General features: G+C 32.7%; 15 protein-coding genes and 1 non-coding gene across 18 annotated transcripts; 10 read left to right on the top strand and 6 right to left on the bottom strand.

Moving 5' to 3' along the window:
- Window positions 1-2678: 2678 nt before the first annotated feature.
- On the top strand, window positions 2679-6847 carry Bm4273 (Sodium:solute symporter family protein; the record flags this gene model as incomplete). The annotated part of the gene is made up of 16 exons (XM_043073116.1): window positions 2679-2800; window positions 2995-3073; window positions 3304-3423; window positions 3506-3568; window positions 4084-4206; window positions 4281-4432; window positions 4656-4796; window positions 4860-4977; window positions 5212-5300; window positions 5443-5573; window positions 5656-5726; window positions 5821-5920; window positions 6039-6201; window positions 6322-6425; window positions 6512-6582; window positions 6779-6847. 16 exons carry the CDS (start codon window positions 2679-2681, stop codon window positions 6845-6847), a joined length of 1716 nt encoding a protein of 571 aa, XP_042929050.1.
- Window positions 6848-9676: 2829 nt separating this feature from the next.
- Window positions 9677-11846, top strand: Bm5631 (GTP-binding regulatory protein alpha chain -starfish, putative; the record flags this gene model as incomplete). Its single annotated transcript, XM_043073117.1, has 7 exons — window positions 9677-9739; window positions 9858-10067; window positions 10332-10537; window positions 10777-10884; window positions 10978-11107; window positions 11334-11487; window positions 11653-11846. The coding sequence occupies 7 exons, from the start codon at window positions 9677-9679 to the stop codon at window positions 11844-11846; spliced, it is 1065 nt and encodes a 354-aa protein (XP_042929051.1).
- A 2894-nt stretch (window positions 11847-14740) lies between these two features.
- Bma-noah-2 (PAN domain containing protein) lies at window positions 14741-19960 on the top strand (the record flags this gene model as incomplete). The annotated part of the gene is made up of 10 exons (XM_043073118.1): window positions 14741-15196; window positions 15901-16084; window positions 16581-16853; window positions 17003-17257; window positions 17607-17803; window positions 18157-18317; window positions 18557-18787; window positions 19136-19292; window positions 19506-19672; window positions 19810-19960. The coding sequence occupies 10 exons, from the start codon at window positions 14741-14743 to the stop codon at window positions 19958-19960; spliced, it is 2232 nt and encodes a 743-aa protein (XP_042929052.1).
- Window positions 19961-22762: 2802 nt separating this feature from the next.
- Bma-tre-4 (Trehalase family protein) lies at window positions 22763-27278 on the top strand (the record flags this gene model as incomplete). Its single annotated transcript, XM_001898437.1, has 13 exons — window positions 22763-22855; window positions 22997-23178; window positions 23386-23529; window positions 23651-23823; window positions 23994-24096; window positions 24276-24465; window positions 24532-24694; window positions 24749-24860; window positions 25009-25238; window positions 25357-25553; window positions 25748-25907; window positions 26793-26880; window positions 27176-27278. The coding sequence occupies 13 exons, from the start codon at window positions 22763-22765 to the stop codon at window positions 27276-27278; spliced, it is 1938 nt and encodes a 645-aa protein (XP_001898472.1).
- A 9699-nt stretch (window positions 27279-36977) lies between these two features.
- Bma-npr-35 (Tachykinin-like peptides receptor 99D, putative) lies at window positions 36978-38377 on the top strand (the record flags this gene model as incomplete). Its single annotated transcript, XM_001898436.1, has 4 exons — window positions 36978-37175; window positions 37361-37555; window positions 37651-37738; window positions 37968-38377. The coding sequence occupies 4 exons, from the start codon at window positions 36978-36980 to the stop codon at window positions 38375-38377; spliced, it is 891 nt and encodes a 296-aa protein (XP_001898471.1).
- Window positions 38378-39762: 1385 nt separating this feature from the next.
- Bm10130 (Uncharacterized protein) lies at window positions 39763-40979 on the top strand (the record flags this gene model as incomplete). Its single annotated transcript, XM_001898435.1, has 3 exons — window positions 39763-40077; window positions 40239-40418; window positions 40743-40979. The coding sequence occupies 3 exons, from the start codon at window positions 39763-39765 to the stop codon at window positions 40977-40979; spliced, it is 732 nt and encodes a 243-aa protein (XP_001898470.1).
- Window positions 40980-43665: 2686 nt separating this feature from the next.
- Bm6535 (Zinc knuckle family protein) lies at window positions 43666-45977 on the bottom strand (the record flags this gene model as incomplete). Its single annotated transcript, XM_001898434.2, has 5 exons — window positions 43666-43779; window positions 44056-44223; window positions 44556-44735; window positions 45309-45545; window positions 45876-45977. 5 exons carry the CDS (start codon window positions 45975-45977, stop codon window positions 43666-43668), a joined length of 801 nt encoding a protein of 266 aa, XP_001898469.1.
- A 13483-nt stretch (window positions 45978-59460) lies between these two features.
- On the bottom strand, window positions 59461-67159 carry Bm10132 (Uncharacterized protein; the record flags this gene model as incomplete). Its single annotated transcript, XM_043073119.1, has 20 exons — window positions 59461-59549; window positions 59695-59794; window positions 59962-60159; window positions 60411-60525; window positions 60715-60876; window positions 61064-61236; window positions 61458-61597; window positions 61865-61952; window positions 62031-62087; window positions 62390-62525; window positions 62920-63053; window positions 63421-63668; window positions 64143-64208; window positions 64391-64431; window positions 64621-64763; window positions 65052-65255; window positions 65472-65560; window positions 66547-66675; window positions 66823-66964; window positions 67100-67159. The coding sequence occupies 20 exons, from the start codon at window positions 67157-67159 to the stop codon at window positions 59461-59463; spliced, it is 2514 nt and encodes an 837-aa protein (XP_042929053.1).
- Window positions 67160-68468: 1309 nt separating this feature from the next.
- Bm10133 (FYVE zinc finger family protein) lies at window positions 68469-72729 on the bottom strand (the record flags this gene model as incomplete). The annotated part of the gene is made up of 14 exons (XM_001898432.1): window positions 68469-68625; window positions 68792-68929; window positions 69041-69135; window positions 69390-69485; window positions 69610-69774; window positions 69902-70076; window positions 70165-70244; window positions 70404-70470; window positions 70649-70795; window positions 70942-71080; window positions 71364-71452; window positions 71556-71682; window positions 71926-72090; window positions 72660-72729. 14 exons carry the CDS (start codon window positions 72727-72729, stop codon window positions 68469-68471), a joined length of 1710 nt encoding a protein of 569 aa, XP_001898467.1.
- Window positions 72730-74522: 1793 nt separating this feature from the next.
- Window positions 74523-77851, top strand: Bm10134 (api5-prov protein, putative; the record flags this gene model as incomplete). The annotated part of the gene is made up of 11 exons (XM_001898431.2): window positions 74523-74588; window positions 74841-75005; window positions 75102-75267; window positions 75411-75565; window positions 75646-75786; window positions 76033-76098; window positions 76254-76427; window positions 76636-76829; window positions 77125-77349; window positions 77423-77514; window positions 77793-77851. 11 exons carry the CDS (start codon window positions 74523-74525, stop codon window positions 77849-77851), a joined length of 1503 nt encoding a protein of 500 aa, XP_001898466.2.
- A 710-nt stretch (window positions 77852-78561) lies between these two features.
- Bma-trpp-12 (ttc15-prov protein, putative) lies at window positions 78562-81151 on the top strand (the record flags this gene model as incomplete). Its single annotated transcript, XM_043073120.1, has 10 exons — window positions 78562-78671; window positions 78789-78900; window positions 79140-79253; window positions 79469-79610; window positions 79725-79837; window positions 79922-80026; window positions 80175-80359; window positions 80484-80568; window positions 80781-80936; window positions 81074-81151. 10 exons carry the CDS (start codon window positions 78562-78564, stop codon window positions 81149-81151), a joined length of 1200 nt encoding a protein of 399 aa, XP_042929054.1.
- Window positions 81152-83350: 2199 nt separating this feature from the next.
- Bma-aha-1 (Uncharacterized protein) lies at window positions 83351-94327 on the top strand (the record flags this gene model as incomplete). Of its 2 annotated transcripts, XM_043073121.1 has the most annotated exons (12): window positions 83351-83397; window positions 90971-91179; window positions 91359-91441; window positions 91628-91728; window positions 92272-92366; window positions 92534-92639; window positions 92749-92858; window positions 93034-93097; window positions 93239-93345; window positions 93663-93807; window positions 93961-94049; window positions 94260-94327. In XM_043073121.1, the coding sequence occupies 12 exons, from the start codon at window positions 83351-83353 to the stop codon at window positions 94325-94327; spliced, it is 1224 nt and encodes a 407-aa protein (XP_042929055.1). The 2 variants fall into 2 exon arrangements, with proteins under 2 accessions (XP_042929055.1, XP_001898463.1); XM_001898428.2 differs by lacking the exon at window positions 83351-83397 and having other exon boundaries at window positions 90984-91179.
- Bma-inx-3 (Innexin inx-3, putative) lies at window positions 84309-87337 on the bottom strand (the record flags this gene model as incomplete). Of its 2 annotated transcripts, XM_001898429.2 has the most annotated exons (8): window positions 84309-84371; window positions 84696-84883; window positions 85176-85357; window positions 85591-85757; window positions 85927-86216; window positions 86474-86636; window positions 86879-86966; window positions 87198-87337. In XM_001898429.2, the coding sequence occupies 8 exons, from the start codon at window positions 87335-87337 to the stop codon at window positions 84309-84311; spliced, it is 1281 nt and encodes a 426-aa protein (XP_001898464.1). The 2 variants fall into 2 exon arrangements, with proteins under 2 accessions (XP_001898464.1, XP_042929056.1); XM_043073122.1 differs by lacking the exon at window positions 87198-87337 and having other exon boundaries at window positions 86879-86932.
- Window positions 94328-94899: 572 nt separating the features above from the next.
- Window positions 94900-97370, bottom strand: Bm3824 (SNARE domain containing protein; the record flags this gene model as incomplete). Its single annotated transcript, XM_043073123.1, has 10 exons — window positions 94900-95001; window positions 95131-95241; window positions 95328-95465; window positions 95593-95666; window positions 95904-96012; window positions 96110-96195; window positions 96298-96372; window positions 96700-96811; window positions 96972-97082; window positions 97341-97370. The coding sequence occupies 10 exons, from the start codon at window positions 97368-97370 to the stop codon at window positions 94900-94902; spliced, it is 948 nt and encodes a 315-aa protein (XP_042929057.1).
- A 167-nt stretch (window positions 97371-97537) lies between these two features.
- Bma-mir-5857 lies at window positions 97538-97618 on the bottom strand. Its single transcript, XR_006228163.1, has one exon. It is a non-coding gene; the product is annotated as a pre-microRNA Bma-mir-5857 (primary transcript).
- Window positions 97619-102041: 4423 nt separating this feature from the next.
- Window positions 102042-103984, top strand: Bm7540 (Troponin family protein; the record flags this gene model as incomplete). Its single annotated transcript, XM_001898426.2, has 8 exons — window positions 102042-102131; window positions 102361-102486; window positions 102648-102774; window positions 102978-103078; window positions 103211-103296; window positions 103402-103501; window positions 103634-103793; window positions 103938-103984. The coding sequence occupies 8 exons, from the start codon at window positions 102042-102044 to the stop codon at window positions 103982-103984; spliced, it is 837 nt and encodes a 278-aa protein (XP_001898461.1).
- Window positions 103985-104972: the final 988 nt, after the last annotated feature.

Raw genomic sequence — 104972 nt, forward strand, 5'->3', positions numbered from 1 at the left:
TTTGTGTGATAGCAATAATCATATTCCTGTAAATTCACATATTTCGAGAACAAAGAACAGTCATAATGGATCAAAGGCGATATCCAAGTAGCAACCCTTTATGTAGAAAGCTCTTTCATTTTTTATCGCTTTTCAAAGTATCAGGTCATTTTTTAAATCACACATCTTATTTTTAGAATTCGATCTTTCCAACTGGGCTCCCCCAATCACTTCACATAACGAGGGAAAGGTAACTTCTTAATAGGACAAGGTTAAAAAAGTTACTATGCAATAAATTCACACCGGAAATTCTGGCCATTTCACTTGTATCTTTTTTGTAATTTTTTACGTTTTGTTACACCTTACGTTCATTCTTACAGATTTAAGTAAATAGAATTCGGAATTTCAACTTATCGGAGGTAAAATTTCTAAACATTGAACAAAAAAATACAGAAATTCTTCATTACAACGATCTCTTGTTTTTTGAAAAAAAAAAAATACATGTCATGAAATGGAGAATTGCACCAGATATTGCACCAGATTAAGGTATCCGTCGAGTGATTCGTAAAGGATACGCTATGATGACAGAAATAGGAATGATTATAGGAAAAAAGGCAAACATGTCACGCTTGATAGCAAAATACATCATTACTATTGCTGCCATGTAGAAAAATATTTGTTTGTTGCACGTGTCTGTTTACGACGAAATTTGTTATTCAGCCTTTTAAAATTATTCTCTTAAATACCGATATGGAATTCATGCTACAATACTGAAGTCAGAACTGTCTTTTGTTGACTGATTGATCACTCTACCAATAACCCTTTCATCAGATTTAAAGACGAATTATTGTAGGAAGAATAGTTTTCGATCCTTGTTCTCAAACAACCATTGGGAAATTGGAAAATCAAGAAAAAATACGACAAAGTACAAAGCCTTTTACATCAAAGAAGAATGGCAATGGAAATGTAACGGCGCAGTAGTGTTATTTTCGCTAAGAAACACAATATTACTAATATACTTGCCATCAGCAAGTTATTACTAATCTCCTTTTGCAGTCAAATATGTTTTTAGTCGTTCAGAAAGTATGTACCATTGGTAGAGACACATGTATGTAGAAGAATTTCGACCACTGGTGCTTTTTTGGCCTACCATTATGCTTAATAACTGAGAATCATGAAGTGCTCCTGCTGATTCAGAAATGAAGTGATTGAGAGGAAATACGAAGGTACCTGATAACAACACTTATGAAAGGTGTAAACCGAAACAGACAGAATGAGTTTGAGTTCAAATGATACCGTATGAAATAGGTGGGTGACTACCTATTTTCAAAGAAAACATCGATAACTCCAACTTAACTAAATCACTTATATACATTGCACTATCACACAATCAATACTTAAATATTTAATAAGTTTTTCCGTAAAGCAAGTACACAAATTTAGAACTCAACATTGCATATATTTGAGAAGAACTTTTGGACACTTAAATAACAACATCATTATGTGCGACTCAGTCTTGTCACCTGTACAGACACCTCCCTTGCTGATTAACCTAATCAATAGTTGTCGTATTTTAAAATAAACGAATTTTCTACAGGACTCCAGCTGACTTCTAAAAGAAGAATGTCTTCTGTCAGTTGACCGATAATTTCTAAAAAAAAAACCGCGAACGACAAGTTTACAGCTCACAACATTACATAACAACCTTTGCATGTTTTCGCACAATACCACATTTGCCCTTGCCTCACCCAAATATGCACTACGGTTATTACAGTAGCATTCAAATAACTATTATCACAGCAATATTATATTCGCATTTCCAGCATTCTCGACTGCCAATTTAACATCTATCTGCATCAGATGCAGAGAACTCTACTGTGGATTTAAGAAATGACCACTGGTCAGTAGCATCCCCAGCAGCTACACATTCCCATGGGTAGAAAATCCACTGGAGTACCCGTCCCCCGCGTTCCTCAGCTACTTTAAAGCAGTTTATGGTAAACTATGCATGCAATCAATACTTCGTTTCCTTTTGTAACCCCGCACGAGCACTCTTCGATGAATTATTCATACAAGAATTCATCCCGCCTCTCCTTCAAATACGAAAATATCGAAACATTACACTCGTCCTCCTCCTTCTCTGCCCTTCCTTCTGTCTCCTCCCTTGTACTGGAAACACTTTGACTGCAGCAACCTTTTTCATCTTTTTCACATTCTGCAATATATTTTGCGGTCGTCTTTGCTGTTGTTCTCGCTCTGTCTCGTCGATGTTATAATCTCTGCTACCCTCTCATCTATCACACTATTCCTTGTCCTATTTGAATGTCAACAGCCTGCTCCAAAACAACTCTTGCTTTCGAGATCCCGTACTCTATTACCGGTTGTCATTCGGGATTTTTGTATTACTCCCGCAGTATCGGTTTCCTGCTGCTCTTCTCATCAATGTGCTTCATTTTCTTTCTTATCAGTAGGTATCAGCAGGTTTTCACTCGCTATTCAGTGATCATCCGTCACTGTGTTTTTATACTTTGTCTCAGTTATTTTACATGCTCATTATGCTGTTCCGCTTGCATAAAAACAAATCTATTTTGACTGTTTTTCTCTTTTTTTCTTTGATTCGGAGAAGTCTGCTTACCATCAGGTACTGATTTCGGTACGTTGCTGATTTGGTTGTGTTTTAGGATACGCTGGTTGATATTATGGATAGTGTGGATGTAGTTGTGCTGATAGGTCTTCTTGTTGCAATTTCCTTTTTCGGTCTTTTCACAGCATTACGTGGCGTAAAGCAAACATCCGCATCTCAGATTCTGCACGGATCGAAGTTTGTGCTACTAGCTTATTCTTATTGGAAATATGTAATTTATGCCATATTTGTGAAAACAATACTTGCAGTTGAAATCTTGAAGCTTGATTTAACGATTAATATCGGATTAGTTTTAATTGTCTGACCATTTGAGAATGTTTTGTTAGTTTATTGTAGTGATTCCTGAATGGGGCAGCAGAAATAATTTTCAGCGTATCTATACTGACTTCAGCGTTATCGGTTTGTTCGGGATTTCTTTCCGCAATCTCACTTCTTGGATTTCCTGCGGAGGTATATGTATTGGTCAAGTTGTTCAATTAAAAATGTTTTCACGGTTTATTCCTTCATTTAGCATTTAATTCCATTCAGTCTATTCGGTTTTACCATTTAACTGTTTACGATCTTGTTGAGTAGTAGGAGATTTGTAGAGATTTTTTTTTCAATATCCGGCTATCTTACATTCATCTCTGTTTTCCAAAATTTATATCAGTATGTTTGCTGCACTACGAATTTTCGTGCAGGTTTATTACCAAGGAACAATGATATTTTGGTATGGTCCGATGTATATGGTGGCATTTCCTATTGTAGCTTATTGCTTCTTGCCAGTTCTCTATGATATGAAACTTACAAGCATATACGAGGTTGGTATCTTAACTGCTTTTTCAGCTCCTAATGCATTGCGCAAATTTTTTCAATTTTACCATTCATTCTTTTGATTTGTAGTACTTGGAGATTCGGTTCAATTTTGCATGTCGTTTCTTGGCTTCACTTACTTTCTGCATCCAGGTAACAATGTTTTTTTTTTTTTTTTTGTTTTTTTGATTGCCACAAAACTTAAATTATTGTTTTTACAACAGGTCGTTTTGATTAGTCATCTTGTTGATTGAAAATATTAATTTTGATGTGATTTTCCCTGCTATTCACGTACTAAAATTGTTTTATGTTGGAGTTTTCTGCAACATCTCCTGCAAATTATTACAATAAATAAGAAACTTTTTGAGTAAATCATAATGGAAAAGTTCTCCACAGCACGTTAAAGTATGAGGTGAGCTGCAGAATCAGTACCGTAAGCTATTACCACTTTTGATTGGATGCTAATCAAAACTGCTGTCATTTAAGTTTCAGTAGTTTTTTTTCGTAGTAACTTCTAATGTTGGAATTGTATTGCTTGTTCAGATTCCTGTCCCATGAAAAGTGAGGCTAGAATTGTGATAAATGATGTTAGTGGTAAGCTCAGTTTTTTTCACGTCTTCATGATTTGTAATTTAAATTTCATTTCAAAATAACTTTTTCAATTGCAGACTTGGCTTTATGTTAGTGTAGCACTGTATGCACCGGCACTTGCACTGTCGGCAATTATTTCCATTCCATTATCTCTATCAGTTGTTTTGACGGCCGGTCTTGCCGCTGTTTATGTAACGTTGGTAGGTTGCTCTACTAGGAAAAGAAGATGTTTAATTGAGGTATTCTTTTTATTGATTCACGATCCAGCTTTCAGGGGGGCGCAAAAGCAAGCATATATACTTCAGCTTTACAAATGGCACTAATTTTAATCAGTATGGTGCTGATTTTTTCAGTCAGTTTATATCGCTTTGGTTTTAATAGTGTTTTGAAAACTGCTGTTGTTGGAGGTCGCCTTCAGTTACTTGAGTAAGTCTTTTATCTATGTTTTTAAGCAAAAATATTCCACTGACATTTCGTTTATTTTATCACTAAAATGGACCCCAATGCCAATTTAGAAGATTGCAAAAAACAGCGTTGATGGGAATCAAGGATAGTCCAAAATCTCAGTACAGTTTGTTTGATGCACTTGATTTACTAGAAAATAATAAATTACAGATGCTATACTTCAACAGTTTTCTGTTGATTGCAGTTTTCGAATTGATCCACGTATCCGACACTCGGTTTGGTCTTTGATAATTGGTGGTACAGGAAATATATTGTGTCTTTTTGCAGCAAATCAACTTACAACACAGCGTTATATGGCAATGAGTTCGCTTAGATCTGCACAACGGTAAATTTTTTCATCACCTCATTTTTAGGTATTTTGACAATAATTTATGGAGTGGTATTTTAGGGTTATTTTGCTAAATATTCCTTTCACGTTTCTGATTCTTACTACATATGTGGGTGCAGGGCTGATAATGTATCACAGATATTTCCATTGTAACCCTATTTTGCAGTCAAAAGACCAAGTGAGTGTTATAATCTCATTTTATTTTAAATTTGAAATATGAATATGTTTTTAAATATTTGTGATTTCCCTTTATGTGCTTTCATCTATTACTTTGTTTAGATTTAGTTGTTCTCTATAAAATCTGGATGAAATAATCCCTAATAATCTAATCGATATTTTAAGTATGTCACATGAAGTTCATCTTTACATCAAGCCACTATATGTTGCTGGAACATAGATGTGTTTCTTGCAGCTTTTGCCTCATTTCGTTGTTGATGAATTATCCTCGATACCCGGAATGATTGGACTTTTTGCAGCATCCGTATATAGCGCAGGTTTAAGGTATGAATAGAATAATAAAGTTTTTCCAGTATTTTACTCAATTAGAGTACACTTTCAAGTTGAGATTTGATAAATCTATGTATTGCATATGGTAGACATTGTATTTCCTGATGTACTTATTTCGAAAGTAAAACTATTTTAGTACAGCATCAGCTTCATATAGTGCCCTCGCTGCAGTATTCATCGAAGATGTTGTTAAACAATTCCAGATTAAGGTACAAAAACACGAACCAATAAAGCCAAATACTAGCATCTTATTAGCGCGATATTTGCGTATGTGTTACTGCTGTTTGATTAATTTTGTTCCAAGCTTAATATCATCTATATTTTCTTTCTTTAAAATAACTATTTTCAGCGTTATTGTTCTGTTCTTTATCAATGACAATCGCATATCTTTGTAGCATAATGAAGACGATGGTGTTGCAAGTTAGTTCTTGGTGTGCTAGCCATAAAAATCATTCTATTCTGTTGTAAACTTTATTTTAACACCGCGGAAGCTCATGTTTTCATTTTTTTACAGGTCTCACTTTCAATATTTGGCATTGCTGGAGGACCCGTGTTGAGCGTTTTTTGTCTGGGCATGTTTTTCCCGAAAATTAAGGGACTTGCAGCTTTTGCTGGTTAGTGTGTAGGAACATACACAGGATTATAAAATGTGGTTGAAATTAAAATTATTAGGGTAATATCCGCTAAAAGACTTGAAGGGAATGATTTACTGAGTTTAAGATGGAATTTTAGCTCAGGTGGCGTCAACAATCTTCTGCGTCTTTATTGCTGCCGGTGCATTAGTGAATCATATAAGACCTGTTGATTTACCAGTTGTTGAAACTTGCGAACAAACTAATATCACTTTAACATTTGTTGAAAAACCAGAGTACGGAATGGTCCATCCTTTATACAGGTATACTTGTTTCTACCTTTAACATTTTTTCTTGTTTATCTTTGGCTTATATTCAAAATGAAATATAGTATCAAAGTATTAGCTAGAAACTACGTAGAGAGACTATTACCTATTTTTCAGTAATTCATGGTTAATTCAGCTCTTTCGTATTTCTTACCAATACTACAGCATCTCTGCTCTGTTGGTTGCATTTGTAGTTGCACATATCGTTCAATGGTTTTCAGGTATATTTGGGTTTTCCTGAAATGTCAAGTCAGTATAAACTTTTGCTTATTACTGAACAAAATCATTTGTAATTTGCTGATTTCAGGAAATACCAGACATTTGCCAGTAGAAGTAAGACTACTATCACCTTTACTTCGACCAAGGCATAACCGAAAGGTATTGTCAGTTTTCATAGCTGCATTTGTTAACATTTTGTGTGTTTTTCAGTAACTGTCTACTGGAAATCAAAAGTCCATCACGATTCGCAAAGATGTTCTAAATATAAATTGATTTTTTGAACTAATTTTTGATTCGTACTGTTTATTTTTTACGTGACTTTTATATGGAGAATTTTCATTCTTTGTGATCTTAGGGAACAGTAACCGACTGTGTTTCTGAAACAAGAAAGGATGGCGAAATTCCGTTGGAAACTGTCAAATAAGATGAAGCTTCTGTTATGGTATCTGTCTTGAACCAACCATTTATCAGGACCCTTGTTCAGATATTCTAGTAAATATTCTACTTATTGTTTTGTTTGCTTTACAGTATACTTCTCAGGTATATTTCGATGGCTGGGACGGATTTGTGATTTCGGTTTAGAACTTACGACGGTCTTGGAGAGCATAAAATTAGTCTTTTGTCTTATATCTTAAATGTTAAAATTTACTGCTATAAATGGATTTGTTAAGTCTAGTATTGTGTCATGTTTATGGACAACGCCATTTTATTTTATGAAACGATAGACACCGGATGCTTGAATATTATTCATCAAATTATCGAATGAATAATTTGTGCTTTGGATATTGGTAGGATGAATTTTTAAGAGTATAGGATACAATATTTCAAGTGTTTCTCATCGTAGAAGTATAAAATTGTGGTATTGCTACGTTTATGTCAAAAAATGTTCAAAAATAACGTTGCAACAAAGTTACTGCTACTCGTTTTTCCAAGTATACTACAATTATTTCCTTCTAAGTGGCGATAAACTGAATAAATTGAAAATATGAAACTGTAAGAAAAAAACTGCACAACAATTCGACTCTTTATGAAACTCAAAATTTTGTCGAAAATGTTTAAATACTTAAGGATACTTTAGTAAGCCTACTCCATCAAACTTGGAGCAGTTCTCATCCTCATCTTTTTTTTTTTTTTTTTTTTTTTTTGACAGCAAGTAGGTTTTGTCACTATCATAAATTAAAAGATGGGATAAGAGTGGTTATGTGTGTGATGACGTTATTGTTTCTTTTCATATATATGACACAGTTTATGACAGTCTACGAGCAAATCTTCGAAAATATCGGCTGACACCTGTATAGTCGGTTGATCTAACTAAGAATTGAATGTCAATAAACTACAGTAATTCATATTGCTTTGTACGTATTCACAATCAGTGATAAATATGAGACGTAAAAGATGCTTACTACTGGTGAATATTAACTTTGAGTTTCAATGAAAAAAGCAAACATTTGATTTGGAGTAAATGAATGAATTCGTCTTTAAGACCATTGTAGTTCTACAGATCATGGTTTTCAGCAATTATTGAGTACCTTCCAGGTCGAGTGGTGGGTCGCCGTATTCCAGCTTTATTTTGTCGCGGAGAGTCCGTCGTAAGAATTCAAGTCCACAAAAGAAGTCATGACGAGGAAAAGAAGTACGGAAATCTCTGTAAGGATTTGTGCTTCGATGTAGTATCATACACCTTATGAGTAATATGGTGCTGCTACTGTAGGTAAGGAAGAATCTCGGGAATAAAATGGTGACAGGTAGAATGAGTGGAGTGCTCTCATCTTTATAAGATTATTTCTTCACTGGTAACGGTTAAGGGAAGAGTTACCTGACAAACATTTGTCCCACATTCTCCTCCCCTTCTTCTCTCCATCATAATTTGCACGATGTAATTGTCCTTTGGCGTCAATATATAGATATGTATACCCTATAAAGATTCATATTAAGTGGTCAGAGTCTCGTTGGTGTAGTTACAATGTAGAAGAGAGGGGGAGCATGACGTGTGTCCATTACTTGAAAATCGTGGAGACAGTTTTGAACTCGAGTGACACAGAACGTTGTGGATTAATGTACTGTGAGATGAGGATTTTCACCGAGCTCTAGTGGTAGTGGATTGAACAGAAGATGTCGTGGTTGGTCCGTTCGGGACATGACCTCTTCGAGGAGGTTGTTTTGCTGGAACACCTGGGAGTTGTGCTGAGGTCCTGTGAGGAAGTGGGGATGGAGTAGGAGAGTGGTGGCAGGATGATTACGGTTTGATAGGTATTTTGGAGGTATATAAGTGCTCTCCTTAACTATTCAATTCTTGTCATTGTTTGGAATTGTGTGATTGATATTTTAAGCAATAGTGCTACGTCCGATAAGAAAGATGAGGATAAAGTGGGCGTTGTTAATTATAAAGAATATTTTTGTCTACAAGAACAGTGAGACAGTAATTATATTCAAATAGTAGTGGTTCTACAACTAGAGGATGGGTAAGTAGCGAAAGAGAGAGAAGCTGTGTCTTACTGATTTTTCAGAATTAGGATCTGTTCGAAGGTGGATAGATGAGAGCACACGGAAAATCCCGGTCTGAAGTATGTTAGGAATAGTTTTTTATTTTGTATTTGTTTTTTCACATTTCCTCCTTTTCATTTTACCTCCTGTCTTCTCTTTCAGCCAAGAATAATAATAATAATGATTATTATTAGTGTACAATTTTTAGCTGTGAAGCAGCAGTTCATGTGAAGAGATGTCCTTCCAGTCTGAAATTAATAGCAGATGTAAGAAAAAGCGCTTTGCGAGTAATAGTGATTATGACAGGATAGTGGTTATGTGGTTGTATTTGTAACAAGCTGGTAGTAATGATATATATTGCAGTAGTGGTCGTGATTATCTTAGTAATGATAATAATCGTAGTAAAGTGGCTGAAAAAATATTTGCTAGTTCGCATCTTTGTTTGTTTTCTTCAATATTACTTCAAATCTGTTTACTAATATCTCGAATAAACTTGTTGTACGAAATTGTTACCTTGATAAGGTATTTTTTTTCTACCAAGAATTCTTTTGCCATTAGAAACGACGAGTGGAGTTTTTCATATGAACAGTAAATCTTTCTTGTTGATCTTTCTATGTTTATATGCTATTTATCGGTTTGTTTATATAAACTGTTGAAATTATATAGTCACGAGGTAAGTCTTTCAGGCAAGTTATAAGAAGGGAAAAGATTTGTGATGTTTTTTTTTCTGGAATAAATCACAGTTTGTTTTAAAAGAAAGTGGTGAACAATGGGTTGCGTGAACAGCATTGATCAGAATGCGAAGGCAAGGTCAAAACAAATAGATGAACAGGTGCCTCTTCTTTTTTAAAATTTATTTTTTGATTATGTTTCAACAGGCGTAAAGTGATATTTACTTAAAGAGTAAGTTATTACTACTGTGAAAGTTAGTGATTTGTCAGTATTTCCAGCTAAAAGCAGACGGAGAAAGGGCATCTCGGGAAGTAAAACTTTTGTTGTTGGGTGCAGGAGAATCTGGGAAAAGCACCATTGTGAAACAAATGAAAATCATTCACGAGACTGGTTACAGCGATGAAGAGCGCAAAGCTTACAAGCCTGTAGTATATTCAAATACAATTCAAAGTATGATGGCAATAATCCGAGCTATGGGACAGCTGAAGGTATCATTTAGAATTTGACATGCTATTAAAATTATGAGCGACTAGTCGCAAAATCTATTGCTGAAGCTGTAGGAACTGTCTGAGAAATATGAAGCAAAAAATTTCAGAATTATTCATGTTAGTGGAGGAATCTGAGGAGTCTTTGAATGCTTCTCACAAGATGAGGTTTTTCATTTTAAAGCAGATAGTGAATATTGTTGTGGCTTTCATTTATTTGGATCATTTATGGGAGAAGCAAGATTCCATAAATCGTGGAATTTGCAGATAGATTTCTCAGCAGATGTACGAAATGAAGATGCTCGCCAGTTCTTTATGTTAGCTCAAAGTTGTGATGAAGGAGAATTGCCTCCTGAGTTAGCTGTTTGTATGAAACGTTTATGGGCAGATGCAGGAGTTCAAGAGTGCTTTATGCGTTCCAGGGAATATCAGCTGAATGATTCTGCTCCATATTATCTGAATTATCTGGACAGGCATGTTTCTTACATTCACCATAAGTTTTGTAGCAGTGTTACCTGCTGCAGATCTTGTTATAGCTATCTTGATTTTTCTTGCCTTAGTAACTTTAATTAGATATTGAGAAATAAGCATATAGTTAGAGGTTGCTGTTTGTTGTCTCAGGATTTCATGGATACAAAAGAATTCTTTGTGTTCCCATAATTTTGATCGTAATGTATTGTCGTGAAAGTTTTCTAATGTGTTCTGTTTCCAGGATATCACAGCCTGGTTATGTGCCAACGCAAGATGATATTTTGAGGACGCGCGTAAAGACAACAGGAATTGTTGAAACACATTTCACCTACAAAGATTTGCATTTCAAGTGCGTGTCAGAATGATGTGATATTATTACCTTTCTTTTCTGGTACAGCTGATATTTCATATTCACCAGTCATTTAGATGTTATTTTTTTTAGAATGTTTGATGTTGGTGGACAACGCTCTGAACGCAAAAAGTGGATTCATTGCTTTGAAGGTGTAACAGCTATTATCTTTTGTGTAGCAATGTCCGAATATGATATGAAGCTTGCGGAAGACGATGAAATGGTAAGAATGTTGTGTTTTTTCTTTTTCATTGCCTGATTCACTCGCCTGTCAAATCCCAAACTTATTTAACGTGTGTTTATTTAGAAAACTTTTTAAGTATTTCTGTAGCTCGATAATAGTAATTTGACCAAGCTTATCATTAATAAACGAAGTTATTCCTAGTTTTTTTTTGTCACAATGAGATTTCAAGATTGAGTGTTATGAGGTTATGTTTCGGTAATTACAGAATCGGATGGTGGAAAGTATGAAATTGTTCGATTCAATCTGCAATAACAAATGGTTTACCGACACGTCGATAATACTATTCTTAAATAAAAAAGATCTTTTCGAAGAAAAAATAAGAAAGTCGCCGTTAACCTTATGTTTTCCAGAATATACCGGTCAGAACTTATATATTATTTCACCTTGCTAAATAAAACGCACTGTTTCTGAGCATTTGCAGGTGCTTTTACCGGCACAAGCTGCTTCCAGATGGAACTGGTTTTTTAATATACATAAGCATTACTTATTTATTAGATGTGACCCTCATAAATCGTCAATTTCAGGTACAAACACGTACGAAGAAGCAGCCGCTTATATACAACTCCAGTTTGAGAATTTGAACAAACGAAAAGATGGTCAGAAAGAAATTTACACTCACTTCACGTGTGCAACGGATACAAATAATATACGCTTTGTGTTCGATGCCGTTACCGACATAATAATTAAAGAGAACTTACGGCAATGCGGTCTGTTTTAGGTGTCACATTCAATATTGACTCATATTTAATCAAATATTGGCTTATCATATTGATCATCTTTGATGGTGATTTTGACTAAGTTGTCAAATATTTTGAACCAAATTTAAGCAAAAAATATTGGAAAACGGTTGAGTTTTTAACTTTTATGTAGGTTTGGTATTTTTGATTGATGGAGGGGGGGGGGGGGGGGGGTACCATTGACGTGGGCAAAGCTTTTTATGTAGCAACCATGTTCTACCCAGCTGATGATTATTTTCCAATTTCTGCTACTATTTAAATTGTCATGTATACCAATGTGTTATTCATTAAATCAGATTTGGCGGTCCCTGGATCGTACACATAATTTGTTTGTTTGTTTAATTTATATTTAGTTCCACTGATTCTTTCGTAACCTTTTGCTGAGGATTACGTGGATGATGTGCACAGCGAAGCCATTCGCAACTTCCAGGTACTATTGCTGCCATTTTCCAGTTGTTTATATTTATATTGCTTCCTCTCATCCTCTCATTTATCCAGTGAATTAAGATTTTTGAACCATTTCGGAAAGCCTGATGACCCGACGTTTAAAAAGTATGATTAGTAGACAGGTGCTTAATCTACCGAAGTTAATTTTGTCATTAATATCTCTTTCTTTGCTTGCATGGAATTTTGTTGTTGTTGTTGTTTAAAGAAGCATTTTTGTTTGTTTGCTAGCATTAGTGTTTTGCAGCTTTTTTTCCATGAAAAACCCATAGTGAGGATCTTCAATAATCTTTACCTTAATAGTTTTTCAGATTGTCTATTGTTAGTTTGAATTACTATCGAGCTAGATATTTGTTCGGATCCTAAGGATGTTTTAAGTAGAGTAGTCTTAATAATAGCGGTTTTTACTAGGTTAGTATCCATCCTTATCTACGTCAGTATAACATGTGTTGAAACAGAGTTCGAAGGCTAAAATTTTTTCTTGAGCTACTCTATTGGAAGTATTTCACAATAGCATGACAAAATCGCTTAGCACTAATAATGATTGTGTTGTAGTGCACGTGTTACAAGCTGCTATCAAAAATGCTACTACATTTTTGCTGTTATTATCATCATATCGATTTGTTTTGCTTTTTTTTTTTTGCTCTGGGAAAAATTCTCAAACTGAGCTTTATTTATCTTTCCCTTAATTATGAAAAAGGCTATGTTATGTAATAAACGTACATTTCAATATTCATTTGTTCTTATTTTGCTCTATTTTCCATTCAAGTTGTTTTCTTAATTTGCTTGATCGTTGAAAATAAAACAGATTTCTCTAATCAGCGCCGTTAATTTATATTTTCCTACAGCATATATCAGAGTTGGTCAGGTAATATAATTTGAAATTTTAATGAACAATATTTGACGTTTGTAAAAGACAAGCGTTTAACGGTATATTGATAGAATTGTTGTTCTCCTGAATCTCTTGTTCCCCGTAAATCCTTTGATCTACTTTTTTCATAACTATCAATAGATCGAGTCGGATCTCTTTAAACACTGCTAGCTGTTGGAAAAGTACTGGAAAGTGTTTGATGAAAATAATCTTACTGAAAAAACCATCTGAATTCCATGTGTCTCATCGACTTTTTGCTCTATTTTTAGTTTATGGGTAGGTAGGAGCAATATGACGTTTGTTGCTGGAATGAATGTGAGATATTTGTTATGGGTGTATACCCATATTTTCCGGTCAAGGACATTTATGCCCCCTCACAAATAGCGTTTAGCGCTTGATATAGAGGAACGAGTAGATGGACGGAGAAAAGAGAAGATACGCAACACTGCTTGTGATCTCGAAGTTGGCTAGATTCTTTTTTAACATATTTATGAAAAATTGCTGCTTTTAATTATTCACAGAATCACAGAATTCGACTTAATTGATCATATTGAACTGATTGGACAGGATTAAACTGATTGGATGACTCAACTTAATCAGATAATGAGAATGGAGAGACATTTAAAAAAAACCAAGCAGTCGAACGGTTTAAACTGAAAAAAGACTCTATCGAATTTGAAGTAATATAGCTCCTTCTTTGAATAAGATCAAAGAATGACTGGAAGGGTGTTGGCTAACCGATAAAACCGAAAGAAAAAGATATGGTCTTTCTAGTGGGTAATTTAGATGGTTTGCTTTAAGATATGCTGAAAATAGCACAAAAAATAAACTGAAAAATGACAATGTTAGTAATCTGAAAGTTTTTTTTCCTCTTTTTTTTGAGACGAAAAAGAAAGAATAAGGGTTGTGTTCGCATTTTACCCAACTTGAAGCGGGAATGATGAGATATTAGTTTTAAATAAATATTAAAGTCAGAGTTAATTGGCTTTTTTTCATAATTTCCACTAAGAATTTTCATGGAAAATATACATTGGAATCAAAATCACTTCATCATGTGCTTATAAATTTTTTTCCTTTTGCTATACTGAAATGGGTTGACCATCATTTTTTTACAATTATACGAGCTACAGGGGAAAAATTCGGAGGAGGTTACAGATCATAGTTCCGTTACCCATGGATACTGAAGAACTAAGCAAAAGGATGAAGAGGAGATTGAAGATGATGATGATGACGCGATCACCACCGATATGTGTATTTAGATGTAAAGAAATTTAGGCCGTTGAACGACGTTGAAAGACGGGAACGAGGTCAAGGAGGAGTGACTAAAGGAGGTGTGATAAGATTTGCACCATATACATGTATGTATACCGCAACAGTAACTGCTACTACAACTACCACCACAGCTTGCCATTTAAATCATGTTAACTAAGCGTACCAACCTATTATAGCCACTTTCCTTTTAGAATTAGTCAGCCATCATATGAATTCCAAAAAATACTTCCTCTAATCAGATGTAGGATTTCAGGTAATTCCAGGTAATTATCGGTGATATCTTGTGCTATGTTGCCATCATTGTTCATGCGGCTGCTACTACTGCTATTAACATCATGTGCAACAATAAGCTGGGCAGTGTTCGAGTGTGCAAGTCATGAAACGACGGCATTTGTCCGTATAGCACGAGCACGTCTCTCCGGAACACCAGTTGTTGTATCCACTGCCGGACATGACCTCACATGCGCTCAGTATTGCCGTAACAACATTGAACCAACAACAGGAGCTCAACGAGTCTGCGCTTCGTTTAATTTTGACGGTCGTGAAACGTGCTATTTCTTTGATGATGCTGCCACTCCAGCAGGTACTGCTAATTTGGCATCAAATCCATCAGCAAACAATTTTTACTACGAGAAGACATGCATCCCAGGTGTTAGCGCACATGAAGCATGCACATACCGATCATTTTCATTTGAACATACCCGAAAAACTGCTTTAGAAGGATTCGTTCGCAAATCCGTCCAGGTACTCTAATTAATATTCTGCTCTTTTCACAAGTACTACTTATGGTTAGCACGTAGTTTTAAGTATTTGATATAATCTCAAATTAGATCATATAAAGAGTATATCTACTAAAGACCTCATTTTATGTCTGCTACTATCACTTTTGAGTTATTACTGTATAAAAAGGTTGCAGATAATTTGATTGGCTGATCGAAATGTGTATTGGTATTTTTTCCGTGACATCTTCTAGCTGTTAAAATTTAAAATCCATAACATTTTCTCTACAAAAATTCCATCAATAACTAAAATGACTGTTCAAAATCACACTTTAAAGAAATTATTACCATTTAATTTTACCCATAAAAATCGCTGATAGCAAATAATTTATAAGTCAATGAAAGTAGGGATTATCATACTGTTTATCATTCCTTTCCAAAAAAAAAAAAAAAAAAAAAAGCGACATTTTGGTAATTTAATAAAAAGTGATGATGTATGTAATAGAAAAAATCAAAACAGTAACCAACAGAAAACCTACAGTTTTAAGTGGTCAGAAAACTGTAAAGGCAAAGAATTACGCTGAAACGGATCAAACGAAATTAAAATCAGTTAGGAAGGTACAAAACAATAGCTTTCATATCTACTTTTCTTCCCACAGAAGAGTTGAATTTGTTACAGTTAGTATTTCGAAGTTCGCAATCATTTGATACATTCAGTGATATTTTAAGGTTGGGTCTCGTGAGCAGTGTCTGTCAGCATGTCTTAAAGAAGAAGAATTTGTTTGTCGATCAGTAAATTACAATTATGACACTTATTTATGCGAATTATCAACAGAAGATCGGCGCTCTAAGCCGAATCATTTACGGCACAGTGACTCCCCCGTCGATTATTATGACAACAACTGCCTATCCCGTAATTTGTTTACAGTTATTTGAATTCCTAAAAAGATTTTCTTCTCTCACTGGCAACATTATTGTAATTAATTGCTCACTGAATAGATAAAAATTGTCCAGTGCTTGACTTTAGTGGGAAATTCTCCAATTAGGCAGTCCAATTAAACTTGGAAAAAAAAAAAAAATTAAAAAAAAAAAAAAAATTAGGCAGTCCAATTAAAAAAAAAAAAACATATGAATTGAAGAAAAATTGTTCGTACATTTCACACTGCTTTCGAATTCTTTCAAAAGATTTCGAAATTCGTGTCCAAGAAATATTTGGGAATTCGTTATTTGTGGATTTAAAAAACTCTTTTACTGACTGGGAAATAATGAACAAATCGTACCATCATTTATCAGGAAATTTTGACAACTGTGCAAAGGTAAAAACAGGAGGCTAGGCTGCTTTTTATTTAAGGATATTTCAACAGTTAAATCAGAAAAAAAAGGAATTGACTTAATCAATTTTTTTTCAGGTCAAAATCGATGTGGCGAAGCGGGTGGTAACCTGGTTTTCGTAAAAACGACAAATTTTGAGATTCACTTTTATGATCATACACAGTCTGTTGAGGCACAGGAATCATTCTGTTTACAAAAGTGTCTCGATTCCTTAAATACATTTTGTCGTTCCGTGGAATTTAGTCCATCCGAAAAAAATTGCATCGTAAGCGATGAAGATACATTCTCCAGAGCAGATCAGCAGGGTCATATACAGGGCAAGGATTACTACGAACCTGTTTGCGTTGCAGGTAAGTTTTTGAGCAAAAATTATGGGATATTATTTTAGAAGTTACAAACGGATGTTACTGAAAAATTAATAAGTGATTACTTTCTAACCAGATGACAAATTAAATTCTGAAGTTTTGATACCAGTTTAAATTGTTTTGAAAAATTGCAGCAGATCTCAGTTCCTCGACTTGTCGTCAGCAGGCAGCCTTTGAGCGCTTCATTGGTAGTCAGATAGATGGTCAACCAGTTGCTTCCGCTCAGGGTGTTACCTTATCAGATTGTATATCACTGTGCTTCCAGAATCTGAACTGTAAAAGTATTAATTATGATCGCACACAAATGACTTGTTATGTGTTTTCGGTTGGACGTTCAGATGCAAATATTAAACCAAATCCTTCGACCGATTTCTATGAATTTAACTGTGGTAAGTTAGTATATACGGAATCTTTATGTTTTCTTTTTCCATTTGTCTATCAATCAGCTATAGTTTGGAATAGGAAGAAACTTCGATTATGAATTTCTTCAAAATACTAATTTTTTCATTTTTTGATCAAAAAAATTTTTATTTGAATTCTTCTGAAGCGATCAGTTATTGCCATTTACCCGTGAGCACGAACTAATCGTTTCGTTAAATGCTAAAATTTTGATGAATAAGCAAACTACTTGATTTATCATAAGTACTTGACTCGTCCATCAATTACGTATTCTGAAATTAGAAAATTAGATAAGAGAAAACGAACGGTCAGGTGAGCGAAATAAATTAATGCTTATAGAATCACAGTTTGGCGGTATGGCCTTGTGTACCAACGAGGGAATACGCTTCATTGTGAATACTAAAGAACCATATACGGGGGCTATTTATGCTGCAGAACGATTTGGTACTTGTTCACAAGTTGTTGAAAACGCCAAACAAATTTCGATCAATTTTCCACCACCTACTGTGTCCTCTGACTGTGGTACCGTTATTAAGGTATTTTTTTTTTTTTGTTAGAAGTTTCATCTTTATTTCAGTGTTTTGAAAAAAAAAAAAAATGCACTATTCATCATATTCTTTGAAATATGATCAAATAATCACCGAAGATTCGAATCCATCGGCACTTTTGAGACATCGTAGTATTTGATAGTTCATGCATTTTTTATTGTTTTATCTCATCATCTTCTAATTCATCAAGAATTTTATAGAAATGTAAAATGTAGAGATGTGTACAGAAATATAAAATATATGAACATAAACGAAATATAAAATGTAAAATATATGAACATATGCCATACAGAAGATGAGCAAAAGAACTTTATACATAATATAAAAAAGGGGTACTTAAGGATGGTAAATTGGAAGCGTTAGTTGTTGTTTCATTGGATGGTGTGTTACCGCATCAAGTAACCACCGAGTGGGATCGTTTCTATCGCGTTTCTTGTGACATATCCATGGATAAGATGATGCATGAAGGTTCGGTTATTGTCACAACAATTTATGATGCGGGGTAAGTTATTCTCCATTGTTGGATTTTATTATAGCAGAACATAATTATCGCACTTTTTTGTAAGATCCACAAAACACCTGATAAGTTTGTAAATTATATATATATATATTCGCTTCAGAAAACTTGGTCAAAATGACACTTTTTTAATTCTTTGTCGAAACTTATTTCGATTTTTCTTCTGGAGCAATTAGTTCTCTCTTTTTTTTTTCATAATAATACGGAAGACTCCTGTATTTTAGGGAAACGAACACACGTGTTCTTGCTGTAGGAACTCCACCACCGGTAACTGCAACGTTGTCTTTCCTTAGTGATGATGACGAACTCCTGGAAAAGGCTTCAATTGGTGATTCAATCCAAATGGTTGTTACATCTGAACAAGCTGGGCCGCACAATATGATGCTAACCGAATGTACAGCAACAAGAGTTGGTGGAGAGGGTGACGCTGTACCTTTTACGATTATCGAAAATGGGTTAGTATGTCACCTTTATGTTCTGGAAAAGCTAGTGGTTCTGCATTTTTTTTTCAGTTATAGTTTCGGAGCATATTGATTAATATAATTCATTGTTTAATTGTTTCTTTAATAGCTTATAGTTCAAGAAAACTAGAGAATGAAAATGATCCACAATTCCAATTTATTTGAAAAGTTCTGGAATGATATGACATTTATGATATAAACCTCATACTATAGGAGCATGTTTTTTTTTTTTTTTTTTTTCATCTTATATCTGTTATACTCATTCTACAGTTCACTGTTCAATTACATCCACTACTGCGTAAAAATTGGAGGTTTGCATTTAGAAAATTGCGTTTAATTTAGCTGCCCACGTTACCCGGCCCTGGTTGGCCCCGTTCGACAAGATTTTGAGAAAAACCGCCTCAAATGTGACATGAAAGCATTCCGATTAGATGGTTCCTACGACGTTCAAATTTTATGTCAAGTAATGTTTTGTGCTGGACCTAATGGATGTCCACCGGTAAGTCTCACTCTCTTGTATTATTTTTTTTGAGAAATCAGAGATATTTTCCTGTCTAATAATTTCTGAATATTCTGGAAGCCTAGAAGACAAGTTAATAGATATAACATATATTATTCTTTGATATGACACGATTAAACTAAATGGTCAAAGGAATTCCAACTGCAAGGGACAAAGATTTACTAATTAACTAACCTAACCTTGATTTTGTAGAGTAACTGTTTGGATTCTGGAACGAATGAGCTGTTTATGTCTCATGGACGGCGGAAACGAAGTGTCGATGAAAATGATCAAACAGAAGGTACACTGTCTGCAATAATACGAGTTCTCGCAAAAGGAGAAAACGAAGAAGTTTTACAAAATGCTACCTTCCCAAATAAGTAAGCTGTTTAATGGTTTTCAGTGGAAAGACACTAAATTTGGTTAATATTTAACCAAATTTCTGAAGTACAAGTCATTTCTTTCCCTTGAAATAGGTTCGAAAGATCATTTTATTTGCTAATCATAAAATTTTTAGCACTTTTTCGGAAGAATTCGACCTGGTGTGCATGTCTGAGGTGTGGTTCATTTCATCAGTCGTGTCCGTATCTGTGGTATGCTTGATTCTATCCGCATTTATTGTTGTATGGGGCTGTAGTTCTTTGAAGAAGGAAAAGTTGCCATTGTAATTATTTAAATTTTGTTCACTACAGTGATTCCAAGAAGCTTCACTTCAGATTAATTTATACATAAAAGAAGAATGGTTAGAAAATTTAATATATTCGTAATTTTTACTACTCTATTTACCACTTTTTAAATTTGAGAATAAAATGTGGAAACTTGGAAAATAAAGGATAGTGCAATACGTTGATAATAGTAATATAGACGGCATAATAATGATACACAGTTATAATAATTCTACTAATTGCGCCTTTCTAAGCAATTTTTCGAATTGAGACGACTCGGATAAATTCATATCCCTCTTTCTTGTACTACATGTTTTTGTTTCTAGAAAGCTTATACAATTTCCCAATAACTTCTAAATATGCTGCGCAGTTTGTGCCACAAAATGCTATTTATAATTGTTCGTTAAACTTTCATCTCTGTTTTAGCATTCCTATAATTTTCCATCACTTCCCTGATACTTTGCGAAAATTTGTTGTGTCCTGTTGCAGCATTTTCCATTTTAAAATGAAAGAAGCATAAAAGGACGTTTAGTGAAGTTATCAGAACTTTATGTTGAAGGAATTATGAATAATGCATCCTTCCTCTGAAATACAGTTAATTTCTCCACAATTCCTTAAGCACTCGTATCAGGTTATATTTCATGTACTCATGCTCTGTTATTTTGCTGTTTAAGAAAGTAAACCGTTTTCAGGAAATGTTTCAGACCGTTTATTGCATTTTCCAGCGACATAAGCGATCCAGCATTTAATCGTAGATTACTAATCAATTGCATAATCTGGTCCAAACATTACTTTATTCCAGCTGGTGCAAACATCACTTTATCTCAGGAATAATATCTGAAATGACTGTGAAAAAATTCCTTTAAGACATCGCCGTGCACTCAGTGTTGACCCAAATTTTAGTTAGATCTTCGTCAGAAAGCGGGTGTTTCGTTATATGGATGACCGGAAAATGAAAGCAAGTTCGTAGATCCTATTTTTCGAATGGAAGTCGATGTAGTGCAATTAATTTCAATTTGGTTCAAAACCAAAGCTCATGTTCAGCACTGTATTGATATCACTTTTTAGTAATTTGAATTAGTTGATATTATGAATATTAATGAGGAATGCCAGACACAACAATGAGAAGTTGTTTTGGATCACCGATAATGCAGTGTGATACAGAAATATGCTTTGAAGATAAACTGAAAGAAACGTACTTGAAATTAGTTACGCATTCATGGCAAAATGCACTCGCATAGTTAGTATCGTGGCTGGTCTATTAGTCTCGCAAATCTCCCGTTAGAAGAAGTTGTCATAATTTTTGCGATGTTGATTTTGAAGTCCCATTTGTAATGTAGCACTGAGACACTTTATTACTACTTTTGTTAGCTATTTTGAGCACTTGCTACCGATACTACTGGTGTCGAGTTGAATTAATTTAATTCAGATGGATTTTGGAAGAACTATTTCTTACTTCCAACCTTCTCATTTGCCTGGATTAGAATTGATTTAGTAGGTGGCTTTAAGAAATATGGAACCAATTGAAGAAGAAAATTTCGAGATGTCTAGGTTTCTATGCAGCTTCATAGAAGGTATACATATCAAATGCGCGAAAAAAAATTCGAAATGTATATACAAAAGTATTTGAAGATTGAGTAACCTTGAAAAGACAAAATTTTGATAAATCAAACGCAGCAATTTATGACAAATGAAGGATGACTTACGGTTGTGGAGTATCCTTCCCGAAGTTTTATTTAACTTTCTTTATTATACATTTTCGAATACAAATACCAATTTTAGAGGAAAATATATATAAATTTTGAATTTCGGCCAACGCAATTATTCATCAGTTGTTGTTCCGCGTACTCTAATCTAATGGTTAGTTGGACCTGAAATGCTGAGTCACGAAAATAGCTTCCAGATTTCTGAGCGCAAAAAAGCTCCCTCCACTCTTGTACTAAGTGCAAAACAATGGAAAATCGAACACCTAAAGGTTAGGCATTCTTTAAAGCTGAACTGCACTATTGGAAGTAGGATTCGTTACAATAACCAGCGTTAGTTGTTCTTCTGAAACTTATACTATAGAATTAACCCACCAATCCTTTATTTGCTTTTTGTGTATCTCTTTCCCAACAAAACTTCTATTCTAAAGGTTGTGAAGTGCAATCGCCCCCACGTTTGCCTCACATTTTTCGACATTCCACTGACACATATCCCTGCATCTGACTGATGTCACGGACCCCCCACTTCCCACCACCAAATCCCTCCCAACTTATTATTCCCATGTAAGGACATAAGTCAGTACGTGCCACATTATTTACCTCACTACATATATCTCTTCTCGTACGTGTTGGTCATAATGCTGTATTGTTTTCTTTTGCATTAGATTGTACGTCGGAATTTGTAATGATAGGTTCTGTTACTTCCAAATAATATTTTGCAGTTTTTCTGCTGAAAGTTTGTAGAATAAAAAAGGATGTATAAAGTAAGAGTTGATGTGCAACCATGGGGAAAATTAAACAAAAAGTATGGCTTAATTCATTGTCTTGGCTTTTTTCTTTTTATATCACCATATGAAGACTTTCAGCATCCCGAAAATTGCTGTGCTGTGAACGACATGCAGTAGTATGCCGGAAGTGTGCAGCACTGAATAAAGCAAGCTCGTAATATTTTCAAATGTATTATTCTGACCTTTTGATTCGCACTCATTTCTTACTGTTCTCACATTCCAGAAGTGAACACTTCCTCGCCATATTTACAATGTTCCCGTAAAGTTGTGCGTAGACGCAAACAAGGAGATAATTTCAGATATACTGAAGTAAAATGAAAGGTTTAATATGTGTAATATTTTTTGTACATGGATTACGCGGAGTTCACACAGAGTTAATAGCTACGCCAAATAAACTTAAAACTACAGTAAGCTGTTACTCGTATTTACCAAAATTACAAAAAAAGCACTATGTTTTTATTTTTTTTCAAACATGTTGGTTTGGCGCACAACAAAATTGTACACTTTCATGTGAGATTAAAATCTTTGTTCTATTCCACGATTTACAGATTGATAAAATCGATGTGCCCTTAGAACCGAACTGCTCACAACCAATTTGCCTAGGGCCTTTATCTCAAATTTATTGTTCCGGAAAACTAATTCACGCAACGTGGATATTTGGAATGCAGGAAACATGCCCTGGTAATATGATGCGTAAATCACCGGAACTCATTTTGGAATTGTTTACGAAGTGAGTATTTTAGATTAATAAGTAAGAACGCTATGTATTTAGTTTTGCCTTGAAATGCTGCATCTTTCTCACAGCTGTGGATAAAAAAATCTGCTATTAAAGATTAATTAGCATCATTACATGAATACCCATCTGCTAAAATACCTACAGTACTAAAAATAATTTCTGTTAATCCAAACTCTTAAAGATAAATTTGTGTATTTTCAGCCTCACCTATCCACTAAGACGTGAACAGTTTCAAAAATTTTGTGCCGAAAACTTTGCGAACATAAGTTATCTTAAACAGGCAACTTTGGAAGATTGGACTGAAGAACCCGAAAATATAAGACGATTGCAAAACACAGGGTTAAAGTAAATATTTTCAGACTGTGTAGAATTTATGAAGTAATCGTATGATACCTTTAATCTCCTTTTAAATTTCACTAATTTTAAATACGCTTATCATATATGATGTCAAAACTTTGAATTTAAGAAAATTTGCTCGAAAACTGAATAAATTATGGAAAGTATTGGCACGAGAATTCGTGGAACAGGTGCATAAAACTCCGGAGCTGTTCCCAATTTTGCCTGTTTCAAATGCATTCATTGTGCCTGGTGGTTCGTTCCAAATATATTTTTACTGGGATTCGTACTGGATCAATAAAGGTTGGCATTATATTCCAGCTACATTGATACATATGAAAAGAGTCTCATCATATAAAAGTGTAACATCCCATGTCTCTTATAAACATTTTCGTTACCAATTATTTTCATATTTGGTAATTTAGCCTGTACCGTCCAACTTTGTCCATTAAATTTTCTGAGAATTTTTTCAGGATTGTTATTTTCAAATATGTCAACAACTGTTCGTCAAATCCTTGAAAATCTGGCCAGTGTTGTGCAGTTCCATGGATTCATTCCAAATTCGGGAAGTGTGCAGTAAGTTTCCTGCATTTCACGCTTCTCGTTATAGATACTGGATATATGTGAATTATATTTGGTATTGTTTCATATTTTATTTTTAACAAAAGATAGGCTTAAGACTGATCAGACTAACAACTGGTCATAATGGTTGCAGGAATTTTGACCCAGTTTATCAATCTTGGGTTTTGCTGCAGATTGTCGCGAAGAAGTCATCCTCCATTGTTTACGCAAATGGTAGCGGATTATTATGCTGCTACCGGCAACAAAACTCTGTTGAAAGAGATGATACCGTGGATGAATCAAGAGATGTTATGGTGGACAGAAAACCGAGCATTTTATGTCAAGTTGCCGTCCGGTCGAAAGTACCGAATGTATCAGTACAGGGTGAGTAGTGCTATCATCCACACTGTCATGAAAGATACTAAAATTAGTTTGAATAGATTATTTCAGGCTTTGTCCAGTTGTCCACGTCCGGAAAACTACTTAACCGATCTGAATAATGGGTTAAATGGCACAGGACATCCAGAATTTATTTGGTCTTCAATTGCTAGTGCTTGCGAATCTGGATTGGACTTTAGTACGAGATGGTTTGCACATCAGGGAAAATATGCAGGTGAATTTCATCTTGCTATTTTTCATCACTAGCTGTCATTATAAGTCTTTCCAGATACCAAATATTCGATCCGAACCAATAACATTATTCCTGTTGACTTAAATGTGTTTATGGCTTGGAATTTCGCTACCCTTACTAATTTTCACGAAATTCTTGGAAGATCCAAGTAAGTTGTGTCTATTTTTTCCTAAATTAGGTTAGGTTTTACATTTTCACTTCTTATCTTTTTTAATAGCGTATTTTTTCGTATAATTCCATGCTGTGACAAATCATTAATTTTGTTTTCAATGAAGAGCAATAATAGATATTTTAAGAGAGGCTACTGAATATCGTGAATTATACAAGGGATTGCGTGAAGCATTGGATGAAGTTTTCTGGAGTGAAGACTATGGAGCATGGTTTGATTACGATTTGATGGAGCAAAAACTAAGGAGTGGCTTCTATCCGTCTAATGTTTTTCCACTTCTTCTTGGTGGCTATGATGCTCCCGTAACTGAAAAAGTTCTTGACTATTTACTGAAGAGCGGAGCACTCATTTTCAAAGGTAAGTTAGCTTAGTTTATCTGGAATAATTCTTGATTTGGAGAAATTTAATTTTTCAATTCAAGAGAAGCTAGATTTTTTTAATTTGTGGTTTTTATTTTATATACGAAGAGCTCTAGGTGGCATTCCGGTGAGCTTAAATAATGCTTCGCATGAACAGTGGGATTATCCAAACGGTTGGCCACCACTCACACATTTATTCGTGGAAAGTTTACGGTTGTCAAAAAATGAAAAGCTTGTTAAAATAGCTGAGGAAACAGCTTGGAAGTTTATTCGTACTGCTTACAATGGAATGATGTACCCAAAAATGGGAATGGTTTGTGCCATTGTTTTGTATGTTCTTATGGACGTAGTGAATATTGTTATAACTTGCTTGTACTGGTTTTGTAAATTTGTGTAGCTCGATGCTTAGCATGAACCTGGATTTTTTTTTTTTTCTTGGAAAAGCTTATAGTGTTATTGACACAATGGGTTTTGCATAATGTAAAGAAACAAAATTATCCTTTGCAGCCAGCAGCGTGTTGGGAAAAATATGACATTCGATATGATGATGGTACACCTGGCTCAGGTGGTGAATATCCTGTGCAACAAGGTTTTGGGTGGACAAACGGTGCTTTGCTTGATCTCATTTATAAATATGGAATTCTTGAAGAGCACACAATTTCTAGAAGTAAGCTGTTTCTCTCTGAATACTTAGAGAAAAATCGAGAAAATTTTGATGGGAAAGATATCAAATAGAATGTAATGTAAGGTTCTTTAACCGAATAAGATGACATATTTGAATATTTTAACTTATTATTTTGATACCTTCTTTTCTTGTATTTTTTTGCGCTATTTACAATGCCAGTGGAAGACGATGCATTCAAGAGGATCACTTGACGATTGCCATGAGTTATACTGCTTAATTATATGCTTTTGTTTAGACATTCTTCCGTTGTTCTTCAAGCTAATTAAATTAGCAGTCTATCACATTGATTCTTTCTATTACAGTTCCAAGTTTGTTTTTGAAGAATCTACCCAGTTTAATTAGCTAAATTAGTAGAATACTAACACAAACTATTTATTTGACCATTACTTTACGTTGAAATACTTCAGTTTCTTTTTTAGAACTTTCCATTTTGTCTTCAGATTTCGAAATTGGTTAAATGGACTTCCCAACAGTTTTTATTGCGTTTGTTGATGCTATTCGTAATAATTGTTTATGATCAAAAATCATCCTAATATACTGCTGCTTGAAAGTGAGATAAATTAGAAACAGTTCATCTGATGAATGATACCACTGATGTTATGCTAGTATATTTAACATTTTGGCGTATTAGGGGTTTTATTACGGAACTTCCTTTTGTACCGACTTCGATGAGCAAGGTATTTTTTCCCTAGCAAAGATTACATTTGGCCATGTTCTTTCTCAAGGGTAACTTGTGTTTTTTTCTTTGATATTTGTTTAGTATGATTATAGAAAAAGTTGAAAGTGCAAAGCGTGGTAATTATTGTTGATCGAAATTTCTATATTAAATGTATTTAAAAGTCGTTTGGTTACACCATATGTTTTCAGCAGAACCAATAAACTCAGGTAAATCATGTGCGAGTGGGAAACAGTTTATTTTTCTGGTTTTTATACTGTTTGGATTATTAATGCTTTGGTAAGCTTCATTAAGAAAATTTCAGAATTTGTTTGGGATTAAAACTAGAAGTTCCTTTATGTACATTTCCGGCTGCCGTTTATGAATATCTTCAAGTTGGTCAGTAGGCGTCTGCATCTCATGAGATGTTCATTTATGTATCCATACTTTAAAAAGTTTCTCAGAGAAACGAAGTATTACTGAGGAATCTAGATCTATTGAAGCAGTGTGTAATTTACATGTTGTCAAACAACTGGGTTCATAACACATGATGAGAGAAAAAATAGTTGGAATTAAGTTGTAAATGTGCTTGCAGGTTACTAATAGCTTTTGCGCTTCGCTTGAAGAAATTTTCCAATACCAAACATGAAGAACTTCAGCTTGTTGAAACAGTTCGTCTTCTAGATAATGAATGGTAAAAGATGGGAATTATTGACTGATTCGACGAATAATTTTAACGCATGAAAATCTGTGTTTGTTTTATTTTTGAGCTTTTTCCCAGATCTACATGTCTTTCGTAGTTTTCGGGTTCAATTGTCATTTTGTTTTGGTCTCTTCACTTTTTCATTTGTCTTTGCCTTGATGATTTTTTTTTCTACTTCTTTGTTATTGTGTTCCTGAAGTGATTCAAAAAAAGCTATTTATTTCGGCTAACAAATGTTTCTCGGCAGTAGACATCTATGTAACTGCTTCCTTCTTTTGTAGAGATGTATACTGACCTGATCTACTCGCAAATCAATCACTTTTGAAGTCTTTATTGAACTTTTTAAGTCATACTGGTTCACTGGATTTACATATTTGTTTAGTTTGTTACAAACTGCAGTGCTCAATATTCACATAATCGTTCTTAGTCATTTTCGGCTAACATTTCTTTGTTTCCTCCTTGTGATCTATTTGAAACTTTTCTAACGCTATTTCTAATTTTTATGGCTGAGTGTATGTTAACTAACAATTCAAACATCTGTTTCTAAACCATATGATTCATTTTGTAGTGCACCCAGTTTGTCACTATTATATTGCTGCTAATTGTCTTTCATTCCTCAAATTGCTACGATTGCGATGATTATGTTAATATTTAATTTTTTTTAGAAAAGTCAAATTGCAATGAAATATAAAACAAAATGAACGGCATTTTATACGCTTTTTAATTAATAAATCTTAGCTGTATTTGCTTGACAAAATCAAATCCTTTCGAAAGTTAAAGCTTGTATGAATTACTACAGAAATTCAAAATGTTTTCTTCAGAAAATAAATTTTTTAAAGACTAAATTACAGGACTGTTTCGTAAAGCTGAAATAATTAGTGATGGGTGATTGAAATTCATTTAGAGATCTCGAAACTTTAGAAACCCAATATCCCTTAACTACTTATCCTGAACAGCTATTTTCATAACATGGGTAAATAATTCAAAGAACTGGGGAAGAAATTTTCACGTGAAGAAAAAATCAAGATTGATCTTGAATGAACATCGAAGGGAAATGCTTGCCACTTTTTCGGGTAATAAACCATTCGTTAAACTTCACCCTCTACTAGGTTCATATTGCTCAGGTCTTGTTGTTTTGCGGGGATTTGATCAGTTTCTTCAACCATTTTTTAGGAGTATGCTTTGTTTCGAATGTCATCTGAGAATTTCAGATTATTAATATGCCATTGCCGCAGCTAGCAAATTCTGAAACGTACATTCGGTTTACCATCAGTAGTCTCATTCAATTTTTAACAAAATTAAAGATGTATGTCTGTACTACAACTAACTATTCAAAAATTTATTCTCTAAAGAAAACGTTTTGAATTTCTATAGTAATTCACACAAGCATTAACTTTCGAAAAGATTTGATTTAAATCTGTTTAAACTTTAAGCGATAAGTTTAAACTAATAGACGGAACGATGAATGCTTGTATTTTGAACTTAAACTTCAGCAATAGAGCGAAAAACGATATGTTTTTTTTTTTTTTTTTTTTAAGATAAAAGTTTAACTTCAAAACCATTTAGATTAAAATTAAACTTTAAATTAAAAGCATTCATTATTTAGCTAATAATTTTCTAGTATATCTGAAAACATTACCCTTGAAACAAGAATAATGCAACGATGCATTTCGCGATATCCAGCAAATTCCTTTCACATAAAGCAAAATGTGCAGTAAAAAAAAAAAAATTAAGAAACAGCCAATAAAATGGTTCATCGTTTTTTTAAGAAAAAAGTATTAGAACTGTTTTTTTTTTAAACTAATACTGCTACAAAAATTGCCGATGTTAGCAAAAAATTGCTTTTAATAAGACTTTCTGCTTACAAGTCTTTACTGATTATGCGAAAGAAAAACTTCAAAATTCCAGGCTGATCTTTGGATTTCTAAATATTGGATTTTGCAGGGAAATTTTTTGATAAACTTTCATTATACCCTGAAAATTTTAAATAATTGTCATTCGTTGCTTCCTTTTTTTTTTTTTTTTTTTTTTCGCTCATTCACACAGAGCGGATCCATTAAAAGAATTGACGAGTAAAGAAAACTTAAGGCTTTGCTGTAGTTAATACATATTTTTTAATTAATGTCAAAATAGGATGTGATGAAAAGCTGTAGGCTTGTGTATGTGTCTGTCTGAACATACCTACTAGCTTTTATCTTCCATTATTCATATAACCACCGTATTCCGCGAACTTGAAAACTTAAGTCGCAGCGAAAAGTTTGTCACATTGTCCAACACTAATATATTTTGCAGTACCCATGATCGTAAAATCTCGGGAAGTTCAGATCTAACTGCACCACGGGTCTATGAATAATATAGAATGCTTTTATTTATAAACTGTATTCATCATGTTGGTGGGTAAAGTTTGACTACTTAATTTACCCATACATCGTCTAATTGAATTACTTAAACGAAAATTTCAATCAGTCTTTATGTTTGGCATGCAATCAAACTGTCAACATCAGAAATGCAAGAATTACATTGAGTAACGATTTGTTCTTACTTGATCTTGCGCAATGATTATTCTTCCATCATTGTTTACTCTTGATCTTAACCAAAATCAAATAGATAATTATAATTTAATGGAATCAAAGAGAAATTTGCTCAAGTATTAGTGCTAACATTCTGTTTAGGACTCATGATACAATTTTAGGAGTTACTGCAAAAATAAATTACTGCTGTTTTGATAACTGAAAGTAACTTTGTTGATAAAATTCTGGATGAAATATTAGATTAAACAGTGAGAAGTTTCTTAATTCTTGTGCTGGGCAAAAAAGCTTGCAAAATATAATAGTATATTAGCTTTAAATATGATCGGGATATGACTTTTCACACAAATGAAATGCCGTAAATTTTGAATTAGTGATAAGTGATATTAATAGCAGTTTTATACTCTGCAGAACTATGAGATAACATTTCTGTAAATATTTCCCTGTCAAATAATCTTCCTCTACATCTATTTTCTTTTTTCATTTTTTGTTTACTAATCTCTATTTCGATTCATAAAAATCTAAAATCTGTGTTTTAGTACTCTCAAAAAATGTTTAATGATATACAAATTAATCTATTTAAAAAGAAAACTCCAGTTCTCAATCTTCAGTCTGCAGAAAAAATGATGCGTATAACTCACCAGAAATGAACAAAAAAAAAAAAATTGATTTTCACGCCAGAAATAAAAAAAAATTGAAAAAATGATTTTTTTTTTTTGATATGTGATTTATTGATATCTATCATGTAATTCTCGATCAGCGCACAGCACTTAATTTGAACGTTAAAAAGCAAGAAAAGTAAAATATTCCGAAAAAGAAGGAAACTGTTTCAGGACGAAAGATCAATCAGATGACAGGTTGGGACAAAGGAATACAGTCTAAAGTTTTGTATGTGTCACTAAATAGAGGCAATAAATTGTGAAAAGTGAAAGAAATGAAAGAGATAACTGTTAAGTAAGTTTTAGGATAAGAATAGCAGCTTTACTTTTTTGCAATCGTTTTGAGTTAGTGGTACTTCCACATTTTGAAAAAACTGTTGCGAGCACAAGTGTGCTTGTTTTCAGACATCATAAAGCATCACATTTGACAGTACTTTGACGCTGTTTATCATTTTAGGGAGGAGAATTTTCAAGTAATTTCAGTCATCGAATTCTATCCGTTAACAAAATGATCGATTTGTATGTAATGCACATTTGAAGCTGGCAAATTTCTTAGTTATTAGATGGATTCCTGCAAACAAAAGGATTGTTTGGGACTAAAAGAAGAAGAATTTTTTGGATTGCAATCAAAAACACTTTCAAAAAATAATTACTTCACTGATACAACTTTGACCTCTCTTCACTATGTTGCAAAATTCAGTAATACAATTGCTTCTTCTGAAAGTGCAAATGATGAATATCAGATTATTCGAATTAAGACGCACTATATGGTTTTCTAATTCTATTTTCAGAGTAGCAGCAAGATCACATTAGTCAGCTGAGCTTCAGTTCAAATGATCATTAGTAGACCAGTCATTTCACAACATCTCACCGATCTAATTTCTTCCCAAAGTGCCAACAAATACAATTCATTTTTCATTGATATGAAGTAAAGGAGCTGTTTCACTGCTCTGTAGTCTCATTCATACTTTAATTCCCATTGAAATCAGATTAAAAATATTAAAAAGGATGATTTTACAAATTGGTTCTCCTAAAATTTTTGCATTCGATTAAGAAAGAAGCAATTATCTCGATCATCTGTGCGTTTAGTATGGCTTCTTTTGTTGTCACCAAGAGATAGCAGCATTCAGAGTACGATAGCATCATTTATATATATATATATATGTATATATACATATATATATATATATATGTATTCTGAGTTTCCCTCATTAGTAGACGTGATTTGATATCGGTTCCACTTTAGCTAATTTGCATAACTCATAAATTGTTAATGAGAGTTAAGATATGCTTTGAATTACTGCACTATTGGAATTGGTGCTACATCTATTTCGTTTTTCACTTAATTATTCCCCTAACTACAAAGTGAGATTTTGTAGAAATAAAATTACTTCTGCCACTTCTGAAGGATTAATTTGAGAAATATCTACAGAATGAGAATCATCTTCTTGTAATGTTGAATGCTTAAAAATTAGATTATCTATAAAAAAAAAAGCATTTTTCTTTACGACACTTTGCTTATATCGCAAAAAAAAAAAAAGATTTTCACACTTATACCAACCATTTTTGACTTATATAAGATGGGTAGAAAAAGTGTTGCAAAAGGAATGTTAAGAACAAAAATTTGAATTCCTGATGTTCTGAAAGCTTTAAACTCTTTGCTGAAATATACATTATCTCAGGAAATGGTCGGTCAGACCAGAACTACAATTATACAGCTGCCTTTGTAATTGTAAAGTGAGTAGTAAGTGAAGTCGGATTCAAATCATTTTCGCAAAATTGATAAATCCGGACTGTTCCCATAATCTACATTATCATAACGACAGCAATTTTTTAAGTATTACTGAGAATACCACTGATTCTAATATTTAAGCAATTGGCAAATGATTATATTTAATTAATAATCCTTCCAACTTTTCATTAAAAACGTGACGGATTGTTTTGTTACTTCCGGAACGATAAAACTAAATAGGGGACGGGGAGGAGCTCTAAATGTATGACAGCGACAGCGAGCATTAAGCATTAGTCTGAGCAAGTTGAGAGGAAGAAGCAAAACTTCAAAAGGATTGCATGTTAAAACTTTAGCTGCTCTTCGATCACTTTCGCAGTAACGGAAAAAAAAATAGGAACAGCGATATATTTAACTCGACCGTAATATCAAATCTTTATCATTCCAATATGAAAGAGCTGGAAGCAACTCGTCATCCTACATTGTTGATTATCACTTATTCAGCATTTTATTCTGCCGTCTTTTTGTTAGGCCTTTTGGGCAATACATTCGCTGTACTATCTGTTATCTTGCATCCACAACTGCGTTCATCCACAGATTATTTAATATCATCACTGGCCACTGCTGATCTGTTAATTATATTATTTTGTCTTCCTACAACTTTGCTTAATAATCTTTTAACAGGTTATTATTATCCGTTACACATTTTCTTTTTATTTACTTGTATTCAGCTTCTCATTCTTCCTCATTTGAACCATTTCATCTTCTCTTCACTTATTCTAACCTTTTTTTTTTTTTGAAAATCCAAAAATTCATATCATTTAAATCTAAAACTTACATAATAAAATAAGTGAAAATGCAAAACATACGATAAAGCATCTTTCCAGTAATTGACCAAAAACACAATAGCTGAATGATTAGCTGGAAAGCTTTAAAAAATTCAACTTTAGGAAGAGATGTTTCACATAATCAATAAACTATAGTCGTCATTGTTTGAATGGAGCTTGAAAGCTAATACTACGAAAGCTCAAAACAGCTCTCAGATCTTTAACGCCCCTGAAGCATTAATCGATTGCTGAGTTTCAGCGATCACCCGAAGATGCGTAATGTAAATAAGAAATTGTCGATCAATTTGCTCATTTTTATCAAATGTTACATAATGATGAAGGCAAGATTTTCTACAAAAATTCTTTCTTTTTATGAAAATGCAAGCAATTGCTTCATTGAAAACAATTACTCAAATTTCCAAAAATTTGAGCTTTAAAATAAAAAAAAAGCGAAAAGTCTACTACATACACATATAAAATTCAAGAATTTCGTAAATTATTATAGTCTGGGAATCTTCTTTTAACTTCAAATTCACTTCAAATTCAAATTCACTTTTCTTTTAACTTCAAATTCACTTAGTGTTTTTAGTATCACAATCTTTTTTCAATTGGAATGTGAATGCATGAAGTTTAATGATGCATAAGAATTAACATTTTGTACAAAGTTCATTTGTGAGGTGTATTTCTGGTTTTAGTTTTGTGAAGACAAAACATTTTAGTTTTCAATTGTTATCCACAATTAATCGATAAAGCTATAATTGTTTATTGTTTGTTATTATTAAGCATAAATGTTGCTCAAATAAAAAAGTTGCAATTGGTAAAGAAATGCCATGCCATGCCATGCCATTTTCATGCAGTAAATAATGTAACTATTGTATTGATCAGTTATACTGATCACAAGAATAGATAACGATAGCTTTGATCAAAGCTCACTGTAGATTAAGGCTTTAACATAAACAATTTATTTCCGATAAATAATCTTCAAATCTAAGAACTTTCCTTATGAAATGCAAAGCATTTGTTTTAATAGTTAAATGCATTTTGTGCAATATCTATCGGATGATAACGAATTTCTCCAAAAAATTGCGCAAATGACCACCGTTGTGAAAATCCCAAATGATCTCTGCCTATCCATTTCAATTTGCTATGATTCACTGCTTTTTCATTTTTCTCTTGTAACTTCCCATTGCATACACAAAGATTCGCATGACGACTAATTCACTGACTAACTTAAAGTACCCAGCCTTATCTAAAAAGAATGATAAAAACTAAAATCATGAAAAAGTTCTTAGGAGAAAAAAGAAAAAAAAAAAAACACACACACACACACTTAAGAGCTTCATCAGACTTACAACTATTTCACAAACTCTGTTATGCTTTCGAAAAAGTGGCCAATTAAACATGAAGTGTACTGCACCACTGATATTCTAATCCTAAGATTTTCTCGCATGTTAATTATATTTCCATTATTCACCACGATATTAACATTATTAGTTATTACAGAAAGCGCTATGTAAGGTGTACCGTGTTCAGCAACCTAAGAAAACCATCTTTCTGGGTACCATGCTTCCTATTTTTCTCATTATCGGACAGAAGCAGTAAGCTGGTTTATAAGATTTTTGCCGATCATCGTATTTCCTCAATTTGACCGTAGTTTTTAACTCATATTCTTCTAGTTCAGTGTTTACTATATGTTACCATGATATTGTGATAAGCTGATTAGCTCAATTTATAGATTTTTCAAAACATCTAAATGTTAATTTTAGACTCCTCAGGAATCGGTTATATTTGGAAGTTGTTTATACATATTTTGACATCTCATTGCACATTGATTCTCTACATTAAATTTTATGATCCATTCCTTGAATATTATTGACTTTTCCATTACAATTATAAATTTAAACCTAAATTCTTCTTTTTTTTTTCACTTTTTTCTAAAATTAGTTTTAAAATTCCTAAACTTACATGTTTTACTTTTGAAAAAAATATCTTTCTTCTTTTTTTTTCTGCATTGAAAACTTTTCCTCATTTTTTTTTTTCATCACCATATTATTGAAACGCAAATGGAACATTATTTTAATTAGAGTAAAAATCTGTCCACTAGTGAAATGAATCTAATAAGAGTATGAGCCTCAAAAGCAACAAGATTTAATTTAATTTCTTATCTACCATTTTCTCGATTTTCAGTTTCTTAAAAAAAAAAAATTGCTGCTATCCAAAAAGTCAAAAGTTTTTTTTTTTCTTTTTTTTTTTAGATTTAATATTATCAAAAATTGCCTTAGTGTATTAAAGAATTTTGGGTATTTTTTTGAAAATTTTTTTTAAAAATTGGAAGTTTTGACAAAACATCAGATTCCAAATATACTTCAATATTATTATAAAATAATAATTGTAACTGATAACAGTTAACCCACAGTTATTTACTGAGAAAACGGGCGATGTTGCTGGATCACAACAAATTATAAATTCAATTTATATTTTCGATGGAAGTTCACAAAAGCTTCTGTGTATTGCCAGTGCTATTACTATTACAAAATGTGGCAAAAAATATAAAATAGATAAATCAATTGGTCAAAATGAAATAGATAAATCGATTGATCTAGCAGTAGTTTTTAAAATATTTTCAAAAGATTGAAAAGTGTACTTAAGCAATGCAAACTTTAAAGAATTATTACAAAAGATGACAGAGCAAAGTTTCTATTGTTATTTTTGGAGAGATCATTCAACTGAAGTTCACAGATCAAACGAATTACTTCTGGAACTGCTAACATTTATAATCGATGAGTAAAGCTGCTTAAATGATAAGGAAATTTCTTTTTTGTGATATATTATGCAATATTTTCAAAATTTTTGAGTATATTTAATAAATTTATTTGCTTTAGACATTATTCTACATGACTTATCACAATTTTTTAAATTACTGTGATAGTTCTAATTTCTGTTCTATAATAGAAATTTAGTAATCAATTAATTGATTTATTTTATTAATTCATCACAACTTTGAACTGAATATTAATTTTTGAATATTTTGAATGTTAATTCATCACAACTTTGATATGTATTGCAATTTACCAATCTTGTAATTCGTTTCCATGAAATATCAGATTACACTTTGTGAAAGTCAATATCAAAATAAAAAAACTTGAAATGTCATTCGTAACGCTTAAAAATAAGTTTGTCTTTTCTGTGACAAACTATCGGTCCTCTAAAATTATTCTAAAATATAATTCGAAACCATATGACTATAATAAAACGACTTCACCACAAAAAATTAATTTTACATCGTGTGTATAAATATTAATTAATCCCAATTAATATTGTTTTTTTTTTAAATTACTTTTCTTTTCAAAAAAATTGTGTGCTTTGGTTTGAAATTAAAAATTTAAAATTTTCTATTCTTAGATAACTCCAAATCTCCAAAAGATTGGAAAAATGTAAATTATCGATTCCATTTTTCGGTTTTTATGACACATATATTTATTTATTTTCAATTAATTAACTGATCTTACGCTTTCCGAATCATGTTCAAAATTCATTTTGAAGGAAATTTCTCATCTGCAGACTTTCTGGACTGCACCTTGGAAATTAAAAGACTTTCAAGAAGATGTTACCGAAATGTTGAAAAGAAAAGAAATCAATTAAATTGCTAAATGAAAAATGGGAAACATTGTTTCTTAGGATTTGAGAGATTTTTCAAGCGTACTTCAAACAGAATACTACAATGACGTGTCAACAGAATACTAAAATTAATCAATGTTTCTGTTTTAAGCATCATATTAAACGCTTTAAAAATTGTACTGTTACCTCATAGAATTTTCTGCGAATTGCATTGTTCATAAGTAAAAAATTGCTTCTATTTATTTTAATATTTTCAGTAAGATTAATTTTTATTAACAATTATGAAGTTAGCTCAACTTTTCAGAATGGCAACTTGGTGCGATAGGCTGCAAAATGTCAACTTGGATAAACTCGACGACTTCTTGTGCTTCAATCTTTACTCTGGTTGCCGTTACAGCAGATCGTTACTTAGCAATCTGTCACACGATGAAATATGCTGTATGGGATTCTCGATGGACACTTTATGTGATTGCAGGAATATGGATGCTCAGTGGAATTCTTGCAGCACCAACTTTAGCCATCTATGACGAGGTTTCTGGATATAAAGGAGTTTTTTTTTTTTTTTTTTAACATAATTTTAAAGTATTTAACAGGAAAAGACAACTATGTTAATCAATTTAAGAAAGTTAATCAATTCTTTTCATTCTCGATAATAAAAATATTGACAAATAAAATGCAATCCTTAGAATAGTGCTTAGAAATAATATTTATTTTAGATATTATTTACATTAGATCCACCAAATGGTACCATGGTGGCACGCTTATGCATTGCAACACAAGATGAAACAATAAACTTTATTATTGTTAATTTACTACTTGCATTTACTATTCCATTCATCCTGATATCAGCGCTTTATACACGTATCTTCATCACTGTATCAAATCATCGTAGTTTGGCTGTGAACGCTAAGGTAATATTAGTTGATTAGAATTTTATTTGATTAGTTGATTAGAATTTTATTCATAGTCAAATTTTAGAAAATCTTAGTAAAATTGTAGTTTTTAGATTCGTGATGAACGCGTTAAGTTACGAGTGGCTCAAATGATGTTTACAGTTATTATTGTTTTTGCACTATGCTGGCTACCATTACATGGTTTGCTCATTTAGTATATTTCCAAATAATAATTTATAATTTTGATAATAAGTTTAATATCTCACTTCCATAAAATTTCAATTCTAATACCGCTCTAACGAGTAAAGTAATACTTTCAATTCTATAGTTTTGGGAAGTCTTATGTGACCTTATTCAAGTGTGATCTTCTCATGTGAATTCAAAATTTATTAAAATGAATTCACAAATATCAAACATTTATGTATTGCAGGAATATACTCCTATTTTTTCCTTACAAAGGACTACAATACATCAACATTTCAATTTGCATCCCAGGTACTACGTCCAATTTTCCAGTGGTTATCACTACTATCATCATCATTAAATCCCCTTATCTACATTGTATACAGTCAGAAGTATCGACGAGCATTTCGTCAATTTCTCGTTCTACCATGCCGCCGTGAACGATATGAACAAACACGGAGCAAAACGCAAAATATTCAACAGTTATGGCTTAAATCACATTCACCTGAGGAGGCGTTATATTGTGGACAGTTTAACGGACGCACTAAATCTGCACGTGATATCATCACTCTACCATCAATTACCATCCTTTCAACACTTGACATGCCATTCTCTCATTCACAACCAACTCGTAATTATACCACCACTTCTTTTTAAAATTAAAAAATAAGAAATTGGTGCTTCTTTATGTGTCAAATAATTATTCCTTCATTATGCATTCCATATATCACCAGCAACAGCAGCATTAATGTTCAGAAGCAAAAAAAAGTTCATATTATATGAAGTAAATAACATTCTTACTTACCTATGTATAACACTGCTACTTCACAACAAAATAAAATGAAAAATTAATGTATTGGAAATATTAGAGGAAAAATAAGTATTATTTCGCAGGCAAAATTCACGTAGCTAAGCATGATGAAAAGGAAGCTAATCTCAACTGATCTTAATTCATCGTCAAAATGCTTTTGCTCTTTTTGAATTCTTATACGTTTCAAATTCCATTTCTTTTTAATCTGTTACTTTTTCTAAATGTTATTCAAATCAGCTGCAGATATTTATCATGTTATCAGTTAATGTAGAGGAAGACAGAAAATTCAAGTAATTATGAACATGAGATTCATGAAAATTATGATTATCAAAGTTCGTTATCCATCTTTACAAATCTGCACAATTCATCAAATCATTTGAAATTTATTACAATAGAGTACATTTTTTGCTTCTCACTTCAGAATAAAAATTGCCTGTAACTGAAAATTTTAGTTTGTTTTTGACAGCATCCTTGAAGCTTTAAAGATCGAAATGACAAGTATGTGATGAATTGTTATGCGTAAAAATTGATAAAAAATTAAGCGTTTCTGAAAACAGTACCTGATAAAAAACAGATTAGGGATTGAAATCTTAATTAATAGCAATGGTTCACAGTATCAAGTTGAGAGAATCGAGAAGTGCATATGCAAATTTTGCATAATTTGTTTTGTGAGATATATCAAGCCTTTTCATCCAACAATTCATTCTTTCTGTTCGGTTTCATCCAGAACGATTCACTCCTCGTCATTCGCTGCTCTTGTGCATCTCCCGATTATTTAAAATGGATAAACATCCGGATCCCGAGAAATCGCAACAAAAAAATATGTCTCTCGTGGAATCTGGTTGGAGCTTTCCAATTTTACTTTTATGCTATTATTTAAAAGTTTAATTAAGATTGCTATAATTCGAATGCTTTCGTATTTTTTATCATTTATGTATAAGAGAAGAGAAGTCTATGGCTACTACTCCTGCGATCATCATCACACTAGGAGGGTTTCTTATCTTAGTGATCCATTTAGAAAAAAACAATTATTAATTAACACACAAACTTTTTATAATTCACTCAAATTAATTTGCAAGCTGAAAAGAAATTAGCTGTTTCAAATGACTTAATAATAAGTAAGAGTCATCTTATAATCGTGCATATAAAACGATTGTTTGATATTTCAATTTTGAAAGCTTTCATTTTTCGGACTGAAGAGATTACAACTTATTCAACGCAACAGACTTCAATGTCAAATGTTGCAGAAAAAAATCTGTTTAAAGAAAAAGATATTCGCGGAACTTCAGTCGCACCAGTAACTCCTATTAGAATGAAGCCGTCAACAATGAACTGGTTAATGAACCGTGGTTTTGCGGCAGTGGCACCACGAGTGTTACGACCACTAACACTGAGACCACCGACACCACTACCACTGGAACAGCAATCACTAGGACCACAGCCGCAATCATTGGAATCGGGACCACTAGTAACGCGACCATTGGTATCGTCGCTACCACAGGAACCTCGACCACTCAAACTGCTACTTCCCAATGTTCCTCTGAACGTCTGTTGATTTTTTTTGTTGAAATAACAAATGAACGAGTGGCATAGCGCTGTGTTTAGTGCGTGTTCAACTGTAAATGCTAATTGCTTATTGTTTGCAATAAACAATTCTATCATTTCTAGAACAACTATATTAACAACTTATGCAGATTTCTTCTTTAGATGGATATGAATTCTGCTGCAATGCCTAACTTTCCAATATACAATTATATGCCAGCTTTGATTGACGAAAATCATTTCCGACGCCGTCGTCAGATTCACACAAATGTAACAAATTCTACATGGACTCCATCTGAGTCATTGCTTAGCACTGTCAACAATCCTCAGCCTGGAATGGAAATTGTAAGTTGAAATCATTTTGCTACATTTTGCGTTCATATAAGCTTAAAATAACATACGCCATTTATTCGCCCTTAATTAATCAGCAAGTAATAGTACACTTTACGTTATGCTACAGATATTAATCGATTTATCAAATAACCTGAGAAAAAAAAAAATCAATTTGTAATACTATGTTAGACTGATAAAATTATTTCAAAATTATTAAAAGCTATTACAGTATCATCATTTCTCAAGAGTTCGTCGTATCAATTAATTTAAAACAAAATTCTGCAAACCGTTCCTTCTTTTCTAGAAGATTTGAATCATAGATGCTTTTTTGCATAGACCAATATTACTTACATGGATCCAACTGGTGGAAGCATGATAGTAACACGTCGCGGTCAGGATGGTGGGTTGGACGTTCGTATGGTTTACTCCCGTGAATTCATTATTGCTGCGTCTGCCAGTCCACTCGCATTGCTGCCACCTGCTAACTTCCGCAACATGGTTCTTAATATGATGGAAATTATCCCGAAATTCCCGACGAGTTATTACAATAACATTTCTCGGGATTCCATATAAATGAGGAATTGAGCTTAGAATAAATTGTGCTACCTCAAAACATTTTCACCTGTTTTTTCCAACAACATTTCATTATTTAGCCAAAAAATTTGCATGTAAATAGAAAGTTGTGAAGAACCGAAATTTTTTACAATTACCGTGAGGACCATTATCCATCTCCTGTGATAATACTCTTATTTGCTTTATTATTTATTCATTATTTTTTTTTTATTCACCAAACTTAATGTTCCATTATTTTTGATCACCGAAGCATTCCAAATGGTTTTTCATCATTTATTCATTTCATTTTTTCTTATTATCCATCTCCATCGCCTACTGCAATAGCGACTCATTTTTTTTTTTTTTTATTGAAACTTTTTAGATGAATTTAATTCCATCCATCTGAATACTACATCTACTGCTGTGCTGTAGTTGTTGTAGCATCTTTTATGAATTAAAATATTTTACTTATTCATTCATTTCTCTTCATATGCCTGTTATTTGCTTAATGCGTAATAAATCAATGATAATTAAAAAATGACAGTGGAATCGCATTTTATCATGAATCCAGCAACTGCTGCTATAGGGAGTTGGTGCAGAAATTTCAATTTGAAGACATATCATTTTTTTGAATTCGTTTATCTCTTAAATAATTATGATACCTTATAAGTAAAAAAATGAGATTGTATTGATTTTTTTATTGTGGCATCATTAAGAACCAATTTGTTCCAAACAAATATCAATTTGAAAACTTTATCTTTAATAAGAATATGCAAAAGAAGCAATGACTTTATTCAGATGTACAATCATAAGAACTACACAGTACGACATATACTGCAACAATGAACACAAATTGATGTATTCTCATTTACAAACAGATAGTAGTACTATTAAAACTAAACAAAATACAGAAATAAAATCCATTTTGATATCATCGCTGGGTCCGACGTCAAATGCACTTATTTGTCTGAATTTAGCCAGCAAAGTACATCAAACAAAAATTTAATGGAATACCAACTGATTCGATTTTGAAACTGCGCCTTCGTGGCACTGTACAATTTAATTAAAATACTATAACGGTAATGAGAAATATTAAAAAAAAAAAAATAGAAATGCATCGACGGCACAGACCTAATCTGACCATTTGCGATTATTTCATAACTCACTCCTCTGTTTCATCCATCTCTAGGAATAATCCAGGATTTCATCTACAATATGAACAGGTAATCTATCTCTTCTTCCAAACTCTGACCACGATATTTGTATCTGTTTACATTATGGATAAGTTACATGTAATTTTCTTAAAAGAAATCATAAAAATCAATCATTTTAACATCATGTATAACAAGAAAAAAAAAACCAAAAATACTATACAGAAGAGAAATAAACTCAGTTTTTTTTCAAAGAGAAATAATCCCTTGAGATTTTACAATAGAAAAAAAAAAAAACTATTATTTCATTCCTTGAATGATTATAACGTTGTCTGTATACAGTAAATATACAGTAAATTATACGGAAGGGCTCAAAATACATTATCGAACAGCAAGCAATGAATTGTAAAGTCGTATAATTTCATCAATTCCTACGGTAATAAATTTAAAAAAAAAAAAAAAAAAAACACTATATAATAATATTATCAAAATGATAAGAAATTTTCTTTTTTACTTTCGAAAACGTATGATAGAAGTGGAAGTTTAATTTCCAGCTCAAATTCTATGAACTGATATTTACGTCAAGGTTTTCTTCACACAACAACATCCGGGAAAAAGATTTTGAAGAGATCTTATTTTTTTTTTTTTTAAACAACATAATGGGATGAAGGGAACGGAGACACAATGACCTATTATAGAGATCGACTTTAATCCACACAAACCCCATATTTATTTACATGTAGATAGCTAATTCACAAAGAAAAGACTACCTTGCTTCTTTTATTTAACCGTACTGTGAGACAGAGATATGGAAAAGATCCGAAAAACTCTACACAGTTACTATAAGCGGTAGACTATAGGAAGTAAAACAACAACAAAAAAAAAAGAAAAACAGGGTAAGCTTCGTATTTTGAAAAGACAAATTGCATTCTGCATCACTTGTCAAGAAATTTCCATAATTTCCTTGGACTTGAAAAAGCTTCGATTTACTTCTGGTCTTGAGGAAACACGAGACAAAATGTAATTATCCTCTTCCATAATTTTAATCAGCTGGGTACTTTCATTAAAAAATTTTTTTAAATTTTATCTCTTAATTTAAAGCAAAAAAGGTATGCAAAGCAAGTAGTCCTGAGTTAATCATGATACTTGCTCATGCTAAGTGACATCTGCTTTCATCCACCATTCAAAACAACCAAAAAATACTTTTATGAACAAATACAAGCCAAATGAAAATCGCTCTAGCAGCAGAATATCATTTATAACAGAAAGAGAGATGGATGGAGATTGACTGACTGAGTCGGAAGGGAAGAAAATAAGTCCGATATACAACAAACAGACTGCAGAATAATCTGCATTAAAAACTAGAAAACTGAAAGCTAACCGTAAGAAATCCCTTGTAATAGCTGTTTTGTAGTTGTCATCCGGTGTGCTACATAGCGAAAAAACATTACGGTTCTGGTTTTCAACCCTTTTTCACATTTCTTTTTTTTTTTTTTTCCTTTTTTTTCCCTTTTTTTTTTTTGAAAGCCAAATAGAATCGCTGCGCTGATTATTATTTACTGTCGATTAGTATTGAATGGAGGTCGACCATGTCCAATTGGTCCCAGTTTGGTTGGAATAACGCGCTGCGCTTTTACCAAACCCATGGCTACGGCTTTATCGACGGGAAGCTATAAACAGAAAGAAGAATGATCAACTGTACTGATAATGCTTTTGCTACGTGGGATTCACAACTGTGATACGTTGGCTTATACGACGTATACGCAGAACTGATCGTAATGTCGACAGAAAAGTTGACACATATGAAACATGTCTAGAAAAGAAACTTTCTCTTTTTTCTCTTCATCTACTTTTGTCATTCAAAATTAATAGATTACAGGACTTGAGGCTCTTTTTTTTCATCATAATCAACTAAACGAAATAACTTATTTGTTAGTGAAACAAACCTGTTTGTGAGGAAAGACCGAGATGTGACATTTGATACAGCTTTGTGCTTCATTAGCAACGGAGTTCTGACTTGTCCACTTTCTCTTACACTGTTGGCACTGAAATTCACCGTAGCACTTCTTCCGACCCTGATATGGGGTTAACTCCTCGTATGGACTGTTAAAACGCTGTAATTTTTGGAAATTTTACTTCACATCTTCCTTTTTCTTTTTTTACACAATACATTGTACGCATAGCTACGAATTCTTATGCAATAAGTAGTGCAGTTGAATAGTTCCAAATTTATAATTTTGATGCTATCACCAGCACTAATAGTTGCAGTTACTGTACAAATATATTGTGATTGATTGCCTCATTACAACTAGTAACAAAGTGATATATGTTATTTCTATTGAATAAAGAAAAAAACACGAATTCAAATAAAGTGATTCGAACGTTCTGAATTCTCTTAATCAGACATTTTCTAGATTTACTTTAATTGTCAATAAACAATACGAACCATTGGACAATCGGAAATGTAGTGTCCAGTACGGTAACAAATGTGACACTGATACTTAGACGGAGGAGCCTTTTTCGGCGAGCAGAGCAACTGTGTGAATTGAGCAATTTCATCCGACGAGAACCCATCTTCCTCTGCTGCTTGCGATGGTAAATTCTCATCGTTCTCCGAACTTAGAGACTGAAAGCAGCAAATTTTGCAACTTACTAGTTTGTATGACGCTACACTATAATTTACCAAACAGCCATAATTCAGTATGCACACTTTTACGTTTTTTGAAAGAACAGAAAAAAAGCAAATTTCCGAAACCTTTGGAAAAAATTGCTCTTTTTAGAAAAAAAAAAATTTTTTTTTGCTTTTTTTTTTTTTTACAAACTAGCAATTTGAAATGCACCTATTTGAAAAGCAACAACTTTTTCCTGTTATGAATGCCAATGCTATACATAAAAAAGTAAAGATAAATCTGGCTGTCCGTCCATTACTGACTGATATCTAATGATCAAGTGATCAGAAATGAAATCAAGTTTGCTGTATCTTATAAATCCTGTAAAATACAAGACGACGGTATTATAAAGTGGAAAGGAAAACATTGGTAGATCTTGAAGAATGAATGTCATTCTGGTGTACTTTAAAATTTTAATTTCCAAATAGATAAAGAGGGAATGAATAGGATGAGGAGGCCCACATTGTTCATTACTGTGCATTTTTTTATCCTATAATTTTTTTTCAAATTTCTTAAAATTTCCAAAGTACCTTTTTATTGTGTTCATTACAGACAACTGGACGAAGCGATGCTGCAACATTTTCGGAATCGTCACACGATACCGGGTCACAAAGTGCACGCTGAACATAACTAGGAAAGGAAAAAACTTGCGGTGCCGGGCTTGATAATGGTGTTTCACCAGTTCCAGGGCTTCCATAACCGGAACTCGTTCCGCAATCAAGAACATCAGAGCCGGAGGGCGAAAAGCACAATCCATTAACAGTTCTCTAAATTACAAGACTGAATACAGCCAACCAATAATATCCACAAAAAGAATAAGAAAAGCTAAGTGGAAAATAATAAGTTGTACGTCACGGAGGTAACCCGAAAGTGAGAAAATTTTGACAGCAATTCACTGCGTATGGTAGGAAATAGTGCAATCCTCAAATGCAAAAAACATAGAAAATAAACAGGTTTGGAGGAAGCAACTCTTGACTAATCCCAGCCGGATCTGATTTCATATTCGAAATTTTGGAAACCGATGAAATTCAATAAAAGACACAGCCTATAACACTAAAACATAATTGTACTACTGAACTATAGTTGGCCAAACTTACAAAAGGGTCGAAAATTTGCGTTGATGAATTTGCTACTGCATTTGATCGAATTTGTGCAAATTGCTCAGCGACATCCAACGCTAAGCGGTCGTATTCAAACATTTTGGCTCACTCACCTGAAATATATAAATAGAATAGACCAAATAATCTCGTTACATGACATGTATTTACGCTTAGAATGCATGAAACGTGCATGAAATGCATTTCAGAAGTTGCAAAATTAATAAATGAACCTCATATATCGCTGAAAGCATATCATATGAAAAAATAATTATGCCACTAAAAAAATTTGATTTCTGAAGTTTACAGGATCTGATGTATGTCATGTAAAACGTTTACAATGCGAACAGGAAATACCATTTATTTATAGAACTGCCGGTTGATTTTTCGTATCTCTTTTTATAGGTAGCAATAGCACGGTTCTCCTTTGCCTCGTACAATTAAGCTTTTTTTGCACTCATCAATAATGTATGTGTTGAGAAATTCTATAACTTAGAAAAACTGTTCTCGTTAAATGGAATAAGTATCTAGAAAATTAAACTGTCACACAATTCTAGATCATGACTAATTTAAATATTTGACAGTTTTAGAATGATGCAATTTATATCATTTATTCTGATTTCAATTTGCCGAAGATGTCAAAATTCCAAATTCTTTAAATAAAAAAAAAAAAAAAAAATCAGGCAATCTTGAAAGGAAGGATTTCGAATATCAGAATGGACATCAAGTATCCAACTTGTCTACTGTCCTCTCGCATTTTTGCAAATACATAGCAGTCAATCATCGAAAGATTTCCAAATAAATTCGATAGCTACTTCGAAGATGGAATTTCAACGAATATACATTACTTTGGGTGCAAAGTAGAAAAAGGAAATGGTCCGATACTAGTTTCAGCTACTTGTTTCAGCCTTAAACCAAGCCACTCTCCATTATATGTATAAGAGAGAGGTGAACTCATTGCGAACTGTTTTACAAATAAATCAACAAGCAGGACCTATTCATTCTCGAACAATTCTGACACCTTTGAAAAAAGTAAACAAAAAAAAAAAAAACATTAAAATGTCTAAACTCTCTTCACAGCCTGCAGAAGGAAAAATCTGTTAACAATTAAATATTAGCAATTCCGATCATTGATCATAAAGCTAACGCTCTTTTCGAAATAAGAAACAAAACTTCGTCAGATAAGTCAATTATAAGAGTTTTAATGCAATCCACTTCTACACTTTCAGAATCTCCCTGAACTTCAGCTTTGTAAATTAACTACCTCAAAATGTTCTGATTTTCAACTCCGTGATAGCTAACTGCCGTAACGAGAATATCTGATAAGCCGGAAATTGCTTTCAGTTGATTTATTTTTGATTACAATTCTGTTGTAAAATTTCCCCCTATTTGGTAAATTCTAAAATAGGAAAGGTCAGGTCATCAATGATTCGGTCAATGATAACATTCCATTTAACTCCTGAAAGAAATCCCAATAGGTTAAGGAATATAAGTCTTCTATATATTCTTTTTCTTTTTTAAAGCTAACTAAAAAAGAGCAACAAAATGAAACTAAATTCTCCCTCCCTGTTTTCCATTAATTTCAAAACTTTATTGAGAATTTTTTTTATTGCTGAAAAAGAGAAAAGGAAATGAAAGTGAGAAGGAGGAAAGAAACCATCATCAATTGATGAGGCATTTGGAGAAAAAGCAAGGAAGCCCTTCTGGTTGTACTTTTCTAAGCAAAGCAAAAGCTGTTCACTGTCGATTCACTAACACTCATATTTTACCACTTTACCACTATCCCATGTATCTGCTGCTGCTGCTGCTGCTGCATCTGTCTCTTAGTACGTTTATTCGAGCGTAATTTCTCGCCAAAAAAAAAAAAAAAATTTTTATTTCAGAAGTGAATCGCATTGCATACAGCTTTTCAAATGTATGCTAGTGGAGTCTAAGTGCACGAGAAGTATTTCATTCTGTCTACCTTTCAACATCTCAACATTTGCTAGCCTTTAAATGCACAAATTGATTTACCTGTTCCTTCCCCTTCTACAAGTGAATCTACTATAATGTAAATTAATCACAGTATAGTTCTTGCTATTTGTAGAAATAATCATCGCTATCAATGTTACCACATCGAATTAATTAAAATACAAGAAACTATCGCAAGTATAATTCAAATAAATCATAACTTACTCTCGAATATCAAGCACTCCGGCAAAATGCATATAAATTCTTCTAGTTTTCAACTCAGATAATGTCAGTGAGGCCAATCCATACCGATCGTCAATGTCTCCTATTTTAGATGACCTCAAAGTAAGAGTACCACCCATGCATCAATTATCAAAATAGAAAAAATCAACCAGAATGCAGGAAAACATCAGTCTCTAACTGCTTTAATATTGTGCTGTAATTCTGGATACAATCTTAATTCAGTTCACTCCATATTACTTTCATACAACGATTATAACAAGTAAAGTAATATAATTATTATAAATAATATGCGACTCATAAAATGGTCTAAATTATAAAATTTTAACAAAACGAACTCCTCTATATCATTTACAGAAAGCTTTCCATTCATTTATTTTTCCATCACCCATCCATCCTGATAAGAACTGCGCGGAAGGATGTACGAGAATGTGATGTTAACAGAGTCAAGTGAAGTGATATTAGCGAAGCAAGCACCAGATCAGACCAACTATGATCATCATCCAAGTTCGTTAAGGCTTTCACCTATTGGTTTCACGATAGCTTCTCTTATCAGAATCACGCGAACGTCTTGGCAACTTCTGAGCAGGAAATATAATGCATAAAAGACAAACATTACCAAAAAATTTAACTGATTAGCTTTTGGCAAATATCCGATAGCTATGAATGATGTCCCAATTATCACATCACTTGTTGTCAAGAGTCGAAACGTTGAAACTATCCTACCTTCTTCTCATGCAAGAATAACAATCTTATATTTAAAAAGGATGGTTATTTTACTATTAACTGGTATTCAAGAGAAGTATTTCACGAACCAGTTAGAAGGTTGACAAATACAATCTTCACTGCAAAACGTTACCTTCCCAAGACAAGTTATGGAATCATGCATTGAAGAATAAAAATTTGCAGATTTTTAAACACTCAATCAAATGACAGCAAAGGTGAAGTTACAAAGTGACAAGAAATTTAAAATAAACAGAAAAAAACAATCACAGAAACACAGATCTACATCCTCGCAGATAAATATTCCGGCTGATGAACTTACATCCAAAAACGAAAACAGACAAGCAGATGAGAAGATAAAGAAAATTAAGCTTTAGCAAAGAAAAAAGAAGCAAATTATATGATATGATGATTCAGGAAATTCCAGATCAAAATGACGCGATCGCCCTCAACACAGAATATTCGCTACCCAATGGTCACATCAATGATTAATTATTTCATGGACTTGAGAAAGGTCATGACATATTGACCACTACACAGTTTACCATTGGGACAACCAAAACAACGCTGCAACGTAAATATTAACTTGTTCAGATTTTATAAGGAAATAAATCTCTATCCATTCCGGAATGCTACAGCCCAACTTCTGGATCTCACTTTCACTAATTTGTCAGTTTTTGCGGAACTCGGATAGCTAATCGTTTTATCGTTAACTTTTGAGTAGTACTGGGAATCATATTAGCTTGTTAGTGTGATGAAATTACTGACTGTCATCCTTCTTATCACTCCACTCTTTCTGCAATGCATTCATTTCTGATTCTTTCTATCATTTAATATTTTGTCCCCCAACTGTCTCCCCAACAAATGACAACAAACTGGTTAATTAGTGTTGTTAATTTAAATCAGAGAAAAATTTTCGAATTTTTTACCACAAAATCATTTAGGTTGACAAATGCGGCGAACATATGCAATCGTTTCTTTTCTTTTTTTTTTTTTTTTTTTTCTCCATTCCATTTTGTCACTAAGTTTGAGAAGGAGGACGAGAAAGGAGAATTTATTACAAAACTAACAGTATTGTTTGTTGCATTTGCCAAATTTAAATGCAACGATGTGTTTTTCTGTTCATTGAAATTCTTGTATTATAGCTACTATATTCTAGCATTAATTCTAAATAAAGTAGTCAACAGTACGCAATTGTTATTTTCCTAACTCGAGCAACTATCTCGACAAACTGTAGACGAAAAGTGTAAGTTTACTTACTGTATTAAAATTAAAAAAAAAAAAAAAAAGTAGCTTCTACTAGATAATACATTACGTGCTACAGACTTTGATTGATTTCTGCTCAATTACTTTGAAAATTAGTAAAGCTTTTTTAAGATAATGTGACTATCGAAAGCTAAAGGACTTCAAAATCAAAAGTTAGATCAGAAAAGCTTCTTTGAAAAGTTTTTGGGTATAATACTGAACAACTTACAATGTATAAAAAAGTCAAGTCATGATAATAAAACTGGAACTTTCCAGAAGATAACAGAATGGTATAAAAATGGTATCCGAGAAAATGGCACGAATGAAATGAGAAATTAGAAAAATGAAAGCTGGTGATAGAAGCCAAAAACAAGATAGTCTTCAATCAAATGAAGCAATTCGAAAAATGCTCTTTAACATATATTTCTCATTTTGGAATGACAAGACAGAAGTGAGGAAATTAGGCATTAAGCTAGAAATAACAGAAATTAGCAAATTTTGACGGAATAATACATCAAAATTGTATCCGTGTAAATTATTAAAAGACGCTATATTTATATCTGTGTAAGGTTAAAGTATTAATGGGTCTTTTTTTAAAGTAAAAGTTAGTGCAATAATTGATGAAATCAATCCGGCATAGATCTGCAATACTTTAAGCATGTAAATAGCGTACTTTAACTATACCTTCATTTCCTTGAGTCCAAAAAAAAAAAAAAAAACCTAATTGAATCACATGAATCGGTATTCACTGCTTAGAATCAAATAATTTAGTTTAAGTAGTACATTATTTTATCAAAATAATGTAAACGCATAAAGAAAGCGATGCAACGAGATTTTAAGGTTGGAAGGCTTAACAATAGCTTCTAGTACAATAACTTTAATAATTTATGGTATAATTTGACCGATGCTATGCTATGCTTTGCTGCATCAATCAACAAAATCAAATACCATCTAGTTTGCTCCAGACAACTGATCAACAACACTCTTCTTCCATGTAGCAATGTAATTTACCTTACAAGAAAATTAAACCTGGTAAACCGGTCCGATGACATCATTCTAAGTGAAAAGCAATTGAGGTCGAGTGTGAACAAAGGTGAAGTATTTTAATCAAGTTTTTTTTTTTTTGAAAAAAAATTATTTTAATTTACAAGTTCCTGAAAGTTAAGACCACTTTTAGTACAGTTGATTCGCTCAGTATCCTAACCATTACTGTGAGATGCAAACGAAAATTTTCCAAATATTACAGAGTAGTATGCACAACAGTACATGAGAACAAGAAAAATGAAGCGTAGCCCATTCAAACGATTTCAATTTCGATCAAACGATGGTGCACATAACTGATAGAGAAATAAGAAGTAGTCTCGTTAGTTTCTTCAGATGATGACATAAGACAAAAAAAAAAAAAATCGAGAAATGAATTTAAATGACAAAATTTGAATCACTATATTAGGCTGTGAAGAAAATCGACTTTGCGATAACAAAGTATATTCGAAAGTATAGTGGTTAATAGCAATAGCCTATTAACATATATAAAAATGGGTGCAAAGCTAAAGCCAAGATTGCTTGTCTACTTCACCCATGGCTTGTTGACATTCAAGGCGCTTTCGTCTTCTCAACAACAGCATTATTAAGAACACTTTAAATGAAGCTAATATGTTAAATCAATTCATTTGATGGCTTATCATTTCATACTGCAAATGCCATAGAAATAAAAATGTTGTTGACGAGCAATCTTCCTTCACTAACTAATTCCTTACTATTCGTACCATTATCATAGTTACCATTCACTACTACCAATTTATTTACTATATTATCAATGCTTTTAGTATATTCTGACAGAAACAGCTGATAAAGAATTCTTTCCTTACATGGAAATCCACAGAATTTTGCTCAGTGATCGCTGTTTCATTGATGACAGCTAGTCTTATCACTTCTACTACTGCTATCATACGATAGTTATAGCAAATCATACGATAGCTATAGCAAATCCACGAATAGGGATGTTTATAAGTAACAAATATACTTTTGTGATTATCAGTGTAAAATTTTACCCCCTTGCCTATCACACTTAATCAACTGTTTTCATCACTTGATTACTACGTTAGTGATTGCCTGGCTTAGCTATTCCTTAAAACTGTACCTGAACCAAATTTGAATGCTGAAATTTTCAAAAAAGTATGCGTGAATAAGTTTACATACAAACGAATCACAATTCAACCAATTTCGAATCTCATATAATTCTGCACGTTGCAATACTTTATCGGATACATACAGCAATTGGGCCTAAATAAACGGAGAGGCTTTCGAAGAAAAACAATAGCACTTGAGAGCAGTAGAAGTAGAAATGGATGCATCAGGTGAGGTGCGGGTGATTGAGCTAGATTTGTCACATAGTCCTAGTTCCTATTACTTACTACCCAGTTGAAAAATGCACTTCAGAGACAACAAATATCAGCTGGTGCTAAGCATATAAGCAAAAAAGAACAGTCATATATGTCATTTTAATAATAATAATAATAATGGCGATTAATGATAGCAACTATTAATGATAATAATAATAACAATAATAATAGTAAATAATAATAATGAATAATAATTGGTAATAGTAATAATACTGAGACACTATGAGAGGAAGAAGCATTAATGAGATGGTAATGGAGGCAGTACTAGTAATGATAATAGAGAAATTATGATAATGACGACAATAAGATTAATTCCTGACAATGTATAAAGATGTATAGTGATAATGATAAAAACAGAGTTTGATAAACGAGGTCATGCAGTTATGAGTACAATGAACAATGTACTTTCAGCAAGAGTAAAGCGTGGAGCAGAGCTTAGCATGTGTCAGTCAGTTAAAAAAGAAAAACGAAAACTGAAAAGGTTTTCTTTGATTTCGAAAGGGAAGAAAGGAGGGAAAGAGAGGAAGAGAGAAGGAAGAGTTATTATGCAATGACTTGCCACTGTGGCATCTCGCTCAATAACAAAAAGTGCATATGAATGAATGGATGATGATGATATGTTGTTGCTTCGGTGGCACACACCGTTATCATTTAGGAAAAATTTTTATAGATTATTCTAATTAACAGTTATATGGGTTTCTATAACATAACTCTACAACAAGTCTGAATGGTTGACAAATGAAGTCAGGATTCGAAATCGAAAATCTCGAAAGGATGAATCGATGAGTCGAGAGAAAAACAAATTTCAAAATCGTCGTTCATTTACGGTTTGCTGCTACTTCTTGTTTTCTTCTTTCTCGAACCACCTTTAAATAACAGAGACACATAGATGCAAGCATTCAGCGCGTAACATCGAAGTGCATTGAATGGCCTTTCATTCCTATGCTTACACTTTCGTCATTTTAAATGCAACTAACTTCCATTCCATCTCCCTTATTCCTGATTTTTCATTCTGTTCACTTAAGCCTCTTTGCCCTTTTTTCCAGTTTTCAATTTCACATTTCGTTCCATCACTTTCTCTCTTTCTCGCACTTTCTCTTTCATCTCTTCTTCTCACTGTTTAGAAGGAAGTAACATTTATCGTCGGTACCATCAAGCTCACTTCAGTTTCACTAGACTGCATTGCTACCTATCTTGTATTCCTACCGTCTCGAGGTATAGCATATCATTAAATTCCAAAAAATGTCTGCCCGCACTGCAAGAAGAAGTGGTGCAAGCATATCAAGCAAAAATTGGCATTTTAAAGATGGAAGATGACTCAGATAAAACACTGCACACTTCCTGAGCAAACCAAAATGGAAGTAAGAAAAGGTTAGTAATTGGGAAACAGCGGGATGAAGTGAACTTGTAAACTCGGTATTAGCATCACCTTCGCGCCATCGCTCGAGTTCAATGTAATCAGAAATGTCAGATGCAATTCTCATCACTGACATCGGTCTACAGTTCGAAAAGAAAAGGGAAACGAATGTAAATAAATGCTATTAGGGAGTGGAAGAGGTCATATGTTACTTGGTACCCATAAAAATGAATGAATTTGATAGCAAATTAATAATATTGCTTTCCCTATTTTGAAACATAGGAAAAGATGAAAAACCAAAGTATCGAAAATTTTTTGAGTAAGATGAAGCGGGGATGTAGGGATTTGATGAAATAATACAATGTCAAGGTTACTTAATGACATCAAGATTATCTGTTTTCAGTAAGAATCAATTTTGTTTAAAACTTCTCTTATGATTAGCATTGGTAGAGATGCAAAGTGCAAACGGTTAAATATAGCAGAATTTATTTGCATGAGTATTTATTTATCACCTAACATTCCATTTCAACAACTAATCTGATACTTTCACTTGCTTTCATCAAAATTCTTGAAAAAAAAAAAAAAAAAAGAAATATATTCTCCCTCTAAGTGCACTGTTGAAAAAGGTTTTCCTCAGTTTATTTTCTGATTCCATCTTTCAAAAAAAAAAAATGCAGTTTTGTTAGCACTGTAATAAAGTTTTGAAATAACTGATCTGTAGACAACAGGTTTTTCCATTAACAAAATTTTTCACTAAAAAAATCCAAAAGATATAATCTTTGCTAGTTCCACCATGGAATTCTAATATAATGACAAATATGTCCAAATCTGTTTTTTTTTTTTTTTTCGGGATGGATGGGAATCATCTTTACCAAGTCTCTTTTCAACACCATGTGAAACTTGAAACTTCAATATACAACTGCCAAAAGTTATTGCAAGAAGAAATATCTTAAAAATGTAAATTACTTGAAAAGTTATTATTGAGAACTGTTACTTGGATTTTTCTTTGAAACAGTAATTCTACACTACATTTAAAGGGCAAAGTTCACTATGCATGATAAAATTTTTAATCATATTGCTGACAATATAGGCATGGGCAACAGTAACACAATGATTGGATGCAATCACTTTTTGATTTTGAAAAGCTTTTCAAATTTTTTTCTGAAATGCCGATGTCAATTAAACTGATAGAGAGAATGTGACGTGCAAATAACAATGTACTGCCACATTTATCTTTGTAAATGCAATTTTTTTTTTTTTTTGTTATATAATGCGCTTCTGATAAATAATTTCCTTTTCTCCTTCAATGCTTCATGCATAATTTCAAAAAATTTCTAAAAATAACTGCGAAGGAAAACAACTAATTAGTCGAGAAATATAGCTGAATTAATAATTAATGAATTGGATGACTTTTTTCTGACCACTTAAATTGAATAAATTAAAAAATAGGAATGAATGAATTTCGAGTTACGAAGTTGTTGATCTAAATTGCTTCTTAAAAGAAGTACTGCGAGTTTGAAATGAATTTGAATTCCGTTCATCTGATGATAAGTAGATCAAAGAAGAAGCAAGCAAGATAGTAAGTGCATTTCTTTACTTTTAAAGAAACCAAAAGATGAACAAAGAGAGGGAAAGTGAAAATATATGAATCAGCGTTAAAAATGCCTAAGAAGTATGTTAAAATAAATAACAAACAGAATTTATAGAAGTGCTGCTGTTGGTAACAAACTGTCTCTTAGTTATCCATAATATTGTCAACTTCTCCTGTCTCCCTTTTCCTCATCTTATACGTAGCAGCAATGATTCCTTTCTACTGATAACAACTGTACAAAATAAAATAATACGAATACATTTTTTCCACTGTAAATAGTTCACTATTTGTCATTTGAAAATCAAAACATTTTAGTTTACAGAAAAGGTAGATGAGTAAAAAAGCAATACAATTGATAGCTAATTAAAAAAATTTTTCCAGAAATACGTAATGCTTAAAAATAGCAAAATCATTGATTAATTTTTTGCAAAATAAATAAAACAACTACCTATTTAATGTTTGGAACAGCCGGTCACATCAACCATCCAAACAATCTTAAACATACGGGCACAAAACAAGGAATACAGATATTATTGTCCTCTCCGTATCTCTCTCCTTCCTCTCTTCTGGTGCTGATGAATAGGAAGGAAAGTACATCATTCCCTGTAAACCATCCATTCATTCGTTCATTCATTCATTTCAAAGTATCGTTCTAATTTCGCTCTCAGCTACTTTCATTTTTTAACTTTTCACTTGTGGCAAAACTTGTTTCCTCCTCCCTCTCTCTCTCTCTCTCTCTCTCTCTCTCCATTCCTCTCCTCTCCTCTCCTCTTCTCCTCTCCACGTTTCGTCTCTTCACTAAAATTTTCCTATTTCTTTTTTCTTTTTTTGTCATTTATCTCTTTCCACTGATGAAATTGATGAGCGAAAAAGTTCAAAGACTCTGTTTTTGAACCTGTCCAATTCATTTAGTCAAATCATGCTAGAATTGAATGATATATAGTAGACAGTGTAGTGATTATCCTAAACTAAACTAAAATTGGAAAGAATCAATTTTCATATAAGTATTCTCAAAAAAATCCCACTACTTCTCATTACACCCACTTCATTAAAGGACAACTTAACCGTGACATGTCTACACAACTCGGAATGCAATTTCAGCTCTTTCTGCTGTGGCTGCAATCAATTGTTCTGTTCGAAATATTGGTAAAGTAGCAGCAGATTTGTATATTGAATGTAGTAACTTTGCATGGGAATAAGTTAGGTCGTTTCCATTTAAATAAAGTTGGGATGAAAAATGAAATCTATATTTGAATCAAATTTCACTTAGAGATTCATATCATGAGAATTTTTTTCTTTCTTTTTTAACAAGAGGATAGTTTTTTTTTTGAAGAAAATTTATGAAATGTTTTGAAATTTCTATAATATATATTTTCCTTCCGATTAGTTTCCTTATTAATCAAAATGGAATATTTTTCCTTCTTCATTAAATTTGCCCGCTGTGCTAAACTACTGCTGATCTACTATGTATGTAAACTTATTACTGTTTTCATTTCTATAGTTAGACATCTAAGAATAGCTCATTTGTTCTTTAGCAACTATAATTTTTGCCTCTGTACATTTCAAAGAGATGACATTTCAAAAGAGTGCAGATGAAGAAAAACGAATTGGAAAGCAAATTTATTGAGAAACATTTTTTTCTTTTTTTTTTTTTTTCAAAAGAAAAAATAATGAAATAATATAACATCGAGAAGCAAATTAAGCGGAAAGAAAAGGTTAGCTTGGGAGCTACGCGTATAGCAATAAAATATCTTACTTTGAAGGCTCAAAATCAGAAGCAAAAGCAAAAATACTTCTGTTCAAAGAAACTATTGGAGTGATCATGTTTAGTGAAGTAAATGACAACATCGAATAATTCAAGCTTTCTTGTGAAAAAACTGAAAAAAAATTTTTCTAGATATGCAGAATTTTTAATAATTTATGCAAAAAATCCATTTAAAAAATTTAACTTTTCTACAAAGAAGTAATAAGTTACAAAATATATAAGCTGAAATAGAAAGGAGAAGAGAATTAGGAATTGTAAGAGTGTTCAAATTTAAGTGAAATTTTATAAGGAAAGGACTAGATTGACAAGCAACATGATATTAAAATAGCAACAAAAAATGACAACAGCTAGAAGAAGAGTCACTACTTTTCTTGTCCTTTTTCCTGTTTCCATACCATTCATTTTCATTCATTCGTTTTAAAATTCAAGAAGAAACGATATGCACAAAAATCAGTTTACAAATTTAGTTCAATTGAAAATTTTCATCGCTAACCTCTGCCAAAATTTTCCAGCTTATATTATTTAAAAAGGGAAAACTTAATTTCAGTAAAGAGTAAAAGTAGATGCAAATGTTCGTATTTCATTTTGGCGCAAATTACATTATTTGCATTTATTAGCGCTCTAAAGGTAAACGGTCAATTCATGAAGGAAAATGATCGTACAGTACAGCAGCAGATTGAATAAAGGAGAACACAGACAGACAGGTTAACTGTTACAACGATGATAATGAATGATCGGAAGAAAGCAATGTTTATAAGAAGCGAAGCGGTATTGAAGAGGAACAGAAGATCATTACTCGTTCATTCATGCACAAAAAGCAGAAGATACACAGGAAGTGGAGTGGTTTAATTATTCTCTACAATTCGAGAAATGACCTCTTACTAGCAACGCAAGGAATTATAACTTGAAGCAAATGCATTAATCAAATTTTGAAATGGTATCGACCAATTTGAGATCACAGTAAGCCCTAACTAGATTTCTTGAGTTTTTATCTCGTATCTTCCAACTACCGTATACTGAAAATTATCGTATAACACTTTGCTCTTTCCGGATAGTCCAACATTCAGTGCTCTTGTTTACAGATTTTTCTTTCGTCACTTTCTTTGTTTTTTAGTAAACTAAGCGATAACTGTTTCTTGATTATTACAGTTTCAAGGAAAAAAAAAAAAAAAAAGTTCCAACATATAGCAATATTATTTCGTTTTCTTCCGAAATAGGACGAAAGCGTGACATCAATTAGATGAACAAAATAAATGCAGTTTTTGTGTTAGTGATGTAATTCGTTGTACTTTTACAATTAACAGGAGACAAGTGGACTAATATGTAACAGTTCAATTAACTTGTCATGATGAATTCACGGAATACAAAATGGAATTGACCAATTTGAGATCACAATAAGCTTTTTTAGATTTCTTGTTTTTTTTTTTTTTTTTATCAAAAAAACTACAAAATATTATTAATTATAAGGTATTATAGGTTTTTTTAACGCTATGCAGAGTCAAAAGACCTACAAAGAACAAAAAATGAATTGAAGTCAGCTGAAAGAATGGATTGAGAGTGTACAACCTGTTGCAAGAAAATTGTTGGAAATAAAACTTGGTGCCTTTTCGATATTCTCCTTAATTGGCTTTCCTTTGCTTCACTTTCAGAGAAACTATTACATACTTAATGACAAACGTGTCGATAGTAATCATGATAGTGAGAGTGATAATGATAACTACTACTTACTTGTAGTGCTGCAATACAAAGTGAGAGTAGCCATGACTATAACAAGTTGTCGTAGTAACCCTAACAGTGAAATTGAAAATAACTAGGGTTATAAACAGACTGCTTTGCACCTTTAAATATATTTCTATTCAATTAGTAAGCTATTAAATCCACTTTATTACACTTCTCGTAAAATTAGTTGTTGTCGAAAATACACAAGTAGACAAATCATTAAATCACTTTTATTTATTCACAATTAAGCCACGAAAGTGAAACATAAAAATTAGCATGAAAAATAGAGAAAAAATTATAGTATTGTTATGTTACAATGTGTTCAGAAATTAGAATCGTCATTTAGAGAACAAAATCATCAGATATTAGACAAAATCAAGAAATAACATAGAATAAATAGGCTGGAATTTATATCACGAATACACCAAACCACGGTGATGTTAAAAAACAGTCATTAAAAGAATACAAAAAAAGAAAGAAATCAATGCTCTAGTTTATAGTTTAAAAGCTTAAAAGAAGCCTGTTAGCAAAAATATTCAATCTGATTCGAAATTAAGAAACATCCAACTGGCCTACAAAAACTTATGAAATCGTCAGAAACGGAGATCAGAATATGACTTCGACATTGGCAATTTCCGCCACAAACGACGGGCAAAAAAACCACTTCTATTCCATCCTTCATCTGAAAAAAAGAAAGCTGAATAAATGGCAAATTTCAATGAACAAAAAAGTCGCTGATTTCCAATTATAAACAAATTTGCGGCAAGTTTAACTAATAATATATTTAATTTTTTGATGTGAATATAATGTTTTTAATCAAAACTAACCACTTCGATCTTTGCTTTCCACGTTATTTTGACTGGAAAAGTGTTTATTTTTAATTAAGTTGCCAACGCGTGCACGATCTCTCATCATTGTTTGTTGGGTCTTGAAAGGAGAAGCAAAAGCAAACATTCATTGAAAGTAACAATGTTTGATAATTTCTTTATGATATAAGTAAATGCTAGAAGCATTCATAGTAATTACCAATTAAAAAAAACAAACACAGGATGAACTTTCAAGGAACTTGGTTTGACTTGTTGTAAAATCAATACCTGTGTCGCGCCAAGTGTAGCTACAGGATCGATTTGTACATAAACCGTACGCGAAGCTTCGGCTGATTTTTGCGGTAGATTTCTTCTAACTTTAGTTTCCAAATTACAGTAACTTCCTGAAAGTGAGGCCGCTGCTGTGCACAGTAGTATTGGCTGGGGTTTTTCTGCATTCATCTCCTTTGCAGCTGTTAAAGAACTCTGAAAATATCGAATTCCGATGGCAAACACAAACATATATATATATATATATATCTTCGGTTTTTGTAAATCCAAAAACTTTTTCTGATTAAACATGATTTCCGAGTACTGCAAGCTTCTAAAGAAAACATCTAAAAACTTGCTCACTTCAAGTTACACTTTAAAATGTAGTGTTTTAATCCCTTGTCGTACAAACAATTACAAAATCAAAGAAACAATCTGTGTACTTTCACGACTCATTAAAACCTTACCTTCAAACTTCCAACCCTGGATGGCTCCTTCCTTGACAGTTCCATATCTGTTCTCACTGAAGTTGGAGAAAGGCTTTCATTTTTGATAGATTGTCGATCAGATGTCATCAAAAAGCTGGAATTTTATTTCATACACTGTTTCTCTAATTTCAAATACTCGAAAAATTAAATAAAAAAATGCCAGAACTAATCAATTATATTTGATTCTGTAGAACTGTTACATTTAGAAATCGAATTCTAAATGTAACACTTTAAACATATTATTACGATTCAAGAAAAAAAAAAAAAAAAAGAAAAATCTAACTTCAAAGAATTGCAGCATTCATTGACGGTTGGTACAACAGTTTTTACTGGAGATTTCTGATCGTAGTTCAGTAAACAAGATTCAGTAACGTGAGAAGGACCAATAGTTGACGCAGTCGACGGTATTTCCATGTTTTCTGACAGTGCTGTCCAGCCTGAACGGCTGAAATGAACCTTCTCGTTTTTACACTACATAAAAATCAAAACTCGAGCATGAAAGACCTTTATGAAACATGATCCAAATTACAAATAATAAACATATTCCATCGTTCAGATGTTTCAGTTGTGACAAGCTGTAGATATACGTAGCACGTAATAATCAAATGAAAAATAAAAAGCTTTAGCCAGACCTAGACGAAGTTGTTGGACTTGCTCTGTCAGTAAATCCCGAATTTCGCCGTTCAGCTTCAAGTAAACGAGCTCGACTCTTTTCCACTGCCGATTCGATACTGTCAACCACAAGTCCCGTGCATTTAGCATCTTCTAGATTGAAATGATTTGCGGATCGTTCACCGTCATACTTCTAGGAAGACAATACAGTATGAAAAAAGTCGATACAGTATAAAGGAATCGTAATATTCCTTTTTTTTTTTCATTATTAATTAAATTTTTGATTTACTGCATTTGATTCCTTTCACAAATCACTGCAAGTTTCTATAACAATATTACTAAATTCCTTTAAAAACTTCAAGATATCGGAACTGACAAGAAAACGCAAAATTATCACTAAGGATTATCACCTACCGAAAATGAACCTGAAATCGAATTTTGTAGGCTTTTAGTGAGTATATGACGAGCACGTATAAGGCTAAATTTTCTGGGTGGTAATTTGATTAGGCCAGGTAATCTATTCATAGACTGCGAAGATAATGATGAGGCAAAACCTAAAAGAATCATGAATCGAGGACAAACACATTATGACAACTTCATATTTTTGAGCATAGACAATTAATTCATTTATGCAACATCCTAAACCTCCCAAATGTATCCGGAATCGTGAAAAGAATGCAACAACTATCAATTCGGAAACCAATAATAAACAGCTTCCTTAATCAAAGGAAATCTTTGCCGAAGTATTTCCAACTCACGCTTTTCTAGATTTTTTCTTTGTTCTTGACCAGAATTCCGAAAAATAAACATTGACTACTAACCTTGGGTTGTGAATTCTAGTTCCTGCAAACCATCAGGTATTACTCGATCAATTTGGTTAGTGTCATCATTGGATGATGATGCCACTGCCTACAAATTTCGGAGCTAGTTAATGCTTGATTTTTATCCAAAACAAAATGAACAAAATAAATAAGGATTAGAACTAACCACTGCTTCATGATGCAACATTGACGGTAATGCTAATTTATCCAGTGATGACGAAAACTGAAATAAAGTTAAATACAAACATAATAAGTATTTTAGTAGATTAATTAATTTAATTGAATAAACTAATGAATGAGCAAAATAAATAAAGTGAAACAAATTATTTATTAATTAGACAGGCCGAATAAGTAAATGAATAAGTAATAAATAAATAAAATTATCTTTTAAATTATATAATTTAAATTATAGAGAATTATGTAAATGTATTTAAAAACATTTAACAATACGACATAGATGAGATGTGAAATATAATAAAATCGTCCTTCTAGCTAGCATAATATAAAGCAACGTTACTCGCTTACTTTACAAGCATTTAAATCATTAATCGATTTTCTCACACCACCAATAATGCGTTTTGCGCGGTTCCAATTTCTCTCTCGTGATGAATTTAAATATTTAGATTCCATTCCCAATGACCTTGAACGTTTTGGGAGACGTCTACCAAAACAGAAACAATTATAAAGCATTGAATACAACTGAATGGAATGTTTAAAAGTTTGATTATGATTATAGGATCAAAACTTGGAATTTTTTTGTGGTTTTATTACAAAATAGCAATACATTATATCTCCAAAATTTTAGAATTGTTTCCCAAACCGAAAAAAAAGTGTATCGAATTTACCAAAGCAAAAGTATGAGTCAGAAGAGACATGTACTTTAGGAAAGCTTGAAGGATCACTACATAGCATAGCACCATTAAAATATGGAATACATTATTAAGAACCGGTAGGGTTAACTTTTCTGCATGCTGTTTGAGTTATAATAGTATGGCAGTAGAACAAAATTTCAGTTAATTCGATTAGAAGAGGCATATGCTTTAGGAAGAACTAACTCAGATTGTCCCCGAAAGTTGCCACATTCGTAAGGTTTGCTCCCAGCACTTTTTTTTTCTTGCTTCACAAATCGTCCTTTAGTTTCTCTACCGTTAATGGCACACCATTTCCGAGTACGCACAGACATTTCTCTCTAAATATTGCCAACTAACATATGGTGTAGGATATTTGTTTATCACAGATCTCGATATGTATAACTTTGGTATGCTTCCGAAATATCTCTGAAGCAAAAGACAAAATCTCGCAAAATTGGAGGCCGAAGAGTTTGTCTGCTTGCATTATTATAGAAATCACGCCAGAAGTTATACAATCACGTTAATTTGGTCTTTGTTGAACTTAGTAATTTCAGTAATAATTTCTGTACATATTAACTACTTTAGTTATACAACACTGCTCACCTTTGTTATGTATTCCAGTTTCATGTGGATGATTTTACCGTTCCACCTAATTCCATCTTTCATAGAGTCATTTGCAATTAAAAAAATTCACGTATAACTAACCCCTCGGATGGCTTCATTAGTCATTGGTCTTGGCCAACTATCTGCACGTGATAAGCATTTAGTTGACGTACTGGTCGTCGAGAATACTGGAATATTGCGATCCTTGGTGGGTGAATTGAGGAGGACATCGGATGATCTATCCCAGTGACCGACGGATAAGACGGAAGGTTCACTCTGCGAGTGCTGGCATTCCTCACCTATATCATTTACATACGGCACACAGCACGATACCATCGATGGTGCATTAGCTGAATATAGCATAATCATTACACATACATACATACATATACTTTGAGGAATGGGATTAATTGCAACTCCCACCGATGCATCACTATAGCTTCAGCAAAGTCATTCGACGTGGTGTCACGCAATACGTGGTCATAGGTGATACTGCACACTAAGCCTATCTCATTTTGTTCTCGCTTAAATGATTCTATCAGACTTTCAGAACATTTTCTATCCTGCTCTAACCCGATCAGTCGTTACCATTTCCTGATTATGGTTACATATTCAGCTAAATGGGATGTTTAGTCCAAATAGTAACTGGACTAGTATCCTATTTACAAATCGTTTTGATAACTATAACAAAGCACATGTATAGCATTGATTCAAGTAACGATAGAAAGTAATGTAAAAGTATCATAAGGTCTTGGTATAGCTCTCGAATGCAACACATAAATGCATGATTCTGCAGTGATTGAATATTTGCGTGTATCACTTACATAACGGAAGAAATCTGGAATCGGTCAGCACATTGACATATGAAGCAGATGCATCAGTTGGGGACACTGCAAGCAAGCAGAAACAGCGTTTTATTTAGTTAATCAATGCAAATTCCATGCGTTTATATCTGATGATCATAAATCTTCCATTAAGTAAGAAATTTTTGAAATTAAAAGTTCGATAAAGTATCAACATTAAGTTTTAGTACTTGGAATAGTGTCGAGAACTGAATGTGAAGGAAAAGTACCTGATGTTTTTGATTTTTGGCTCGAAGTTCTACGTACACTGCTAAAATTGAAATACATAAGTGGTTGGGAAGCAAAATAGTGAGGAATACCATGTTTGGCTAATTACATGTCTCCAAAAAGCAAAAAAGAAAGGAAAAATTTTTTCCCAATTTCTTGATCTCATGAAAGTTTTTCTAACTTAAATCGATTGTCTTAAATCTGTTAACTTTCAAAAATGATATGAACTTACGAAAGGCGAAAATGATTCGTTTCAGAGTTTTGAATGTTACACATATTGGAATGCTGGATTACCATTTTTGAAGAATCAGTGAATTTATCCTCATACCACAATCCATCACCTTCTTTCTGCTTCAAGAATGCGGTAAGTACTCCCTGAATAAAAAGATTATTAAATGAATGTATTGTTATTGAAAAGAATATAGCTCCGACGCTAAACGGTACATATTTTTAAACTGACGTGGTGATAGGGAAGCAGATCCAAACCATGGATCAGACGTCTCATTCAATTAAATTTGATGTGTGTCCATCACGTTCTGACAGACTGCATTCTCGGACTTGCGTCAAATAGTAATACTATCGCATTCCACTGCCGTTTGAGTAACCTAAAAAGTTATGCAAAGTGAAATTCATAAATTCAAACGGAACACGAGAACAACTTACAGGTTTATTAGCTAAATTGTAGTGCTTCTCGAGGAGCTGTATTCGTCCACAAACCAGAGAATACATGCCATCATCCAAACCACTTCTATCATTTGCGAAGAATTGCAACTTATTGTCGTTAAAACAAACCCGAATGATTTCGTTCAGAAACCAGAAACCAATCAGACGTTGTGGATAGCCATCAACAAGTGCTATCCGGCCATCCTAAAATAAAAAAAAATTCTAGGAACTGTCCTGAAAAAAAAAAAAAAAAAAATTAATTCTCCAAAAATTTAAACGAACAAATTTAATTGTACAACTGTCTCCTTCCATTCTACAACTATCCCCTTCCATTTCCATTTTTCCCTTCTTTTCTATCACCTAGAAACATAGTACTTTTGCATGGAAAGAGCAAGCAATTATGAAATTTCAAAAACTGACATGGATATGCAATCGAACTTCGCAATTTAACGAGTCATATGCACGACTTGATTCGGGTGCACCCACCAGCTGTGCATAAAATAGTGAACCTACAAATTCACACACGTATATATTTGTAAAATAATGGAATTGATTTAGAAAATGTCGAGTAAAGAAGTAAACTTTCTGAATCATTTGGCTATTATTGTTGATATTACTAAGAAAATGATTTATCACAGTTTTTGACAATAGAACAATGGATGTATCAATTACTTTTCAGTTAATAAAAGGACAGGAATGAATGATTTACTTCCTAATTCTCAGTCTGATCACATTATTCATCATCTGCAAGACTTTTTTTTTTTTTTCTAATTCAATAGTTTAGATTTGACAACATTGTGATATAAATATTTTCAGGCTTATATTACTGCCAAGAATTCTTTGAGATTATCTCAATAATGCAATGCAACTTTTCTTATCGTAAAACTTGAAACTATTGTTCATGGAAAATCTCAGTGTTGAATTCCTTCTTATTTCAATTTTAGTCAGTTAGTTTAGTTCACTCTAAGTTCTATAAAAATCAAATATCAGTTAGCTAAGAAATAAATTATTATTGCAGGATCATGTAATAAAAACTATTCGATAGCGATGTGTTGAAAAATTAATTGAAGATGGGAAAATGAGCAAACTTTCAGGGTTCAAATGCAAAATAGAAGAAATGTAAGGTAAGATAACACTGCGATGTAATATGACAATGTAACAGACTTATTCAAGCAATTCATTATTATTTCACAGTCAGTCCAATACAGAATCAGTAGACGTGGTACTTTCTCAGCTTTATGAGTTCTGTAATATATTTTAGCAGAACTACGATAATGCTTTACCCGCTGTCATTTCTATATCATGATGAGGTATTCTAACGTGGTGGACAATTGATGTTTTTAATGAACAAACACTAAACAAATGATTACATTGATCGATCGACAAATTAGACCAATGGAACAATTATATTAAAATGTGATGCCTCATAAAAGAGAAATAATACCAAAAATTTGCAAGAGCACTGAATAAAACAGAGCTAATAAGTATTATTAACCTTTGAAGCACGTATGATAAATCCAAGTCTCCCACATTGTTAGTATTTCAGCTGTTTGAAACGAAACAGTCAAAATATCTGGTTGCGTAATAACACACATTGTATTATTCTGCTTTTTCAACTCAAAACCTGAAAAAGGAAACTATCGTTAAGAGTAATACCAGGCTTGCTTTCAATTAATGTACCAATCAAATATTTACTATTCCACTTTTATAATTATGAAGCAAAATTTCTCCAAAATCAAAATCACAAAGAAAAGAAAAATGAAAAACTAACCAGTTTCCAGGCCTACGAAGGTACCAAGTGAGATCGCTGATGTTTCGCTATTTTTTAAACGTCGCTTATGATTTTTGTAAACATATAGCACAACGACACTGATGTCATTCGGTTGTGAACATAATAAGTAACACCGTGTCCACTGAATCATTATACATTTTGGAAATAACGAAAAATGGTTAATGTTACTAAATCACTTATTATGCTTACTTCAAGGAAGGGCTTATTTCTAATCAAAATTAATTAACATAGATTAATGCAGCTTTAAAATGAGAACCGTTTTATTTTTAAAAATCAAACAGCTGGACTCGATACTTCTTCCTGCTTCATTGAACATAACTGATGAACCCTTCATTCTTCACTGCTAATGATTTTCATTTATTCCATCTCGCTGGAAAACCATTATGAGCAGATGTAAGTTAATTAAGACATACCAAATTAATAATATTATCAATTCGTTCTACCACAAAATTTAAATTTTAAAAGCTATTATTTCTTCTCCTACAGAAAACTAAGCTATTCTATGATCTAGGAGGGATTACGATTACCTCGAAGTGAATTAGGAATCATTTATTTTTGCTAAGAATTACAAAATCAATTGGAAAACAGTGAAACCAGTAAGTGATTCATCAGATGCTGAAAGTCGAATTTAGCGAGATAAAATTAGGAGAAACAAGTAAAATTTAGAAAAGTTGAACAAATGTGGCACAATATTAACAATTTAAGGATGGTTCAAATGGGTACAAATATTGGTTGGATAGGTGAGAAGAGATAGTATAATGATAAGGAGATGTGCGATGTCATCAAATCAGAAGATGTTAGACGAAGGGAACGGGGACAGATTGAATGATTCGGGGTGGTGGAGGACAAATGATTGAAAAAGAACATTATTAAGGGTGATGACGGTGGTGACAACAACGTTGGAATAGTGCCTCTAAATAGTAAAAAGAGGAAAACGAAAATCATAAGGTATGTGTCGTTCAGAAAACAACCAGTTCTTTCTTCTCGACCGATGCAATTGCTGCCTTCACTAATGGTTTACCCTAAACGAGTTAGACCACCTTCATTTTAATGACAAGCACTGCAAACATCTAACTCCAATTACTCCGTAAAAAACCCGTTTAAGGCACTACGGCTTTTCAGAATTCTACATTATGCCACTGATCCATAAAGTTAGCTGCTGTATTTGAGTCAAAGAAGGTGTCTACGATAGACTTTCAGAAAAACCATTTCTGATTTTTTTGAAACAATTGGGAATTTTAAGGCATTAAAAAAATGCTAAGTTAAATAGCGCCCTCTTTATACAAATCAGCTTTTTCCGAGGAATGGTTTTTTTCAAATCAACTTAACTATTAAATTAGCCCACTAAACGTCCTTAAAGTTTGAGATCACACCTTTACCCGACTGTTTTGCTATACGATATGACAGAATATAGACAAAATTTTTATTCCAAAAATACTAAAATATTTAAATCAAGATAAAATCGTTCGCAGGATATGATTTCATTTCCATCAATTGAAATTTGAAAAAGTGAACAGAGCTGGGTAAAAGGCAGGGGTTAAAAAAGCAGAAAATTACTGCACAAGTCCTATCACACGTAAATCAGCAAATGGTTATTCATTTACATGAGCTTTTTTTTTTTCAAATTAAAAAGAATTAAGTGATGAATTTTCTTCTAATGAAGAATTATGTCGCCAACGCAATAAGTTGTAGCAGTGCAAACAAACTCGCACTGGCTTCGCGCTAGAAGGCAGCTTGACACGCGCATCGGTGCATGAATTGCAAAATATAGAGCCGCAGTTCCTAAAATAGAATTTACTTTTACTTCTTAAAACAAAACATAAACTTATTAATAAACATTATCCCAATTCTCGATCATTAACACTTAAAAACTGACCCTCCTGATTCAAGCTCAACTTCCTCATCCACTTCCTAAAAGAAATACACAACAAACACTTGCTGGACAGACCTGCAGTGATGTTTTCGTTTACTCATACTGAATTGCAAATTACATCCTTTACAATTCAAAACATTGCCATCTTTTTCCCATTCAGCTTCCGAAAGAGGCAATAGTTCTTCTTTCAATTCAACTACTTTTAATTTTGACCTGAAATAAATTTTTCCTACCGATCGTCAAAAATGTTAGGCATAAGACTAGTGCTAAATTCTAAGGCATGAGACTAATATAAATTCTACGTAGTATGGACTAGTAACATACTCCGATAGATGACCACCAAGTTCTTCTAAAGCTTTTTCACAATCCTCCAGTTTCTCACTTTTATATTTATAACTAGCAGTCAACTCTTCGAGTTCCTGAAAAATGATCGAAATTATAAATAAGATGAATGATATTTTTAATGAATAATCAGTGAATGCAGCAAACGGTAGATGAATAAAAGAATATATAAGAACAAATTATCGGTATTTTCGCACTTCATCAGCGCGCAATAGTTTCACCAATTCTTGCAGCACAGCTACGTTTGTTTTGAAGTTTACCATCGAAAGTGACGACCAAAACGGCAAAATTTATGCAACATTCATTATTTTAAGCAAAGAATAAGATAAACCTGTTTTATCACAGGCAACTGTTTCAGCTTTTCATTCAGCTCTGAAGTCTGACGTTGCAATTTTCCAAGCCGGTCATTCGCAACAGCCAATTCTTGCTAAATATGTAAACAGATGTAAACAGAATGTTTTTATATTTTTATTTCACATGCAGAATACCTGTGCTGATTCTTTTGAATTTGCGAGTAGATTTCGAAATTTTCAAGTCTTAAACCTTTTCACCTGTTTCTTTTCCAACACGCTCAATGTTAGCATGTATTCATCAGTTTTGTCAGCTAGCTCCTTTTTCAACATTTCCGAAGTCCCAGCTTCCTGTTCTAAATCCATTTCACGCATAGAATTTTTCTTGTTCAATACATCAATCACCTGCTGTTGCTGCTGTTTCTCCTTAAAGAGTCAAATTTATTTAACACACTGAGTTTAAGTTCAATATTTTATTTTTAATTACAACCACAAATGAAATGTTATGGTATGTCGATGAAACTATAATCATTCTCTCATTAAAAAAAATTACATGGTTATGTCGTTTATTGGCACTAATCATATCTTTTTCCAACTGTCGACATTTCCCTTCTACAATACGAATTTTTTCATACAAATCGACATTCACTTTTTTCGTATCTGCTAGTTGTTGCCGTAAAATTCGTATGGAATCTTCTTTTTCAGACGCTAACTGAGCTAGTTCTTCTCTGAAATACAATTAACGTTAGGAATTTCTTTTTTTTTTTTTTTTTTGCTTCAAACAATGTCTAAAACAGAATGATAACAAGCACAGACTTCTCCTTTTTTAATATTTCCACTTCAGCAATATGATCATTAAACATCTTCGGCGTATCTTCCGTTGCAGCACTAGCTAACTGGAAAAATTACTTTCAATATTTAATACACATTTATGTTTTATTAGAAAACAAAAAAACAAAATTTTTACCAAAAAATGTGGCATATATAGAAATTCGCACTTAACGTGAAAGTAAATTCAAAGATATTATACTTCTAAAAATTACAAAATATCTTACACTGATATTATTGGGACCAGATAGATTGATTTCTTCTATTTTCGTCTTCAATTCAGCCACTTTAGATCTACAGTGATGATACCGAATTATGAAATAAAAACAAACTATGAGAAAAAAACTTTCCTTTTCCCAACTTACAATGCTATACTCTCATGTATACTACAACAATCTCATTAAAACCAATATATTTGGAAAGATCTACTGGGATAAATTTTATTGTCAGAAAAAATTTACAAAAACCTTACTCCAAATAATTATTTCGTTGTTCCAAATAATTTTTTTGATCAAGGGCGAGTTCCAGCGACTTTTCATCAACCATATCAGATTCCTTTTCACTATTAGGGTTATTCGATAGGTTTGGTAAACGTACATAAGCCGCCAGCTCAACGGTTCTTCAATACATTTGTTTCACAGTTAAAAAACAAAAAGCCAGGAAAATCATCATTGAAAGAAAAAAAAAAGATGAAATATCTGAATGGCCAAACGACAGAAAATCAAAGAAAACAAAAGTACGCATCAATAGAAATTCGAAACTTACACGGGTTGATTTTCTAGTTGTGGTCGATCTAGTGCCAAATTACAATCAAGAACTGAAAGTGCCATCAGTGTTCCAGATAAACCAATGCATTCGTCATGTCGAATCAATGCCCACGGCTCGTAGAAGTCCCGGAAAACGTCTTATGAAATATCATATTCTACTAATCTTTACGAACCATACAATAATACGTTATGGATATGAACCTCTTCATTCTTAATCTAAGCACAAAGCATAAATCGGGGATCCTAATATCTTCACGAGTTCCTGTCGTATGTTTGGAAAGTAATGAAATAAATTCGTTAAATTTTCTCGAATATACTGTTACGAAAACGAGTGTAATATGGCAGCTAGTTTTTAAATTCTCTCCCAGTTCAGCAAAATTCTGAAAAACATTTTTGTATGGAAGGACTACCTGATGTAACTTGAAGTGACCAAATTCTCGAAGTAGACGCCCAATTTCTTCTGCATCACGGCTAATCTCAGGAAAGCTCGAATGCGAAGCAGAGGGGTTCTGCAAACCGACTGCCGATACCGATATTGTATGTCAAATATTGATAATTGTTTACCACAATTTTTTGTGAAAATGATTTAGTATCCAAAAAATAACAGCTTACGTGATCTTATCAAGACGGTCAATGCATTGGTAACTTTCATTCATATCTGCATTTACACTTGCAACTTTACCAAGACAACTCCACAATTCAGAATCTGGAGCACGAAGAGCTATCATTGTCTTCTGAACTACAAAAAAAAGAAGATCAAATGTGGATCTGTCAGAGTGAAACAACAGCATAAAAGGTGTCTTTAAAGGAAAATATTTTACTAATATTGCTTGTGTCTCGCCATTACTCAAATGAATTTCCAAAGTCATCCACACTTCCATTTAACTGAGCAATACATGATACCACTTGAACCTAATGTTACAAACTCCTTCAGTAATACATTCTAAAAAAATTTTTGGTAATGCATAAAAAATTTTGAAACCTGAACTTCTAAAACCATGCCACAAAACTTTCTCAAGTATGACGAAGAGATCGGTAAGTGGGCGTATTTCGGTATTGATGATACGATGTCGCGAATGCATACTTTCATCCAGAAATATGCGCAATACTAATCTAGTGATTAACAATAAATTGGATCGCTCATAATCTAAAAGACAAAATTTAAAAAGAACGAAAGAAATAATGACAGAAAATTAAAAAATTTTTTTGCACTAATTATAACTGAATTCCTCGAACAACAATCACTGTTATTCTATACAACTCAGTTTCACCGTTTGATTAAGAAAGACTAAGGTTTAAAATAAACTGCCTGAACTAACGTTCCAGTGCACTGCAAAAATAATTTTTCTGGTACACAATGAAATACATATGGAACTACATGAGTTAACACATGTAAGAAATTGTGCATCTATTTATTATTTCCGTAGCTTTCAGCAAATTAATAATAATAATAACGCTTAATAACCAAACTCTTAACTACTGTATAGCTCATAACAAGTTTTAAACTTCCGATATACACACGATGAAACATAAAATGTGTCAATCTATTTCATACAATAATCATTCTTCATAAAACGGTAATTGATAATAACTATAAATTAATGTAAGAGTCATTTAAATCAATGATAAGCAGATTAAAAAGCAATTAATGAAGGAATACACGTATTCGGTGTTGCACTTACTTTACGCTATGCAATAAATTGATTATAACAAAACCTTTCGTGAGTTTTTGAGTTTCAGTGAGAGTGTTACTGAAATCGAATCCAAACAATTCTAGGACGTTCATTGCAGTTGAAACGTTGCAACAATACAATCAGTAAAATGGTACCTGTAAATAATGAATGATATGAATCAACTCACAGTTAGATTTGCTTGTTATCACAAAATAGTTCTCACTTGTTCAGTCTGAAACATCGCTAAATATGAAGTGATGGAATATGATGTCATCTTACAGTTTATTCTGTATTTCCTGATATTATTTGACTATTAATCTTCGCATACCCATCCCTATATTTCAGTGTCCTGAATTGAAACTTCTAGATGGTTTCGAGAGTACTTAGAGAAATTCCGAATCATCTCGTCCTAAAAAAGCAATACAGAAGTGAAAGTATATATATCGTATCAGATGTAACTTTTGGAAGATGCTTATAATTTTCGCAGAAATCTGCTGCCATTACAAAACTATCCAGTCCGTGTTAACATGTGATAGAAAAAGAAAAAAAAAAAAATGATTTGAAATGAATGAAAAATGAAACGATTTGGAGTGGTTGCAAAAGATGAAGGGATCAAAAAGTGCTGCATATCAGGCCAACTTGCAGTAATGTACTTGCAGCAACATGCGCTATGCATGAAAAGTGACACAACACGTCCTACTTACACCTCTTCCATACGGACATAACATTTGCGAGATGTCGCATTCTGACCCAACAACGAGTCGAAACTGTTATTTCCTGGAACGATTAGCTACAGAGTAAGGATAGGAAGGGCTTTGACGTCACGTGGGGTGACAACCCGTCATGTGAAATTCCGGTAGTTCCTAGTTACTGTGAAGTGCTCGTATTAACCATTTATTACCTCAATAATATTGATTTGTTAATACCTTACCATAAGTCATCCTCATCATCCTATCCTATCCCTTAAAATTTTTGACGAAGCACAATGGGGAAGATTAGATCGAGACTATTTGTCATGTTGCTACTTCACTAAATAGAAATATGTATGTCATTACCAGTTATGCTGTAGGCTACCATCGATTTTAGTTTACTTTCATCTAATCTTTCATCTTTTTCATCTTTTGTTGTTTAAAGGTGCTGTTGCTCTTGTTTACTCATTTATCTCTGTTCCTTATTATTTCCCACTTTAGGTACCTCTTTTATCACATCTTCCCCAGAGTAACAGCTGATGGGGAAAGGAATCCATTTGGTATGTCAGGATGATTGCAAGAATCTTATGATACTTTAGATCCAGCTAAAGTCCATTATATGACATCATGTGCAATTGTTCTATACGATTGAGATATATTTCTCAGCACTGAAATTGTTTGAATGCTTATGCACTGCTAATACCATCTTATATGGTATCCCTCTATTATCTATTATCCATCTTTGAAATCTATATGAATTCGCTTCCTTACTTTGTGGCATCATATTCTTCCACTATGCAAAATGTTATTACAGCCATGATCCTCTAATAGCCTTTTTGAAATTAGCTCAGAATGAAGCTAATTTTAGATCTTCAAAATTTATAAAATTTATGAGTCTTTAACCTATTTTATTGCAATACGACTCTAGTGTGGTTCTATGGCACTGCGTACATAAATTATGTTCTCCTGCTGGACTGAATTATGTTGCTATTGTTAATGTATCTTTGGTCACAGATCTTTAGATTTGCGTGCTCTTGTATTTTCATCTTGTTGATTATAGTTATTCTTGCACTACGGATATTTGTATTATCTATTATTTACATGAGTTATCCCATGCTGAAAAGTAGAAAGTAGTGTAGTAATGTCACTATTTGGGAGTTTTTTCAGGGGAATTTGTTACTGTTGCTCGTGTTGACCTTTGTGCAAAGATTTAAAAGATGAGTAATGCAACAATTGATGATATTTATGACGCATGCGAACGTCTGGATAAAGCCAAAGTTAAGGTTGTTCGTTAGCTTTTTTTTATCTGTAGATCCAGAATGTTTCAAAAACTACGAATACACTCGATAATATTGTAATGGCAGAAATAAACGTTATATTGTGACTCTTTGTTATAAGTAAGCAGTGAATGCATATTTTATTAGACGGATTTAATATTCCTTTAAGATGTAAATTATTTAATGACGATGGCTTAGCAAACTTGAGTTTAGTATCTTTTGGTAGCATAATGACTATATAAGTGCACGAAGTTGCAGGACGCCGAAGATTACAAAATTTTCATTTCTGGTACGAAGGGGAACGATGGAAAAGTGAAAAAACTTTGTGCTCATATGATCGTTCGATACTGGCAAGATTTCACGGATCTGCGGAATGTAGCATTTTATTCACTTGTTTCACTGTTGGAAGATCGAGATCCTGATGTATCCTTTTTATTTCTTCCATTTGTTGAATTTTGATATTTAATTCTGTTCCATATCAATTTTTTTCTTCTGATTACATGCCGAATACGCTTGCAGATTCGAAAAGCAGTGATTCGTGAAGTATCACATGTAGTCAAATCTGGGGAACTTGTTGATAAAATTGCTGATGTACTGTCGCAGATGTTGCAGCAAACGGACGAACTGCAAGAAATAACTATGCTTACCAACGTCCTTGTTCAGTTCCTGAAGTCTCATCCGAAGGGTTGATGCTTGATAAATACAGAACGTTTATGGCATGCACTGATAAGAATTCTTTGGATCAGAATAATTTTTTTGAACTGTTGAAAATTCTCTATTTTTCTTCAAAGTATTCGTAGGAGTTTTAATAATGATGCTCATACGCAGATGTACTTTCTGCGATATTTGTTAATGTTGTGAAGTCGGAGGAGGAATCGGTACGTTTGCGATTATTGAAATTCATCCAGTTGCATGTACGGGATATTCCTGTCAATTTGATGAACGAAGACTTAATGATATCCATTGAACATCACATCCGAGAGGTAGTCATATTCCTTTTCTGCTGTCAACGTCTTTTATATTGAGCGGTCATTTCTACATTATTAACTAAAATTTTTTGCAGGTGCTTAGAGATATCACAGCTGTAGAATTCGATTTGATTTTTAATTTTATGCGTTCGTTGGAGTTTTTCCGAACGGCGAAAGGACGTGTAATACTGTACAAAATCGTTGTTGATCAAATACAAATTGATGAACCATTTCCTGTATTTTTTTTAACAATTTTTTCAATGATTTTAGATTTGCAGTTAAAGTATCCGTAAGTTGCCTTCTTTGAAGATTGTGGGGTGAGGTTGAACAATTTTTGTTGCTGACCAGTAATGAGGACCTAAAAATATTCTTTAAATATTTATTCTTTAACTGCAGAATCAAAATATTTTTGTGTTGAAATAATTAATGATCATATTTTATCATGAGCTGCTCTAATGATACAATTAATTTTCAATTTATAGGCTAACGATCCTCAGCGTTTTGATCAGATATTGTATTTTGTTGAACGAGCGCGATTACTTCTTTCGGTGGGTTTTCTAATAATGTAACGGGAAAATTGCACTAACATTATGCGAATCATCCTTTATCTTATCCTTGTGTGGTCATTTACCGTCTTATTGTTTACATGTATTGTTTGCTTTCTGTAAAAAATTATAGAACTGGTAATGTAATATTATCCTAGGCCAGTTATCGGGGCAGTGAACTGGTGAACTTTATGATATCCAAAGGCATTCCTGTACTTGAAGAAGTGGATGCAGCGTTACGTATTAGATTTTTACGAATTCTGGTTGAGCTTGCTCCGTTTTCGAAATCACTGGACCGTAGTGATTTAATGATTCTGTCTGACTATTTTTCGGTTGGTATTCTCTATATCGTCTGTTAACATTTTTTGTTGGACCAAACTATCTTCTAGTTTTAATTACCGTTAAATTGATAAGAATCACATTCAGTAAGCTAGGACTAGCGCTGTCACTTTTTTATTTGCTCAGCATAAAAAATGAATAGTTTATATATGTAAATATTTATGATTAGCTTTAATAAGATTAAATGTATTCGGTTTCTAGAAGCTTATTCCTCCACTGCCATCGGAACGTTCCGATGAAAATATGGGAGATGTGGACGCATCATTGGAACAAGAATTGCGTCTCAGCGAATTGGAAACGACTTCCTTAGCTTTCGCATCATTTTGTAGAACAGACAAAACAGCTTTTGATTACACGTTGGAACATAGCAAGGATTCAGCTAATTGGAGAAAAAGGTCTTTTTTTTATGTTCATATCATCCATTTTCTCGAAAGTATGCACTCTCAGAGAATTTAACATGATTTCCAGTAGTTAGGATATGTGTTAGAAGGATGACAGCAGTTAGGCATTATGATTAAAACAAGGAGGTGTCGTACGTTATGTTGGTTGATGTAAACAAAGATAAGTGCTAGTTATGCCGTTGTACTGATACTTGACTGCCAGTAGTTAGGATATATATATATATATAACATAGCAAAAGTACAGCTGTACCTTTCTACTATCTATCTGATTTATAGCAGAATTTTTCAGAATCATTTACTTGGGTCGGTTGTTGCAACACTATATCATTTCGGCAAATTCTGAATTACAGAAGATGCGTAAATTGGAACCATCTAAACGAGATACGAATCAGCTTTTGTTTCAGCAAAATTCCCTGAAAATGGCAGAAAATACTCTTCATCTAACAAAAATGCTTGCTCATAAATCGCCTTCCTTTATTTTTGTCATAACACCAAGCTGGAAGATGGGAAGCAGGTATAGTTTTTGTTCCTATGTAGTGATTTTTTAAGGCATGTTGAAATCTGCGGTCTTTATGGACTTCTTCCAGAAAGCGAGACTATGAGTCGGAAGTTGGAACGGAACAGAAACGAAAAAGACCTGTTCTTCATTTCTACGTACCACCTGGTGGAAAATATAGTGGTGAGCGTTTCGGACTTGTTTTGAATTAATAGTGTCTCACCGTATGGTCATGCAACGCAAGTCTTATTCCTTCTGTTAGCATATTTGCCGAGCAATACAGCATATTTTACTAACTAATCCGATTTCAAGTTTAAGATTCATTTCTTGAGGGAAATTAGCAACTATTGTTAATGCAACAATTTCATAGTTTAATTTACACTCTTTGGGAAAATATAAGATTTAAAATATATGCAGAAATCTCTAGAGAAGAAAAACGACCTATGTGTGACATTTTCTAGGCATGCTAAATCGAGGAGGCAGGAAGAATGGCACCGGAGGGCACTCCAATCGACGTTGATTTTATGGTTTTGTTCGAAATTTTTGTTGATACGGATCTCTATTTACTGTTATGGTTGTACTATTTTCATTTCTTTTTTATTGTTGTTTTTAGTCATTATGCATAGAATTATACTTCCCATGACTTGTGCATTAACGTCTGTTCACAGATCCACATGTTACCAAAAACAACCCTTATACCATTCAGAATTTATGTAGGGAATGTCTTTAAATTGTTAAAAATTTGAAGTCATTGATTTATCTATTAATTGTTGTTTACGGGCCGTTTATGTGCACCATATCTTTTACTTATATATTCTTTGTTGTAGCGATATTCTCCAAGTTGATAAATATGCTAGCTTTTGATCACAATAGCTAGTAAACTTTCAGAAGAGGCAGGGTATTTTTGATGAAGTGTCATTTTATGGCTGTTGTGTATTATTTTTTTGAACTGTGTGCCCTAATCAGTTTTTTTCGTCGCATTCCAAAAATTATTTTGGATATTTTGTTTTTTTGCTTTCAAATCGTATGTGAACTTCATGGTTCTCAATAAACGATTACATCAACAAAGGCGAGATATTTACAGTGTTTTTGCATGGGAAGTCTGGACCTCATTTTACTATTGGGAAATTCTGTTCTATAAAAGCCAAGATATTTTTTTTCAGATTGAATTTTTAATGTGAGTTTGGAGATTTTGCTGCAGAAGTATAACATAATCTGGGTTTCTAGAGAATGGAGAAGGTTTCGGATGGCAGCATGCAAGAATGGCCGGATTCAGATAGGCTGAAAGAAGCGCTGTCACTGGCAAAGTTTGATAATTGCTACACCATGCCCGGTTTGAAGTAAGTGTCCTTACGGTGTGTTTGAATTCATATTTTCGTATTTGGTTTTAATTTCTGCAGTTTTATTCAGGATATTGGTGCTCTATCGTGAAGCTGTCTATTACATTTTTTTTGCAGGACAAATGTAACTTTACCTGACTTGATGGCCAGTACGTTAGAGCAAAAGCTTAACAAAACAGTCACTCGACCATCAGTTTCCAAAGATCTGGATGGTGTTCATCTTCTCATTGTTAGTTCTTTATTTTATGACAAAATTCTTCTTAAATCATTGGAAGAGGCGTTCAAAAAATTTTTTTGATAAAATACATTTCCACAAAATTATTTTGCAAAAGTGTTATCACAAATAAGCAATGAAAGTAAGAAGTTCAGAAGATTTTAAAGGTATACTGGATATCACTGATCTAAAATTTGTAATCTTGGTCTTGTAAGCTTTAAATATTTCAGCGATAATTGTATGAAAGTTTATAGGCTGATGGACATCTTCGAGCTGCCGTTAATTTAACTGCTGAATTGTTAACAGAAGTTAATCAGGGGTTTGGGATGGCTGGTCAGCCTTCGAACAATACGGAGTACAGTTTCAAGGTTTATTGCTTGAAATATTATTACATGGACAGGCGTTGAATTTCTTTGTAACATCTTGTTACATATCTTTTGGTATCCTTGATTATTTATACTTGCGTGCATTCCGTAATAATGCTGTAAGAATGACTGATTTTTGTCGATGTATCAATCAAATATAAGCTAAAAACTGATCTGTAAAGTGAATTTATGCCAATTTGTCGGTTTGATTTTCGTAGGTGTGGGCATGCCGCTTGCAATTGCTTATGGCTTTGAAGCTGTATACATTATTGAATGACGAGTTGATACCGTTCGAGGAACTAGATGCACCAGATCTATTTTATCAGTACTACCCCAATCTGTATCCGGAAAGCCCCAAAGGTTCAGGCATTGAAAATACCTCATATTTTTGTATGGGCGAAACGATTTCAAATTTTTGACGGCAGTTATTTGTTTTTGGTCGTTTGAAGAGATTTGGACTTTATTCAGTTTTAGGGAGTCTGGTGCTATTCAGTATGCGTTTGGTTCATGCTGAAGCATTACGCTTCACTTCTAATCCATGGGCAACTTTGGAAAGAATTGACAAACTGGAGAAAAATGTTAACAGAGTAACATATATATTGTACTTTCTTTCAAAATTTTGCTTTTTCATAATTATAATGGGAAGCTAAATTAACAAGGTTCAATTTTAGGTTCTGGACAATTCAGGGAACAAAAGCGAATATTTTTTTAAAATATGGAAGGATCGTTTGTTAGCAGTTCAAAAAATGCGTGCACGTAGTTTATTTTTTCTAAAGGTTGTATATTTAGCTATTTTTTCTCGAAATAGCGAACTTAATCTTTAAAATATGTTTGTAGAAACTCATTAACTACAAAAGAATAAATCAGTAATTGTACATCGAATATGACGACTGCTATTGCAAAAAATAATTTCTGGCATTATAGGAATATTCAACGTCCATGATCCTATATAATCGTTTGTCAAAAGCAGGTGGGCTAAATTCTGAGCAACGGATAGCCCTGAAACTAATGTTAATGAGAATGGCGATGTCTATAGGTGATCAAAAAAACTTAGAACATTATTCAAATGAAATTGTTTCATCAGGTTGTGATGACCAAATCTTACACAGGTATTCGTTAAGATGCTTTGTTTAGAAATTTTTGCGACGCACAGATTTTTTTGTTTAAAATTTAAAATTCAATTTCATTCTCAATAATTGATGCATTTTGACAAATAAAATTTGAATATTTTAGGTGTTTAAAATATATGTTTTATGGCAACTATAATGAAGCTTACGATACCTTGCAAAAATGTATGAATTCACTCGCCTCTCCTGAAGTACTGAAATTTCAATCATTTTTTTTCTGATCTCTTTATTAGATTAAATGAGGACTTAAAATATCTGCTGTTCGTAAATTCTAATAACCTGTTTTTCAAACGGTTTGCTTTCAAACCGCATAAATCTGTTATTTTTTATTAGATATTTCCCATTATACATGTTTGCAAAAAAGAACAGTAACATTAAAATATTATTTCCTTAAAATTTCCAGCTATGCAACAACATGGCGATTTGCTTATTGTACAAAGGACAGATTTTTGATGCCATGGAAATGTTGAAGAACCTACCGGGTGATCCAAATGAGCCGGTTGCAATCAATTTTTCGACGATAGCAGAACTTTCGATTTCAAATCTCGTACGCGAAGATGTAATTCGTCTTCAGAATTTATAATGAAATTGCACACGAAATAAGAAAGCTCTATATAAGATTGATGAGTTTGATACGGCTAATTACACATCTCTAATTCCAGCGGTTTAAAATTTTCGTTAAAATTTCTTTTGCAGTTGGCAATTTTTGCTCAAAAATTTGATCGATTTCCGGATATGTTTGATCCAGTGACGCTGAAATTGATAGCCTCATGACAAATGCAAGGAAATGCTGATGTATCTGTTCATATTGTGCTATAAGAGTTTTTTTTTTTTGATATGCGATACCATTTCTGTCTTTATTATGTTATCGAAAATGTACAATAAAGAGAAAATCCATGATACAAATAAATCGACATTTCGCCACTTTTTTCACCCAACTAGGGTACTTTAATGGTATACTGTGAAATGTGAATTTATTCAATTCAGTTTAATATTATGTTCTGCAATTTTAATAAGACAGGCAGATATTTAACTTTTGTCGGATTATTCCTGTAAAAAAATTTGAGGCGCATGGTTGAACTAATACTAATTTGGGGAGAATATAAATATAACGCTTTTTAGGATGCTGAATCACTCGAATGATGTTTGGACAAGTGTAAACGTAGGCTGTTTTTGCAGCAGTTATTCCAAAATATGTCTTCGTACAATCTTCCATTATGATGTAATGCACAGAATGTTGAAAACGATTCTTTTGAACTCTCGAGACATATAGGAAGAGCAGCATGAATCACTTGCATGGATTACGTTGTTATTATCTTTGATGCAGTATGTATTTGTTGATATCAAGATTTGTTATCAAGTGAAATTCATTAGTAAGGATGACACAGTAACATCAAGTTATTATTTTTACACAAAACAGATGAAACTTTCGCTGCATTGGTCGGAGTAGCAGCAACTGATCTAAAGTGTTTGAATAATTGACGTTTAAATGATTTTGGGTTTGGCGTAACCCATTTAGTGCGCTGTTTAACCAGAAATCCATGCCAAACGTGGAATAGTTATAAACTGGCTGTGATGTTTACCATATGATTCGTAGGCGAATCAGTAAGAGGGAATTTTGTTTAGCATCTAGCAAGTCTAGAGGTGCGTACAATCCTCTAAGGCAGTATCAATTATCAGGGTGGCTTCATTTTTCATATTTTAATACTACTAAAAGATATACTGCTCATAAAATTGGTACCTCTCCTATACTACTGAACGATAATGAAATCAACGTGAGGTTCATTTTTATGTAGTAGTTGTTTTTGGTATAGATGTAGTCATAAATCCTGTTTTTAGAAGGTTAAGTGCCATCGTTTTTGTTGGGTAATCATAAATTTAGAAATTCAAAACTCCTTTTCTTATGGAACACCTCAACTCATCCTTTCGAGAATACCTTATTCTCGCCTTCGCGAATCTGTACGCTTCGTACGAAACCTGTATGTCGACCAGGCTAGAAGCAGAACATGGAAAATCCGGATATACCCTGGGACCGCTTAAATTGCATTGCAGATGCACGTTCTTCCGAAATGCACCAATAACCGGTATTGCGAACTTATGAGCTGTGACCTTCAAAAATATGTGCGTACCCACCACTGCTGTGAATTGCAGTCATAAGAACCACATCACTTTGAGCTGCTAATCAATTCCGCTGTCACTGAAAAGGCTAGAATCATTCCAAGACATCGCCAGAATTTTTACTCCCAAGGTAACCATTTCTGTCCGCTTTCAATTTTCAAAATTTAATCCTATCTTGAATCACGCCATACATACCAATAGTATAACCTTTTAATCTTCTACAAGTAGGATTTCTCGAGATGCTTAAAACCGTGATATGGTTCTGATTTAAAATTTTTATGCTTCCTAAAGTTCATACTTTTCTCAAGTAGCAGTGCATTCCTCAGTTGGCTTAGATGATTTCTGCCAACTAATGGAACCTTCAGAGCAATGAAAAATGCATACACAATTATTTTTGATAGTGATTCCATGAAATATCAACATTCCTTAAACTTAGAAACATATCTCGTCATAATTAGCGCTATTTGCTGGAATTTTGTGAAGTAGGGAATAGCTTAGCGTAATTTTGGTAGAGCTGTCGTTAGAATTGAAGAGGAAATTGAGTAACGTTTGGAAATGTACTTTGCAGTAAATTGCATCTGTACATAGAGACAATAATGTAAATCATTGATATTTAACGTTTTCCAATTAGAAAAACTAACATTCTGACAACTTTGCAAGAGAATAACAATGTTTTCAACCGGCTTGACATAACAAAAGACAAGCTGTAAACATATAAACGAATAAAATTATGAATAAAGACGGTAACAAAAATGAATAACGGTCGACAATCATTTTGTCTGTAATTATGGTTGATCACTTTCATCACAACTAATCTGTAAGAAAATTCAGGAAACAAATTCGAAGTTGCTCAAAATGACCGGCAAAATACACGATGATAAACTTGCAGATTGCAGTGTAACGTAAGTCGTTTAAAATTACTTAACATTTCAATTGTAATTTGTTCTTATGCCGATTCCATATCTCCGTAACAGTATTTTCAAATATACTATCGAAATCATAAGCTAGGGATAGAGTTTTTAACAATCCTGTTTCTTCCTTCATTGGATATTGAGTTGTAGGGAATTATTAGAAATCTTTAATAGTTAACCAAAAAAAAAGTGTCAACCGCGAAGTGCCAAAAAATCCTAATTTTGAAATTAATGTTGATTAAAAATTGATTAAAAAATTATTTTTCAATAAAAACAAAACCGAAGAAAAACAACCATAAAATAACTTTAAATTCAAAAATGTTTAACAAAAACAACAATTATTGAAGGTAGAGAAAATAAAAAGTGCTTTAAACATGCAATTCTCTACCGTTCCTTTAGAGTTTTTTCTCAGCAAAATTTTTGGAAAGAAGTTAGAAAGTGAGAACCTTACAATAATATTTCCAACAATAAAAAAAGAAAGAAACAGCTAAAATTAAGCGAACAGTAAAAATTGAAAGATTTAAGTAAAGAAAACCAGAAAAGACAGAAAACTCTTCAGTTCTTCTGTTTCCCTTCTATAAATCCAGTAATCTATTTTCGCAACTTTTACCATACGAAATATTATTCTGTCAGACAGATAGGAAAAGCTGCTTTTCGATCCAGTTTGGTAATTTCATGAATAAAAAAATCCAACATATTTAATAGGTTCCATCCAGCCAGACAGGCATAAGATTTTCCTAATTTTAAATGCAATAGATAAAAGTCTAGAATTGTCAGTTCAGCATAAATCACAGAAATACCATTTACCATTTTCTGGTGAAAACAAAAATTTATACCCAGCACCATGTGAAAGTCAAGCCGAAGAAGCAGTTCAAGTATTTTAAAGTGTGTGCCAATGCTTCTTATGAAGCTTTGCCTTTGACCATTCGTGTAAATGCATCTGGTTGCATCAGTGGACCATGTAGCTACAAATTATGAGAGCTGTCAGTTAGTGTAATTCAGGACCGATTTAAGAAACTAGGTAACACTTCTCCAGAATAAATACATCATAATTAGTTTAATTTTATTTTTTGGTTTTCCGGTAAAAGCAATTAGTATTAATCATAGCAAGATTGCTTTCCATTCGCTTTCCCACAATGGATTCAAATAGGAAAGAATATGAAATGAAAAATATGGACTCCTTTAATTTTTATCTTACACATTGCAGTATATCTTTTATTCAGTAAAAGATACCTATACCTTGCTTCAGTAAGTTAAAGATAATCTTGAAGACTATTATGATAGCTTACCTTTTCTGGATCATATTGCGTTTCAGTAAAGCCATCATCAGGACCAGGTGATGAGCTTTTTGTTGTATGACTACCAATTGCACGATGATACTGTTCCCGGTAAAAATCGGCGAAAAGTTGTCCACAAAGATCACGTGCCATCATACCGCCAGCATACATATCAACAAATCGCAAAAGTAATATACCGTCTAGAATTAGCTGATTAAATTCCTTAAAAAAAATGGTAGCAAATTATAGCAACATAGAATGTCTTCATAGCTTGTATGTATTTCTGCTGTGTATTTCTAAGAAATTTCGAAACTTAATAGTCAACGATTTTGTTAATGAAATCACGTGATTCAACTATAATTTCACATTTCCGATAGTCAGTAATCAATTATAAGAAGTTAAATAATGTGTAAAGTGGAGCTGTGATTTGAAAACTTTATATTTCAAAATTTGTTAGCAGTAGCAATTAGTGTGAAAACGATAGTAGCAAACCTGGTCGCAATGCTTTATGTACAAAACGACGCAGTATCGCTTGATCCATAGGTGTATCATCTAGTTTTATATGTAAAAGAAGCAATCGTGCTGTACGTTCGCGATTTGAGGCTAATATAGTATTGTAAATGAAGTAGACGAAATTCAGTAGTGTGGATGCAGCAACAAACAGAAACCAAAACCTGTAAAAAAGTTTGTCCTTCTTTAACAACACTTAAGTTTTAACAGAAACGAAAACCTCACCACTTGCTCACAGTACCGTGACTCATTTCAATAAAATGAATAAGTATGTAATATGTAATTGAAAATTAAAACAGTTTATGATCAACATAACCTTGTTATTGGAATTTTTGAATATTATCGTCTTGACCTCGCGAACTCGTATTTTCTATTTGGAGCAGATTAATAAACAAACCAGATAAAAAGATAGATTTTTTCGTTGAACATGTTGATCATTAGGACGCACTGGACCGAATACCGATGAATATTTGCTAAGCGTCGCACTTTGAAATCGCACATTGTTACGCGCGGGAATACACCAGAATCTAGCCATTCTCGACCTTGCCATAGATCCAGTAACATCTAAGATCTTCACTTGTATGTTTGGCATATTTATCATTTTTCCTTATAAGTCTAATCTTACAGCACTGCATAATTTGCAGATCATATAATTCAAGTTAGCGTTGAATAGTGAAAAAGGATAGGATAGAAGAAAGCAAAGCTATAATCCAAAAATCCACAAAAAAATCACCTGGAATCCCCAAAGACTATGACTGGTACCAAGGAAGTTATTAAGGATTATAAATTGGCTGAATATGTTGATAAGGAAGAGAGATTTCATGAGTAGGTAGAGTAAGGTTACATAGGAACCCAATGAGTAGCCGTAATTGAAACAGAAGAAACGCTTTTGGTGACGAGGTGTGTCGAATTCGAGACATTCTTCAACAAACGATGCTAGTTTTTCCAATTCCTTCTTTCGCTCATTACATTTTGATGACCTTAGACTTTTCGCTCCTTTTACTATTGTATCCAAATCTAATCCTGAAATAATCCAAAAAGTTTTTATTTTAGGATTTTATATATCGTGCTCATTGCTAATGACTTCGTGAATTGAGAGGTTATTTTTGGAATGAAAGTTATCATTACGTGATATTTATGAAAATTAAGTTTGTTCGATTGGTCAGTGACAACCAAGCAGTGCATTTAACTCTAATTTGAAATAAAAAAAATCGAATAAAAAAAAAGTGTGGCATGCAGTGCTTAAAAATTTGGAAAAAAAAATATTGAAAATAAGTAACCGCTTTGTTTGTTGAGTGTTTTCCATATCCATTCTGGGATGAAAAACATTAGTGCCTGTAGCACTAACATAATTGGTACCCACTGATAGTAACCAATTTCAGCTCCGTGACGATCATTCACATCTTCTGGTACTGGATCATCAAAGTGCACCCAGTAGGTATTCTGTAATCAACACAGTTGTAATAGCCATTTATTACATCATAAGTTGAATTGTCTTTCTAATTTTTCCGCCATTTCACTTCAAAAAATACATATCTCATAAAGTCACATAATTAAGCATATGAAAATTAGAGAATGTGATCTCTAGTTCAGTATTAATTTAAGTAAAATTGGCGATGATTTTAACATTTAAAACTTGTTCATTTTTGTAAATTGAAAGTTAAATAGGAAACATGACAACAAACTTGTATAAAGCAATAATCCTCCGTATATTGTTCCCATCCACCTTTAAATTCCATAGGTACCCAACATTGTATTGGTGAACCCACATATCTGGAATGTCAAAATTTCGGATAACTAACAAAATTTTATAAATAGCGAGAGAATATTCAGTGCCTTTGAATGTAATGCAGTTTTAATTATATATGTAAAAATAATTTGAATATATTAATAAAGACACTTGGGAAATATTTGGATATGTTATAATGATCATTTCATTTTAAATTTGCAACAAAAGTATGGAAGAAAAAGTAAATGTTTAAGAAGATTCAGGAATTAACTTACTGTTTTGCTGAGACGAGGATAGCAAAGAATGTTAGCAGAGAACTTGTGACAAAATAATTAAGTCGATCGATACGATCATCATATGTTGTTGGCGAAAATATCTTCAGAAACGCACTATCCAGAAATGGTATACCCAGCATACTTTACGAGCACGTATATGGCACTTTCAGAGTTCAATGTAGTACTTTGTACCAAGGTCTAGTAAGTGTGAAATTTATTCCATAGATAATCCAGGCTGACTGGGGCGGACTTAATTACTCAGATAACGGAAAAGAAGTAAATAGATTTCTAGTTGTCAACACGGAACTGGTAAAACGTTCTGCAAATAGATAAGCAAATATGTATGTTACTAGGCTTTTGATCTGTATTCCTGTCGAAATGAATCACTGTTATCAATTATGATGCTTATTGTATCATCAACAAAAACCAACTACCAACTATCTCGTCTCATATAACAGTTGATCATAGATTCATTACTTTCTTACTAAAATTTGTCATTGCCCTTTTAAGGGTAGCTAGAGACAGATGAAAAAAAGAAAAAATCAAAACGTATGAATTCTTCTGTCATATCAGAAATGTCAGTATTCCTAAGAATCCCTGTTGGCGTTATATTTCACAAAATATCAGGGGAATTTAAAATTTGTCAATATAATGGATTTAAATGAATTAGAAAAATATGCTGCGTTGATATATCATTTTATCAAAAATTTATGAAAATGAGGAATTATTAGCACAATATAATTTCTTTTGAATCAGAACAAACACATAACATAATCGTTTAGCACGAAAATTACATCACACTTATGTTACAAAATTAGATTTACCGAAAGTCCCTAAAGAAGATTCGGAAGTGCTAAATCATATTAAACGGCTACTTCGAATAAAGCTAGTTAATATACGAACTGCAGTTTCTAGAGATAGAACCGTTACTCTCAAAGCTACTTTCAAATTTCGCAATGGAAAGTCTGCACAGAGATGAGAGAATGGAGTAATGATTTGTTTCAATTCTCAAAATTTCTTCTAAATTTCCAAAATCTATTTCTTTTTTTAATTTAAACAAGTGAATGTTAGCAGATTTCAATTAAAATTTCGTTAATCTTTAAAAGTATTCAAAGAAAGGAAAGCAACACAGTTGATAATGCAGCAGCAAGTAAGCAAGCAAGCAAGAAAAAGATGCCAAAATGATGTAAGCTTACATAATGATGGACAAAAAGGGGTCACTGCAATAGCCACTTAGGTTAGCAGTACTTGGTGACATTGGACGACAAGAATGGAGGAAAAGGAGGAAGAGAGAGTGAAGGATGATGAAATATGTCTGAATAAGATAGGATGGAAAGGAAACAAAGATAGAAGAGTGTTGAATGAAATGAAAGAGACATAATAGAACTGAAACTAATTATCCATTCATTCTCTGTCATTGCCTGACCTATGGAGGAATAACCTATGCGCGACCCATTCCATCAGCTTAATGACACAGAGAGTAGAGCACACTAAAGCAGGCAATTACCCGTTTCAACGTTTAGGGTTAGAGTGAAAGAGGTCAGGCAAGTCACCCTACCCTTCGCTTTGGGGAAGGACTAACCGTCTATTTTTACTGTTTCGGTTGAAATAGGGTAGTGTAGAGTAGGGGTAATCGATAATTTATTTCGAAATTTTTGAAGGAAATTTGGAACTTATGCTAAGCTAAGGGAATCCCATCCAGTAGTCAGCTGTGTCATTTGTGCATAGCGTAAGCAGTAAAATCTGTCTAGAAATTATGGAAATATATCTCGTGCAATAGGGAACTCAAAAATTCCCTCTATCGAATGTTAATTGTCAGGTCATCCTGAAAAATTTCCCCGGAAATTTTAACACTAAAAGTTTGCCGTAAATGGTAGGAGAAGCTGCTTTTGTGATTAACAGTGGTGTTGTGTTACTGAGTCTTCAATCTTTTTTTTAAAAAAAAAAACTCAGTGAGCTATTTGAACAATGGAAAATGCAAATGGACAAGAGACAGTTTCCATGAAATTTCCTTTTTTCTTTCAGTTCGTAAAAAAAGATAATATTTGGTTTGCAAATACTACGTAACTTTGGTTCAACCTGTTGTACTTGTCTTTCTGCTTAAGAATTGCTTAAGAAACTGGGAAAGCTAAAGTACAAAAACATTTGCGCTTATTGCTGAGTTGGTCAGTTCCATCATACCTTTAAGTTTTGATAAGTTTTACATAAAACCGACCAACTAAAGAGTAATTTTTACATTTTGATGTGACCTTAATAAATCGATTATTCTTAATAAATGGTACCACAGTCCGATTTATATCAGTAGTAATGATTTGGATCTTTGGGCACTTACCGACAGACAGACACATACATATACATACACAGATTTATACATAGATACGTATATGCACACACACACACACACACACACACACACACACACACACACACACATGGATAAGTTGCATTAATATTTGATGGTACTATAATTTACACTCACCATCACTTATCAAATCAAATCAGAACGACTTGAAAGACATAAGAAATAGAGAAACGATGCAAATACAAATAAAACATCAACGAGGTATGCTTTCTAACAATTAAGGAAAAGATTTTCTTACTGTCGGTCACATCAGTCCAAACTGATGACATTTGAAATTGTTTCACCTTGTCTCTTGTCAATAAAATCCACAAATAAAGGAGGAAGAAAAATGATGGTCAAAGCTATGATCATATGGTCAAACTTCAGTTTAGTTAAAGAAGTGGGATGGAACTGTAAACTGAGGATAATCAATGATTGTAGGACGATAGATGATAGACCAAATGGTGTAAAAAAGTACTCATCCATTCATTGCTAATGCATCTTTTCAACCTCGCTGCCACTACTTCCAGAAGTGTCTCACATACTTCACAACTATTGGCTACAACAACCTAGCACTGTATGATTTTGTTGCACGACGAGAAAAAAAAAAAAAAGTGATGGAAATGTTGAAAGATCAAGTTTTGCATCACTGTTACTATGCTGTCGTCCAAAATGACAGTGCTGATACGGCTAAACAAATGACTGGTAACAATGACACACACTACTAAATATGCCGCGATCGAAATGATACGCTGCAATATCTTTAATTTGATGTCAAACTATAAATCATTGAATAATTTTAAGGGAAATGGCAAGAATTTGAATAAATCAGCTATTTGTTAAATGAGTGAATTGTACCCCATTACAAAAATTGCTTGAGAAATAGTACTAGGAAAGCAAACAAATAATTAAATAGTTTATATATAGAGAGTTCCTGAGGAGAAATGAGAGAGAATAAATCTGTGAGTAAAAGTTGAACTTGTATTTGAAATTGTCTCTTTGCAAATTTGAAATGTTTGCTTACTCTAAGCACTTTTGTTCATTTCTTTTAATAATCTGTTGAATTTCTTCCGAAATCACACTTTCATTTGCTCATCACATTTTCACCTCAATTCAACTTTTTGCCTCACTATTCTATCAAATATTTCCTACCATTCGGTTGCTGCATCAAACATTGGACTAAAAATAAGTTTGACTTTGAGCCTTGCTATAACTGTACCAAACCAAGGTGACACATTGCACTAAAAATCTAAGCACATCTCGTAATTTATTATAATGATTGTTATCACAGCAGTATGTTCCAAAGGTAAATGCGGAAATTGCTAAGTCATCAGTACAACAAAAAGTTACACTGCAAATTTTTTCTTTATCGCTGATTTTATTTCTCATTTATAGTATCAGATTTGGATATCATTTGATCAGATTATTCTAGTGATGATGACTGGATGGATTTTTCTCCGAATTCACCGCTAGCAAATCGTACTACTAACAGTAATAATCACTCCGAAATCGAAAAACGACGTCGTGAACGGATGAATGAATTGATGGGACAACTGGCTGCACTAATACCGTCAACATTTTGTCGGAAACTTGATAAACTTTCCCTACTGCGACTTGCACTTGATCATATTAGCACAATGAGTATGAATATTTCAATTGTAACTGAAAAAAAAAAACTGAAAAACTTTTATTCATCCTATCTATCTCTTTTCTGTAAGAATCAAAGAACATGAAACGTAAGAAATTTGAGTGAAGGAAGGAATTCAAAGAATATCGTAAACTAGAAATACAAGATCAAATAGATATTTTAGTTTTTTCAGGAACATCGAATGATAAAGAAATGAATTATGATTGTTGCACGAAGCATGTTACTATAAGCGATTTGCTAACTCTTCTCAAAAATGTTTGAAATTATTGTTCATAGGCATACTCAATCTTACTAGAAGCTTGTAAACATTAGGATCGAAATGTCTTCATATCGCTAGTAGCAAATCGTTTCATCGAAACTTTTTCACTGACTTTTTGCAGGTTGTACAAGTAAAACTCCTTTCACTTTTATTTACGAGAAATTAATTGAAATTGTTTTCAGAATGTTGAGCACTTTATGGCTGTCGTTGATGTATCATCCGGGAAAATTTTGTACGCTTCCGATGAAATACGTAAATTTTTGGGAGACGATGTTTTGGCTCGGTATTATTTATAGCTATGAATATTCACTGTTAAATTAGTTACTAGGTGAAACAAAATAATACATTCCACGTATTTTGTCTTAGTAATTTAATATTTTCCCTTATTCACTTAGTATTTTTTTAATATGATTGATTGACGTCCGTAAATGAATGGGTTGGACGAAATTTTGATCCTTGCAGAAATTTGGTCGAACAGATTTAATAAGAAAACTTAGGAATGTAATTTTCACTTTAAACTTGATTTAATTTTTCATACAAAATTTATTTTAATATTCACACAAGAAAGACGCACCATTTTTATGTCCATTAATGTTTCGGATGCTTTTTGAAAATCTCAGAACCTGATCTTAAATCTGTATCTTAGGACTTAAATATTACTCAGGTGATTCACCTAATCTATTCCGCATTGCTTTCTACTTATACTTTTACTACTGTTAATATTATACATTAGTGTTCTTATTGTTACAGCTATTATTTTATTATTATTTATTGTTATCTATTATCTTAATTGACTGATGTTATGTTACCTTCAATGGTTAATCAGAAATTGGTATGAAATGTTACACCCCGTAGATGCGGCTATTTTCAAAAAGGAAACCAGTATGGAGCGGAATGAAAATGTCAACGCCAGCGATTCAGGTCTAATTCAAGTGTTAAAAATAATTGTTGAAGTTAAAATATTCATTCACCATTCTGTTAATAAATTATCCATTTTTTGCTAAGCTATAAAATGCTTTTTGCTTATTGTTTGTTAGAGAAAATGCATAATCTTATAATAAGCCACTTATTTTTCATACTAAATTCAGTTTGTGAAACAGTAAGTTCGAGTACAGGATATTACAAGTCGAAAACAGAATGGAACCTGGGCTTGAAGCGCTCATTCCCATGTCGTCTGCGGGTCCGTAATTCAAAGTATGCTACTGTCACTTCTTTTCAATTTCCTACATGAAGAAATTTTGGATGATAGGATGATGCTTTAAAATTCCGCTTGAGTGGAAACTAATGACAAAAACTATTACAGAGGTTTGGATCAGTTCGAACATAATTACGAATATTTCCACTGTTACGGTTCACTACGTCATACTGACAAACCAATTCTGGTCATGCTACTCATCAAACTATTTTTTTCGGGTAAATAAACAGTATTTTGAGAAAGAAAACAGAAACTAAAACTTGAAAATACTGAAAAAAGCCAGGTCTTGGAAATTCACTTTAAACTGAAATCGTTCATGGTTCGTTGAACGTTGGAAATTTTCTAATGATAAGATTGCTGTGTCTGTCAGATTTAATTTACATTTCTTTACAGGTGTAGAAGAGCAGTTTCAGATAACTATAACACCAAACGGTCAGATCATCCGTTGCGGTTCTGGGTATGCAATTCCACAGCTTTGTGAGCTTAAAATTTTCGTTGAGATCTGATAACTTTGCCGCGATGATCACAAACACATTACTTCTATAAATGTACAAGCTTCAATTATACATCCACTTACAAACGTACCACTACTGTTTAGATTGCCAATCATCCTAAAACATCTTCCACAAGACCTTACTGGATGTTATTATTACGATCTTATCCATGAGGGCGATCTACTTGACGTTGCATATCATCATAAACAAGGTTTTTAATTCTTTATCTACTTCATAATGTCATTTAAGTTAACAGCCTTAAAAATTCATCAAAAATTAATGAGAGCCAGCATGAACTGACTTTTAATAACGAATATTATTTATAAAACGCTAAAATATGCAAATAATAATGTTTTTAGCTACCAAAGTTACTGTCTTACTGTCATGTTATAGTGGATAAAAGTGAAATGAGCAATAAAAGAGAATGATTAATACCAGGTCCTGAAAAGGAAGATGACTACATTAAAGCTTATGTACTCTATTACCTTCAAACATGTTTGTAATAACCCTCTTAAAAAATAATTACAGTAATAAGTCGGCGTGATACAAGGGAAACGAGTTACAGAATCAGGGCGATGAATAAACAGTGCGTCAAAGTTAATGCTACTTGGATACCGTTTACGAATCCATGGAATCTTAAAACTCAGTTCATCGCCATTAATCATCGAAGCAAGTGAGTTATTTTCTGACTTTATTAACAAAATCATCGACGTTATCACTCACTTGCTGGTAACATAGGCAAACAACTAGTTATAAACCAGAACACGAGATGCATCCCTACTCAAATAAAACTATAATGTTTTTAAAGTACATAAAAGATTTGCAGTTCACTAAGATGCGATGAGGAATCAAGCCCGGAACAAAGTGTCCTAAGGCAACTGCTATCAAATAACCGGTCGCAGAGGAATTACCAAGGTATGATATTTCATGCATTTATAAAATTCATGCAATCTCGCAAATCAGCGTTAAGTTTTAGAATGAATGATGTTAATTTCCTTCTATTAATCCAACTCTTTCGTTCGACCATTAAAAACGATCAAAAAATCTCAGATGTCTTAGGAGTCTAATTCTTCATTTAGTTAGGAAACCAGGTTACCCACAAACTTTTATATTTGATATTTATAGAAACAATACCTGAATTAACAGTTTTTGGTACCGCTCGACTGGGAGAATCTGTTGCTGAAACATCATGATGCGACACATCATTGTTAATATTTGTAAATTTACTAACCAGACCATTTACCATCCATATTTTTTATTTCTTGAGTATTACATCTCTGTGAATAAAAACTCGCCATTTTGATTAATAACTTTAATAATGAACACATTTATACCGCCAAGCAAGATACTAGAGCTGTTTTCACTGAAAAATACTGGGGAAGAAGTGTAGTTTAACAAATATACATGATAAGCGAATAATAATAATCACAACAAAAATTTTCATATAATGAAATAAGGCTCAATGAAAGAAATGAAATTCCAACTGACGATAAAATAGGCACCATAAATGCAATAAATGCTTGATGTAAATATTACAAATTTAAATCTCAAAGTCCGACTACAAATATCCTAAATTTAGATCCCAAATTTTGACCGAAATTCGACAAGAAAATTTAAAATTGGGGTAAGCTACGCTATCTAAAGAAAACATGAAGTTAAATTTCCATAAAAATAAAGAACGAATCAATGGTGTGGCAGTGATTTATACAGTCAGTAGTGAAAATTTTAAGATAAGAAATGATGGCACACAGAGATCTTTGCTTTTTCAACGACAGAGAAATGGTACATAAAAGCAAAACAGCATCGTCCCCACACAAAATATGAAGATTATGCAAACGATGATCAGTATTAGTAAGCACATTTTTTTCTGAAATGCATGAAATAGGTAACATACATTTTGAAATTGAAATGAGCAAGAAGAGAATAAAATCTCAATTTTCCGAAGAAAATTTTTCAAATCTATGATCTAAAAAATTGCAACAGTTAAATGAACAACCTTCCGGACATTTGCCCTCATATTTTTAGCTTTGATCATGTTCATGTGAGCCTTCTGCGCATACTCCACAGCACTTTCAACATTTCGCTCTATATTGTTTAGCATTTCACTCTGCAAAAAAATAAATAATTAAGCAAAGAAATTTTTTAGGATCCACAATTTTTAAATAAATTTTACGTAATAATATGTCACAACACCTGACTCTGGATGAGAGTTGTTAATTCGACAAACAGGCCATACAACTCCTTTATACTGCTTTCTAATTTCACAATATCATCACGACGTGTCTTTACTTCATCATATAGAGCTTTCTTATCCCGTTCCGCTAACAACAGCTATAAATGAGTAAAATAGTAGTTCAATTAACACACAGGAAAAACATCCTCATTTATTTGCAAACACAATTTACACCATAACATATTTCAACAAAAGATAAAATTCACAAAAGAAGAAAAAGCTAACCCCTTTTGTATGCTCAAATAAAGTTCCTTTTTCGATGATCGCTTCAATATCTTCTTCATTCACTGCGTTACCAGCTAACGGTAATATTATTTAAGACGTTATAATCTTTCAACATTATAGTGAATTGAAGATAAACTTGCATTTAAATAAGCTAACTAAACTAATCTGTCATAGATATACAGAAAATTTGTCTTAGATATAAAAGTGAATTAACTGATAACATAGCAAAGCAAACAATTTCTAAACGCTGCAGTATCTTCGTGTGTACTACAGCGAAACATAACCAATAAAGAAAAAGAATAGAAGCATACAAATTTTCAAGTACGACTGAATTTTTCGTTTGCATTTATCTTTGTATATTAATTGTTCATCATTGAAAGCGATCAGTAGACCCTGCAGCCTTTTTGTTAGCGTCATCACCTTAAAACTTATATTACAATATAAAAAAAGGTCGAAGTATTATATTACTTCGGACTTTTCAAAACAATTAAAGATCAAAAATGTCATATTATATCACCTGATTCTTTTTAATTCGTGCTTCGACGGTTTGAGCGCTTTCATCTGCTGCTTTATCGAATTGTCGTTCAATTTCGGCACTTATATCTCAATAAAAACTTTAAAAACCATTTCAAATACGAAGTTAAGAGTAAAAAATGATTGTGTTTTACAAAAATCCATCATCTTTTAATTGATGGATGTACTTACTTTTAAGAGCAGCCTGAGTTTTATAAAGTATTGTTGTGTAAGAAGCCACTGCGTCATCTAATTGTATATTCATTTCTGCAATTCTTATTTCAGCTATTCTAATGATGACAACATGTGAACTTAAAAATTAACTATTCTGCTCTTAAATCAGTTTCTTTAAGCCAAGTCCTACCAAAAATGGCCATACAATTTTCTACTCCAGAAATCCTAGCGTTGTTTTCTGCAGCTTCCATTTATTACTGAAGAAGCTTTCGAACTGGTCAGCAGAAAACTGTTTGCCTTAATCCGAGTTACACATATCAGATTTGGCTGTGAATCTAGGATTGGTCAGACTAGTCAATCAAACAATCCGTCATCCACGCCATCCATAGCAACAAAATCTATAAGATAAATGACATTTACCAGGATGATCTCCTGGTTCCGCAATGATTTTGCAGTGCCAATCTTTTATTTCATCCAGTAACGTTTCCATCATATTCATATCATTTACCAATTCATCCACGTGCGTTAGAAACTTAAAATATGCGATAATAATTGAAAATAAGGAGAATCGTCCGTATATTTCCATGGAGATGTAAGGAGCCTTTATGCAATTTATGCATTATCGGAAAGTACCAGAAGATATGATCAGTGGTTGAAATGATAAAAGAAAAAAAAAGGCAAAATTTTCATACCGTGTTGACCTTGCTGCTACTAACTTTATTTAACAAATTCGTTCTCTCGGACGTATCTGCCCATTTCTCCTCCAGTTGTTCCACCAAAGCCGACATCTCCTTCTTAGCATTCTGTGAACATCCCAAGCTTTCGTCTACTTCTACTTTTAAGTTTAATTTATTCAGAACTACAAACTAAGAAAAACATCACGACTACATTTAAGTGCAATCAGATTAAACCAAAATGACTGCTTAACGACTACAATTCTTAAGCTCTTTGACGTACGTCACATGTCAGTTCTTATGGTTAGCTACGCCACATTATCACTAGAAAATAGTGCCAGTAATGAAAAATAAAAGCTATCGACATCAAACAACAAATCAACATACCTGCTGTAAGTCGGACAGCCTGTCTTTCATATTTGGTATTCCAGATCAGTTCAATTCAATCTTTAACATTATCAACAATGAAATCAATTTAATTATGATAGTACCATGAGCACTGACATCCACAGAATTTAAAGATGTTGTGTAATATGCCTTTTGACGACTGACAACATTTATGATATTCGGACGAGAGATACAAGCAACGAGAGAGAAGTTCGGTGGGAATCCGGAGGAGAAGTTCGAATCCTCCTCAGCAAATCCCAAAAAACTTCCTAACAAGTAATACTTGTTGCTGACACCTCAACCACCAAGCAACAGTGTTCAAATCGCCACCGTATCACTGCCTCGTTCACTCTTCTATTTTCACAATTACTTCCCGTTGGAAGGGACATTTTCCCTCCTAAGATCCGTCAGGGTATTTCAGGTGGAGTATTTTCTCTCTAGGTAAGATTAGTCGGTTTTCATGGGAGCTGAGCGAATTGTTCTGAAAGAGAGCTTTCATCAGAATGGAAGTTAATTACTCGTAAAGATGAACAACAGAGTAGCATGGAGCTGAAACTGGAAAAGGGAAAATTCAGTAATGGAAAGTTTGCCGTCCAGGACATGCACTGGTGTATTACGGAAAAGATTGCTTCACTTCCGGAATGACCCAATATTTGAGAAAGGTAGTAAGAAACCAGGGACAAAGATATCCGCTCTTCTTTCCCTCTCTTTTTACTCAACAGCTTGACAAGTTTAAGTTTGAAAATTAAATGAAATGGATGGATTGATTTTCAGGTGTCCTTATTTGTGAGCACTTTCCTTGTCAGTTACTTGATAATATAAACGCTGAATCATTGTAATAGTTTATAGCACTCGATTTAAAGGTATATCTTTGAAAACTTTTTTTCATTTTATTTGTTTTTTTCTTTTTTTCGGTTCTCATAATGGTATTCTATAGCATTATGAAAGTTGCCGTCATGGATATATTTATGTTCCTTGTCGATATTAGATGTTTTGAATATATGTCGTGTCTTTTTTTTATTACACAATGATACTTCTATTGACAATTGAACATGTTGAAAATTGAAGGATGAAGAAGAGCAGAAGGATGAAATCGTGAACAGCTTTAGGAAAAGCAAAAGCAAACCTTCATTGGTAACGAAGGAAGGAAATGGAAAAGGAGGACAAAAAGGAAAGTTGTTTCGTTTAACAGAAGAAAGGATAGAAAATAAAATAACAACGAGAAAAAAAAAAAACAGACAAGAGTGAAAAGGTAGTTGAAAAGATGTAAATGAGAATCATCTTCAGAAAGAAAGCTTCAGGCAGTAAGAGGAGAACGATCGTATGTACAGTGTAATGAAACTTTGTACCATTGTTCAGTTTTCGACTGCAAAAGGTGGAGGAGAAAAACATATGAGGAATCTGCTGTATTGGTAATACTTTTCGTCCTCTCTACTCGGTCTTTCTTATTATTGAATTTTCTGGATCAATTACAAATTCCATCAACACATTTGAGTATTGTTAATCGTGCATAATGTGGAACCAAATATTTTCATATTAAAAAAATATTTTTGAGTAATTTTTAAACGAGCATATCATCTTACGACAAGAAAAGCAATTTTGTGCTACTAGGATTCGGTAAAGTACATCACTATAATTGGTGTGAAATATTCTCGAGCTTAAAAAGTTTATCTTAGAATTTGTTTCACAGTAAAATGCACTCCTAATTCTTCGTATGAAAGTTTGTGGAGCATAAAGAGAAGAAATAAGCCTTTTTGATCTCAATTATATGAAAATAAAGTTATGCTATTCCATATATATGTAAAGTTTTCCACTCATTGCTTTTCTTGTATTCTCCAAGTTAAAAAAAAAAACTTATAGATTGAGGTTCAAAACCAAATTCGCTGAACTGATGAAATGATGGACTGAATTAATGAAAGCGAGGAATAATTCAAATTATTAATAAAGACGGATTTTTATAATGAAGCGAATAAATTGGATCAAATCTTTGATTGCAAGGCCTAGAACTATCCACCTCATAAATACGCTTCAATGAAATATTTAGTTCATCAAAACAACAAAAATGTTTTATTCTAGACAGCTTCGAAATTCTCTGATTCATCATTCCAATACATCAACATAGCCTTGTTGCTTTGTATTGATTTCGCACATTCTACAAGTAATCAACACTTAAGGAAATAATTAAAATTCGAGAAGTTAGTAGCAATTTCATGAGATTTATAGAACTTAGATTAAGCAGAAACATGAAATTTAAGGAATTTTTTTTTCCAAAGAATCATTTAAAATCTGTGTTCCAGATTCATTTTAAGCGAAATTTTATTGCTTGGACGTAAAATATTCAGAAAAAAAAAAAAAAAAAAAGAAAAAGCGAAGCAATTGCGAGAGTCTATCTATAGATTGCATAGTACAGGTGTATGAAGCAGAAGATAAACTTAAAGAATTTCGCAGTTAGAAGGGAAAAGCGTGGGCTACAATTTGCTCAGTTGAAGAAAATGTGAGAGCAAAGCAGAAAATGAAGAAAGTAGCATTGCTGGAGCAGTTGGTGGTAAGTTGGAAGAATATTCACGATGTGAAGTAGTAGCATCTGCAGGTGTGCTTAACGAATGCTGTTGAGTTTACTGCTTACATTCTGAAATCTGTCTTTTCTCTGAAGTTAAAAGTGACAGTTTCCGTTAGTGAGAGAAAGAGAAGGAATATATCTTAGAAAGGGGAAAATCAACACTGATGTAAAAAGCAGAGAAGAGGAGAAGATCGGGATGTAAGGATGAACAGAACTCTTTGATGATGAAGCAGTTAGAAGAAATATAAATTAGTTTAGGCTATCATAGTTAAAGCTTGCTTATAACAGATAGCCATCTTATCCTTACCAAAATGCATAACCGATTATTTTTTAAATTAAATTTTGATATAAAGCTTACCAAAGTTTCCTTTCCTCCATTATTTCATCCACCAAATGATTCGTCCACATTTACCATCTCCTTTTCATTTATCGTTTGATTCTCATCACTTCCTTATGTAAATCAATGGAATATTCTGTGATGTTCGATGTGTTCATTTCTTTTTTATTATTGTCAGGCAATCTTGAAAGAAACATTTTCAGTCTTTTCAATTTTTTTTTTCTTTTTTGAAAGACAGATCTTTTCAATTTTTGAAATCACAGATTCTTAAAATATCATATACGACACTTTCCACAGGGTGATAATTAATAATTAAGATAAAAAAATTAAACAGTTCTGTACTATTTATTTGTAATATAATTGTACACCCATATAAAAGATTTTTTGAATCAAATTTCGTTGTTTTGAATAGGAACCATGATTATTGGGTATTTTATTGTTTATTATAAATCAGCTTATATAAGTAGTATAAATTATAAGACGATCTCTGAACAATTCGAACTTTCCTCTAATTTTCACATACAGTATTTAATACTAAAATTTATAAACCGATTTCTGATTGAAATATTTTTCCAAATACTGACGAGGCTAAATTTTCTTTCTTTTTCGATTGTATATATTATCGAAATTTTCATATCGTAAGCCAAATATCCGTACAAAAACTTTTGTTCTCAATCAAAATTTTAATAGAATACATCTTTAAGTAAAAAAAGATGCTTAATTATTGTTTTACTATACATCATAAGTGAATAGATTTGCGTTGTTCAATTGTTATAAGCTATGAATATTCTGTTACTATTTATATTGAAAAATTTTCCACTTTCCTAAAATAATTTTCGACAAAATGTTTATATTTCTAGAGTATATTCAGCATCGAATGCAGGGATTTTCAGTTAAAAACTAATTAAGATTTTTATAGGGGTATCGGATTTAAAAATTTAATTTTTGCATCAGCTGTGGTAATAATTAGGACGGAGAAAGGGAAAGAGAAGAGCTCTGCTAGCAGTGATGGAAAAAGTTGTAATTATTGATGTTAAAATGTTAGACAAATTATCAGTTCATCTATTGGTCCGAGCTAGCCATGATACAAATATTGTTCGTTAGAGGCGTCAGTTGTTTTGTTTTTCACGTTATACTCGGCCCTGAAGAGTGAAGAGGTAGTTAAGAACGATTTACCGATAAAACTTTATGTACCAACGATGCTACGTTGCTAGCTAAGATCTATGATTCTCAATTTTTTTCTTGTTTTCAATTTTTTTTTTCTACCAGCAATAAAAGAACCTTTCCTTTTTTTTTTTTTTGATATACTGGAATTATGCGAGAATAGAGCAAACATTAATTAATTTCAAACGAATGAAAAGCTTCAAAGATGAGATTTTGTCCAAATATTTTAACTTAAATGAAAGATACAGATTCAAAATTTGTATCGTTCAGTTTTCTCGAATCTAAATTATGAATTTTACATTTGACCATGAATGAAGTAAAAAATTTTAGAGCCAATATATAATAATTGAAGCATAGTAGTGCTGAAATTTTTTGAGGCTAAAGTTATTTGAATAAACTTTAACTTTGCTAAACTTAAAGTTTGTTCAGATTCTATATTCATTTATGTAATAAGTTTTCTAAGAGAAATTCAGAAATTAAGACATATTCTTCATAGATCTGCATAAATTATCAAGGATTTATGTTTAAATATAAATTATTTGATAGGACATAAACAAATCCGTTTTACTTCTTAAAAATAATAATCCTTCACGGATTAGCTTCCCTATTCAACCTGAAAGAATTACTTACAAATTGCAATATGGATATAAATGAATATAAGAGCAACGAAGTGCCTGAGTGTGACGATCGTCCACGATATGGAGGTCCTCTCGGCGAAGACGATGATTCCGTAAGTATATAAAATTGTTTTTAGCCTTTTTATAATTTATTATTTCTCCTGAATTTGATTACTTACTCTGCTCAAAAAAGTAAAAATTTTTAATTTGAAAATATCATTGGTTCTCAAAAATTAGTGAGTGAGTGAAAATTTTTGACGACAAAAACCAATTGTTTTGTTTTTGATTTATTATAAAAATCAATAATTGATTTCATTTCATTAAACTCAGCTATTACTGCAGGAGGCCAAACGTAAAGCGGAGGAGAGAGAAATGAAAAAAGCGGAAGTGCGTAAGCGCCTCGAAGAAGCTGGAAAGAAAAAGGCAAAAAAGGGTTTTCTGACTCCAGAAAGGAAGAAGAAACTTCGTGTGAGCTTCCTAAATTCACATTTACAGTAATATTTCACAAAATTAACTGCTTGTAAGGCATTTTAAGTCAATTTCTATGATAAATGAAATTAATTAAAACTAAAATTGATGGAAATAACAAAAGATTGCTTGATTGCAGCATAAATTTTTAAAAATTCCAGAAGCTGCTTATGATGAAAGCAGCAGAAGATCTGAAACAGCAACAATTACTGAAAGAGCAAGAAAGGCAAAAAGTTCTTTCGCAACGTACAATACCATTACCAGATGTTGACAGCATCGAAGATCATGGTACACAAAATTGATTTTGTTGGTAAAAGCAAAATCATCGTCCATCAATTAATTACTTTTTCAGAAAATATCTATTAGTAGCAGGAAAACTAAACCATAAAAGTCATAAAAAAAATTTTTGTATTGAGAAATGAACCTTTTCTGATTTGAAGAAGAAAAAAAAAGACTTTAAAATTTATTAGTGAATTCACTGATCTGAATAGGTAAACTGGAAGCAATTTACAATCAACTGTTTCAACATATGGTAAAGTTGGAAGAAGAAAAATACGATATTAACCAAGCAGTCATGGCTAAAGATGCTGAAGTATGAAAATTTTATTCGTTTAAAAAATACTTTGTATAAAGCAAAAAATTTAAAAACTTGATCTTATCATTCAAATTACCATTCCAAAAAGTATATGCTAGAAAGACTGAAACATTTTATCCGTTTTTCCAGATCAATGAACTTACAATTGCTGTCAATGATTTGCGAGGAAAATTCGTGAAACCAACACTCAAGAAAGTATCAAAATATGACAATAAGTATGATTTCAAAAAGATAATTTATTATGGGATGTCATACACCATAATTGGTCATTTTTCAAATCTGTTAATCCAGCATGAGATGAAATTCAATGATTTGTTTAGATTCAAGAAAATGGCTGGACAAAAAGAAGATAAACAGGACTTCCGAGCAAATCTTAAAGTGGTCAAAAAGGATAATGTCATCGATGATATCGTTAACAAAGTTCATTCATTTTTTCTATTTGTAAAAGAAGACAAATAAATAATTCTTCATTGTAATGCTTAGCTGCATGAAGTTTGCCATATAAGATGCTCGTTTAATCGTGGAATTTTTTTTTTTATCACATCATTTTAGCAAATGGCAAAAAAAACTGATAAGCCTGAATGGTCCAAAAAAGGTAGTGATAAAGGTGGTGCTGAAGCAGAGGAGAAGAAGCAGGAAGCACCAGTGGAGGAAGCTGCACCACCTGAAGAAGTTGCCGAAGAAGAAGGTGCTGAAGAAGCTGATGAAGGAGGTCAATCTTATTTTCCTTTTTTACCTTTGAAAAGAAAAAAATTATATGGTAATATTTGACAATCATTTATGAACTTTTGCAAAAAATTGAAACCTTACCTGGGAATTTTCCTATATTACCTAAATTCTTTATACAAATTTTTAGATGAAGAAGCTGAAGAAGAAGAAGAGGAAGAGGAAGAGGAAGAGTGAATATTACCCAATTCGTTGTATATTATTTATACTTATGTTCTGATTTCATCAAATTCATCAAATTTTATCATTTTCTACAACTGAAAAAAAAAATGCTGAATATTGATATTGATGATAGCGATTTCTTTTCAGTTAATTTATCGTAGTATTGTAAATTATCGCTATCACTGTCACTGATTGCTTAAGTTATAAAAAGCGTAATTCTCTCCGCAGAGAAGGTCAGTGCTCATATTTTTAATATCTGAAAGAAAAAAAAAAAAAAACATTTTGATCTATTTTATTAGTCAATTGTCTTCTTCTTCTACTGTTCACCTTTGATTATTAAAGTCTGAATTAAAAACTTCTGACTTAAACAAATCTGTAAATAGCATGCATTCACTTCACTGAGTACAGTACAATATTTTTTAGTCTGAAAGAAAACAAAAGAAACCATAAAACCTTCGATTTTTCTGTGTGAAAAAAAAAATAAAAGATTCAATATTTCAATAAAAAGTGAAAAATCCTTTTGCAAATCAAATCGGCAAAGGTGAATAGAGAAGTATCTCGTGTTCTGTTTGAATCTTTATAATATACAGCCTTTTTACACATTTTACGCTTTCAATTTTTCTTATTTATAATAAAATTAAATGGTATTGAAGAACATCAAATGTTCTGCTAAAATAAACTTAATAAAATGAATTCAAGATTATATGATGCAATTTTCACAAACAGATAAGCATTCAAACTTTCCTTTTTTTTTTTTTTTTTTTTTTAAAGGCGAAGAGATATTTGTGAATAGAATTCACTTCTCAGTAACTAACCACCAATTATCTGTCTAGCTGTTATCTTTTGAGTAATAATAAATGATGACAAGCAAAATATACTATTTACTTCAAGAAAAAAAAGAAAAGAAAAAAATTTCAAAAGACCAAGACAGTATTCCAAATATGAAAGAGCGCAAAAACTAAAATAGGGAAAGAAAAACATTTCAAAAAATAGGTAGACGAGG

Source organism: Brugia malayi, assembly GCF_000002995.4.
Source record: "Brugia malayi strain FR3 genome assembly, contig: Bm_v4_ChrX_scaffold_001, whole genome shotgun sequence".
Classification (NCBI taxonomy): domain Eukaryota; kingdom Metazoa; phylum Nematoda; class Chromadorea; order Rhabditida; family Onchocercidae; genus Brugia; species Brugia malayi.